The following is a 125000-nucleotide window of genomic DNA, read 5'->3' on the forward strand; positions in this document are numbered from 1 at the left end:
AGCAGGGGCCCCTTTGCATATACTTATTCAAACATACAAATCTGTATTGCTCTGCTCATCTACAGTATATAATCACTGATAGATATAGATAAAAATAGTATGTATGACTAACATAAACCATAATTTTAGGAGAAATTACTAGAACAGTTTTGTTTCCATTTTATAAATAGGTGTCAGCTCCTTGCCTGTATGTCTAGTGTATGTTGACTTTTCTGAATCTTTCTACAAATTATGACAGTAAGAACTGTCAAGATCTCCAACTGAATAACCCTGATCAGGACATAATGAATATTAACTGCATCCAGCAAGACTTCACCTTTTTCCTCCCCTCCCCCCAACACAAAAGCTACCGAACTGCTGTTTGCATCTGGTGACTAATACATAATAGTGTTTTATTCTGCATTTACCCGTGATACATTAAGCACCCTTAAGATCAAATATATATATTATCTACGTAAAAAATACAGACTGCTCCCCTAGATGACCGTTTAGCACTATCGTGCTGTACTGCTTCCATTCATTTCCAATAGGCACTGGATTCCTTTCCAAGTGAAGCATGTATATTGTAAGAGTAAACTGGAAAATAAATGGTGATAGTGGTGGGGCACTATCTTCAAACAACAAAATGGTGCTTTTCCTTCCCTACTATTGATGGGTTATTCAATTGGAGATGCCTAGTTTAAGGTTCAGATACATACAATTGTATCCCATTCTGCTGAATTAGTTCAGTTTCGAGAATCTGATTGAACATCTATGACCTATTCTTGCTGCTTATATGTACACTGTGATATATATTACACAAGGATACATTATATATACTCACACTTGTCCAATATTCCATTCTATTTCTATTCTGATATAATAATTGCCTCACTGCCAAGGAGGTTCTTTTGCTCAAATTCATAATGAGACTAATCAGCTTCCATAAAGAACTGCATCCCTCTCAAGACTCAATTTTATCCCCTGGATCCCTATTTGCTCTTATTTTATTGCCAGGCCACGTTTCTCAACCATGGGGCAACTATAGGATGCACGAACTTCAATTCCTCAGTTTCTCCTACCAACAGTTGAAGTCCTTGCATCTTACGATCGCCAGGTTTGACAGACACTGACCCAATAGACAGACTGGAAGTATTTTACAGCAGGCTGGATCCTGCTGGCTGGCTGCCCACCAGATCGAGCGTGTCTCATCCCTAAAGCTACTCCTGCAACAAGAGAGCACTGGATGTTGTTGTTTTTTTCCTTGCACATCCACAGCAGAGTCCCAAAGGTGCTTTTTTTCAAGAGGCAACTGGACTTTCTGGGGTGTTTTTTTTTTCAAAAACGTTTTGCTTTTCCTCCTTTAGCATCTTCAAAGAAAAACCAGAAAGTCCAGTTGCCTCTTGAAAAAAAGCACTTTTGAGACAAGGTGGCTGAGGCTTATTTTTTTGAATTTTGTATCCTGCCTTTATTATTTGGGACCTTTGGAGATAACCAAGACCTGGATGGCTGAGAACTCTCCATCGATATTTAACTAGTGGCCTTCAGAAATTGTGGGCACCGGCTGGCGACCCCCCAGGGGAGGGCCTTCTCTGTAGCTGCACCGGCCCTGTGGAATGATCTACCTGCAGAGATCCAGACCCTTACCACTCTCCAGGCCTTCTGTAAAGCAAGTAAGACCTGGCTGTTCCGGTAGACCTGGGGCTGTTGATTAATTTCCAGCCCCACTTGATTGAATGGATGGTGTATTGGTTTTTAATATTGTATCTTTTCTTAATCTTTTAAATGCTTTTATTTTTTGCTGTGAGCCGCCCAGAGTCCCTATGGGAGTGGGCGGCATACAAATTTTATTAAAGTTGAAAAGTTGAAAGTCCATCACTGGAGGTTTTTAAGAGGAGACAGGACAGTCCCTTGTCTGAGATGGTCTAGGTCAAGGGTCTTCAAACTGGCAAGTTTAAGACTTGTGGACTTCAACTCCCGGAATTCCTGAGCTAACGTGACAGGAGGAGGAATTATGGGAGTTGAAGTCCACAAGTCTTAAAGCTGCACGTTTGACGACCCCTGGTCTAGGTTCTCCTGCTTGAGCAGGGGGGCTGGACTAGAAGACCTCCAAGGTCCCTTCCAGCTCTATTTTATTTCTGATCTGAAACATCCATAGCAGAGACAAGGACTGGCCCAGCCTTTTCTCAAACAGAGACGCCCCAGAAAGCTCAGGATTGTGGGAGAAGAAGGGCCACACATCTGGAGGGCATCCACCCGGAAGCCAGAGGGGTGGGGAGGGGAAGGGCTCCACCCCTTCCTCAGCCATCAAGGGCTGCCCTCCACCTCGGCCTCCTCTATTGACAGCCCCTCCCTTACCGCCTTTCATGCAGAGGGAAAGGGGGGGGGGGGTAAAATGCCAGAACCAGGAAACCCCACCTAAGCGGCTGGCCCAAGCTCTTCACCGATTGGCTAAGAAGCTTGAACCGAGCTAGGCAAGGACCCAATCAGAACCCTCCACTCTCTTCCCCAAGTACGCTTCATAAAAGAAGACGACCTACCTCCCTTTCTTCCACCATCCACCCCGCCCCCCCCACAACAGAGAAATGAGTGGCCCAACCAATCGCGCGGCTGCTTGCATTGCCGCAGGAGGGGAGAAAGAGATAATACGGTCCTTCTCATTAGCCACCCCCTTCCTCTTGGTCTTCTCCAATGAGACCTCTCGCGACCAATCCGGCTCCGTTTCTCAGGGCTCCCATCCGGGTTTCTCAGATAAAAGATCGCCCCTGATTGGTCATCGTACCGGGAGCTGGGTTCTCGGGCTTGAAATATTTTCCCCGCGGCTGATTTCCCCCTCCCCCAGCAGCAGCTGAACGCTCGTCGAATCGGGTCGTACCTGAACGTCCTCGTTCCGCAGCTCATCGATCAACACAGCGATAGGATAAAGGGAGTCATCTCCGTCGGCGGCCGCCATCTTAGCTCCCGGCTTCTCTTCTGAAGACTGCGCGGGGTTCTCGCTGTTGCCTTGCAGGGGCGGGTGAGAGGCCATTGGTTCGTTGGGTTGTCACTCTGTCTTATACGAAAAGCTGATTGGATTCCTTTTAGACGAGTTCCCCGTTTCCGATCTTCTAATTTAGCATAGCTGTCTATCTGTCACTGGCTTTCTTGTTCTTCATTGGACGGATGTTTCAGAACTGCTCCACCCACAAAGAGATTTGGGAAAGTAGGTTCTTTACGCCCGCCTCTCTTTCATCTCAATTGGTTAGATGGACTATATCCCCGCCTTTCTCCGATTCATAATAGGATCTTTATTCTCTATTCATTCTGTCATAAGGCTCACAAAGGACTACGGAATTAGTCCCGCCCCTGGAATGTAATGTTAAGTCCGCCTCCCGATTATTGAGAGGCGATTAGGCAATGCTTCTGAGAGACAGCTCATAATAACCAATCCCAGAGTGGAACCTACTTTCCTTTCAGCCGAAGCAGAGGAGGGCGAGTGTGTGACTAGGTTGCCAAAGCAGCTTTGCCTCTATTCTTCCCGTTGCGGTGACGTCAGGCTAACTTGTGACGCAAGCTTACGTCATAGATCTATGAGCTCACCTTAGTTGGGCGGGGCTTGGTGCAAAGGCATTTTCAATGCCCATTTGCCAATCTTATTTTCTTCTAAAATAAAATTGTGGATTGAATGTATGAATGTACACAAACACACACACACACACACACACACACACACACACACACACACACACACACAGACATATCAGATCAAGAACTTGCTACACACATTAAAACTTCATTGACTGTTAATGGAATTGTCTAGTTGGAGGAGTGTGTGTTAAATCTGGATTTCAATTTCTCCCTTCTTGAAGGAGTCCTTTTTCCATGGAAACCCTGCTTCAGCTTGTAGACATCAAGAGAACCCACCTGTTCTCCGAAACATAGATTCTACTATTAAATTGTTCTTTTCTATCTTCCTATTAAATTAAATCCCACATACTGTGTCTGGAATGTTAAGAAAACTGGTTTATTTATTTATTAATTATTTATTAATTAGACTTATATACCGCTTCATAGAGCTTTCAGCCCTCTCTAAGTGGTTTACAGATTTTTAGCAAATTGAGTCAGCAAATTGCCCCCTCAGTCTGGGTCCTCATTTCACCCACCTCGGAAGGATGGAAGGCTGAGTCAACCTTGAGCCGGTGAGATTTGAACCGCTGAACTGCAGATAACAGTCAGCTGAAGTGGCCTGCAGTACTGCACCCTAACCACTGCGCCACCTCGGCTCCTAATATTGGAAATTAAAAACCCACCCCTCTCCTAGAGAAATGAAATATTTTGGGAAATATTAAAAAGGCAGAATATTTCCCCTAAAAAGAGAAGGAGAAACTCGAGAGAGGCAGAAACTGAGCCGCCCTCACCTTTGTCAATGGGCCATTAAAGGCCTGAGCCAGTCTATGCTACTTAACAAAGATTCCCCACTTCAGCTCCAGGGTGATGGGCCTCAGGACATGATAGTATTAGTTCTTTAGCAGGGATGGGTTACAGGTGGTATGCCCGTTATGGGCATACCGGAGCCTGCCTGGAGCACTGGGTACCGTTCCGGTATGGTGCTCCGGAGGGCCCACCCGCCTGCCGAGTTCCTTACCTGTCCTTTAAGCCTTTGGCGCTTCCACGCACGTGCATGGCTCGTACGGCGCCTGTGCAATGCTCCGTTGAGCAGCTGGACGTCGGGAGGTTTGTGGAGGCGTCGCAGGCAAGTATGAGAAATATGGGCAATGCCGGGCCCGTTCCAACCATACCGGTTGGCAGTAGTGGGATTCAAATAATTTAACAGTCGGTTCTCTGCTCTAATGACCAGCTGGGTAGGCGGGACTCAGTGGTCATGTGACCAGGTGAGTGAGGCCAACTCAACGTCACTCATGTCGATGGGCGCTTCACCTTAGCTGTGGCAATGTAATGAGGGTTAACCAGAGAGGCAGTTTCTGTAAGCAGGGCAATAAAGATTAGGCTGGAAACAACATCAGAATGTTTCCTTCCTGCCTTCCTTACAGGATTAGCCCTGTAAAGTGGGAAAAAACAAAAGGAGATTTCTTCCAACAACCGGTTCTCTGAACTGCTTAGAAAGTTAACAACCGGTTCTCCTGGATAGGTGCGAACTGGCTGAATCCCACCACTGCCGGTTGGAACGGGATCCGGAACCCACCACTGCTCTGTACCCATTTCACCACATGTCACCTGGGAAGATTACATCATCACCCAGCAAGTCAAGCTAAGCCTGGGAGACAGCCTACAGTGTTGCCCCTGCATGCCCCCACGGGAGTCTGACAACCAATCAGAATGCAAACTCACATTCAAAGCCCAGAGAGGGCATAAAACCCAGGGACTCTCAGCATCTCTGCTTTTTTTTCTGCTCAGGAACTCAAGCCATATGATCTTGTTCATCATCAAACCATCTTTCCAAGCAGTCTCCATGTTTCCAGTGTCTTTTTCCCCGCTTGGAACTGAACCCAGATGGCAGTGGTGGTTCCAGTTCCCGTTGCAACCAGTACGGTGTAACGGGGCCGGGCGTTCACCATATGAACATGCGCATGCGTATTTACCGCCATTGACACCCCCGTGACGCTCCTGGACTGAATTGGCTCCAAAAAAAAAAGAACACAGAAAGATGTTGCATCTTTGTCATGGGAAAAGTGGATCCTGTCCCTTGAAATACTGCCCAGCCCCTTCATCTATTTTTAATCATCTACTTCCCATTTCCACACACACTCCTAGAGTGTGTTTATGTCCCGTGTTGTGTTTTCCCACCCGGTAGTCAAGATCACAGATCTTAAAACAGCAAGAGTTTCCAAGTTGGAACCTGTCAACTCTTTATGGAGTGCTGAATTGAATTGCACAATAGAGAATTTTGACGTTCAGTCAGTTCCTGACATTTTATGATATCGTCCACCTTCAAGTATCCTCCTGTTGCTCCAGAAAAAAACTAAGCTGCAGTACCAAGTGGGAGGACACAAAGAATTTGTTTTGAAGACTTTGGGTCTTCATAGTTCTTTTTTTATTATTATTAAAAGTTTTAATAAGTTTTACAATTATATACCTTTCCCCTTCCCTCCCTCCCCCACAATCCCACATCCCCTCCCAACCTCCCCCTCCAACCTCCCAGAGCAAATACAGGGTATAAACATTTATCAATCATACACTAAAATATACTAACTAACTTTAGTATCGTCCCTTCGCTTGCACTTTAACTCCCCTTTTGTAAAGCTAACTTTACAAAAGTTGTAACATTCCTTGTTCATTCATTCATAAGCTAACTGAAGTTTCTTAGTCCCATATTTATTTTGAATATAATCAATCCATCTTCTCCATTCCAGCTTGTATTTCTCATCTGAATGGCCCTTGAGATATGCTGATATTTTAGCCATCTCTGCTGTTTGATACTTTTAACGTCCATTCTTGAATAGTAGGCAATTCTTCCTTCTTCCAATACTGTGCCACCAACAATCTTGCTGCCGTTGTTAAGTTCAGAATCAAATTAGTCTCTATAACTGTACAGTCTGTAATTATACCTAACAAGAATAACTGAGGAGTAAACTTTATCCTCGTGGGTCTTCATAGTTCTGATGTTCAGAAAGTTCATAAATGGTGGTTCCTTTCTTCCATCTCCCTGAACGGGTGAAAACAAAATCATGTCTCAAGCATAATTAGACTGGATTGTGACATGAGATTTAGAAGTTGCAATCCATAGGCATTTTAGCCCATTCCTCCTTCAAAACTGTGAGCTTCCCTCTTCTTGATTTCTACTCTCTCTAAAGGAAACGACACATCAGATGATTGTGTCCCTGTGGTGTGCGGTTGATATATTAATAAATCAGAACATTTAATCTCGGGTTTTTTTCCTTTTTCTTTTTTATTAATTTTTTATTGAACAGTTTTTTCCATTATTTTTTAAAAACATAAATATCATCTATGCAACATTTCTACATCGTTAAATATCCATTATACTTCTTTTATCCGTACATATATACATATACATATACATTTTTATACATTTTTCATCTACTCCTATTATTATTTATACTTATATTTCTTCTATTCACATTACTCTTTCTATGTACTTGTTTCTATACATCCTATATATCCTTCTATGTACATATATTTCTCTTATACTTCTTATTCCGTACTATTTTATATACAATCTATCTTACATTTCCCCCCTCTTGTTGATTCTGAAGTTTTATGATTATTTTCTGATCTCTTAATCTTTATCTCTCCCTTTATTGTTTTCCGATTCTTTGCATCTTTCCTCTAGCCATTTGTACCATAAATTCCATACCGAAGAGTACTCGAATTCTTCTCTGTTTTTTATTTCCTTTGTAAGTCTGTCCATTTCGGCGCATTCTAATACTTTTTTTAAATCACATTTTCTGCTGTTAGTGTATTTTTGTTTTTCCATTTCTGTGTGTACATGATTCTTGCTGCCGTTATTACATGTGTTATTAGGTATTTGCGTTTTTTTCTCATAACACTCTGTAATTATTCCTAATAAAAATAATTCCAGTTTTAATTCTCTTCGTTGTGTAATTATCTTTTCCAGCCAGTTGGTTTTTTTTTCTTATTTATAACTCTTCGTAAAGCTGTTACAATGTACAATGCAAGTTTCAACAAAACCCAGTTTTTTTAGGATTCCTTTTTCTGCATTGACAGATACACCCCCCCCCCCAAAAAAATGAGGAAGGGCTTCGATTACCATTTTTATTGTATGTGTTTGTAGAATTCTAACCTGCTTTTAATCATGTTATTGTCCTTGCAGCTTATAACTGCCAGATAATACGGATAGCCCTCCACTTATGATCATAATATGGATTAGAATCTCTGTTGCTAAGCAAGGCAGTTGTTAAATGAATTTGTGACCTTTTTTGCCATAGTTGAGTGATGTTAAATGAATCCAGCTTCACCCACTGGCTTTGCTTGTCAAAGGTTGGCTGGGAACAGAGGTGGGTTCCTACCAGTTCGCACCTATTCGGTAGAACCGGTTCGTCAAATCTACCAAACCGGTTAGAAGAGGTTCCACCAGTGGACCCGGAAAGCAGGCCACACCTACAGAAGAGGTTCCAAATTTTTTTGAAACCCACCACTGGTCCTTGGATATGATTATTCTACACTATCATGCTCATATTTATAAAACTCAGTGCCTCTGTGAAAGGTAGGGATGACTACTGTGTTTGTGGTGCAATCAGAACATTGCGTGTGTTGAACTTGTTTTAACGCAAACCAAAGATGCCTTTTAAAAAACAAGTTGACATCATATTCTTATGCATGACAGTGCTGTGTGTGAGGTAATTTAAGGTGGTTCTGACAAGTGTCGCCAGCATCTTCATATCCGGTCACATAGGCGGCAAGCCACTCCCATCCGGTCACATGGGTGACAAGCCACTCCCACAAAGGAGGCCACACCCACAGAGTAGGTTCGAACAATTTTTGAAACCCACCACTGGCTGGGAAGGTCACAAATGGTGCTCACAGAACCCCAACAAGTCTTCAACTGTTGTAAAACCTTGTGAGTTGCCAAGTGCCTGAATTTTGATCATGTGACTCTGGGAATGCAACAGCAGTTGTGAAAGTGAGAACCAGTTGTAAGTTACTTTTCTCAGTGCTGTTGTAACTCCAGACGGTTGCCAAAGGAATGGTTGTAAGTCGAGGTTTACCTGCAATATCAGAAATTACTTCACCAACACACTCACAATTTCCAATGGATGACTTTAGAGGGAGTCATTCTCTCAAAGTCCAACACTTGCAAAACAGCAGCTGGGGGAATAAAAAAATGGATTTTCCCATATGTGCCACATAGACTCTCAAGAGGCAGAATATGTATGCAGAGAATGCAAATGTTGTGGTACTGCTGGATTCTTCTTCCTTCTTTGCAAACAGAGAAGAACTTTGCTCTTTATCAAGGGCAAAACTGAAGCACCATTGTTGAAATGCCTCATGGCAGTGGTGAAATTCAAATTGTTTTACTAAGGGTTCTGTAGATGTGGCGTGGTGGGCGTGGCAGGGGAAAGATACTGCAAAATCCCCATTCCTTCCCAACTCCAGGGGAAGGATACTGCAAAATCCTCATTCCTTCCCAGCTCCAGGGGAAGGATGCTGCAAAATTCACATTCCCACGCCACTCCAGGGGAAGGATACTGCAAAATTCACATTCCCACCCCACTCCAGGGGAAGGATACTGCAAAATCCTCATTCCTTCCCAGCTCCAGGGGAAGGATACTGCAAAATTCACATTCCCTCCCCCACTCCAGGGGAAGGATAGTGCAAAATCCCCATTCCCTCCCCACTCCAGGGAAAGGATACTGCAAGATCTCCATTCCCTCCCCACTCCAGGGGAAGGATACTGCAAAATCTCCATTCCCTCCCCACTCTAAGGGAAGGATACTGCAAGATCTCCATTCCCCCCCACTCCAGGGGAAGGATACTGCAAAATCTCCATTCCCTCCCCACTCCAGAGGAAGGATACTGCAAAATCCCCATTCCCTCCCCACTCCCCTGAAGGCTCTGGAGGGCGAAAAACGGCCTTACGGCCAAACCGGAAGTCTGTTCCTGAACTTCTGTTTTCCCCCTAGGACTGTTTTTTGCATTTTGTGAAAAACGGCCTTAAAAGAAGGTTGAAGTCAGCTGGCCATTGCACGCATGCATGCTGGAGTTGATGGGGCAATGCCTCACATGCCCTAACAAATGGCTCCACGTGCTACCTGTGGCACGTGTGCCATAGGTTCATCATCATAGATATAGATGATTGATAAATCGATAGATCGACAGAGAGATCGATTGATCGATAGATAGATAGATAGATAGATAGATAGATAGATAGATAGATGATATAGATGATAGAATTGATAGAAATGATATGAGAGAATAGAATGGATGGATGGATGGATGGATGGATGGATGGATGGATGGATGGATGGACGGATGGATGGACTGACAGACAGACAGACAGACAGATAGATAGATAATACAGATGATAGAATAGATAAATGATACGAGATAGAATAGGTAGAATGGATGGATGGATGGATGGATGGATGGATGGATGGATTGATGGATGGATAGATGATAGATAGATAGATAGATAGATAGATAGATAGATAGATAGATAGATAGATGATAGAATAGATAAATGACGAGAGAATAGAATGGATGGATGGATGGATGGATGGATGGATGGATGAATGGATAGATAGATAGATAGATAGATAGATAGATAGATAGATAGATAGATAGATGATATAGATGATAGAATAGATAAATGATACGAGATAGAATAGATAGACTGGATGGATGGATGGATGGATGGATGGATAGATAGATATATAGATGATATAGATGATAGAATAGATAAATGATATGAGATAGAATAGATAGAATGGATGGATGGATGGATGGATGGATGAAATAGATGATAGATAGATAGATAGATAGATAGATAGATAGATAGATAGATAGATAGATAGATAGATAGATAGATAGATAGATAGATAGATGATATAGATGATAGAATAGATAAATGATATGAGATGGAATAGATAGAATGGATGGATGGATGGATGGATGGATGGATGGATGGATGGATGGATGGACAGATAGAATTCTTTCTTAGCCAAGGTGATTGGATACAGAAGGAATTTGTTTCTGGTGTCTAAGCCCTCACTATACCCAACTAATTGTACATACAAACAACAAAGTAGCTCATAGTAGCAATCATTACTCATACACAAGTGTATGTATGTAGATATGGAGAGCTATATAGATACACTTGTATGTACCTGAGGAACAAACCATCAGCCGACCTCAAAGGCTTTGTGCCCCACCTGACCAATCTTGTCTCCCTCCACAACATGGACGGAGAACATTCATTCGAATAGCCACGAGTAGCCCCATGCACTGACTGCTTGTGGTTTCCAGCATGATTGCACTTGGCTCACTCTCTGGTAGGAGGTTCCTTCTTCTTAAACATTTTGAAGAACTAAGAATTCAGTCTTCTGTAGCACAATTTCCACTTTCCTCTGTATTATTCTCCCAGGGGAGAAACCCCTCCCCTACTCATGCCAGTAATTTCTAACCCATGTTACAAGAAGGAAAAAAATCTGTATTTAGTCAGCCATTTTATAATCTGTCTGGTAATTTGGGAGGAACTGCAAAATCTCTCAAAATAGAGCTACTGTATGCGTCTCCTCTCTGGAAACCCCCTGCATGCATATTGAACAGCTAGGCAATTCCCCTGTAGAAGGAACACACCGCAGGGCAAGGCATTGTCTCACTTTGTTCTTTGAAGCCCAGTGGGCAGAAAATGCTCATTCAACCAAATTGAGTGTACGTGGATAATTGGTGCAACTTGGAGTAGACTCTCTCGTGAGCTCAGGTAGCTCCATGGAGAATGCGTACAAATCTTCTGGCAGTGTATGATTTCCATGGAACTCTTGCCGTTATCAAAATTAACCCTGTGAGAAATTTGTCCCCATATTTAGATTCAATGTTCCTACCGTGTTTCCCAGTGGTGGGATTCAAATAATTTAACAGCTAGTTCTCTGCCCTAATGACCATTTGGGTAGGTGGAGCTCTGGGGGTCATGTGACTGGGTGGGCGTGGCCAACTCAAGGTCACTCAGGTCGATGGGCGCTTCGCCTTAGCGAAGTAATGTAATAAGGGTTAACCGGAGAGGCAGTTTCTGTAAGCAGGGCAATAAAGATTAGGCTAGAAACAACACCAGAATGCTTCCTTCCTGCCTTCCTTGCAGGATTAGTCCTGTAAAGTGGGAAAAACCAAAATGGAATTTCTTCCAACAACCGGTTCTCTGAACTTTTTAGAAAGTTATCAACCGGTTCTCCCGAATAGGTGCGAACTGGCTGAATCCCACCACTGGTGTTTCCCCAAAAATAAGACAGGGTCTTATTTTCTTTTGACCCTCGAAATAAGCACTTGATCTTATTTTTGGGGTGGTCTTATTGTTTTTGAGGTTCAGGAGGCGGTGAGCATGGTCACCTCATGACTGCTGCTCTGTTGCAATATTTTTGGGAGGGCTTATTTTTAGCGCATGGACTCAGAAACCCAACTGGCCTTATTATCTGGGGAAGTCTTATTTTCGGGGAAACGGAGTACCTGTAACAAGTCGAGAAAGTTAACAGAATAACAGAGTTGGAAGGGACCTTGGAGGTCTTCTAATTCAACCCACTGCTTAAGCAGGAAACCCTATACCATTTCAGACAAAAGGTTGTCCGATCTTCTTAAGAACCTCCAGTGTTGGAGGAGCACCCACAACTTCTGGGGGCAAGTCGTTCCATGGCTTAATTGTTCTGTCAGGAAACTTTTCCTTAGTTCTAGGTTACTTCTCTCCTTGATTCGTTTCCACCCAAGACTCTCAGGGCTGGTTTGTATGACATGCTAAGCTGGCTAATTTTAGCGTTGTTTCATTTTTCTTTGCTGGGTGAGCTTGGGCCAATCATTGTCTCTCAGCCCAATCCTCACAGAGTTATTCTTGTGGGGAAAATGAGAGGAGGAAGGAATATTTTTAAAAAGATTTTTTGTTCTCTATATACAATTATAGGTATACATTCACATAGTTATTCTTTTTCCAATTTGTCATTCTTATACATTTGTCATTCCATTTACAGGGTTATAACATACTGTTTGGGTTGCTTTGTTTACCACCCCTCGTCAGTTTTGACACCATCTTCTTTTCCCTTTCTTTTCTCCCTCCCTTCCTTCTCTACTTCCTTCCTTCCTCTCTCCTTTCCCTTCCTTCTTCCCTTCCCTCTCCCCTACTCCTCTCTTCCCCTTCCCCTTCCTACCCGTTCTCCTTCTCCCTATCATCTTCCTCTCCTCACCTCTAGCTTCCTTCCCTCCTCTTCCTCTCATCTCCTCTGGGAGGAGGAAGGAATATTGTGGGTGATTACCATAAGGCAGTAAATAAAATAAAATGCTCAGTTTCGGTCGGAGTTGGACTCCGATTCTGCAGATCCAGCCGAGGCACAGGGGGATAATCTGGTAGACCATCGCTGGGTTGAGTTTCAGGATGTTGCCCCTGGGGACGTGGACAAGGCCATGAGAGCTGTGAGTGCCTCCACATGTGTACTGGACCCGTGCCCCTCCTGGCTGGTTGTTAACAGCAAGGAGGTGACACGGGGCTGGATCCAGGCAGTTGTTACCGCCTCCCTTCGGGAGGGGGTCTTTCCCCCCGCACTCAAAGCGGCGGTGGTGAGACCCCTCCTGAAGAAACCATCTTTGGATCCAGCCGTTCTTAACAATTATCGTCCAGTCTCCAACCTCCCCTTTGTGGGGAAGGTTGTTGAGAAGGTGGTGGCCTTTCAGCTCCAGCGGTCCTTGGAGGAAGCTAGCTATCTTGACCCATTCCAGTCCGGCTTCAGGCCTGGCTACAGCACAGAAACCGCTTTGGTCGCATTGACTGATGACCTCTGGAGAGCCAGGGACAGAGGCTATCCCTCCATCCTGGTTCTCCTTGACCTCTCAGCGGCTTTCGATACCATCGACCATGGTATCCTTCTGCGACGACTGCGAGAGGTGGGGGTGGGAGGCACTGTTTTGCAGTGGTTCTCCTCTTACCTCTCGGACAGGTCGCAGTCGGTGTTAGTTGGAGGGCAGAGATCGACCCCTAGGCCCCTAACATATGGGGTGCTGCAGGGTTCGGTCTTGTCCCCCCTACTTTTCAACATTTACATGAAACCGCTGGGCGAGATCATTCGGCGGCACGGGATAAAATACCACCAGTATGCGGACGATACCCAGTTGTATCTGTCCGCCCCGTGCCAACTCAATGAAGCGGTGGACGTGATGAACCAGGGACTTGAAGCTGTTAGGGACTGGCTAACAAACTCATGCTCAACCCAGATAAGACCGAGTGGCTGTTGTGTTTCCCTCCCACCAATTTGGCAAGTATTCCATCGCTCAGGCTGGGGGGGTCAAACATTACACCCCTCAGACAGGGTCCGCAACTTGGGAGTCCTCCTGGACCCACAGCTGACTTTTGAACACCATTTGTCAGCTGTGACCAGGGGGGCATTTGCCCAGGTTCGCCTGGTGCACCAGTTGTGCCCCTACCTGAACCGGGAGGCTCTCACAACAGTCACTCGTGCCCTTGTGACCTCTAGGCTGGAGTACTGCAATGTGCTCTACATGGGGCTGCCCTTGAGGAGTATTCGGCGACTTCAGCTAGTCCAGAATGCAGCCGCGCGAGCGATTGTGGGTGCACCTCGCTTCACCCACATAACACCTATCCTCCGCGAGCTGCACTGGTTACCTGTCAATCTCCGGATACGCTTCAAGGTGCTACTTGTCACCCATAAAGCCCTCCATGGTAGTGGATCTGGGTACTTGAGAGACCGCCTACTGCCAATTACCTCCACACGACCTATTTGATCTCATCGATTAGGCCTCCTCCGAGTTCCATCTGCTGGTCAATGCCGACTGGCAACCACGCGGAGGAGAGCCTTCTCGGTGGTAGCTCCGACCCTATGGAACAATCTCCCCGTGGAGATTCGTACCCTCACCACCCTCCAGACCTTCCGCACAGCCCTCAGAATCTGGCTATCCCGTCAGGCCTGGGGATAAGATTGTAACCCGCCCGAATGGTATGAATGTTGTGTTTTAATTATGTATTGTCTTATATGTAAAAAGTCTGTTTTCCCCCCTTTCCTTTTTGGATTGTGAGCCGCCCTGAGTCCCCCCAGGGAAAAGGGCGGCATATAAATAAACCTTCTAAATCTAAATCTAAAATAAAAAATAAAAAACAAAAGATGCAACTGAAATTCTGTCCCAAATGATCCGGAAGGCATGTTGTAATTGAGGAAAATATCATATGCATCCCCTTGCACACATGCTCATACACTTCTGCTTTTTCTTCCCGATACTATCTCTTAATTTCTGAAAAAGTCTCCCCGTGATTCACCCCGACAGTCTGTGTCTCACAGCAGAATCAGTAAGCACCGGTCGTGGTGGGAAGAGAAAGTAGATTATTTAGCCATAATAACGGAGAGAAAAAATCTCATCGGCGAAGGAAGGGAAGAAACCTGGAACGAGAAAGCAAGGTATGGTCTTGTGTTGAGTTTAAGTAACTTTTCTGAGGGATGTCATGGTGTACTTTCATTCGAATGCTGATCCACTGGATAACTCTTGACTCAAATCATTCCAGAAAATAAATCCTGACACTAGTCTTAGATTTAAAAAATTATGTTTGTGTGTGTTTGTGTGTGTGTGTCTGCAAGCACACATGTGGGAGCTTTTGAGTCATTGTTGTCCCAATGATTGCTTGAACTAGTCCCTGTAGTTTTCTTGACAAGGTTTTTCAGAAGCGGTTTGCCCTTCCCTTTTTCCCAGAACGGAGAGAAAGTCACTTGCCTTTCAGGTTAAGGCAGGTCCGGAATTGGCAGCCTCCCAGTTTCTGGCCTGACACGTTAAGCCACTACACCAAACTCTCTCTCTCCAAACTGGATTTTAGATGCTTTCTTTCGTAAACCAGAACTGAAGAGCCAAGGTGGCGCAGTGGTTAAATGCAGCACTGCAGGCTACTGCTAGATCAGCAGTTCAGCGGTTCAAATCTCACCGGCTCAGGGTTGACTCAGCCTTCCATCCTTCCGAGGTGGGTAAAATGAGGACCCAGATTGTTGGGGGCAATATGCTGACTCTCTGTAAACCGCTTAGAGAGGGCTGAAAGCCCTATGAAGCGGTATATAAGTCTACTGCTATTGCTATTGCTATTGCTATTGCTAGAACTGAATTTGAGCCTTAACTCCACCTCAACGAGAAGTCAGGATTGCTGAACCACAGGGTCATACATAAAAATACTACGGTTGTGGCAATTGTCTTCTCATTCCTCTAATGCAGTGTTTCTCAACCTTGGCAACTTTTAAGACCTGTGGATTTCAACTTCCAGAATTCATGCTGGCTGGGGAATTTTGGAAGTTGTAGTCCTCAGGTCTTAAAGTTGCTAAGGTTGAGAAACACTGCCCTAATGGAATAGAATAGAATAACAGAGTTAAAAGGGACCTTGGAGGTCTTCTAGTCCAACCCCCTGCTTAGGTAGGAAACGCTACATCACTTCAGACAAATGGTTATCCAACATCTTCTTAAACACCTCCAGTGATGGAGCTGCCATAACTTCTGGAGGCAAGCAGTTCCACTGGTTAATTGTTCTGACTGTCAGGAAATTTCTCCTTATTTCTAAGTTGCTTCTCTCCTTGATTAGTCCCCCCCACCATATTGCTTCTTGTTCTGCCCTCAGGTGCCTTGGAGAATAGTTTGACTCCCTCTTCTTTGTGGCAACCCCTCAGATATTGGAAGACTGCTATCATGTCTCCCCCTGGTCCTTCTTTTCATTAAACTCCCAGTAGACATATCCAGTTCCTGCAACTGTTCTTCATATTTCTTGTCTTATGTTTGTGATAATGTTTTCCTTCACCATGCAAAAAGTCTTTGATTCTTCTACACTGTTCTAAGGATGCTTTCAATGTTTTGTTTTATTTTCCAATGAGTTATTTTTCTAGTTTCTGGTTTACTCTTTCAAGGTTAAAGAGCATGCAAATGTTGCTGCATTCTATTATCAGTGCCATCACTCCAGATGTTTTCTGGCTTATTTTGGCTTCCTAATCTGAAAATGGTTCTTTGTTAACTTCTTCCTTGGGGATGGAACCAAAGTGCAGGGAAGCTGAAACCTAGCTACAAAAATGGAACAACATTCACACAGGTCTCTGTCACCTTGTAACTGAGATAAGGGCACAAGAAATCCATGGGAATTTCTTCTTCCTTTACGTCACGTCAAAGTTAGTTCCCCTATATTAAGAGGAAATCAACCAATCATCAACACAATCCATTGTTAACATGAGAGGACAGAGGGTAACTAGGCCTTGCACCCAAAAGGGAATATGTCCAAGCAACTACTACGAAGCACAAGATGGATAAAGATGCACAGAAATATAATTACTATAACCCCACTAGATATACCAGTAGGACTTGCTTTTGATACCCATCTTTCTTAACGGCTTCCTAGATTTTTCTATAATTACTTAGAACAGAATAACAGAGTTGGAAGGGACCTTGGAGGTCTTCTAGTCCAACCCTCTGCTTAGGCAGGAGACCATACACCACTTCAGACAAATGGTTATCCAACTTCTTCTTAAAAACTTCCAGTGTTGGGGCATTCACAACTTCTGGAGGCAAGTTATTCCATTGATTAATGGTTCTGACTGTCAGGAAATTTCTCCTTAGTTCTAAGTTGCTTCTCTCCTTGATCAGTTTCCACCCATTGCTTCTTGTCCCGCCTTCAGGTACCTTGGAGAATAGCTTGACTCCCTCTTCTTTGTGGCAGCCCCTGAGATATTGGAAGACTGCTATCATGTCTCCCCGAGTCCTTCTTTTCATTAAACAAGACATACCCAGTTCCTGCAACCGTTCCTCATATGTTTTAGCTTCCAGTCCCCTCATCATTGGTTGCTCTGAATCGGGAGGCTCTCACAACAGTCACTCGGGCCCTTGTGACCTCTAGGCTGGAATACTGCAATGTGCTCTACATGGGGCTGCCCTTGAAGAGCATCCGGCGACTTCAGCTAGTACAGAACGCGGCCGCGCGAGTGATTGTGGGTGCACCTCGGTTCACCCACATAACACCTATCCTCCGCGAGCTGCGCTGGCTACCTGTCGATCTCCGGATGCGCTTCAAGGTGTTATTAGTCACCCATAAAGCCCTGCATGGTAGTGGATCTGGATACTTGAGAGACCGCCTTCTGCCAATTACCTCCCTGCGACCAATTAGATCTCATAGACTAGGCCTCCTCCGTATTCCATCGGCCAGCCAGTGCCGGCTGGCAACCACAAGGAGGAGGGCCTTCTCAGTAGTAGCCCCGACCCTTTGGAACGAGCTCCCCGTGGAGATTCGTACCCTCTCCACCGTCCAGGCCTTCCGCACAGCCCTTAAGAACTGGCTAGCCCGTCAGGCCTGGGGACAAGGATAGCCGCCCCTCCCGAATGATGAATGTATGTTGCTTATTATTTTATTATATGTCTCTATGTCAATGTTTGTATTCCCCCTCCCTGATTTTATGTGAGCCGCCCTGAGTCCCCTCAGGGAAAAGGGCGGCCTACAAATATTAATAAAATCTAAAATCTAAAATCTAAAATCTCTTCTCTACACTCTTTCTAGAGTCTCCACATCTTTTCTACATCGTGGAGACCAAAACTGAATGCCATATTCCAAGTGTGACCTTACCAAAGCCTTATAAAGTTGTATTAACATTTCACGTGATCTTGATTCTATCCCTCTGTTTATGCAGCCTAGAACTGTGTTGGCTTTTTTGGCAGCTGCTGCACACGGCTGGCTCCTATTTAAATGGTTGTCCACTAGGATTCCAAGATCCTTCTCACAGTTACTACTATTGAGCAAGGTACCACCTATACTGTACCTGTGCATTATCAGAAGTTCATAGTTTCTGTTCTTCCTTAACAACTTTGGGAATTCTCTGATGCACAGTAGATCATCATAAAGCTTCAGATCCTACATCCCTGTCTTAGATTTAGTGGGAAGGTCAAGAGACATCAGATCTGAAGTTCTTGAAGTCTGCCTGGCCTTCAAAGAAAGATTATTTCAGAGTTTATTGGAAGAGGCTATTGGAAGAGGCTAGGATAAAGTTACAGATGTCACAGGAATTGGATTGTTTTCCTTTTTAATAATCAAGATTTCCCAAGTTCTTAGTCTATATTCCTCATGGCTATTGTGTAGTGGTGGGATTCAACTTTTTTTTACTACCGGTTCTGTGGGTGTGGCTTGGTGGGATTGGCAGGGGAAGGTTATTGCAAAATCCCCATTCTCTCCCGATCAGCTGGGACTCGGGAGGCAGAGAATAGATGGGCGTGGGGCCAGTCGGAGGTGGTATTTGCCGGTTCTCCGAACTGGTCAAAATTACCGCTACCAGTTCTCCAAAGTAGTCAGAACCTGCTGAATGCCACTTCTGCTACTGTGTGAACAAGTACTTTCTCCTAACTTACTACACAGGAAAATCAGTTACAAAGAATGTGAACCTCTCTCCAGTTCTAGGTGTGTACCATCACACATTCGCTGGAAAAAAGATTGCACAATGACAAACAGGATACGCACATATCTTTCTGCTACCCCACACGTCAATGTCAGTGGAAGATGGTGCACCTCACCTAGCAGAGGTTCTCCCAAATGTATTCCTTTGAGCAAAGAGAACATGGAAAACATGGGAAAGTAGATCTTTTTTTCCCCCTTGGTAAAATTGGAAGAGAGTGTTGAAAAAACAGCCAGATATATTTTCAGTGCAGCACTATATACGATAACTAATTGAAGGAAGTAACTTGAGAGTTTGTTTTGATGAAGTAAACCGACTGAATTAAGCCAACTCTTTGCTTCCTTTTTGAGGCCGTTGTTTTGAAGAGAATCAGAATCTGGCTAAGAGGAAGTGGGAACCAAACAGACTCTGCATTGTCTATTTTACTTTTCTTCAGAAATTTTTCCCCCTGACCCTAAACTTACACTTCAAAGTAATTAACAGTCATTTCGGTTCCCATAAAAATACTTTCTCTTTTCCTAACTGACTAAAATACAGTAATGTCTTTTATTAATTAAAAAAAAAAGAACACATCACCTCTTCTCTAGACCAGCCAAAATATCATGCCGAACAGGCTTAGATGTTGTCAAAAGACTAAAATGTCAAATAAGAATCACGGTCAAAGTTAATAATTGTAACTATTGGGGTTGCTCAGATGGGAATCAAACAGAAAGCCACTCTTTAACTCATGGGTGTCCAACTCAAGGCCGGGGGAGGGGGGGGCAGATCCGGCCTGGGGGGTGCTTAGATCTGCTCCGCGGGGCTAGCAAAGGACTGGCCCACAGTGCCTCTGCCAGAGAAAACGGAGGACGGAAGAGGGTCAGTGCCACCCTCCCAGGCTCCGTTTTCAGCCACGATGGCCTCCTGCTGCTCTCTGCCAGTGAAAATGGAGCCTGGGAGGGCCACACACTGCCCTGCGGAGCTCCATTTTTGTCAGCAGAGGCACCATGGGATGGTCCTTTGCTGTTTGTAGGGCAGCCCTGCAGGCCAGGACTAAGCACCCCATGGACTGGATCCAATCCCCAGGCCTTGAGTATGACACCCCTGATCTATATCATCTATATATCTATCATACTTATATACCTACCCTATCTCTCTCTCTGTCTCTCTCTCTGTCTCTCTCTCTCTGTCTCTCTGTCTCTCTTTCTCTCTATCCATCCATCCATCCCCCCACTCTCTCTCCATCTCTCTCTCTCTCTATCTATCTCTATCTCTTTCCATCCATCCATCCCCCCACTCTCTCTCCATCTCCATTTTCATCTCCATCTCCATCCATCCATCCATCCATCCATCTCCATCTCCATCTCCATCTCCATCTCCATCTCCATCTCCATCTCCATCTCCATCTCCATCTCCATCATCTCCATCTGCATCTGCATCTACATCTCCATATCCATCCATCCATCCATCCATCCATCTGCATTTTCATCTGCATCTCCATCTCCATCTGCATCTTCATCTCCATCTCCATCCATCCATCCATCCATCCATCCATCCATCCATCCATCCGCATCTGCATTTTCATCTCCATCTCCATCTCCATCTCCATCTCCATCTCCATCTCCATCTCCATCCATCCATCCATCCATCCATCCATCCATCCATCCATCCATCCATCCATCTGCATCTCCATCTGCATCTGCATCTGCATCTGCATCTGCATCTGCATCTGCATCTCCATCTCCATCTCCATCTCCATCTCCATCTCCATCCCCATCCCCATCCCCATCCCCATCCCCATATCCATCCATCCATCCATCCATCCAAACAGGAGCCTGTTTTCGCTTGCAGAGCACTTGGGCCACCACAGATGCCCCTGACCCGAGTGACATAAAGCTGGCTATCCCCCCCCCCCCCGGCTATGCCCACCCTGGCCCCCAAGCTCAAACACAACCCTGATGCGTCCCTCAATGAAATCAAGTTTGACATGCCTGTCTTAACTTATCCAAACTTACTGCCAAAATATTTCAGGTGGATTCTGTTAAGGTAGCCCTGCATGGCTAATCCATTCTGGTTAGGAGGTGGTCTGCTTAAGGTAATCGAACAAGTTCTACCTTCCACCCCAACACGTTGGATGCCCTTATTCTTCAAAGGAATCTCTGTGACAGTTGCAAACATTTTTTTTTTGCTTCTTGTAAGCACACCAGATCACACTGCTTCTCTTCCTATTATAGAGCTCATCCTTCCAAATAAATATCAAGATAAAACAAGATGCTAGAAAATCAGACCGCTGGTTGGATAAGTCTTCTTCCTTGTAAGAGAAAGAAACTCTTTCTTTCTTTGGCAGCAATCTTGGCCATCCTCTGCAAAGGTAGGTGCAATGTAGTAAAATAAGAAAAACAAATATGGAATTAAATATTATTGTCCAGTTGAGGGATAAGGTTGCTCTACTCTGATTTCAGTTTCCTTTGGAGCTGTGGTCTCCACTCTCTTCTCGTACTGGAGACTTGTGATGTTTCTACCAAATTTGGTTTATTTAGAAATGCCTAAGTTGATCAGTCGCTTGTTTTGAGAAGCTAAGAAAGATTAGGACTTGGATGAGAGACCTGCAGAGAATACTAGAGCTATAAGGTAGAATGAGAAACTAGCAATAGTCTAGACAGAACGTCAACTGTGTAACCCTGGCATAGATATAATAGAGGGGTGTCAAACTCAATTTCATTGAGGGATGCATTAGGATTGTGTTTGACCTCGGGCCCCGAGGTGGGTTCCTACCAGTTCGCACCTATTCGGTAGAACCGGTTCGTCAAATCTACCGAACCGGTTAGAAGAGGTTCCACCAGTGGACCCGGAAAGCAGGCCACACCTACAGAAGAGGTTCCAAATTTTTTTGAAACCCACCACTGGTCCTTGGATATGATTATTCTACACTATCATGCTCATATTTATAAAGCTCAGTGCCTCTGTGGAAGGTAAGGATGACTACTGCGTTTGTGGTGCAATCAGAACATTTCATGCGTTGTTTTAACGCAAACCAAAGATGCCTTTTAAAAAACAAGTTTACATCCTATTCTTATGCATGCCAGTGCTGTGTGTGAGGTAATTTAAGGTGGTTCTGACAAGTGTCGTCGGCATCTTCATATCCGGTCATATGGTCGGCGAGCCACTCCCATCTGGTCACATGGGTGGCAAGCCACTCCCACAAAGGAGGCCACACCCATAGAGTAGGTTTGAATAATTTTTGAAACCCACTAGTGCCTCAGGAATGGGGGTGGGGGTTAACAACAGTGTTGTTGTTTACCAATATAGCCAGATAATGCCACAACTTACAGAACTCTAAACTGCTGAATGACATCTTCCCTTTCAGTCTCTGGAGACCACTGTTATGGTGGAGAGGGTGTGCAGTGGAGATATGGCCTCATCTTTTGGGTGGGTTGACAACTTGTGATGTTCTCCATTTTATGAGCTGGTCCTGCAAGAAACCTTAGGGGGTTTTCCAGTGTTTTCGTTTAGGTTTTATCTGTATCCATATTATTTTTTGTCTTGTTTTTCTTGGATCAGGAATCAGAAGTCAAAGGGAATGGACGTATACAATCACCGTGGAACTTTCTGTCACCGTACAGCGTGGTCTTGCTGTTCATATTCCATGCCAGTTCACGTATAACCAGGAAGACCAGCGGTGGTCTGAGAACATATTTGCTTATTGGATTAAGAAACACTATTCCTTCTGTTCTCCATCGGTTAATCAAGCCTGCAGGCCTGTTGCTACCAACAAACAAAATGAGGGAGTCGAACGTTCGGCTAAGAACCGCTTCCATTTATTAGGAAATCCAAATGAAGGAAATTGCTCACTTTTCATCACAGATGCTCGCATAGAAGATGAAGGGGAATACTTCTTGAGAATTGAGGGGCAATATAACTTAAAATATTCTTTCGTCAAGAAAACACTTAATGTTAAAGTGATAGGTAGGTAGTTTTCTGTTGTTGGATGAGCTGTTTTGGTCTCTTTTATATAGTGAGGAGATCAGAAAAGATCTAGGACCGAGGTGTCAAACTTGATTTCATTGAGAGCAACATCAGGGTTGTCTTTGATCTTTGGGGGGGGAGGTGTAGACAGGGTGGGCGTGGCCAGCTCAACGTCACTTGTGTTGGGGGTGCCTGTGGTGGCCCAAGAGCTCTGCCAGCACAAAAGGGCAACCAAGCTCCATTTCCAGCTGCAACGGCCACCTGCAACCCTCTCAGTGAAAACGGACCTCGGGAGGGCTGCCTGCAAACCTCCTGAACTCTATTGTCACTGGAAGAGCCACTGAAGGCTGGTCTTCCCCTGTTTTCTAAACACTCTATGGACCGGATGTGGTCCGTGGGCCTTGAATTTGACATCCCTAATCAGTGGTGAAATTCAAAAATTTTTTTTACTACCGGTTGGGTGTGGGTATGGCTTGGTGAGCATGGTGTAGTTTGGTGGGCGTGGCTTGGTGGGCTTGGCAGGGGAAGGATACTGCAAAAATCTCCATTCCCAGCCCACTCTGGGGCCAGCCAGAATATTTGGTATTTGCTGATTCTCCGAACTACTCAAAATTTCCACTACCAGTTCTCCAGAACCTGCTGGATTTCACCCCTGCCTCATATCTAGGAGAACAGCTATTCAGAGGTATGAGTGAAAAAAACCAAGATAGCCACTGTGGCTGTGTGATTGAAGCCTCCTCTCGTTCCTCTCTCTGTCAAGATCGCCATACTGCCCTGCCAGCTATGTTTTGTCAGATGCCAGTCTGCCAATACAACTGTGGGGGGAGGGGAGAGCTGGGCTGCAGGGAGGCAAGTGGGGAGAGCTGGGCTGCAGGGAGGCAAGGGGTTGGGATAAGGGGGAATTGAAACTATGCCATCCTCTGCCATCCTGTAAGAATTGTTGGCTGGTCCAAGGTGTCACATCATAGAATGCAACACCTTCCAGCCTGCCAAGCCAGGGACGGCTACCAAAACAATTTCTTTGAAAGCAGTTGGACATGAGGAAATAAACCAAGGGGGAAGGTGCAGAGAAGGGAAGAGCTAACCCGATGATTTGGGTGTGAAAAATCAGATTCGGCTTTGCTACGCTGTAACCGCTTGCCTTTAGTTAAATATACTTTCACTACGGAGGGAGTCGAGAGTCTTTCTTTTCTAACGGGACAAGTTGGGACAGCTGACCCCGTCTTCTATGAGCTTGCTGACCTTATATACCTTCTTGGAACTTTAACTTTTCCTCTTCCTGTGTTTCAGAACCAATCCAGAAAGTTACTATCAGAGTGAACAACAGAGGCTCTGGTGAGATTTCAAACCATGGATGTTTTTGCAGACCCCTTCAAGCACAATACAGAGGGCGGATTCTCTGCTTGGTTGTCAAATGTTCTTGCAAGCTGGAAACCTTTCCCCCTTTTATCTGATCCTTCCATAAGCAGCATCCCCCCCCCATTTTTTTTTACAAGGTCAAGGTTGTTTGCATTATATATTTCACAAATGAAACCAAACAACCAAATCTTCAACTACCTTGTTTTTCTGAAATTATGTCAAATCTGGGGAGGAGGCTTCCAGTTTGCAGTTTTGGGTAGTTCCCTAACTGATGCTCGTAAATCCTTGCAGGCTCCCCATCTTCGCCACTCAACCCTGTGATAACCAAGGAAGGAAACACTGTCACTCTGATTTGTACTGCTGATGGTACACCACCTCCCACTCTATCCTGGATGAAGGAGAACCAGCAAATTGATAGTCCCACACAGCAGAGGCTTCAGCTGCGTGAAATTGGACCAAAGGATGCTGGGAAATATCAATGCTTGGCAAACAATCTGTATGGATCTCTCAAGACAACGGTTGAAGTGATCGTCCAGTGTAAGATTTCATTGTTGTTGGGTTATTTAGCTGAAAACACTCAATCCACTATAACAGTGATCCAGGAAACATTCCCACTTCATTTGGTGCAGAAGACCATGGTCAATGCATTCTTACCCCAGGTGAATCTTCCGTTAATGGAGGTCTCTGCAAATGTGTGTGGATGAGAGTCCCTATTGTTTATCTAGGTTGGGGTGTCAAACTCAGTTTTTTGGAGGGCTGCATCAGGATTGTGTTTGACCTTGCGAGGCTGGTTTGGGCATGGGCAGAGTGGCCATGGCCAGCCCAACATCATTTGTGTCGAGATGTCTGGGGTGGCCCGAGTGCTCTACCAGCGAAAACTGGCTCCCGAGCTTCGTTTCTGGCTGCGACGGCCTCCTGCAACCCTCTGCCAGCAAAAATGGAGCTCAAGAGGGCTGCATTTCTCCATTTCTCAGGCAGAGGCACCATGGGCCGGTCCCTTGCTGTTTCCAGGGTGGCTCCCACGGACCAGATCTAAACACCCCATAGGTTGGATCCAGCTCGCGGGCCTTGAGTTTGACACCCCTGATCTAGGTGAAATATCAGACGGTCTTTTGCTTTAAATTAGTTTTTTAGTTACAAGATTTTGCACAGATCAAAGTCTTAGCCAGTGAGCCACCACATCCCTGTAAAAATTAATGGTATCATATCTCTTAATCCTTTGTCAGCCACAGCTGCTGTCTTACAGTCATACAAGAGTTAACAAGGAATGGAGCCTTCTAAGAGAAGTTGCCATAAGTATTGGTGCTCAAACTACAATTTTCCTTTCTTAAAAGCATTTCAGTTGCACCTCCTTTTGACCACAAAAGAACAGGCTACGCACTTTTTAGGGGAAGTTATGATTGTATCAGCCGAGGAAAGGAATATGGGTGTGGTGTCACATTTCCTAAAATAAAAGTTGAGGGAGGAAAGCTGGACCCATTAGCATAATACATTTCTCTGCTCTGCTGCTTCAAACCCTTTTCGTTCAGCTTTTGGCCTGCTTCACTTTGGAGAGACAGCTAAACCATGCAGAGGTGGGTTCCTACCAGTTCGGATCGGTTCGGGCAAGTAGGTAGTAAATTGGCCTGCCACGCCCCCGAACCGGTTCTCTCGGCGGCACCTACGGTGCCATCATCTTTCTTCTGCTTCTGTGCATGTGCAGAAGCATTTTTAAAAGTACTGAGCAGGCGCACGGCGCATCCCTGAGCAAACCCACCCCTGATACTGTGCTTCCCCAAAAATAAGACAGGGTCTTATTTTCTTTTGACCCCAAAATAAGCACTTGGCCTTATTTTCACGGAGGTCTATTTATTTTTGAGGTACAGGAGGCGGTGAGCATGGTTACCTCACGGCTGCTGCTGTGTTCCAATATTTTTGGGGAGGGCTTATTTTAGTGCATGCGCTCAAAAGCCCAATTAGGCTTATTATCTAGAGAGTTTCTATTTTCAGGGAAACAGGGCAGGGGTGGGTTTCAACCGGTTCGCGGCGGTCCACGCGAACCGGTTGGTTGGCAAACCCGGAAGTAAGTAACCCGCCTGTCCGCGCTCCTTACTGGTCTTTGAAGGCTTCTGCGCTTCCACGCAGGTGCATGGCACATACAGTGCCTGCGCGATTCTCCGCGAGCAGCTGGAGCATGGCACAGGCGCTAAGACGCATGCATTAACTGCGCGCATGCATGAGGACGCCGCCGGCCCAGTTCCAACCGAACCGGTTGGAATGGGATAAGGAACCCACCACTGAAACAGGGTACCAATCTATTCTACCCTATCGTGAAGGTTGGGGAGGATGGAAATTATAACTCAAAGCATTGCGGGGAGATACAAGATTAGAAAAGGCTGCCTCAGGACAAACTGTTTGCCCCCACTAAAAGCAGATAAGAATTTCTTCCTCAACAACAAAATTGTATTGAAATGTTAGGGGTTGTGCAGCTGCATCTGTAGAATTACTGTAAGAATACGAAATCTGATAGCCGCTTGTTTCTTCTATCATTGCCACTTTTTTTACACCACCACACCCACATCTGATAATGAAGATTCTCAGAATGCCAAAAGGAAGTTTAGATTAGAAATGATTCCACTTCCTTCTCTTTCCTAACTTTCCTCCTGCGAACAACGAGGCTAATAACGTCATGAAAGGAATACATGATGTGCCCTTCGGAAAATGTGTACAATGAAGGATGCAGGAAATATAGTCAGTAGTCCAGAAATGGGTACTTTATTGTCGGGGTGCTGGGCTGATAGAATGGGACTACTGGCCATGGCCAATTGTCCTAGAGCCAGGAGTGGGCTTCAAAAATTGCAACAATGAGTTTGTTGCCCTATTGATGGGTGGGCGTGGTCATGATGGGAGTGGCCTAGTCAGCCTCCTGCATCGCGTTGGAAGGAGGGGGCGTTTTCACCTTCCCCAGGCTTTCCTCGAGCCTCTGGGAGGGCGAAAACTGCTTCCCCCTGGGCTCCAGAGACTCTCTGGAGGCTGGAAACAGGCCCATTTCTGGACCTCTAGAACCTCTGGTAGGCCCATTTCCCCCCTGCCCCAAGCTTCCGTGCAGCCCTTGCACATACCTAGCATTACAAATGGGCTGTGTGGAAACTCCTGGGACGGGCAGGATGGGAGGGGCAGGCCAGGCGTGGACAAGCAGGGTGGCATTTGGTGGTTCGCCGAACTGGGCAGAATCCTAGCTAGAGGATCACCCGAACCCGTGTGAACCCCCAGCAGCCCATCCTTGCCTAGATCCCTATGTAGAAGACTACAGAATTCACAGAGTTTGAGTCTTTTATTTCAAACTTCCGACTCCTCATTCTGGAGTGTGTTTAGAAAAGCCATGAACGTTTGGCTCTTCACCCTTTGGTGAGAGAAAGTGAGACCCCCCCCCCCTTGTTTCATCACACTTGTCATCTACGGAGCTCCGAAGCAACCTTTAAGAGGCCTTGCAAGCCAGAGATCTTACCCTTCTTCTCCACAAAAGCTTTTCTCTTGGGAAGTTTGACATGGTTGTTTTTTCCCCCCACAGATCGTCCAAGGATGCTGGTTTTCAACACCTCCCAAACTCACAGGAGAGGCTCCATACTCTCTCAAGGTACTTTAGGATCAGTGGTGAAATTTAAATTTATTTTTTTTCTACCGGTTCTGTGGGCGTGACTTGGTGGGCATGGCAGGGGAAGGATATTGCAAAATCTCCATTCCTACCCCACTTGGGGGCCAGCAACCATAGGTGGTATTTGCTGGTTCTCTGAACCACTCATAATTTCCACTACCGGTTACTGTCAGAACCTGCTAAATTTCACCCCAGTTTAACATGCAATTATGTGCAGGGTTCCTCTCTTTTCTGAAGGATGCCTCTGGCTGGCTTGACCAAGACTCTCCCATGGAAATGATGGACTCTTTAACTCTGGTTTCAGGTTGCTTCAAGGAGCTGCCCAGTGGCTCTGAGTTGACAGCCCAAGAAGGTGACTCATTGGAGCTGTTCTGCCAAGCAGATAGCAACCCTCCAGCCACAACTAGTTGGGAGAAAAGAGACGGCCACTTGCAGAAGCCTCTAGATAACCAATTGCGACTGACCAACCTGACTGTTGAAGATGAGGGTGTCTATGTGTGCACTGCTACAAACATGCTCGGCACAGTTCAGGGGTTCTTCCGGCTCTCTGTGACATGTGAGTAAATCATCATCCTCTAGAAGGAAGATATTTAAGCTGTTGACTGCTTGAGCTATATGACCTTCTTCATCCTTGGTATTCTGACCCAGGTTTCCCAAGAGCATGAAGCTAACTCCTTGTCCCAACAAAAGCCCCTTTTCTTAATTAACTGTGAATTCTGCTCATTCCCATCCAGCAAAGTCTTTCAAGGGAGGATTTACATCACAGACCTTATCTGGCTTGGAGAGCTGCCAGGCTGATATCTACAAAACTTGGCAAGGAGTCTCAGAGAGTCATGAACCAATTAAGTGAACTAATTGTCTCCTGCAAACTCTACTCCCCTTTTGCCCCTCTCTTATTTCCTCTGGGAGGGGCCATTCATCGTCCATCTGTGGCCTTACTCCCAAGTCAACCCCTTTTCTTTAGCTGTTCTCTTCCTCTGGCAACTCTTTGCATGTGCACACTGGGAACAGGCTCCAGCTGTTCTTCTGCCTCACTGATGTCTAACTCTGAAGGCAGCTGATGTCAGACGGCTCTGGCCCCCTCTCTGCCTCTGACACAGAGCCCTCATCAGAGCCTTCCCCAGACTCCAGGACTGACCCATGTTCCTCCGCAGACTTCTCACTGTCCGAATATGCTGCCAGCTCTAACACTTGGCAGAAAACCAGTCAAGGCTCAGTTGGGCTGAAGAGAGAGAGAGAATTGAAGAGTGATTCCTTGCTACCACAAGCCAAGAAGGACGTTCATAACGAGGGAGGTCCCATGCGGGTTGGAGTCCTATTATAGGACAGTGAGACTCTTATCAGTGACACTTTTGTGTCCCTGACAGTCCTACCATTTTCCTTTTCATGCAGAGAAGCCTTGCAAATCTGCTACAAAATCTTAACGTTTGAATTATATGCCTCTTTTGCTCTTTTCCAGATGCCCCAAGGCTCAGCAGAAGCCCCCAGAAAAATACAACATGTTCTTACCATGACAATGATTTCCTATGTACTTGTACCTGGGATGCTAAGCCACTCCCCCAGATCGAGTGGGAGGTGGATGGGGAGAGGATAACCGAGGAGAGCAAGAGAAGAGGAAACTGGACAGTCCAACCTTCAGTCCAGAAGAATGAGGCCACCAGTACCTTAAACTGGACTGGCAGCTTAGATAGAGATCATAATATTATCTGCATGGGGAGCAATTCTTATGGAATCCAAAGAATGCAATTCCTGTTGAAGGCCAAGAGAGACCCAACTTCAGAATCTTCCATAGGTAAGGAACTCCACCAGGTGCATGTAAAGGTATCTGGGAATTACCTTGAAAGGTAGAAGGAAAAACCCACAGCCTAGACAATAAGAGCCCTGGTGGTGCAGTCGTTAAAGTGAAGTATTGCAGGCTAACTCTGCCAATAGCCCGGAGTTTGATCCTGATGGGCTCAAGATTGACTCAGTCTTCTTTCCTTCTGAGGTCGGTAAAATGAGGACCCAGATTATTGGGGACAATGCTGACATTGTAGATTGCTCAGGTAATCTACCTGAGGTAAAGGTAAAGGTAAAGGTTTCCCTCGCACATATGTACTAGTCGTTCCCTACTCTAGGGACCGGTGCTCATCTCCATTTCAAAGCCGAAGAGCCAGCACTCTCTGAAGATGTCTCCGTGGTCATGTGGTTGGGATGACTAAATGCTGAAGGCGCACGGAACGCTGTTACCTTCCCACCAAAGGTGGTTCCTATTTTTCTACTTGCAATTTTACATGCTTTCGAACTGCTAGGTTGGCAGAAGCTGGGACAAGTAACGGGAGTTCACTCTGTTATGAGGTGCTAGGGATTCGAACTGCTGAACTGCTGACCTTTCTGATCGACAAGCTCCGTGTCTTAGCCTAATAAATTGCTCAGAGAGAGCTATAAAACACTATGGAGAGGAATATAACTCTAATTGCTATTGTTATTGCTAAACAATGGTCTGATAAATGAAATATGAGTCCTAAGGAAGGGCGAAGAGGAGAAAACATCTCAGAATAGAATCACCCTGTTGTTTGGGAGACAATAAATGTAAGGAGGGGAGAGGTAGTTTCAAGCTTTCAAGTTTCAGTTACAAACGTCCTTGAACTTACAACTAACTATTGGGCCCAGAATTTCCATTGCTATGCATAAGTAAGTCACACCCTTTCTTTGCAACAGTTGTGAAGCAAATCACTGTGGCTGTTAAGTGAATCACACAGTCGTTAAGCAAAACTGGCTCCCTCCCCCCCCCCATTGATTTTACTTGTCAGAAGCCAGCTGGAAAGATCACATATGACGATCACATAGCATTGGAATGTTGCAGTTGCCCTAAAATTCATGCTGGTTGCCAAGTACCCACATTTGGATTCTGTGATTGTGGGAAAGCCATGGTGGTTGTAAGTGTGAGGACCACTTCTAAGTCACTTCCTTCAGGGCCGTTGCACTTGGAAAGGTCCCCGAATGGATGGTTGTAAAACAAGGACTATCTATAATGATTCTTATCTGTTTCCTTCAAGGCCATCTCCTTGATTCTCCATAGTCTTGGGAACAGAGATTTCCTCTGTCTCTAAGCTGTGTAGTCTTTGGAGCTAGACTTCCTAATTTCCTAAAATCTCTTACCAAATGATTATCAGAAGAACTAGGCTTCCTAATTCCCCAGGGTTGATTTTCCACAGAGGTCTTGGTTTATTGTTGCAGGAAGATCTAATAAGACTTTGTTCATTGCTGGGATATGTGGAATTTTTCTGGGAGCTGGAATCTTCATGTTGTGCCTATTCCTGATCAGGTGAGTTTCTCTCCAAGTCATAATGTTTTGATAGGATTGATAAAATTAAACTCTGAACAATAACTAGTATCAATCTATAAATCTCACTGTAAGTTCATCATCAGGCAAAGGTTCCCCTTGCACATATGTGTTAGTCGTTTCTGACTCTAGGGGGCAGTGCTCATCTCCATTTCAAAGCCGAAGAGCCAGCGCTGTCCCAAGACATCTCTGTGGTCATGTGGCTGGCATGACTAATCATCAAAGGTGCAAGGAATACTGTCACCTTCCCACCAAAGGTGGTTCCTATTTTTCTACTTGCATTTTTACGTGATTTCGAAGTGCTAGGTTGGCAGAAGCTGGCAAATCTTTTACGTGGCACCAGGGATTCGAACTGCTGACTTTTCTGATTGACAAACTCAATGTCTTAGCCACTGAGTCACCGTGTCCCTAAGTTCATTATAGCCAGCCTATTGGCTGCCCAGGTCCTACCTTCCACATTCTAGGTTTTCAACACATAGATGGTGACATTTGGAAGGACCATTAAATGTTGACAATCATTATGCTCCAGATCTGGTAGATCTCAGTAGAGCTGCAATGTTGAACAATTCGTTAATTGCTCTGTGAACAACACGAGTGAAGAATTGGGCCAACGTACTAATTATAATTATCATTCTTTATGGGATATTTCACTGCAAAGATGAAAGGGAAATAAAAGTAGGGAAAAGATAGAGAATGTGTGGCAATATACATGTGTTTATTGTATGCTTAAAAATGATTTAGATGAGATGCCTCAGTACATGTGGCAGAATTGATACAGCATCTCTTTAAAGCAGCCACTTTTTCAGGCTTTGTCACACAGCTGCTTTAATGAGCCACATTACATTTGAAAAAGCCACAATTTTTCAAGCATGGAATAAATCCAGTAGAATAAATGACATCTGCCACTAATTTTAATAGGTCTATTTTATTTGGATCCATCCTAAAGTAAGTAGTGGTTTCTCTAAGGTTAGAGGATTACAGGGTAAAGGTGCAGGGATTTGTTTGAAAACAAATTGCTTATTTGATTACAATCACTAAGTTACTCCCAAGTAGAGTATCTATAGTAGTGCAGAAAAACATTCTGCTTGAATCCAGATGTTTAGCCTAAGCTACCCATCTGTCATTGTTATATTTGGGATGAGCCAAAGTATGATCTACCCCACTATGGTGACATGATCTGAATCCTTAGTATTTAGTGTGTACAAAGACACAAGCCCGCAATCCAATGTAATTATGCTTTCAAATAAATGGAGTGTTGCACTGTTGTGGGAAGGAAATGCATCATTAATAAGAGAAAGGGACAGAAAAATGATGGATGTTAACCTATTAGGGGATTGGCCCAAGCAAAAAGTTAGGGATTAAGAAATCAGCTTTAGGAGGAAAAAATAGAAAGGCTGATGGATTCTTACTCTGTAATAACTATTGCTGTAGCAGTGGATTACTCTAGTAATAGAAGTTGGGCTAGATCGGGGTCCTTAAACTCTTTAAGTTCATCCACCCCTTGATGAAGTTTCTAATTGTTTATTAGCCCCCAAACATTTATTATATGAAAATAATGTAATAAATGCACAAAGATAATAGCAATAACCTGTTGGCTAGTCCTACAGTACCATTAGTTAAAGTATTGTTGATTACCCCTTAGAGAGTCCAATTAACCTTTTGGGGTCAAAATTGATCACTTTGGAGAACACTGAATTAAATTATTTCCTAGGTCCCATCCATTCTATGACTCCACGGATGTATAATAACCAAAATGTTGTCTTACTGAATTCCTGCCAGGGTTTTTAAGCAGAGGAAAGCATTGCTCGAAGCTAGCCATGTCGAAGGAACCTCTTCTGGACGAGAACCACAGGAGAAACCCAAGAATTCCAGCCATATCTACAGCAACGTTTTCCCGATGGTAGGCTTCCTATGTATCTTTGCTATTCTTTGTCTCCTGATCTGGAGAAGAAAGGAAGGAGGGAGGGAGGGAGGAAAGGAGGAAGGAAGGAAGGAAGGAAGGAAGGAAGGAAGGAAGGAAGGAAGGAAGGAAGGAGAAAGTTCAAACTAAAAATGGAATGGGATGGGATGGGATGGGATGGAAGAGAGTAGAGTAGAGTAGAGTAGGGTAGGGTAGGGTAGGGTAGAGTAGAGTAGAATAGAATAGAATAGAATAGAATAGAATAGGAGAATGTAAAAAATAGAATAGAATAGAGAATATAGAGAATAGAATATAGAATATAAGAAATAGAATCGAACCGAATGTAGAATATAGAGGATAGAATAGAATAGAATTATTGGCCAACTGTGATAGGTACCAAAGGAATTTGTCCCCGGCTCTGCCTGTGAGATCTTGCCTCTCCATATCCTCGCAAGAAAGCAGGACTTCTTGAAACTGAAGTTGTTCCAAAAGGAGCTTTTATTGAAAGGCTTGAGATGGCAAGAGGTCTTGGCGGGAAGAACTCAATCTTCCCACTTAAAAAAAAATCAGCAATTAAAAGCGGTGCAAACAAAACCCCTCTCACAGCACAGCGATGCAGGAAACGGAAAATTCATACAGAGATCTCTCCGACCAGGAAATAGAAACAGAATCTTCCCTCTTTCCCAAAACGTTGTTCCTTTCTTTCAGGGTCCAAGATTACCCCATGCTGATAAGCCAAACCCTGCTGGAAAAAGGAAGCCTAAAGCACCCCAGGGACCCACTGTTCCAGCCCCAAGGACAGCAGAGCCACCTGAACTGCAGTATGCAGCCCTAGATTTCAAGCCGAAAAGTAAAGGCATTTCAGATTTAGGCGAAAACAATGTGGAATATTCATCGATCCAAAAAAAACAAAAGCCTCAGAAGTGAGGGTTAGCATTTGAAGAAATGGGGAGAGAAAGGGGATTGATGTTTTTTGAACTTCGGTGGTGACTCAGGGTTGGCATTCACTTAACTTCCTTACCGATTTGCAAATGCATGCATTCACTCGTGCCCACCTCCGTACATGCACTTTTGGTGAAAAGAAAATGGCCTAAATGGGATGCCGTAGACCCAGGGAGGTGGGCGGAGCCACCTACAATTTCCGCTACCGGTTCAGGCGAACTGGTAGAATGCCACCTCTGCGATGACTCCTGAAGAAACCATGGATAGCCAAGAAATAAATCATCCAACAAATCAGCTCGTCATTCAAGCCATAATTAATCAGGCTCAGATTGTCTACTTCATGCCCATTATGAGGAGACCCAGCTGCAACACTGGGAAAGGAGGAAGGAAAGAGAAGAAGAGGATAACCAGCAGCAAGGGGGATGGATTCTGTTATAAGTGGCCATGGGGCAACCTATGGACCACGTTAGGGACAGATCATCCTGGAGGAAGTTTATTTACCTCCCAGAGACCTATACGATCACACAGATTAGACCTCCTCCGGATTCCATCTGCCGGTCAATGTCGGCTGGCGACTCCCCAGGGGAGGGCCATCTCTGTAGCTGCTCCGGCCCTATGAAACGATCTCCCTGTGGAGATCTGGACTCTTACTACTCTTCCGGCCTTCTGCAAAGCGATTAAGACCTGGTTGTTCCAGCAGGCCTGGGGCTGTTGATTTATCCAGCCCCATTCTAAGCTATATGAATGTTGTGCAATTTTAATGTCTGTTCTTTTTCATTTTTATATGTTCCCCCTCCCCGTTTTTATCTGTAAGTCTCTCGAGAGTGGGCGGCATACAAATCCTAATAAACCGTAAACCGTATTTACGTGGTTGCTTAAGATCTGACACTGAGTTCATGATACGTAATTAATCGATCATTCCTAAGAAACACCACATGTAATGAGAATAGGGTTACTAGATCAAAACTGTAATAATTCACACACATGTACATACATACATATTGTACATATATACATACATACTACTAAAACATTTGTCTCTCTTTGTCTATATATTTCCATTGAGTGAAATGCTGCATCGCAGAACAACAATTTCAGAACCATTGCAGTGGTGGGATTCATTTTTTTTTACTACTGGTTCTGTGGGCATGGCTTTGTGGGCATGCAGGGGAAGGTTACTGCAAAATCCCCATTCCCTCCCCATCCCCCTAACCTGCTTTCCAGCTTGGTCTCTCTATTCAGTGCAACACAAGAAGATCAGCTGGGAGGATGGGAGGCAGCAGGGGCATGGCCAGCCTATTTGCCTGTTTTCCAAACTACTCAAAACCTCCACTCCCCGTTCTCCAAAACCAGAACTATTTGAATACCACCTCTGAACCACTGGTATCTCAAATGGCTTAACTTGCAGAACGGGTCCAAAATCCAGGACCCAAGACTCCTGTAGGATTGAAATTAGACAAATGTGTGGCTGCTGCACCACTGTGCTGTTGACCAAAGGTTCAGTAGACCGGCCTCCTCCTTTGGCTTTGGAATGGGTCAACTCACCGTGACCAATTTGTCATGACCAACTCGCCGCAGAAAATGCTATAGCCCTATCATTTCAGACAAATGATTGTCCAACCTCTTCTTAAAAACTTCCAGTGTTGGGCATCCACAACTTCTGGAGGCAAGTTGTTCCACTGATTCATTGTTCTAACTGTCAGGAAGTTTCTCTTTAGTTCTAGGTTGCTTCTCTCCTTGATTAGTTTCCATCCGTTGCTTCTCATCCTGCCTTCAGGTTCTTTGGAAAATAGATTGACTGTCTCTTCTTTGTGGTAACCTCTTAGATATTGGAAGACTGCTATCATGTCACCTCTAGTCCTTCTTTTCATTAAACTAGACATACCCAATTCCAGCAACCGTTCTTTATATGCTTTAGCCTCCAGTCCCCTAAGAAGGCTGAGTCAACATTGAGTGTAGAGTGAAAGTGATAACCGGAACTCAGAGCTTTGGTTCCACTCCAAAATTACCTTTGGAGTTTCAATGACAATCATCTTCTCTCAACCTGTGGCTTCAAAACACGAGTATGACTTAAAAAGCGATGATCAAGCATATACAGCCAGATTATTCTCAGCCCTAGCAGGAAACTTTTTAAAACTACTAATTGGCAGAAGGTTCTTCTTTAGGTAAGACTGGTGACGATGAAAAATGTTTTCAAGAGGATAATCCTTTACATTCCCATGCTGGAACAAATCCAGCCATTATTCCAGGGGAATAAAAACTGAGTTAAGAAGCTGGTTTACCTTATTTCACACTGGGTTTTCCCTATTTCCAGGTGACAACTAAGGTAAGGTGCTTCGGGATTTTAGAGGAAAGGCATAATTCAGATGTTTTGCTTCAGATACTGGGATTTGGGGTTGCTTCCTTACGCCTCCTTGAGCATAAACCATTCACCAGGTGAGGTTTCTGTTGAAGGAGAACTCATCAAAGACTTAAGGTGTCTCAGTCCAAATTTAGTTGATGGCCTTGTGCATGCATGTAGGTATGATGATGAAGTGACAACCAACATCTGAAATGACCTAAGCTCCAGAGCTCACTGTAACAGCATTGCCAAAAAGGCATTAAGAGTTCTTAACCTAATTTTGTGAAGCTTCTTCTCCGCTAACATTGTACTGCCAACTAGGGCATACAAAACTTTTGCCAGACCAATTCTTGAATACAGCTCATCTGCCTGGAATCCACACTGTACTTCAGACATTAATACAATTGAGCGAGTCCAGAGGTATTTCACGAGAAGAGTCCTCCACTCCTCTGCTCACAATAAAATATCTTATGCCACCAGGCTTGAAATTTTGGGCTTGTACAACCTAGAACTACGCCAACTAAGGTCTGAACTAAGTGTAGTACACAAAATTGTCTGCTACAACGTCCTACCTGTCAATGACTACTTCAGCTTCAACCGCAATAATAAACTGGCAAACAATAGATACAAACTCAAGGTAAACCACTCCAAACTCGATTGCAGAAAATACGACTTCAGTAACATAGTGATCTGTTCTGACCCCCCTCCTCGTTCCACACCAACACACACCCCGAGCCAAAGATAAGTTACGGCATTTAATGAACAGACAGACAGGTCTTTGACAGCAAACCGGCACAGATAAGCCTTGGCAGCAATCCAGCCTACCAAGCTCACAATTCTATTCTCCAACATTAGTTCCTGCGTTGACTTCTGTAAGAGGAGCGTGTACACAAGCAGTCTTTTTATAGTCTGGAGAGGAGCCTAATAACCACCAGCTGAACACAATCACCTCCTGTACTTGCGCAACTGTTCCTGATGCCTATTAGCTCTTTGGTGCCGGGCATCCAGGAACAACTCACTGCTGACGTCAGGAACACACTCCCTTGTCTCCTCCCCACTGGTCCAAGGCTCAGGTGCCTACTGTCCCTGTCCTACTGTCCCCATTTATTCATACTCATTTCCTGTCCATGTTGATGTCCATGTTTAGACTGATACCTGCTATCTCGTACATGTTTGACTAAATAAATACATTTTGCATGATGGCAGCTGATTTGTGATGCTATGCAAGTCATCCTTGACTCACAAGAGTTCATTTAGTGACAGTTTGAACTTACAACGGCACTGAAAAAAGTGATTTATGACCATTTTTCACACATGTGACAGTTGCTGCATCCCCATGATCAGGTGATCAAAATTCAGACACTTGCAACCGATTCATATTTATGACGGTTGCAATGTCCCGGGATCCTGTAAATCCCCTTTTGGAAACTTCTGACAAGCAAAGTCAATGGGGAAGCCAGATTCACTTAACAACCGTGTTACTAACTTAACAGCTGCAGTGATTGACGTAACAACTGTGGCAAGAAAGGTAGTAAAATGGGGAAAAACTCACTTGGCAAATGTCTCACTCGGCAACGTAAATTTTGGGCTCAATTGTGGTGGTAAGTTGAGGATAACCTGTAAGAGATTCCCGTTCCTATAAAATCATGGGCTATTGATGAATTACTGTAGCTAACTAGACCAGGGGTGAAGTTAGACCGGATCGCACTGGCTTGGGCGAACTGGTAGGGATGATTTGAATTGCTTCCCTAAACCAGTAGAAATCATCCCTGGTTGGCCCTGCCCATGCTCGCCTGTTTGCCCACTCTGTCACCCGGTTGCCACTCACCTCTTCCGACTGTTACAATAAAATAGCAGAGTTGGAAGGGACCTTGGAGTCTTCTAGTCCAACCCCCTGCCTAGGCAGGAAACCCTAAACCGTTTCAGACAAATGGCTATCCAACATCTTCTTAAAGACTTCCAGTGTTTGGGCATTCACAACTTCTGGAGGCAACTTCTGTTCCACTGATGAATTGTTCTAACTGTCAGGAAATTCTCCCTTAGTTTTAGGTTGCTTCTCTCCTTGATTCGTTTCCACCCGTAGCTTCTGGTTCTACCCTCAGGTGCCTTGGAGAATGGCTTGACTCCCTCTTCTATGGGGCAACCCCTGAGATATTGGAACATTGCTATCATGTCTCCCCTAGTCCTTCTTTCTATTAAACTAGACCTTCCGGCTGCTCGACTCGCCCACCCAATCCCAACATTTTCCCCTCCATTCACAGTGGAGCTGCTGCAGCTGGTCCCTTTGAGATAGTCCCTGGGAGGGAGGGGGCTGGGTGGGACCATAAAGGGAGCAGCTGCTCCCCTGTGAATGGGGGGGGGGGAAGAAAAGTTCGGATTCTTTTTGCCACAGCAGCGCGGTTGGACTAGAAGTACTCCAAGGTCCCTTCCAACTCTGTTATTCTGTTCTGTTCTGTTCTGCTCCGCTCCGCTCCGCTCCGCTCCGCTCCGCTCCGCTCCACTCCATTCCATTCCATTCCATTCCATTCCATTCCATTCCATTCTATTCTATTCTATTCTATTCTGACCTGTGCTGAGGGTGTGTTTTTATTACCTACAAACACGGTTGCTCTCTTAAGCCACCCAATTGAGACCCATCCCTTTTTGAATTTGTTGAACAAGGATGTTGCAATTGACCGGTGAGAACTGTAACCACTTCTGCTTTCCACAAGGGAAGAGATTTCCGTCCAAAGGCCTTTCCCTGCCCTGTTCTGACAATACCACAGAATAAACCGCCGGAACACAGAAGCTCTCCGAAGTCCTGGAGAACAGCAGCTCTTCTGCACCAAGGGGTGAGAGACGACTTTTCTTTTCCCTCAGTGGGAGTTTTAAGACCCTCGTGGACTTCCAATGACTCTGACTGAGATCAAAAAAAGAGCTTTAAAGGGTCTAATTTGAGCTTTATTGGCATAATTTACTTTGCAGCTTAGCTGTCCGAGCACAGTAAGAGAATTGAATATGCCTTATTCTGAAATTTCTGGGTTAAGTGGTACAATTTTTCATTCTGCTGCGGTTGTTGTTCCTATTTTTTTTTGGGGGGGGGGGGTTGCCTTCTCAGTGAAGAAAATATTTTAAAAGGTGGTTTTCGACACCAGAAGCTTTCGTAGAGCTGGTCTAAGCATTGTGCGGGAATACAAAGTTTTAGAGACAGGGAAAAGCAACGAACGAAAGCTTTTTAATTTGTCTTTCTTCCGTTCTTACTCTGAAGGATTTTCTGCTTTGTCATCCAAAATAACTGGGCTGCCACTGAATATTAGGCATATTTCCTTGATGGATGTAGACAAGAAACAACAAGAATCATTTCTAGAGCAAGAAGTTAATAATCCAGGTAGAGCTGGCCGCAGATTCGGACAGTGAGAAGGTTGGGGAGGGACATGGGCCAGTCCTGGAGTCTGGGGAAGGCTCTGATGAGGGCTCTGTGTCAGAGGCAGAGAGGGGGACAGAGCCATATGCCATTTATCAGCTGCCTTCAGAGTCAGATATCAGTGAGGCAGACGAACAGCTGAAGCCTGTTCTCAGTGCGCGCATGCACAGAGTTGCCAGATGAAGGGAACAGCTAAGGAACAGGGATCGACTTGGGAGGATGGCCCCTCCCATAGGGAATAAAAGAGGAGCGGAAGGGGAGTGGAGTTTGCAGGAGACACTTAGTTCATTCCTGCATTCTTGCCAAGTATTGCGGCATCTGAAAGATATCGGCCTGGCCGCGCTCCAAGCCTCAGAAAGGTCGGTAATTGTGAACCATCTTGAAAGACTGTGGGAGGGGAAAGACTTTGCTGGAGAGGAATTCACTATAAATTAAATAAAATGGGTTTATCGGGACAAGGACTCGGTTTCGTGCTGCTGGGGAACCTGAGGTCAGAACACATACAGACATATACAGGTAGTCTTCAACTTAAAACAGTTCATTTAGTGATTGTTTGAAGTTACAGACGGCATTGAAAAAGTGACTTATGACCATTTCCCACACTTACAACTGTTGCAGCATCCCCATCATTACATGATCAAAATTCAGATGCTTGGCAACTGATTCTTACTTATGACCGTTGCAGTGTCCCGGGGTCATGTGATCTTTTTTTGCGACTTTCTGACAAGCAAAGTCAATGGGGAAGCCAGATTCACTTAAAAACCATCTCACTAACTTATTAGCTGCAGTGATTCACTTAACAACTGAGGGAAGAAAATGGGGCAAAACTCACTTAACAAATGTCTCACATAACAACAGAAATGTTGGGCTCAATACGTAGTACGTTGAGGATTACCTGTTGTTTACACCCACACCTGCTTTTACACAGGAATCATTTCAGAAAGGATAATTCAATCAAGTGAGCATCTCGAAGGGTCAAGAATCAATGGGCATTTTTTTGGGGGGAAATGCTGTTTCTTCTCCAGTTGAAACGAGGGTCTTTTCACACCTCTGAGGTCTGCTTTGAATCATTTATTTAAGAACTTCCTAAAGTGATAATTCCTGGGCTCCCTGCAGAAAGTAAAAGTGATAAAAATCCTGCCTAAAAATTTCCACTTTTGTTTCTGTTTTGACCAGGAAGGTCTGCCTGGTAATATTTCCCTGAATCTTTCAGAACTTTTTATTCTCTCATTGCTTACAAGTCCCAGATTTCTCAAATCTGGAAATTCTCAAATCTGGAAGTGGAAAACCTTTCTTTAGAAAAAAGAAGGCCTTCGTCCACTCTTTCCCACCAAATATATATATATATATACACCGTATATACTCGAGTATAGGCCGACCCGAATATAAGCCGAGGCACCTAATTTTACCACAAAAAACTGGAAAAGTTATTGACTCGAGTATAAGCCTAGGATGGGAAATGCAGCAGCTACCGGTAAATTTCAAAAATAAAAATAGATACCAATAATGTTTTTGAATATTTATTTCAAAGAAAAACAGTAAACTAGCGGTGTATTCAATGAAATACTTCACTCACCTCATGATGCTGATGTCCCGCTGTGATGATGATGTCCCGTGCAGCCGCGGGAGCGATGTCCCGCCTCCTATGACACACGGCACAGTGATTCCTATCATTGGATCACTGTACCAGAGGAGGTGGGACATCGCTATGTGGCTGCTTGCCATAACAAGGAGGAGGTGGGACATCGTTGCAGAGCGGCAGGAGGGGGAGGAAGGGGAATCGTAAGACAGCCCTGCATTACATTAGAACGTGAGGAGGGGGGATGGTGCGGTGCACGCTGCGCGGCAAACTGACACAGAGGGAGGGGAAACTCACAGGGGCACTGGGCCATTCACGAGTGTCACCCAGCGGCATGGCCCCGCCCCTTTTTCTCCTCCATTTCGGGCAAATTTTTCACTGACTCTAGTATAAGCCGAGGCGGCTTTTTTCAGCCCAAAAAGTGGGCTGAAAAACTAGGCTTATACTCGAGTATATACAGTATATATATATATATATATATATATATATATATATATATATATATATATATATATATATATATATATATATATATATATATATATATATATATATATATATATTGCTTAGCCTGAAATATATTTTAATCCGGAGCAGATCCCTAGGGGCTTTTTTAAATTTTTTTTAAAAAATCCTGTTTTATTTTCCATCCACAACCAACATGTACACTTACAAGATTGGTATATCTTAAATTATATATTTAGAAAGCTCATATATAATATAATGATAACATCTAACTAAGAAATTTGCAACGAAGAGGATGAGGCTATCACTTTAAAGAAATCTTCAAGCCACTTGCGAAATCTGGGCATATATACTGGAAATTCCTCCGGTAAGCAGACACACAATTTCTAACCTCTTAAGACACTTAAGTACCAGTGAGATTTCTCTTATAGTAAGTAAATTCAGAGTTCATGCCTCTACATTCATTGGCCTGGCATGTGCAGGGATGGGCTTCAAAAACTTCAGCAATGGGTTCCCTGCCCGGTTGCTGGGTGGGGCGTGGCCATGGTGGGCGTGGCCTAGTCGGCCTCCTGCACTACAGCAGGGGTGGTGCAGGGCGGGGAATTTTCACCTTCCCCAGGCTCCAGAGGCTTTCCTCCAGCCTCTAGGAGGCAAAAAACTGCTTTCCCCAGGCTCCGGGGGCCTTCCAGAGGCTGAAAACGGACCTATTTCTGGCCTTCCAGAACTTCTGGGAGGCCCGTTCCTCTCCCTCCCCCCCCCCATGCTCCAATCCTCCATGTGGGCCCTACACAGAGGTGGGTTCCTATCAGTTCGCACCTATTCGGTAGAACTGGTACGTCAAATCTACCGAACCGGTTAGAAGAGGTTCCACCAGTGGACCTGGAAAGCAGGCCACACCTACAGAAGAGGTTCCAAAATTTTTTGAAACCCACCACTGGCCCTACACTTACCTCGCATCCAAAACAGGCTGCGTGGAGACTCCTGGGAGGGGCAGGGTGGGAGGTGCCAGCCAGAGGTGGAATTTGGAGGTTCTCCAAACCAGCCATAATGTTAGCTATGGGATCTCCCAAACCTGGGCAAACCCATAGCAGCCCACACCTGGGCACGTGCCATTGATTTTTTAAAAAATCTGAATAGATATGTTGAGTATAGCACTATCAGAACCTTAGTATGTTGGTAGGGTTACTCTTAGATGTTGCCAAACCATAACTCCTTGGAGTACAAGTCAACCATGACCTGCTGTGAAAGATTCTCCATTGTATGGTCTATAGATTATATTTAGAATTACAACCCTAGAGAGATATGAAATATGGGAAGCCTAAGATTGGGATGCATTTGAAGTTTAAAGGAAGACTTTACATTCCAATTTTTTAAAAATTGGAATCATCATGATTTATGGGTCTTTGTTTATACTATAATAATGACTACCAGTGCTGGTGTCCTCCTCCTCCTCCTCTTCCTCCTCCTCCTTGAAACTGTATTCAGGAAGTTTGATGGTCATGACACCAGAACATCTGAGAGCAGCTTGCAACATGGTAATTAATGTTGGGAAATTCTACGTTTCTAGTTCTTTGAATAGAAGCAACTGAACGATACGGAAAACGTTCATACCATTTAGCATGTGGATTAGACAGAAGTGAAGCTGAAGGGTGGGCAATTCCAGGAGAATAAAGCATGCAGATCTTCCCTAAGTATACATTGACACTTAGGGATTCTGTGTTGCAAGATTGGTGAACCACAAATCCCAACTCCCCTAGAGGTAAAGAAATATAGGGAGAAGCATGCCTGCAATGAAGAGGCCCATAATTCCTTCAGCCATCACAAAAGAGCAGTTTTAAATAGACAAAACTAAGGAGAAAACTTCTAATCCAAATAACTGTTTTACTACTGATATAACAGACTAAATTAAGGTCTGCATCAGCGGTTGGTTCCTACCAGTACGGACCGGTTTGACCAAACCAGTAGTGGTTTGGCAGCTTGGGTTACTGGAACTGGCAACGACCCAGGCCTGCCACCACTGTTCCCTCTAAGCTGCGCGGGTGCGCGGCCACGCAGGGGGAAACAAAACACAGCGGTTTCCAACTGCCGTGCAGTAATCTTTAGCATGATGGACTTTAGTCTGCAGGTGGCTAGGAGGCTTCTGTCAGCTGGGCCAGGATACTATAGTGCCTGGACACCTCCAAAGGAGGGTGGGCTTTGGCCAACAAAAATGTGGCCGCCTAGGGTTACGATTAGGCTCCCTCCACCGGCGTGTGGCTGATTGTTCCCTCCTGGATCAAAGTTACTGAGGAAGGAAGCAGTGGCAGCAGCAACGGCAGCAGCCAATTCTCCGCGGGACGTACAGAGCATGCTTCCGTCGCGGTTTGTTGGCTAAGCTCCCATGGCTGATTGGGCTCCCCGCAGTTGGCTCTGCTTCCGAGATGCAGGTGTGTGGGAGGCGCTTGCCATGCAAGCAAGTGGAAACCCACGCCGGGTGTGCACATCTTGTCTGAATCCAGCCTCTGCGTGTGGAGCATTGGGGCTCGAGGTTTTTTTCGCAGGAAGGGGGAGTCGAGCTGGTGCTCCGCAGATTTTATTTGATTTTATTTCTTGAAAAGAAAAAGAAAATAAAGGCTTCTTGGTCCGCCTGGACCAGAAAATCAAAATCCGGAAAGTTAACCTTGTTTAGGAAAGTTTCCATGTGAAAGTTTTTCCCCTACTTTTCCTTGTTTGCTTTTTTGGCCTCTATTCCTTCTCTTCTCTCCTCTTTTCTTTCTTCCTTTTTTCTTCCTTTTTTCTTTCCTTCCTTCCTTCCTTCCTTCTTTCTTGCTTTCCTCTTTCTCTTTCTCTCTCTTTCTTTTTTCTGCCTCTTTTTCTTATCCTCCCTTCCTCCTCTCCCCTTTCTTTTTCTCTTTCTCTTTCTCTTCTTTCCTTTTTTGTGTCTCCCTCTCTCTCTGTCTCTCTCTCCCTTCCTTCCTCCCCTCCTTCCCCTCCCCTCTTTGTTTGTTTCTTTATGTGCCCCAATTGCTAATCTACATCAGTTGGTAATTTATTTATAACTTGCTAATATCACTGCAGACTATTGATAGTAAGGGGGAAAGTATAAAGCATATAAAGTAATTCATAGTATGGATAGAGGGAAGTTTTGATCCTTTTCCCATAGAGAGTCATCCATTGAACTTGAATACAAGTAGTCCTCAACACAACAGTTCACTTAATGACTAAAACTACATCAGCACTGAAAAAAGTGAATTACAGCTGTTCTTCACACTTATGATCATTGCCACATGTTCAAAATTTGGATCTTTGACAACTGCCTCATATTTATGAGGGTTGCAGGGTCCTGGGCTCACCTTTTGCAACCTTCTGCCATGCAAAGTCAGTAGGAAAGTCAGATTGACTTAACAACAAGGTTACTGATTTAACCTCAGTGATTCACGTAACTGTAGCAAGAAAGATTGTAAAATGGGGCAAAACTCACTTAACAAATGTCTCACTTAGCAATAGAAACTTTGGGCTCAATTATGGTCATAGATTGAGGACTACCTGTATAGGGAGATTTCTTTACTCAATGGATATTTACATGGTAGAATTGAGTTTCAGATAAAACTAATTTCGTTGTCTTGGGTGACATTTATGAAAAAAATTCAGGTGCTCCGGCATGAAAATGTGCTGCTCAAACACTATACTTTTCCGCTCACACTGAAAAAGAATTAGAGGGAACGTTGCCTGCCACGCCCCCCGAATCAGTTCCCCAGTTGGCGCTGTCAGCGGTACCATCTTGTTTTTCAGTTCTGTGCATGTGCAGAACAGTTTTAACTGCACTGTGCATGTGTGCACAGCGCACATAAAATGTGTGCGCCTGTAAAGTGTGCACACGAGCAAACCAGCAGTCATGACAGCCAGAACCCACCCCTGGTCCGTATAAATTAGGATTATGACCTCATGGGTCACCTGTTAGCTTCCTAATTTCCCTATGAGACTCCTCTAGCATGAAGCTTGTGATGTGAACCAACAAGGATCTCCTTACCTTTTTGTAAATGTGGTGGATGCGATCTCATCTGCTACCGTCAATCTTTTATCATTTTATCATTCCCAAATCATACATTTAGTTCTGTCTCCAGTTCCAAAGAAGTAAGAATGGGAGTCAAAATAAGTCTTTGTGTACTGCAGGTTTCTGCTGGGCTTGTTCTCTGAATCAAGTGACAAAAATTAGACACTGTGCAACAAATGTAGGCGCAAGACATCCAGGCAGCCACAATGCCTCACAATTCCATATTTTAGCAACGGTTCCAGTGGTGGGTTTCAAAAATTGTTCGAACCCACACTGTGGGTGTGGCCTCCTTTGTGGGAGTGGCTTGCCGCCCATGTGACCGGATGGGAGTGGCTTGCCACCCATGTGACCGGATATGAAGATGCCGACGACACTTGTCAGAACCACCTTAAATTACCTCACTCACAGCACTGGCATTCATAAGAATATGATGTCAACTTGTTTTTTAAAAGGCATCTTTGGTTTGCGTTAAAACAACTTCAACACACGCAATGTTCTGATTGCACCACAAACGCAGTAGTCATCCTTACCTTTCACAGAGGCACTGAGTTTTATAAATATGAGCATGATAGTGTAGAATAATCATATCCAAGGACCAGTGGTGGGTTTCTAAAAATTTTTGGAACCTCTTCTGTAGGTGTGGCCTGCTTTCCGGGTCCACTGGTGGAACCTCTTCTAACCAGTTCAGTAGATTTGATGAACCGTTTCTACCGAATAGGTGTGAACTTGTAGGAACCCACCTCTGAACAGTTCCTATCACATAAAGGGGGCAAGAGGGACAGAAGAATGGAACTGTCTCAGATCTATCTTAAAGTGGTGGGATTTGGGAGCAAAGGTCTAATATTGGACAGTCGGTGTTCAGAAATCTATTCTGTCCAGTTGACTATTTCTTCTTTCTTTCACCCACCTTGTGAGCAGTCTGTCTCAAATGACTATGGAAGTCCCCTTGAAGTCACATTCCTCTCCTCTTGTGGCGAGCACACGTTTTGGTTGCATAAAAATAGAATCTGCAGTCTGGATAGTAAAAGCAGAGTAAGGTTTTACATATGATATTAGTTCCACTTCTCCAAAAGTCCTTATGCAAGAAGACTGTTTAATTTGGCACCCTTAAATCAACCCCTGTATTGGCAGAAGGAATTGGTTGAAGGTGGGAAGGTGGCCCAGATAAAAACATTGGTGTGATTATCATGCCAAGAAATAAACTCCTGATCCAATTCCCAAACTTTGTAGAAAAATACTTGGATGCTTACAAAATATCTGACAATACTAAAACAAGATCACCTGATCTCTAGGAACCTTCAGCCTCCTTATGGTGGCATTTTGGTGGCCATTCCAGATATTAAGAGCTATTCCTGTTCAAGAATATTCTACCATCCAAGAATGATCCAGAATGTCTCTGTGCATTGTAGTTGATATCTGTTCTGATTTATTTTGTTTGAAAAAAAAAATACATGAACAAAAACTCCAAAGATTTTTAGCCTAATCTGTGCTCAAGCCGACTGGCTTAAATGTCATATTCTTCCAACCTCTAGGAAAACTACCAATAATCCTTGACATGATTGGGACCAGATTTTCTTTTGCTAAGTACAGCTGTTGCAGTGGTGGGTTTCAAAATTTTTTAGAACCTCTTCTGTAGGTGTGGCCTGCTTTGTGGGAATGGCTGCTAGCCATGTGACTGGGTGGCAGTGGCTTGCCAGCCATGTGACTGGGTGGGCGTGACCAACTTGTAAAATGTGGTGAAACTCACTTAACAATGCTCTTACTTAGCAACCAAAATGTTGGCTCAGGAACTCTGGCATTGAAGTGTGCAAAAGACCGAGTGGCTGTTGTGTTTCCCTCCCAAAGATTCGACCAATATTCCATCACTCAGGCTGGGGGGTCAAATTCTATACCCCTCAGAGAGGGTTCGCAACTTAGGAGTCCTCCTGGATCCACAGCTAGCGTTTGACCACCATTTAATGGCTGTGACCAGGGGGGCATTCGCCCAGGTTCGCCTGGTGCGCCAGTTGCGACCCTACCTGAATCGGGAGGCTCTCACAACAGTCACCCGGGCCCTTGTGACCTCTAGGCTGGAATACTGCAATGTGCTCTACATGGGGCTGCCCTTGAAGAGCATCCGGCGACTTCAGCTAGTACAGAACGCGGCCGCGCGAGTGATTGTGGGTGCACCTTGGTTCACCCGCATAACACCTATCCTCCGCGAGCTGCGCTGGCTACCTGTTGATCTCCGGATGCGCTTCAAGGTGCTATTAGTCACCCATAAAGCCCTACATGGCAGTGGATCTGGATACTTGAGAGACCGCCTTCTGCCAATTACATCCCTACGACCAATAAGATCACATAGATTAGGCCTCCTCCGCATTCCATCGGCCAGCCAGTGTCGGCTGGCAACTACAAGGAGGAGGGCCTTCTCAGTAGTAGCCCCGACCCTTTGGAACGAGCTCCCCGTAGAGATTCGCACCCTCTCCACCGTCCAGGCCTTCCGCATAGCCCTTAAGAACTGGCTCGCCCGTCAGGCCTGGGGACAAGGATAGTTACCCCTCCCGAATGATGAATGTATGTTGTTGACTATTTTATTATATGTCTCTATCTTAACGTCTGTATTCCCCCTCCCCGATTTTATGTGAGCCGCCCTGAGTCCCCTCAGGGAAAAGGGCGGCCTACAAATATTAATAAAATCTATAAAAAAAAATCTATAAAGTCTTAAAGCTGTCAAGTTACAAGACCCTTGCACCCCTAACCCTTTAGAAAAAAGACCCCAGGGGTGTTCAAACTTGACAGCTTTAAGACTTGTGGACTTCAACTCCCAGAATTCCTCCTCTCGCTCTTTATCTTGATGATGTGCGGATGGGCAGGGGAGGGGGGGAACGAGCTGAAACCGGTTCTAAATGGCACTGTAGATTTGTGGAACCTCTTCTATAGAAGAGTTTAGAACTGGCAGGAACCCACTTCAGAGCTGTTGTTAACTGAGCTGTGTTTGATTTAGTAACCATTTTCCTATGAATCATTGCAGTTGTTAAGTGAACCAGGCAGTCATGAAATGCACTGGCTTCCCCCATTGACTTTGTTTGTTTAGAAGCCAGCTGGGAAAGTTGCCCATGAGGATCACATAACCCTGGGGCACTGTAACCATCATAAATACAAGCCTGACTGTTGACAGCAATAGCACTTAGACTTATATGCTGTTTCACAGTGCTTTACAGCCTTCTCTAAGCAGTTTACAGAGTTAGCATAATTGTCCCCAACAAATCCGGGTCCTCATTTTGCCGACCTCAGAAAAATGGAAGGCTGAGTCAATCTTGAGCTGGTCAGGATCGAACTGCTGGCAGTGGAATTTGCCTGCAATACTGCATTCTAACCGCTGTACCACCATGCAGTGACAGTAGGGATAGCAATAGCAATAGCAGACTTATATACCGCTTCATAGGGCTTTCAGCCCTCTCTAAGCGGTTTACAGAGTCAGCATATCGCCCTCACAGTCTGGGTCCTCATTTCACCCACCTCGGAAGGATGGAAGGCTGAGTCAACCTTGAGCCAGTGAGATTAGAACCGCTGAACTGCAGATAACAGTCAGCTGAAGTGGCCTGCAGTACGGCACCCTAACCACTGCGCCACCTCGGCTCTCGGATACTGCAACAGTCATAAGCGCAAGGGTTGTAAATCACTTTTTTATATTGCCATTGTAGCTTTGAACGGTCACGAACAAAAGTTGTAAGTTGAAGACTACCGATATTTGTCTGAGTAGAGATGAAACACTTAGAATAGAGTTGGAAGGGACCTTGGAGGTCTTCTAGTCCAACCCCCTGCCTAGACAGGAAGCCCTACACCACTTCAGACAAATGGTTATCCAATCTCTTCTTAAAAACTTCCAGTGTTGGAGAATTCACAACTTCTGGAGGCTCGTCGTACCACTGATTAATTGTTCTAACTGTCAGGAAATTCCTCCTTTGTTCTAAGTTGCTTCTCTCCTTGATTAGTTTCCACCCATTGCTTTTAGTCCTGCCATCAGGAGCACTGGAGAATAGCTTGAGTCCCTCTTCTTTTGTTAACAAGTTGTTACAACTAGTTGCAACTAGATTGTCACTAGTTGTTACAAGCAAGGATAGATTTTGTTTTTGAGTATCCATCATCTGAGACCAACCTGGCTTCAATATTCTCCCAAGGAAAAAACTCATTCTCACAGTTTCTGTACCTAGGTTTGGCTCCTTGGGCTTCTAAGGGTCCTACCGCTGACTGCAACCTTCCCAAGAGGCTGGAGTTTCAGGGATGAGAACATGGCTTGTCCCCTTGAGGCCTTCTTCCTTGGGCTAATCTCAACACAGTTGCTTTGGAAAGGTAAGAGCTGATGGAAGGGGAGAGGCCGACTCTTTGAGCGCAGCCTTGAATTACTTCTCCTCTCCTATGGTGGAAGTGGGACAGGGGGTCCGTTAACTGGGTAGCTGAGCTTCTTGTTTTCCATTCTTTGCAGGTGTGATGCCTGCAGAAGGGTATAGCGTTAATATTTCTGTATCCCGTGTGTTGGTAGAGGAAGGGCTCTGTGCCACGGTTCCCTGCACTTTCACTTATAACGAAGGTGATGCCGACCTGAAGGAAACATTGAGGGGATGTTGGAAGAAAGAAACAAAAAAAACAGATTGTCCAAAAGATGACAGTCATACCTTCCAAATCATTGGGAATCTAACAGCAGGAAACTGTTCTCTCCTCATCTGGAACCCCCAAAAAGATGACATGGGGTCATACTATTTCAGAATGCAAAAAAACCCTAGGGCACATTATAGCTTTCACAAAGGTACCATATCCCTGGAGGTGACAGGTAAGTACCTGGAAAAATGTTCGTTGGAAGCTCCAGTTTTCACCAGCCATTGTAAAATGTTATTACTAACACCCCCCTCCCTCTGTTATTTTTTGTTGTTGTCGTTCTGGTTTTAGTTCTGTTTTGATAATGCTTTTAAAATAGTTATATGATGGGATGAAGTAATAATTCTTTTATATGGTGATTGAATTCTTGGATTGCTGTATGCTGTCCAGAGTTACTATCTGGCCATCTAAATTTGATTAATACACAAATAAATAGGGTTGGGTTGACGCTGCAGATAACAACGGTGGCATGCAGGAGTAAAGCCACTGCCAGATGCAAGCCCCTCCCTTTGTCTTTCTTCCTCCCTCTTTCACTCATAGACATCAACCCAGAGATAAGGTTTCAAGCAATATTTTATTTTATTAATTATTTTATTATTTTATTTTATTTATATTTTATATATTTTATTATTTTATATTTTATTATTTATTATTTATTATTTATTGTTTTATTGTTTATTGTTTTTATTGTTTTATTGTTTTATTGTTTTATTGTTTATTGTTTTATTGTTTTATTGTTTTATTGTTTCTTATTGTGTTTTATTGTTTTATTGTTTTATTGTTTTATTGTTTTATTGTTGTGTTATTGTTTTATTGTTTTATTGTTTTATTGTTTTATTGTTTTATTGTTTTATTGTTTTATTGTTTTATTGTTTTATTGTTTTATTGTTTATTGTTTTATTGTTTTATTGTTTTATGTTTTTATTGTTTATTGTTTTATTGTTTTATTGTTTATTGTTTTATTGTTTTATTGTTTTATTGTTTATTGTTTTATTGTTTTATTGTTTTATTGTTTTATGTTTTATTGTTTTATTGTTTTATTGTTTTATTGTTTTATTGTTTTATTGTTTTTATTGTTTATTATTTCATTATTATTATTTATTATTTTATTATTTTATTATTTTATTATTTTATTATTTTATTATTTTATTATTTTATTATTTTATTATTTTATTATTTTATTATTTTATTATTTTATTATTTTATTATTTTATTATTTTATTATTTTATTATTTTATTATTATTAATTTTATTTTTTATTTTTTATTTTATTGTTTTATTTTATTTATTTTTTATTTATTTTATTATTATTATTTTTTTATTATTATTATTTTGTTTTTTTATTTTTGAACAAGCACAAAAGGACCAAACAAAAAACAAAAAACCAAAAACATTAAAACCGTCTTCCATTACAAATTATAGAAAGTGTTTCTTGGTTACAAAATTTCTATGCATCCCTCCCATAGTCATCACTTACAGTTCATATCAAATCGCATATTTTTAAATTAAATATATTTATATATATTACTATTATTGCACCTCAACCTTCATTTGACTATGATTGCTTTTATATCCTTTTACATGACATATTCTACATTTTAAGAATATTTATGCTAGTGGGATATGTAACCCAGAGATGGGATTCAGCCGGTTCTGACAGGTTCTGCCCCTGCCTCCCTGCCTCCCAGCCTCCCAGCTGATCTTCTTTTGTTGCCCTGATCAGGAGAACAGAGCTGGAAAGCAGGTTAGAAGGGTGGGGAGGGAATGGAGATTTTGCAGTATCTTTCCCCTGCCCACCCACAAAGCCACGTCCACGGAACAGGTAGTAAAAAAAAAAAAATTGAATTCCACCACTGGTGTAAACACATTTTATGTAATTTATACTGTGTATAAATTTGCCATGTATGAAAAGCCAATTGTGGATTTTCTAATAAACCATGGTCAAAAGCAATTGTGTCTTGGCCTGATGGTAGAAATTGTCAAAAGAGGAGAAGAAGCGCTTTTAATTACTTTTGATTAACAGTCCTGCGGTGAAGGTCCTCCTGAGGGAAGAGTTGTTTTGTGATGTGTTTCCTGCCCTCGTTTTGCATTTCCTCGGCTGCTGGATCTGTAACTTTGCCCTTATAGTTGGACACAACAAAGTTCTCAAAGTTGGAAGAGGCCTTCATAGGTGTGATAGATTCATGAGATGCTGACAAACATGGATTTGTGCATGTCCCAAACATGCTTTTTTTTTTTTTTTAAAGAAAAGGCAACTGGACCTGGGTTTTTTTCTTTGAAAATGTTTCTCTTCTCATCCGAGAAGCATCTTCAGATGCCTGAGAAGATGCTGGAAGTAGAGACCCCAGTCCAGTTGCCTTTTCAAAATAAAAAACCACTTTCGATACACCTATGGCCTGGATCACTGAGAACCTTCATAAAAGTTTGAAATATAGAAGTTCTGTGTTGCATAAACTCTTGTACTTCAAGAGAGGATAACAATCTCAATGGGTCCATCTCACCCGAGACTCATTTGGGAAGGTGCCTGATGATCAAGATCAGTGGATGGGTAAGAACGTAGTCCTGGAATAACTTTCTTCTGATTCCTCTCTTCTCTTCTTAGAAACTCAGTCTCCAAAAATAACAATGGATACCATGAAAGCAGGAATGCCTACAAATATCACCTGTGCAACCTTAGGAGGCTGTAGTCGGATGCCTCCAAATATCACCTGGGTTGGCTTTCCCAAGCCCATCAAACCTCATGTGCACTTGAATGAGACCCAGGTTTACACCTCAGTGGTGGATTTCTCACCTTCTCCTGAAGACCACAAGCGGAAGATCACCTGCATGGTCAATTACATAAATGAGACTAAACCTGTTCCCAGGCAGGATACTGTCCAACTAAAAGTCATGTGTGAGTGATCTTTTCTAAGTCTGCAGGGGTTCAAGCCCTGAATCCCAAGGCAGTTTCAATTCACTTCTGGTTTGAAGAATGGAGCTTAGTCATTGGTCCTTTGAATCAGAGAGCAAAGCGGCACAGTTTGCCGAGGTGGCGCAGTGGTTAAATGCAGCACTGCAGGCTACTTCAGCTGACTGCAGTTCTGCAGTTCGGCTGTTCAAATCTCACCGGCTCAGGGTTGACTCAGCCTTCCATCCTTCCGAGGTGGGTAAAATGAGGACCCAGATTGTTGTTGGGGGCAATATGCTGACTCTGTAAACCGCTTAGAGAGGGCTGAAAGCCCTATGAAGCGGTATATAAGTCTAACTGCTATTGCTATTGCTATTGTTCTCTCTTTCACTCAGCTTGGTTCCCTTTGACAGGTGGTTTTCTTCACTAGCTTGTGGGGAGACGGGGACAATCAGAGACTCTCTAGGGTGGGGTTTCCCAGCCTTCTCAACTTTAAGACGTGCGGACTTCAATTCCCAGAATTCCGCAGTCAACATGCCTTCACATGCCTTAAAATTGCTAAGGTTGAGAAACACCCATGTGGACATTATCCATGGTGGCGCAGTGGTTAGAGTGCAGTGCTGCAGGCTACTTCTGCTGACTGCCGGCTGCCTACAATTTGGCAGTTCGAATCTCACCAGGCTCAAGGTTGGCTCAGCTTCCATCCTTCCAAGATGGGTAAAATGAGGACCCAGATTGTCAGGGGCAATATGCTGACTCTGTAAACCGCTTAGAGAGGGCTGTAAAAGCACTGTGAAGCGATAAATAAGTCGAAGTGCTATAGCTATCCTGTCAAAATGGCGGCCAATTCTTAGCATCCTATAACTACAAAAGGGGGAGTGTGGAAGAGAAGAGGTTGGGACACCAGCTCCAAGAAATCAACATAAGTAATTTGGGATCTGATTGCCTCCACATCTCTATTGGAAAGGATTTCTGAATTGACGGATTTGTTTTTCTCTTACAGTCAAACCGCAGATGAAATGGTGCAAGGGTTTTCATTTTCGCTCCAATATAAGTAAGTTGCGTGATTCTCCCAGCAGCCTTCTTCTGCTCAGGCAGGAGGTAGAAGAGAATACTGGAGAGAATATCTTTGCTGACCACCTGGCACATATTTTTGATGATTATAGTGCCCCAGGGTCAGGGGATCCTCATTTGCAATGATAAGATGATTGACTTAATAACTGCAGTGATTTGTCATTTTTAAAAAGGGCACAAAATCAGGTGTGATTCATTTAAAAATCATGTAGCTTAACAATGCAAATTCTGGTGCCAATTGTCCTAACCTGGTATTGTTCAGAATTGCCATAAAAGTAAGAAGGGATTTAAACTGTTGCCCATTTCAAATAACTGAAATGTTTTTGCATTGTTTTGTGTGTGTGTGTGTGTGAGTGTGTGCGTATTTGTGTGTGTGTGTGTGTGTTCGTAGATTTTCATGTGTGGTCTTGTTGTATTCGGGTCTTTTCCCATGTAAGATTACACGGGTAATCTTCCACAGAAAAAGCCCCCACCCACCTACCTACCTACCTACCTACCTACCTACCCACCCACCCACCCACCTATCTCTATCTCTATCTCTATCTCTATCTCTATCTCTATCTCTATCTCTATCTCTATCTCTATCTCTATCTCTATCTCTATCTCTATCTCTATCTCTATCTCTATCTCTATCTCTATCTCTATCTCCATCTCCATCTCCATCTCCATCTCCATCTCCATCTCCATCTCCATCTCTATCCCTACCTACCTACCTACCTACCTACCTACCTACCTTCTATCTATCTATCTATCTATCTATCTATCTATCTATCTATCTATCCATCCATCCATCCATCCATCCATCCATCCATCCATCTATCTCTATCCCTACCTACTATCCATCTATCCATCTATCCATCTATCCATCTATCCATCTATCCATCTATCCATCTATCCATCTATCCATCTATCCATCTATCCATCTATCCATCTATCCATCTATCCATCTATCCATCTATCCATCTATCCATCTATCCATCTATCCATCTATCCATCTATCCATCTATCCATCATCTATCCATCTATCCACCCACCCACAATAACTCAAGATGGTGGACATAGATAATATTCCTTCTTCCTCCAATTTTCCCCACAACAACAATAACCTTGTGAGGTGAGTTGGGCTGTGAAAGAGGGACTGGCCCCAAATCTTACTTTTCCTACTCTAATTATTTGGTAGTTCAGAACTCATGTTTAGGAGGAAGTCATGAACAAATGTCATGACATGGCATCAGTTTCTCCTCCAAATTGCAAACCAAGACACTTCTACCTATTGTTGAAATCGATGCCTGTTGGTAAAACCCTCCGAGTAAATGTTGAGATTTCTAGGCCTTGTCTTCTCAGTGTCTCTCTCGGATCTTGCAGGTCAGCAGAACTTCACGAACTTTTCTCAGCTCAACGTACAAAAAGGGGATTCCATCGAGGTACGCTGCAAGGTAATAGGCTATCCTTCGCCCAACATGACTTGGGTTAAGGGAAGCAAAGACTTCCAGCAACAACCCCCGAATGTCCTGAAGCTTTATGATCTTAAGGTGGAGGATTCTGGGACGTACACATTTCAGGCAACCAATAAACTAGGCGTTCATAAAACATCGTTTGAACTCTCCGTAAAAGGTATGTGAGGCAATTTTGAATTTTTTTAATTTAATTTGTCAAACATGTACAAGGTAGCAGGTATACTGTAAGTATAAACATGGCCATGAACAAGGGAAATGAGGACAAATAAATGGGGACAGTAGGACAGGGACGGAAGGCACGCTGGTGCACTTATGCACGCCCCTCTTAGGAATGGGGTGAGGTCCATGGTAGACAGTTGAAGGTTGAGGCTGTTTGAGGATGTAACAATGGAGTCAGGTAGGGATGTTGACCACTCTGTTGCTGAAGTCATATTTTCTGCAATCGAATTTGGAGCGGTTTACCTTGAGTTTGTATCAGGGGTGGGTTTCAACCGGTTCGCGGCGGTCCCCGTGAACCGGTTGGTCAGCGAACCCGGAAGTAAGTAACTTCCGGGAACGGCGAAGGGCCCCCCCACCCGCCCGTGTTCCTTACCCGGTTTTGATGAGTTCTGCGCTTCCACGCATGCGCAGGATGCATACAGCGCCTGCGTGATCCTCCAGGAGCAGCTGGAGCATTGCACAGACGTTAGTACGCATGCGTGCGCTGCACGCGTGCACGAGGACGCTGCCGGCCCCCTTCCAACCAAACCAGTTGGAACGGGGCGAGAAACCCACCCCTGGTTTGTATCAGGGGTGGGTTCCTGCCAGTTCTCACCTCTTCTATAGAAGAGGTTCCACAAATCTACAGTGCCATTTAGAACTGGTTCCAGCTCCCTCCCCCCGCCCGTCCGTACATCATCAAGATGAAGAGCGAGAGGAGGAATTCTGGGAGTTGAAGTCCACAAGTCTTAAATCTGTCAAGTTTGAAATCTGTCAAGTTTTTTTTCTAAAGGGTTAGGGGTGCAAGGGTCTTGTAACTTGACAGCTTTAAAACTTGCGTGCTTCAAATGCCAGAGTTTCTGAGCCAACATTTTGGTTGCTAAGCAAGAGCGTTGTTAAGTGAGTTCCACCACATTTTACAAGTTGGCCATGCCCACCCAGTCACATGGCCGGCAAGCCACTCCCACCTGGTCACATGACCAGCAAGCCACTCCCACAAAGCAGGCCACACCTAGGGAAGAAGTTCTAAGAAAATTTGAAACCCACCACTGTTTGTATCTATTGTGCCTGAAGCTGAAGTAGTTGTTGACATGTAGGATGTTGTAGCAGACAATTTTGTGTACTATGCTTAGGTCACATCGCAGGTGGCATAGTTCCATGTTGCCCAAGCCCAAAATTTTGAGCCTGGTGGCATAAGGGATTCTATTGTGAGCAGAGGAATGGAGAACTCTTCTCGTGAAATACCTCTGGATCTGTTCAATTGTATTAATGTCCAATACACAGTGTGGATTCCAGGCAGACGAGCTGTATTTGAGAAGTGGCCTGGGAAAGGTTTTGTCTGCCAAATCTTTGGCATACAAAATTTACTCAGAGGGATGAAAAACCTGGAATTAGGGGTAGTCCTAGAATGAACCCTTATGCAGTGCATTCAGAAAGTATTCAGACTCCCTTCGCTTTACATGATTTGCATTTTGCAAGGAAGAATAGCAGAAAATTCCCCCAATCCAGGTGTGCAAAGCGTCACACCCCAAAAGACTCCACGATATAATTGCTGCCAAAGGTGCTTCAGCAAACTATTGAGAGAAGGGCCTGAATCAGAGGTGGGTTCCTACCAGTTCGCACCTATTCGGTAGAACCGCTTCGTCAAATCTATCGAACCGGTTAGAAGAGATTTCACCAGTGGACCTGGAAAGCAGGCCACACCTACAGAAGAGGTTCCAAACTTTTTTGAAACCCACCACTGGTCCTTGGATATGATTATTCTACACTATCATGCTCCTATTTATAAAACTCAGTGCCTCTGTGAAAGGTAGGGATGACTACTGCGTTTGTGGTGCAATCAGAACATTGCGTGTGTTGAAGTTGTTTTAACGCAAACCAAAGATGCCTTTTAAAAAACAAGTTTACATCCTATTCTTATGCATGCCAGGGCTGTGTGTGAGGTAATTTAAGGTGGTTCTGACAAGTGTCGTCGGCATCTTCATATCCAGTCACCTGAGTGGCAAGCCGCTCCCATCCGGTCACATGGGCGGCAAGCCACTCCCACAAAGGTGGCCACACCCACAGAGTAGGTTCGAACATTTTTTGAAACCCACCACTGGCCTGAATACTTATGCCAAGGTGATATTTCAGGGTTTGCCCCTCCTTTTAAAAATGAAATTAACAGACCGTTCGAAAATTCTGTTTTTGCTTTGTCTTTATGCAGTACTAAATGTAGATGAATGAGGTGGGTGGGGGAAATGAATTTCAACAACTGTAGCATCAGGCTGGAGCATAACAAAATTGACAAAAGTGAAGGGGGTCTGAATACTTTCTGAATGCAAGGTAGCAGAGAGGGGGTGGCATTTTGGGAATTCTGGAGCAGGGTTATTTTTCTTTCATTTATTTTATACATTTATAGCATGCCTTTATTGTTTTTATAAGCAACTCAAGGTGGCAAACATATCTAATGTTCTTTCTTCATCCTATTTTCTCCACAACAACAACAACGACCCTGTGAGGAGGGTTGGGCTAAGAGGGAGTGAATGACCCAAGGCCTCCCAGTTGGCTTTCATACCTAAGTGTGGACTAGAACTCTCTATCTCCTGTTGATTGACTCCAAATCACCCAGCTGGTTTTCATACCTAGGTGGGGACTAGAACTCACTATCTCTTGGTGATTGGCTCAAAGTCAATTGCCTTTCATGCTGATGACAGGATTAGAACTCATCACCTCCTGTTGACCATCCCAAGCTTAGCTAGGTGGTTTTCATGGTTAAGGACGTTTCTAGAACTCCTCGTTTCTAGATCGATGCTTTAATCACTAGAGCACACTGTCTCTGTATTTAAATCCAAACTGGATTAGAAAAACAATGAACTCTTGAACTCTTGTCTATTCTTCTATCTGTCCAAAGAGCAAAATACAACCCTGATTTTCATTGTGACTGGTGTCCTCATCGTGCTCGGTCTCGTTGTGCTAATCCCTGGAATCATCCTTGCTTCTAAAAGGTAGGTAATTGTAGGAATTTGTTTCTGGACTGAGTGATGAACAATGAGGTTGAAAATATATTTTGGAAGATAATGTCCTCTTCTGAATTTCAGGATATTCTTGCACGCTTACCGTCTTTTTTGTAAAAAGAATAAAGGTGGGATATAAATGAGTAAATAAATAAAAAAAAACCTATAAGCTATGGTTGCTCCTAAGCATTTGTGAATAGTTATTGTGTTTACACTGTTTATTGGTGAGTTTCATTTCAAGTTTACTATTGATTTGGAGGTTTTAAACTGAACGGATTCAGACATGACAGGGGAACATAGAAACTTTGTAAAATTGATTCAATAGATAGATAAACATGCAGACAGACAGATAGATAGATATAGGTGATAGACAGAGTTAGAAATGATAGAATGATAGGTAGGTAGGTAGGTAGGTAGGTAGGTAGGTAGGTAGGTAGATAGATAGATAGATAGATAGATAGATAGATAGATAGATAGATAGATAGATAGATAGATAGATAGATAGATAGATAGATAGATAGATGTGATAGACAGAGGGATGGACAGATAGATAGATAGATGATAGATAGATAGATAGATAGATAGATAGATAGATAGATAGATAGATAGATGGATGGATGGATGGATGGATGGATGGATGGATGGATGGATGGATGGATGGATAAGATGGATAAGATAGATAGATAGATAGATAGATAGATAGATAGATAGATAGATGTGATAGACAGAGGGATGGACAGATAGATAGATAGATAGATGATAGATAGATAGATAGATAGATAGATAGATAGATAGATAGATAGGTAGGTAGGTAGGTAGGTAGGTAGGTAGGTAGGTAGGTAGGTAGGTAGATAGATAGATAGATAGGTAGATAGGTAGATAGGTAGATAGGTAGATAGGTAGATAGATGTGATAGACAGGTAGAGATAGATAGATGGATGGATGGATGGATGGATGGATAGAGATAGATAGATAAATAGATAGATAGATGGATAGCTAGATGGATGGATGGATGGATGGATGGATGGATAGATAGATGTGATAGACAGAGGGATATATAGATAGATAGATAGATAGATAGATAGATAGATAGATAGATAGATAGATAGATAGATAGAGATAGATAGATAGATAGATAGATAGATAGATAGATAGATAGATGTGATAGACAGAGGTAGAGATAGATAGATAGATAGATAGATAGATGATAGATAGATAGATAGATAGATAGATAGATAGATAGATAGATAGATAGATACAGACAGAGACAGATAGATTAGATAGATAGATAGATAGATAGATAGATAGATAGATAGATAGATAGATAGATAGATAGATAGGTGGGTGGGTGGGTGGGTGGGTGGGTGGGTAGGTAGGTGGGTGGGTGGGTGGGTGGGTGGGTGGGTGGATGGATAGATAGATAGATGTGATAGACAGGTAGAGATAGATAGATAGGTAGATGATAGATAGATAGATAGATAGATAGATAGATAGATAGATAGATAGATAGATAGATATGGATGGATGGATGGATGGATGGATGGATGGATAAGCAGTCCTTAGTGCTCTCTGAACTTGCTTGTTTTCTTGCAGACATTTCTTTACCCTAATTAGATAACATAATCAATGTTGGATGGATGGATGGACAGAGAGTCAGACAGAGAGACAAGACACACACACACACACACACACACGGAGGGAGGGATGCGCAGGTAGGCAGGCAGGCAGAAAGACAGACAGACAGACAGACTGACTGACTGACTGACTGACTCTTTGTTTTTCAGCTCCCTTAGGAAAATTTCTGCTTTTACAGAAACATTTGCAAATTGGCATACATTATTTACCGGAACTTTCCAGACACTTTTTTCCTCCAAATGAATGGGTTCATCTAGTTCATTTAGCATCAGTGCTTTGATCAGAGGCATCCAGATATTGGTAGCACGAAACTCAACAGCTGGGAGCCTCGGTTTGAGACCTCCTGCCAACTTTTATAGCCTCAGCAATCTTGTGTGATATTATTACTCTATGCATTGGTAATTCCTTCGCCATCGCCCTATGCCATTAAAATAAGAACTGACTATAAAGATTAACTCCCTCTCTCCTTCTCTCTCTCTCTCAAAAGTTGACTTACAAGACATATATAAATGTCTTATTATGTTTTAGAAGCATCTTAAATTTTTTATTTTGTTCCTATGAGTTTATGTACCATTGTCAGTGTTTTATTGCCGCTAATATATTTCTTTCTCTGGTTGTTCTTCTTTCATTCAGACACCAAGAAATCTAGTTCCCCACATACTTAGTTGATTATTATCTGGAGTATTACTGAATAATCTCTGTTCATAAAGCACACAACCTTTCTTTTCTGACAATAACAAATTATTTAATTTTCTCCGGCAAAGTTGCTTTTATTTATAACTGAACACATTAAATATGCTATGTTCGGATCAAATTATACTAAGGAACTTTCAAAGGGGAGAGAAGGCCTAGCAAAACTCTTCTCCCAGCCTGAGTTTTCACACAAGACACTAAACCTTAATTTGGATCCCTTGGTTTGGTATTAACTTATTTATTTATCCAATTTATATGCTCACCCATCTCAGGAAAAGTGACTGTGGGTGCTTTGCCATTTTTTCCCATCTACTTTCTTCTTCTTTTTCTATTAATTCTCAGAATTTGCTTGGCACACACCTAAAGTGGTATGCAGTGAATACCATCACTCTTTTCAACTCAATTTTAATCCCTTTTGAATTCCTGACTGGGATGGAAATTCTGTCTCCTTATCCTTTAGCCTACTTTTTCTTATTTTTATTTTTTTTTATAACCATGTAATACATTAATGTTGTTGTTTCCATTCTTGCCATTGAGTTTTTCATGTCTATTATTAAAAAAATGAGTAGGAGACTGGAAGCTAAAACATATGAAGAACAGTTGCAGGAATTGGGTATGTCTAGTTTAATGAAAAACCATAAGAAAGACTGAGCACGAATAAAACTTTATAAAAAGAAAGAAAGAAAGAAAGAAAGAAAGAAAGAAAGAAAGAAAGACTGGGTGCGAAGGAATTGAGGCCTTTGAACTAATGATGATGCTGGAGAAGACTCCTGAGAGTCCCTTGGACTGCAAGGTGATCAAGCCAGTCAATCCTAGAGGAGATCAATCCTGACTGCTCTTTAGAAGGCCAGATCCCGAAGAAGAAACTCAAATACTTTTGGCCACCTAATGAGAAGGAAGGTCTCACTGGAGAAGAGCCTCATGCTGGGAAAGATGGAGGGCAAAAGAAGAAGGGGACGACAGAGAATGAGGTGGCTGGATGGAGTCTCTGAAGCAGTCAGCATGAGCTTAAATGGACTGCAGAGGATGGTAGAGGACAGGAAGGCCTGGAGGAACATTGTCCATGGAGTTGCGATGGTCGGACATGACTTTGCAATGAACAACAAACAACAATAAAGTCCTCAATGGCATGCATTCCTTCAGCAAGGTGGTTGGATGGAGTCACCAAAGCAGTAGGTGTCAGCTTAAATGGAGGGATGGTAGAGGACAGGAAGGCCTGGTGGAACGTTGTCCATGTGGTTGCGATGCATTGGACACGACTTCGTGACTAACAATCACAACAAAAGTTTAATGAAAAGGAGGACCAGGGGTGGTTAGATAGCAGTATTCCAATATCTCAGGGGCTGCCACAAAGAATATGAAATCAGCCTATTCTCCAAAGCACCAGAAGGCAGGACAAGAAGCAATGGATGGAAGCTAATCAAGGAGAAAAGCAACCTGGAACCAAGGAGAAATTTCCCAACAATTAGAACAATTAATCAGTGGAACAACTTGCCTCCAGAAGTTGTGGGTTCTCCAACACTGGAGATTTTCAAGAAGAGATTGGACAGCAATTTGTCTGAAATGATATAGGGTTTCCTGCTTGAGCAGGGGGTTGGATTAGAAGACTTCCAAGCTCTCTTCCACCTCTGTTATTCTGTTATTGTTATGTTTTCATATATGACAATGAGAATATTGTGTCTCATTTCTAGAATTAGGATAGGAATATAATTATCTACTGGAGAAATCCTGATTCTCTGGGAAAGCAAGCACTTCCCCTCTTTGGGTAATGGTTGAGCTTCCTTCGTACACATCCTCTTTCATAATTCCAGTCCTGTGAATCAACATTCTTGCTAGTGATAACTATACGTGGAGGAAAAGGATATTTGCCAATGTTTATTTCTCATAATAAGGAACTTTAACCGAGCCCAGGCATTCAGCATGTAAAAGATGTGATTATTTATTATTTGTTTGTTTTTGCAGATACCAGAGGAAGAGAAAAACGATTACAGACTCAAAAGCAGTAAATACCTTAACGAATGTCAAGGTTTGTAACGTCTCCTTTTTCTACTGCAATTCGAAACAGGGACATTTTGGTATCGTGCAACCAAAACAGAGCATGTCCAATGGGGGACAGGTGGGACTAAATAGCCCACTGTTTCTTTTCTTTCACTCATCTCTGCAACTCAATTACTTGGCGGGAGTTGTCCAAAAATGGTAGATTCAGCTTTGAGGTCCACTAGACCATTGGTCTCCAATCTTGGCAACTTTAAGCCTGGTGGACTTCGACTCCCAGAATGCTGGCTGGGGAATTCTGGGAGTTGAAGTCTAGCAGGCTTAAAGTTGCCAAGGTTGGAGACCCATGCACTAGACCACATAGCAAGCTGTGGACTTCAGCTGCACTTCCCTTTAGCCAAAGCGACAGTCTCACCTCTTTCTGACCGTCTATTAGGAAGTCTTGAGATGAGTGTGATTTCTCCCACAAGTTGGGGACATTGTGTTCTCACAGAGTTAACATATCGCCTTTGGTTTTTGGCTTCCATTTGGACCTGACCAGTGGTGGTTTCAAAAATTTTTGGAACCTCTTCTGTAAGGGTGGCCTGCTTTTCGGGTCCACTGGTGGAACCTCTTCTAACCGGTTAGGTAGATTTGACGAACCGGTTCTAGCGAACCGGTGCGAACCGGTAGGAACCCACCTCTGGACCTGACCCATCTCAAAATTCACCTTTTTGGTTGAGATGAACTTGATTTTGCACGATGAGACCAGCCCTGAGTTGCAAGGGGCATCAGAAGGGAAAAGGTCTTTATTATTGGCCCCGTTGTCTATGGAGATTCTCAGTCATCTGGTTGTCCCAAAGGTACTTTTTCAAGAGGCAACTGGACTTCCTTTGTTTATCCTCGAAGATATTTCCTCTTCCATCCAAGAAGCTTCTTCAGTTCTGGTTGAAGGGGTGGGGAATGGAAGGCTCTATACTCCTTGCAGTCCTCTGGTCCTTAGCACTCTTTCTTTCTTTCTTTCTTTTTTTTTTAACGTTACCTTTTTATTAAGGTTTTGTTTTATTATATAACATGCAAAGAAGAGAAGAAAAAAAGAGGAAATTCTGAGGAGGAAGGGGAGCATGGGAAAGGGTGTGGGATAGAGGAGAGAGAGAGAGGGAGGGAGGGAGAGCCGAGGAGAGCCGAGGTGGCGCAGTGGTTAGAGTGCAGCACTGCAGGCTACTTCAGCTGACTGCAGTTCAGCAGTTCGGCTGTTCAAATCTCACCGGCTCAAGGTTGACTCAGCCTTCCATCCTTCCGAGGTGGGTAAAATGAGGACCCGGATTGTTGTTGGGGGTGATATGCTGACTCTGTAAACCGCTTAGAGAGGGCTGAAAGCCCTATGAAGCGGTATATAAGTCTAACTGCTATTGCTAGGGAGAGGAAGAGGGAGAGAGAGAGAGGGAGGGCACTGACTTCCAACTCTTCTTAGCACAGTACAAGGTAAAAACACTCCAATCTCAACTTTTTGCTTCACCCAGCACTCCTTCTGAGAGTCATTGAGGCAACTTGGAAGTTTATCTGTGCCCTTTAGGGTCACCTGAACAGTGCAAATGGGTGTGGATCCTTTTCGGAATTTGCTGAAAGGATTGTGTTGTAAACAGGAGATGGTGGCGTTTGTAAGGGGAGGGTTATGACACCACCTATCTCTGCTTTGCAACACAGCGCTTTCAGCAATTCTCCCACGTTCACGCCAAACTGAAGAAGCTCCTTGGGTGAGAAGCGAGACTTGTTCAAGCAAAAACAAAGAGAGTCCAGTTGCGGATCAGGGGCAAAGCGCTCAATCACCGAACTGGTTGTTAAACCGGTAGGATCCCACCACTGATGGGATAGTCAAAGCTATACTGTTCCCTCCAAATGTATAGATGCTTTGGAGAATGCTTATGCCTACTGTGTTTCCCCAAGCAAGCTGGCTTGGGGAATTCTGGGAGTTGAAGTCCACACATCTTAAAGTTGGGCTGAGAAACACTACGGAATGAACTATAGTGGTAGACTCCAATATAGTGATAGATTCCCATATTCCTGTATTATTATTTCCTAAAAAGATTAAGACACTGCTAAAGGATCTCTCCAACATTCCTCCCTCCTCTCCAGCCATTAGTAAGAGTGGCTGTAAGCTGTAGCTTAGAAACATCTGGAGAACTATTTTTGAAGTCTATCACAACTATTTATGAAGAAGTATGATTACATTTAAGTGCCTCAGTAAAATGCTATAATCTCAATATGCAGGGCATTTTATTTTTTAAAGTTCTGGATCATAAATCCCAAAAATTGAATTTTGGGAGGAGGGAAATGAAACGTTTAGTCCATCCAAGTTTAAACCGATTTATTTTTAATATGAAATCTTATCTCCAAAACAAGCTTAAGCAATCTTTATTTATTTTTTATTTTTTTGCACTTTGCAAAACTGGTTTCCTGAGGGTTGTCTGTTTCTGCTGATTCTTCTTATTTTGCTTCTGCTTATTCTTAAAATAACAATAGTAGTACAGCAACTGCAGCCTGGTTTGTGGTAGGCTGTAGAATTAGCCCAAATCTTAAATTGTGTGTTAATGGTGGCAGATTCTCCTTTCACTCAACCCCTCTCTTCAAACAGAAACCCAGCACTTTGGACCTCGCTGCTCAGGAAGTGAACGGCGTTGCCTCCAAATCAAGAAGCCCCCACGAATCTGTGGATGGAGACCCTGAAGAAATCCATTACGCGACTCTTAGATTCAATGTGCCAAATCCTAATCCAGATACAGCTGCAGAAGACATCCAAACGGATTATGCTGAAATCTGTCCTTCCAATTCTCAGGGAAAAGAAGCGTGAAGGTTTTTAAGGGAATTCCTCTCTTCTGATTAGCAGTCCTCAGAAGTTTGCCAGTTCCTGTTTACATTGCGCCTTGACTCTGTTTCTGTATCCTCTTTGGAGATAGGAGCTGCCTATCCAGCTGTTAAGCCCCGAACAGCACAGCAGGACGAGGGAAGCAAAACTCCCTTAGAATTCCATCAATCAACTTTAATATCAAGAAGTAAAGGGCTGCGATATAGACTTTTGGAAACCAAATGCACAAAACTATTCCGTATTTATGAATGGGGGGGGGGTCAGTGGTGGGTTTCACATCTTGTTATCACCGGTTTGCCATGCATGCATGCCCCCGCTTCACAGGCACACGTGCCTCTTCCACATATGTGCCCAGCCTTCCATGCATGTGCTTTGCTCACAGGTGTGCCTTCTGCACATATGCCCGGCCTCAAAAATGTGCCTAAAGAAGACAGCATAGAGTCGAGGGTGTGTGTGTGTGTGTGAGTAGGCACACCCACGATTTCCGCTACCGGTTCTGGTGAACTGCTCCGAACCGGCTGAATACCACCTCTGAATGGGGTCTTTGTGGGTTCTTTAGACCCCTCCCAACCCAACAATGCAAAATTGAAAGGTTAAATGCTTTCCCCCCACCAGAGTAGCTTGGCACTCAGATACCCATCTGCCTTTTGTTTCTGGTTTTGAAATACTCCCCCTCTTTCCGGGCTACAGTGACGTTCTCTTATCAAAGGATTGCAATCTAACGGTTTCACATGATTTGGCCCATTTGAGAGTCAGTGGCCTCCTACCCTCTTTAAAAGAGCCCGGGTGTTCCCGGGAAGAGAAGCAGCTGCTTTAAAGAGCTACGTTCCCATTTCTGTGCCCTCCGAAGCCCCTTTTAAAAATTGAATCCAACCTTAAAGGATAATAGGTAAGAATGAATCCAGTCTTAAAGGAAAAATATGTAAGAGGCACTTTGAGCTGCAAAATGGGGGGAGCAAATTTAATAAATAAAGAAATCATACCAATGATGCCTATTGAACATCAGGAGACTAGATCCGGTCTGTGACTTATTTTGTTTCATTTCATTTATTTAGTTTGTCATTCATGTACAAGATAACAGGAATAAGAATAAACAGAAATAAGAGCACAGGAAATGGGTACGAATAAATGGGACAGTCGGACAGGAACTTTAGGCACACTGGTGAGCTTATGCAAGCCCCCTTTACAGGCCTCTTAGGAATGGGGTGAGGTCCACAGTGGACAGTTTAAGGTTAAAGCTATGGGGGTTAGAGGAAGTAACAACGGAGTCAGGTAGAGCATTCCAGGAGTTGACTGCTCTGTTGCTGAAGTCTTATTGTCTGCAATCGAGTTTGGAGAAGTTTGCATTAAGTTTGTATCTATTGTGTGCCTGTGTATTATTGCGGTTGAAGCTGAAGTAGTCATTGACAGGTAGGACATTGTAGCAGATAATTTTGTGTACTATCGTTAAGTCCAAGCATAGGCGGTGTAGTTCTAGGTTGTTCAAAGGCCAAAATTTCAAGCCTTGTAGCAGAAACGGCAAACTGAAGATGGTTTCTGTTAAAAGTCGAGGCTCACGCATCTATAGCTAAGAGTTTTCCAAACAAGAACCATTTCAAGACCCGTGGAACTTCAACTCCCAGAATTCCCCAGCCCAAATCACCAAGGTTGGGAAACCCTGGTATACAGGGTTAAACTTCCCTGAAGTACTCAATGCACTGCGGTATTGGGTAACAGGGAAGAGAAGGATAGCAGAAATGCTTCTACACACCACTTCCTCCTTGGGCAGCAGAAGTCTCATGATGATGCGTTTCTTTGCCCCAAATTTCTATGAACCACACTCAATGTGAAACCTCCCAGAGCAAACACCACCCCCACCCCAGACATTTCCCAATGTCTGAAGAAGAAGTTCTCGCCTCTTCCTGAAAATAACAGCCGCTCGCTGTTAGATACAGATTAGCAGAGATGGAAGGGATCTTGTATATCATCTAGCCCCACCCCACCCCACATAAAAGCAGACCCTATACCATTTTGGACAGATGGCAGCCCAGACTCTTTTTGAAAACTTCCAGTGATGAAGCTCCCACAACTTCTGAAGGCAACTTCTGTTCCATTGGTTGATTGTTCTCACTGTCAGAAAATTTCTCCTTATTTCCAGGTTGAATCTCTCCTTGATCAGCTTCCATCCATTATTCCTTGTCTGGCCTTCAAGTGCTTTGGAAAATAGCTTGACCCCCTCCTCTCTGTGGCAGCCCTTCAGATATTGGAAGACTGCTATCATGTCTCCCCTGGTCCTTCTCATTACTAGATGAGTCATGTCCGGTTCATGCAACCGTTTTTCATATGTTTTAGCCTCCAGTCCCCTAATCATCCTGATTGCTCTTCTCTGCACTCTTTCTAGAGTCTCAACATCTTTTTTATAGTGTGGTGACCAAAACTGGATGCAGGATTCTAGGTATGATCTTATTAAGGCTTTATAGAGTGGTATTAGTACCTCCCTTGATCTTGATTGTATCCCTCTGTTAATACAACTTAGGATTGCATTGGCTTTTTTGGCTGCCATTGCACACTGCTGTCTCATATTTAGCTGGTTGTACACCCCAAGATCCCTCTCACAGTTACTGATATTAAGCCTGGTTTCATTGACTCTATAGGTATATTTTTGGTTTTTCTTGCCTAAGTGTAAGACTTTACTTTTCTCTACATTGAATTTCATTTTGTTAGACAAGGCCCAGTGTTCAAGTCTGTCGAGATCCATCTGGTTTTTGAGCCTATCTTCTAGGGTGTTGGCCAATCCTGTTGATCCATCAAATTGTGCCTACCTTCTAGGCCCATGTGCTTATGACATGGCACAACGGATGCACAAGGCCAAGTATCACAGCAAGGTGCTTCTTTCAGACTGGGACAATCAGGTGGGGGTGGGGGCAAACAGAGGCAGTGACATCAGCTGGTTGAGGCAAGGAAGGAAAGGCGTTTTCTTAGAATTGGTGCAATTGAGTGAAATCAAGCAAATCTGGTGGCTGTTTAAAAGTAAAGGTAAAGTTTCCTCCACACATGTGTGCTAATCCTTTCCAGCTCTAGGGATGATGCTCATCTCTGTTTCAAAGCCGAAGAGCCAGCGCTGTCCGAAGACCTCTCTGTGGTCATGTGGCTGGCATGACTCAATGCTGAAGATGCACGGAACGTTGTTACCTTCCCACCAAAGGTGGCCCCTATTTTTCTACTTGCATTATTACATGCTTTCGAACTGCTAGGTTGGCAGAAGCTGGGACAAGTAATGGGAGCTCACTCCGTTAGGCGGCACTAGGGATTCAAATTGCTGAACTGCTGACCTTCTGATTGATCAGCTCAGCGTCTTAGCCACGGAGCCATCGTTTTCCTCGATGGCTGTTTACGCTGAGCTAAACTCACCCTAGCTCCTATTCTTTTGTTCAAACTGGGGAAACCAGATCCTGAGTTTGGGGTTTCCCATCGGTAGACAGGAAGATTTGCGGTTCTTTCTTGGGTAAATGCCTATTTTCATTTTAGACTCATTAAAACTCTTCGAAGCACTACGCGAGGATCCTGTTTTGCAGGATCAGCTGTCACCGCAGCCGAGAATTTTGGCATTACAGGTTCCGGCCCCCCGGGGCCTTGAGTTTGACGTTCCTGTCCCAGAAAGATGATTTCCCTCTACACACACACAATGTCTTTGTGAACCTTTTTGCCAGATATTTCTTCCCTCGGCGCATGTTTTTAAGTAACGGATTGCAGATGAAACATATGTAACATGCGAGGTTGAAAAGCAGCCCTGGTGATTATGCAACCTGCTGTTATTATCAATAATGCTGCAGAGAGTGTTCAATTTCACCAGCTTTTAAAGGAAATAGATGCGGGCATCTCTACTCCCTTCTCCTTGTAAGCAGGGAAGACAAACCTGGGCTTGTTTCAGGGATTGTTCGTTTGTTTGTTGGCATCAAATGTGCCCTAACCGAAAACAGGGCAATTTTAGGCCTTCTTACCTGGAAGTAAATCTCCACTGCACACTTATTTTTTTGCAGGCTAATGATAGATCGGGTGGCTCTGCAGCTCTCCTGTTCCTTCCTGCCTGCCATCTGAAAATTGCAATCGGTAAACCAGAACTTTCTCATCGTGCCTGTAAATATGTTTATTTTTCATTTCATTTTTAGCTCTCCAACATGATGAGCAAATCTAACTCAAGCCATGGAATAATAGAAAATATGGAAGTGGGTGGAGATGGAGAATGAAGGAGGGGAGAGATTCAGAGAGCATTCTAGTTGGTCATCTCCACCCCTCGTAACTGCTAGTAGTCCTTGAACTTACGTCCACAATGGAGGGGTCAAATTTTCTATTGCAAAGTGAGACATTTTTGGCCCGTTTTACAACCTTTCTTGCCACAGTTGTTAAGTGAATCAGCGCCGTTGTTAAGCTAGTAACAGAGTTGTTAAGTGAATTTGGCTTCCACTTTGATTGTGCTTGTCAGAAGGTCTCAAAAGTGACACACACCCCTCCGGGGGACACTGCAACGGTCATAAATATGAACCAGTGGCCAAGCATCTGAATTTTGCTCATGTGACCACGGGGATGCTGCGATGGTTGTAAGTGTGAAAAATGGTCGTAAGTCACTTTTTTTTTTTTGGCTGTAATAAATTTTTATTTTAAACACATAAGCACATCAACAGAAACAAACACATGACTTAAAAAGAACATAGGAACAATATGTTCCGTTACTTTCTTCAGTTCTGTTGTAACTTCAGGCACTGAACAAATCAAAGACTTCCTGTTCTGTCTCTGTCTCTGTCTCTCTCTGTCTCTCTCTGTCTCTCTGTCTCTCACAATCACAATGTGGATTTGAATCTTCCATATTCACAATATGGCACATCTAGCATGATGATTTTTTAAAATCCACATTAAGTTGAACTTTATTGTACTGAAATATCCATGCCACCCAAATCTCAGATCATGTCCTTCCAATTGCCAAGAATCTTCTGTTTCTTAGCAGCACCCTTTCTTTCATCCAAACTAAACAGCAGGCTGCAAAATGCTATTTCAAATCAGGGAGATACAATCCTTCTCTTTGTGTCTTGTAATGCCCTATATTTAACTCCCCACCACCACCGCCACACAAATTTAGATGCATTCTAAATTCTAAACATTTTAGAGCTGTGGTGGCGCAGTGGTGAGAGTGCAGTACTGCAGGCTATTTCTGCTGATTGCTGGCTGCCTACAATTTGGCAGATTGAATCTCACCAGGCTCAAGGTAGACTCATCCTTCCATCCTTCCAAGGTGGGTAAAATGAAGACCCAGAATGTTGGGGGCAAGAGGCTGACTCTGTAAACCGCTTAGAGAGGCCTATAAAGCACTGTGAAGTGGTATATAAGTTTAAGTGCTAAGTGCTATTGCTGTTCCAATAAAGGAGAATATTTGTAGCTGAGGGCTGAAATGAGAGGTCCTTGGTACTCTCTGAGCTTGCTTGTTTTCTTGCAGACATTTCATTACTCTAACTAGGTAACATCATCAGTTCTAGTAAGGAGTGCTGTTTACTATCAGTTTATATTCTGTCTGTGTAGGTGGGGGCGGTCTTAGAGATTCTTTGGCTGCGCTATTTACTGCTGGCTTTTTGGTAGTTTCTTGATTAGGATATTGCTTACTTGATTGTTGGTCTGAAGTTGATCTTGTATCCTTCTACCACTGCCAGTTGTCAAAAAAGATTAAGATTTAAGATTTAGTTTATTTGTATGCCGCCCTTCTCCGGGAGGGACTCAGGGTGGCGAACAACTCAAAAGGGGAAAAGGGGATACAAACACAATACACGTAATTAAAATACACAAGAGTCATACAGCCATACAAGTCGAGAGGGGAGGGGAACTCATCAACCCCAGGGCTGCCGGCACAGCCAGGTTTTAACGGCTTTCTGGAAGGCCTGGAGAGAGGTGAGGGTCCGAATCTCCGCCGGGAGTTCATTCCAAAGGGCCGGAGCTGCTACAGAGAAGGCCCTCCCCCAGGTGATAGCCAGATGGCATTGGCTGGTAGATGGAACCTGGAGGAGGCTGACCCTGTGTGATCTAACGGGTCTATGGGAGGTAATTGGCAGCAGGCGGTCTGTCAAGTACCCAGGTCCAATACCATGAAGGGCTTTAAACAAAAGATATTGTTTGAAATTTAAACTCCCCCCACACCATCATTTTAGGTATGATATTCATTTTTACCACGTAAATTCCTCCCATCAATGACAACTGTGATTTCTCCCATCTTCGTCTGTCTATTTAACTTTTATTCCAAGTTTTAACATACAGGTTGTCCTCCTGCGAGTCCCTTGGACTGCAAGGTGATCAAGCCAGTCAATCCTAGAGGAGATCAATCCTGACTGCTCTTTAGAAGGCCAGATCCCGAAGAAGAAACTCAAACACTTTTGGCCCCCTAATGAGAAGGAAGGACTCACTGGAGAAGAGCCTCATCCTGGGAAAGATGGAGGGCAAAAGAAGAAGGGGACGACAGAGAATGAGGTGGCTGGATGGAGTCACTGAAGCAGTTGGTGTGAGTTTAAATAGACTCTGGGTGTGTGTGTAGAGGAGAGGAAGGCCTGGAGGAACGTTGTCCATGGAGTCGCGATGGCCGGACACGACTTCGCAGTGAACAACAATGGTTCTTCAGCGATGGTTCAAAGTTCTAACAATACTTGAAAAAAAAGATTTACGGTTGATCTTTATAAGTTTCAGAATTCCCAAAATCATTGATAGATGTTAGATGATAGATAGATAGATAGATAGATAGATAGATAGATAGATAGATAGATAGATAGATAGATAGATAGATAGAGATAGATAGATAGATAGATAGATAGATAGATAGATAGATAGATAGATAGATAGATAGATAGAAAGAGAGATAGAGAGATAGAGAGATAGAGAGATAGAGGTAGGTAGGTAGGTAGAGATAGATAAATAGATAGATAGATAGATAGATAGATAGATAGATAGATAGATAGAGGTAAGTAGGTAGGTATTGTGACTCAGCAGCAGTCTTCTGTGAGTCTTTTGGGGATGCAAGATTAACTATGCAGGTGGGGCTTGTTAGGGGCATCTTCTGGGGATAAAAGGACGGATGGTGCCACGCCCTGGTTGCAGGAGTCAACGTTCATTCATGCATTTATTGATCATTGGTCGTGGTTTATTTGAGATACACTTGGAGAAGTGATTTGCTTTCTGTAACCCTAATTCAAGGAGACACTTGGAGAAGTGCATTGCTTTGTAAGAGTTTTTGTTTGGTATTCTGTTATCTCGTTAGAGACTTTATTTATATTTATTTTTGGGCTCGCAGCCAGTCTGAGCCGAGAACTGATAAAGTGAGTTCCTTTTACGTTTGTCTGCCTGTCGTCTGTTAACGAGCGGAGAAGGGGGGACAGAACAGGTAGGTATAGAGATAGAGAGAGACAGAGAGAGAGAGAGAGAGGTGTAGGTAGGTAGGTAGAGATAGATGATAGATAGATAGATAGATAGATAGATAGATAGATAGATAGATAGATAGATAGATAGATAGATAGATAGATAGATAGATAGATGTGATAGATAGATAGATAGATAGATAGATAGATAGATAGATAGATAGATAGATAGATAGATAGATAGATAGATACCTAGTTGATATAGATATGGCAGTTGGGCTAAAATAGAGGGATCTATAGGGCAAGTTTGACAAACTTTAATCCCATCTAAGCATCAATGGAGATGTTCAATCATCCCCAAATATGCTTTTTCAAGAGGGAACTGGGCATTCAAGGAAAAACCAGAAAGCCCAGTTGAAAAAGCACAGTTGGGAATCCCTTCTAAGAATTCAAAGCAGAAAACCTTCCAGCAGATGGCGATCTACACAAGTGGATGAAATCCTCAGCGCACAACTATAGTAGCTACATTCCCCCCCCCCCCCATTCCCTTCCCACTTTGCTCCCCTCTGTGCGTGCCTGAAGCGGGTTTGCCAATCTATAAATGTTTCATACAAAGAGCGTGTTAGAAAGCATTTGATAGGAGCGTGTGGAGTGCCTGAAGATCTAGGCACCGAGTGGGCCCCGGGCTACGACTTTTGTCTGAGTGTTCATTTTCTTCCCCCTCTTTTTTTTAAAATGTAAAATTAACGTGGAGGCCAAAAGCGTTTTAAACCTCCATGCTGGTCTTTTAATGCGAACGAAACTTTTCAAACTTGCTTGGAATTCCGGAGCTCAGCTGTTTTATTAAGTTACATAAAGTATTCATCAGAAATGCCCCCGAATGTTTGCACGGGATGAATCCATCATAAATGGTGCCTCTGTAATTAATGTTGCAGGGCTAGCCTACAATCCTGGGCCTTTAAGGTTGATTTGGCACGAACAAATTAATCCCCTGAAGTCTTTCCCGGAGGCTTTAGCATATTAGCTTGCATTTGCAACTCTAGTTCAAAGCACCAGGAAAAGGGCAATTTTAAAATGCGGAAGCCTCTCTCCATAAGCGCTCTTGCTTATCAAATCTCCAATTATAACACAGGCTGTAAAGATCTGGATAAAGATCTGAGCACAGCAAAGGCAGCTTTCTATTCAGCATCTCTTTGTTGCCATCTAGTGCTCATTCCTTGCGTTGAAGCCCAGATATCAGGCATACAGGAGCTTTAAAAAAAATACAGTACTTTTCGGACTATAAGATGCACCGGAGTATAAGACGCACCATGATTTTGAAGAGGTAATTTTTTTTAAAAAAAAAGCTTTTGCACTCTGCAGGCCTCCCAAACCCTCTGTCTGCCTCATATTTTGCAAAAAAGGGGGGAAGACATGCAAAGGCTTTGGGAGGGTTGTATAATGCTCTTGCCTCCCTCCCAAAATGAGCAAAAAATGTTCTGTTCTTTGCAAAAATGGGCCATTTTTTTGCAAAATGAAAAGAGCATGCAGAGCTTTGGGAGGCTTGTAGCGTGATCCTGGGGGGGTTTGGGGGGGCAAAATGGCCCATTTTTTGCTCATTTTTGCCGTCGTCAGCCCTCAGGAGCAGTTTGCAAGTCTCCCAAACCCTCTGCATGTCCATTTTTGCAAAGGGGGTGGGTTTTCGGTAGGCCAAAAATGCTGTATTCAGTGTATAAGATGCACCCAGATTTTCACCTTCTTTTTTTGGGGGGAAAAGGTGCATCTTATACTTCAAAAAATACAGTAATGATCATCTGAAGAAGCTTATATCTTTTGATACAATATCCATCAAGCTACCCAAGCAGAATTTATGTGCATATAAAAATATAAACTACAGGCAGCGATATAACTTAGGTAGATAAAAGTTACCTCCAAGTTTTCCCAAGTTGTCCTAAGGCACAAGTCCTCAGGAAGGAGGAAAAGAAATCCTGCTTCTTCCATGCATGGGTCCCATTTCATGGCCCATCAGAGAAGCTCCGGAGATGTTCCGAGTACAGAATTCGCCGTTGACTTTGGGGACCAAGCCAAAGCAATTGCTAAATGAAACATTGCAATAGCACATAAACTTATATACTGCTTCACAATGTTTTTACGGCCCCCTCTAAGCGGTTTACAGAGTCAGCCTATTGTCCCCAACAATCTGGGCCTTCATTTTACTGACCTTGGGAAAGATGGAAGGCTGAGTCAACCTTGAACCAGTGAGAATTGAACTACCAAATTGCTGGGAGTCAGCAGAATTATCCTGCAGTACTGCATTCCAACCACTGCGCCAACGCAGCATTTTCTTTCAGATGTGCAGATGGCACAAACTCCTGTCTCATTTCGGTTCTCAAAGTTCCCCACTCAACTCACCTCCACACCTGCTTCTGACGAATGTGGCAGATGCCAAAAAGCGAACCCAGAGTTACAAAACATGGCTTGCAATCCTAAGTGGAGACCCCGATCAGTATCTTCTGTCCCCCTGGCTCCCAGGAAACGCAAGAGTCCTTGCGTGAAGCTCTGGGGTCAGGAGTGTTGTGGGATGATATATGTCATCTCCTAGCCCAATCTCTGGGTTGCAAATTTCTCCTCCTTCCTCGTAAGGGAATCAGACGAGACCAGCACTTGTGTTCTATCCTTTGGGTATCCATGATTTTATTCTGTAGCTCCTCTGGAGGGATCTTTGCCCCTGGGGGGAAAAGGGGAAACAGTTTGATCTGATGGCTACTAAGTTCTACTCATGCTCCCTTCTCCGCTTTCCCCCCCACCCTAATTTGATCCTTTATTCAGAAGGCATTAAAGCTGATGAACGGCTCGCTCGGGATCCCTGCCTTCGCTCCCCAAACAAAATCAAAAGCACGTCGTCGGCAAATTTATTAGCCCTTGGTGCAGTCCCCAGAATTAGCCTCAAGGGGAAACTGCAGCCCCAGTGCAAATTTGACGGGCTTCTCGTACAAGACTAAACTAGAGATTGTCCTCAGAGACAAGCAGCCGGATGGGCAAATGTTAAGAGATTTTAAGAGATTTCGTGTTACATTGACCCTTCATTCAGCTGCAGCATGGGAGAACCTGCCATGGGGGGGGGGGGGGGCTTAATTTTGAAGGAGAATCCTTCCATGCAGAGATGTCTGTCTGTCTGTCTGTCTGTCTGTCTGTCTGTCTGTCTGTCTGTCTGTCTATCTATCTATCTATCTATCTATCTATCTATCTATCTATCTATCTATCATCTATCATCTATCATCTATCATCTATCATCTATCATCTATCATCTATCATCTATCTATCTATCATGGCAGCATCGGAGAACCTGCCATGGGGGGGGGGGCAGCTTAATTTTGAAGGAGAATCCTTCCATGCAGAGATGTCTGCCTGCCTGCCTGCCTGCCTGCCTGCCTGCCTGCCTGCCTGCCTGCCTGCCTGCCTGCCTGCCTGCCTGCCTGCCTGCCTGCCTGCCTGCCTACCTACCTACCTACCTACCTACCTACCTACCTACCTATCTATCTATCTATCTATCTATCTATCTATCTATCTATCATGACAGCATGGGAGAACCTGCCATGGGGGGGGGGGGCAGCTTAATTTTGAAGGAGAATCCTTCCATGCAGATATGTCTGTCTATCATCTCTCTCTCTCTCCTCTCTCTCTCTCTCTCTCTCTATCTCTATCTCTATCTCTCTATATCTATCTATCTATCTATCTATCTATCTATCTATCTATCTATCTATCTATCTATCTATCTATCATGACAGCATGGGAGAACCTGCCATGGGGGGGGCAGCTTAATTTTGAAGGAGAATCCTTCCATGCAGAGATGTCTGTCTATCATCTCTCTCTCTCTCCTCTCTCTCTCTCTCTCTCTCTCTCTCTCTCTCTCTATCTCTCTATCTCTATCTATCTATCTATCTATCTATCTATCTATCTATCTATCTATCTATCATGGGAGCGTGGGAGAATGTGCCATGGGTGGTAGGGGCAGCTTAATTTTGAAGGAGAATCCTTCCATGCAGAGATGCCTGCCTGCCTGCCTGCCTGCCTGCCTGCCTGCCTGCCTGCCTGCCTGCCTGCCTGCCTGCCTGCCTATCCATCCATCCATCCATCCATCCATCCATCCATCCATCCATCCATCCATCTATATATCTATCATCTACTCTATCTATCATCTATCTATCTCAGGGGCTGCCACAAAGAAGAGGGAGACAAACTATTCTCCAAAGCACCTGAGGGCAGGACAAGAAGCAATGGGTGGAAACTAATCAAGGAGAGAAGCAACTTAGAACTGAGGAGAAATTTCATGACAGGTAGAACAATTAATCAGCGGAACAATTTACCTCCAGAAGTTGTGAATGCTTCCAACACTGGAAGTTTTAAAGAAGATATCAGATAGCCATTTGTCAGAAGGGGTGTAGGGTTTCCTGCCTAAGCAGGAGTTGGATTAGAAGACCTCCAAGGTCCCTTCCAACTCTGCTATTCTATTCTATTCTATTCTATTCTATTCTATTCTATTCTATTCTATTCTATTCTATTCTATTCTATTCTATTCTACTCTACTCTACTCTACTCTACTCTACTCTACTCTACTCTACTCTACTCTACTCTACTCTACTCTGTATCATCCATCCATCCATCCATCCATCCACCCATCCATCCAATTTTAAAACCACCCATCTCCCTCACAGAGAGAGTGTATACAAATCAATATTAAAACAATTATTTAGGCAGATATTTTCCTCCAATCCTACTCAGAACTGCTCGGAGACATGGGCTTTGTCCATGCAACTCATTTTGCTCTACTCCTAAGCACCAACCAGGCCTCACAAACAGCAGAGTGGTAGGAATCTGTGATCAGCTTGGATTGGACAATGTAGAATGGTATTTCTCAACCTTGGCAACTTGAGGATGTGTGGACAGAATTCTGGGAGTTAAAGCCCATGCATCTTCTAGTTGCCAAGGGTGAGAAACACTGGTGTAGAAGTCCCAAAGGTGCTTTTTCAAGAGGCAACCGAATTTTCTGGTTTTTCTTTGAAGACTTTTCTCTTCCCATCCAAGAAGCATCTTGGATGAAGAAGCTGAAGCTTCTCCAAGAGCTAAAGAAGCTTCTTGGAGCAAAAAACCTTCAAAGAAAAACCAGAAAGTCCAGTTGCCTCTTGAAAAAGCACCTTTGGGACAGCCATTACCTGGATGACTGAGAATCTCCATAGGCATTTACTGATGTACAAGCATCTCAGGGCTTGGTTGCTGAACTGTGCAATCTCCCCCCAAGCTACCATCCTCTCGTTTCCTTAGACCATAGTTACCACAGCAAATCTGGCTGCCACTCAGGGGAACCATAATCTAAGGAAAGATTCCCCAGTCTTGGCAATTTTCAGTTCCTAGGCATCTTAATCACCAGACTGGAGAATATTGGTACTTCAGAGTTATTTGCATCAGGATTTCTAGTCCCTAGTTTTTAAACATGCCTACATGCACTTGACTGGAGCAAACTGGTATAGCTAGGTGTTGTGGCCCAGCAGGAGCCGTTGGAGCTGCCACCAGATTCCGACAGCGAGGGGCCCTATGAGTCGGCTCTGGAGGATGTGGAGGACCCTGGACAGGGTTCCGACTCCGAGTAGGGTGCAGAGAAGCTGGTTGGCCACCAGGAGGCACCTGAGCCTTGGACCAGTGGGGAGGAGACAAGGGAGAGTGAGCCGGATGCCAGCAGTGAGTTGTTCCTGGATGCCCTGCACCAAAGAGCTAATAGGCATCAAGAACAGTTGCACAGTTACAGGAGGTAATTGCACTCAGCTGGTGGTCATTAGGCTCCTCTCCAGACTATAAAAGGACTGCTTGAGCACACGCCCCTCTTGCAGATGTCAACGCAGGAACTAATGTTGGAGAACATTATTGTGAGCTTGGCAGGCTGGATTGCTGCCACGGCTTATCTGTGCTGGATTGCTGCCCAAGCTTGTCTGTGCCAGTTTGCTGCCAAGGACCTGTCGGTCTGTTCATTAAATGTCGTAACTTATCTTTGGCTCACAGTGTGTTGGTGTGGGACGAGGGGGGTCAGAACAGATAGGCAATCTGCACCTCCAGTACAAAATTCCAGTTTGAACTCCCATGAATACCCTCCTTTTCTATTTGACCAGGTTGACAGTGCTTCTTCGAAGCTTTTTGATGATAAGTCCAATATGTCGGATTTACACTGTACACAGGTTTCCTCCTTCAGAGGTGGCTGTCTTACATAAAATCAAACAGGCCCTGAGGTGTGAAGAGTGACTGGTTACCCAATACCAGCTACATCCCACAAACATGGGTGTTTGAGTGGTGATTTGGAGGGTTCTCCACCCCCCCTCCAAGTCTCAACCCTCTTTCCCCATTTCAAAGTAGCTCTACCTGATGACAAAGTGCCTATCTATTTCTCCTTCATTGCTTACTGCTGGCCTTCCCTCGGCCTCTCCTTCTTTCCCAACCTTCGACACCAATTTCACAGCAAGCTGATTCCATCATCTGAGGCCTTTCCAGGCCTGTTAATCACCCTTCCTGCCTCCCTGCACTGCACGGTCTCTGGCCTTGGCCGGGCAGGCTGGGTCACCAGGGAGAACTCCTGACGCTGGCTTGGATATTGCAACAATCTTCATGTGCTTTTTTAGGCTGAGTCTCTCGTGTTGGCAGTGACATCCATGGAGTAATCAATTGGTTGGAAAAGAGAAAGCTTGGGAAGAGGGAGGGGGTGCTAGATCAGACGTTATTAGGTTAGAATGGATTTGTTTGATTAGATGACAGGGATGGATGGATGGATAAGAGAATGATACAGATAGAGAAAGAGAGAAACAATATAGAGGGAGATGATAGATAAATAGAAAGATAGAAATGGAGAGGGGGAGGGGAGAGGGGGACAGAGAAAGAGAAAAAGAAAGAGAAAGAAAGAGAAAGGGAGATGGAGAGAGAGAGAGAGAGAGAGAGAGAGAGAGAGAATATGTAGGGAGGGAGGAAGAGAGTGAGAGAGAGAGTGAGAGTGAGTGAGTTCTGGCCCAAAACACCAGAGGACTGGAGGTAGATGCCATAATGAAAACTGGTCCCCCTCATACACAATTATTCACCTCAGACACGGACCAAATGGAACCAACCTTTGCGTAGCTCCCATCCATCTTAATAGGAATCCCACCAGACCATCCTATTTAGCCAGGTACAGAAGAGCACCATGGGTTCATATCCATCTACCTGAGGCAGGTAGGCCTTGAAAAAAAAACATCCTCTAGAGATGGAAAGAGATCTGAGATCAACAGTCTTCCCTCAAACCAACCCCTCAATATCTGAGCATGGCCAGAGCGACAGCTGGACTCAAGATTTATTCTTCCCCATGGCAGCCATTTTGTTTGTTCCTAGACTTTTTCCCAAACAGCCTCAGTCAAAAGTGATAGTATGTTTAACCAGGTCATACTGAACACACGTTTAGCCGTAGTTAGAAACATAACCTGTGATTTAAAACTTTCCCTAACTGATCCACAGAACACTCTCAGTCAAAGGCCAAACAAATGTTTGGTTTAATATAACACCAAAACACCAGATTCCCCGAGATTCAGTTGGCCCCCAACTCTCCCAACCAGCCTTTCAGAAAACTCCACGGACACGGATGTCCTCTCAAGCAGGAGGGTTGGCTAGTGAGTGGGAAACCACATGGTTGTGATTCTGAGTTTACTGTAGATTGGTTTTGACTTCGGCCATCTATAGGTATTTTTTTTTACACTGTCTTGATATTATTTGGGGTTTTTCTATGACTCATACAGCTCTGGCAAGATGGCCAGCACTACAAATTCATCACTCAAACAAATGTGGAAATACTCCCTTCTTGTTTAAGGTGGTTGTGGAAAGGAATGGTTAAGTATAGTGGGTTAATTCTTCCTTTCTACCCCCTCCCTTAATTGCATTAGGTAAAGGGAAATGGAAAGGTATGTGCTAGTTGTTCCCGACTCTAGGGGGTGCTGCTTATGTCCATTTCAAAGCCGAAGAGCCAGCACTGTCTGAAGACATCTCTGTGGTCATGAGGCCGGCAAGACTAAACGCCGAAGGTGCATAGAATGCTGTTACCTTCCCACCAAAGGTGGTCCCTATTTTTCTACTTGCATTTTTAACATGCTTTTAAACTGCTAGGTTGGCAGAAGCTGGGACAAGTAATGGGTGCTCACTCCATTATGCGGCACTAGGGATTCGAACCGCTGAACTGCCGACCTTCTGATTGACGAGCTCAGCGTCTTAGCCACTGAGCCACTGTGTCTCTAATTGCATTAGGTACTAGCCTCCCAAACTAACTCATTTCTAATTTGGGAACTGCATTGAAAGGGGGGGGGGGAATTGGGCGTCGTGCCAGTATATATTTATTTGTATCTGGCTTCTCCGTTATTTGTATACATTTACGTTTATTTCTATAACACTTCAGTTCTTTATATCTGAAGAGCAAAGCACTCTCGTTAAAAACTCCATAATGAAAAAATTGACTTTCCATGCAGATGCATACAAGTAATCCTTGACTTTAAATTGGTTGCAGAGAGACCGAAGATACAACGTAGTGGGAAAATAAAAAGGTATTTATGATCGGGGGGGTGTCGGCCAGGCACCCCCTCTTCCCCGATGGTCACACCACTGTATTTTGGGCATTTGGCAACATTCCCACATTTCTGGCCATTTGCAGCATCCTGCAATGTGTTTGTGGTTTTTAACTGATATTTAAGTTCCAGGCTCCAGCAAAAAAAAATAAACCCTGAATCACCATTGCCCAATGGGTTCACTTACCAACCACAGTGTTCGTTTACTGACTATGCTTTCTCTTAATGACATGGATTCACGCAACGACCACTTAAGTAATCTTAAGGGGACACGGTGGCTCAGTGGCTAAGACTCGATCAGAAAGCTCAGCAGTTCGCCGGTTCGAATCTCAAGCGCCACGTAATGGAGTGAATACCTGTTACTTGTCCCAGCATGTAAAAAAAAAATGCAAGTAGAAAAACGGGAACCACTTTGGTGGGAAGGTAACAGTGTTCTGTGCGCCTTCGGCAGTGAGTCCTGCCGGCCACATGACCATGGAGACTTCTGCGGGCTCTTTGGCTTTGAAAGGGAGATGAGCACCGCCCCCTAGAGTTGGGAACGACTAGCATGCATGTCCGAAGGGAACCAACCTTTACCAAAGTAATCTTACAGTAAAGTAGAATTAGCTCCTTAGCTTCTTTACCTGGACTATTTTGCAAGGCTGACCTTGCAAAAATCAACCCCTCGCCTTCTACCACTTTTCCTTTCCAAAATGCATCCTTTTTAAAACAAGAGCAAAGAACCCAGGCCTAGGATCTCTGTGCACTCACATTTGTTTTCCTCCCATTAAAGGAGGGGGAAAAAAATATCCTAATTTACAATTCCCCTCCCGTCTCAGCAGCCTCCACAAATGCTTAACCACTAGACCTCACTTCTCCCTGCCAATTAAATTCTCCGGCTGCCGCAGACATTATGGGTTCTAAATTTTTATTTTCCTTCGGAAATTGCCCTGTAATCTGCTTTGTAATCGCCATGGTATTAATTATGCAAATTGGATGCAAACAATTGCAGGTTAGGGAGTGGGGGGAGGGAATGTCAAAGAATCCGAAAGGGCTGTTAGTGGGGACAACGAGAAGGCAGGCATTGTGCGAGGGTGAGGTTCTTCCCTCTTCTGAAGGAGCCAGGCGTAGGCCATGCGAGGAGAAAAAAAATTGATATAGTTTTGCAGGATCCAATCTGAGTCAGTCACCGGAACAAACAGCTTTGGGATTCGTACTGGAGCCCATCTTCAAGGAACTTCTCTCTAGTGTGTGTTTTGGGCTGTTCTGTGTGGGATATTTATATGGTGCCTGTTGTACGCGGCTTTTTAGATGTTGATTGGGGTGTTGATGGCTGGCTATTCAGTTGTGAGTTGTGGGACGTTTCTGCTGCCAAACCAGTGTTCTGATATCTCAGGGTCTGCCACCAAGAAGTGGGAGTCAAGCTATTCTCTAAAGCACCAGAAGGCAGGACAAGAAGCAATGGGTGGAAAACTAATCAAGGAGAGAAGCAATCTAGAACTAAGGAGTAATTTCCTAACCGTTAGGACAATTAATCAGTGGAACAACTTGTCTCCAGAAATTGTGAATGCTTCAACACTGGAAGTTTTTAAGAAGATGTTGGATAACCATTTATCTGAAGTGGTGTTGGGTTTCCTGCCTATGCAGGGGGCTGGATTAGAAGACCTCCAACGTCCCTTCCAACTTTGTTATTCTATTCTATTCTATTCTATTCTATTCTATTCTATTCTATTCTATTCTATTCTATTCTATTCTATTCTATTCTATTCTATTCTATTCTATTCTATTCTATTCCATTCCATTCCATTCCATTCCATTCCATTCCATTCCATTCCATTCCATTCCATTGTGTCCTAAGTACTTGATAAGCTGGTAGTAATTCAGCAATCTTGTTGACTGATGAGGGAGCGGCCTGTTTCCCAGGCTTCAATCACTTCCCAGGCTGTTTTTGTGTCTGCTCTTCCAACAATCTTAGTAGCTGCAGAATTAAATATATCTCCTTGTTCGTTGAAACGTGCGGCTACCAATGAGTTTGGGTCTCCTCATTTGATCGCTCTTGCTTTTTCTTCTGCTCTGTAACCAACTGACCTCTAAAAAATATCGCAGACAATAAAATTGACTTTCCAATGATGAGGAGCTTGTGTGTGTTTGTGTGTGTGTGTGCATGCATGCATGCACAAAAGACACATCCAGGGCAGGGTTAATCCTAAAATACAGATGGACTCTTAAACAAGCCTGTTATCTGTTGGGAAATAGCGGGAATAACAAGAGAAAGGAAGGGATATAAATCCAAGGTAAGGCTGAAAGTCTTTAATTACTTTTTAAAGTAGTGGGAAAGAATGCAGATGGTGCAGCTTCCTTAATATTCCTTTCACTGTTTCTCCAGAAAAATAAATAAATAAAGAAGGACTGATTCCTGGATTCAGGTTGAGATCTTATGTCATTTCAACCTGAAGTCAATTTAAATCCCATTATTGACTCATTCTAGTAGAATGTGTGGACTTGAGCCATTGAAATCTCTTGGGTGCAAACAATGAATGATCATCCCCATTTATATATTTATAGGTAGTCCTCAATTTACAATGGTTCATTTTGTGGCTGTTCAAATTTGCAATAGCACTGAAAACAGTGACTTATGACCATTGCGGTATCCTTAGGGTCAGGCGATCAAAATTGGCCACTGGCTCATATTTATGACGGTCGCAGTGTCCCTGGTGCGTCCTTCTGACAAGCAAAGTCAATGGGGAAACCAGATTCACTTAACGACTGTGTTACTAACTTAACAAACTACAGTCAAGAAAGGTCGACAAATGGGGGAAAGTCGCTTAACCAACGTCCGACTTACCAACATAAATTTGGAGCTCGATTGCGGTTGTAAATTGAAGACTACCTGTATTGTTCAATTTATAAAAGTCGCACCTTGGGCAGGAATCCAGCTAGGTCAGGGGTGTCAAACTCAATTTCGTTGAGGGCCACACCGGAGTTGTGTTTCACCTCCGGGGGGGGCATGGCCAGGATGGGCATGGCCAGCTCGATGTCACTTGTTGAGGCTCTACTTTTCAGCTACAACAGCCTCCTACACAGTGGTGGGTTCTGGATCCTGTTGCAACCAGTACAGTGGCCAGGCGCCCACCACACGAACGCACGCAGTGCATGTGCATGCATACTTACCGCCCACAATGCTCCACCATGCTCTGCAATGCCTCTGCAACTCCTCCGCAACACTCCAGCTGCTCGGCAGAGCTTCGCGCAGGTGCTGTACACTCCGTGTGGGTGCGTGAAAGCCCCCAAAAGCTCAAATACCAGTAAGGAACGCGGGCGGGCTGGTCCCCTGGAGCACTGTACCGGAAGATGCTCCCGGCAGGCACCGGTATGCCCATACTGGGGTGTAACCCACCACTGCTCCTACAGCCCTCTGCCAGCAACACGGAGCTCAGGGAGGCTGTGTGTGACCTATTGGTCTCCGTTTTCAGCCGTGACATCCTCCTGCAGCCCTCCCCGAGCTCTGTTTTTGCTGGCAAAGGTCCTTTGCTGTTTCCAGGTCAGCCCTGCAGTCCAGATCTAAGCACCCCACGGGCTGGATCCAGTCCATGGGCCTTGAGTTTGACACCCCTGAGCTAGATGATCTTGTATCGGTCACCTTTTTTTAGCCCTAAGAAGGAGGCGGCATTGGCAAACCACTAATGAAATCTTGGCAAGAAGATTGCAGCGGCTTCTTCCGACAGTCCCCTGTGAGGCCCATAGACAAGATTAGCATAGTGGGAAAAATGTTGTCTACATCGGCTGACTTTGCAGCGTTATTGCGAGGCTAAGATGCATTTGTCTGGAAAGGAAGTACCACGTATGCGGTCTCAACCTTCCTGCAGCCTGGAAAGAACATAAATAACCCCGCCGTAGAAAAGGGGAAGGGGAACAATGGAGCTTCTTTCTAAACATATACAACGCGCTCCCTTCTCCGTGCCGAAAAGGGCGCGCCTGATGCTCAGCTGTGTCAACTGATCCTTGACAGCATCCGTCTCTCTAAACCAGCTCTCACCATCTCCCCAGTTCCCAGGAAACGCAAACAAAAAACAGGACGGTTTCTTCTGCTTGCTCAGTCATTGCGAGGAAATCCAGGCAGCTTTCTTGAGCCCTTCCAGATGTTTCTTAAGCCATCGGTTTCAAGGCTTTCCCCCGTGAGTTCGGAGCCTTCAAGGCTCGGTGTGATGATCCAGGCCAAAGTCAGTCAGAGGAAGTCCTATTCGGCATGCACAGAGCACACACATGTGGTGCAATAGGTTTCTCTCCCCTCATTCTTTCCCATAATTGTAGCTCCATCCCTCTGCTGTTCACTTAATGCAGGAGTGTCAAACTCAAGGCTCGCAGACCGGATCCGGCCCATGGGGTGCTTAGAACTGGCTCATGGGGCCAGCCTGGAAACCGCAAAGGACTGGCTTGCAGTGTCTCTGCCAGTGAAAACGGAGCTCAGGGTGGGCCGTGTGTGCCCCCCCCCCACGCTCCATTTTCACTGGCAGAGGGCTGCAGGAGGCCGTTGCAGCTGAGAATGGAGTGTGGGGGATGCGTCCTCCCCCGTTTCCCATGATTTGTTTTTTGCTGGCAGAGGTCTATCAAAACAAACAAAAAACAAATATAAATTAATGGGAATTTTTATGTTCTACTTTCTGCTTTTTCTCTTTAGAGATAGGCGATATTATAATGGTTTAAAGACTTATTGTTACTTGATAGATAATTATGGATTTAAGGAAATAAGGGTTGTTACAAATGAAAGAATATTAATGGTAATTTGAATACATAATGCTCAACGACAGTGAAATATTTAGTTATGTTTAATGGATAACCAGTGATTTTGTTTTTAATCTTAAGAATTGATGCACAAAAACTTGTAACCAAACGGCATGCTTGATGAAATGGAGGAAAGTTGTTTTTTTTCTTCTTCTTCTTGCTTTTGTTTTGTATGTGTTTTTTTTAAGAAAAAGAATATAAATATATATTTAAAAAAAAAAACTAAAAACAAAACGAGCAACGTTTCCCTTCTTGCATTTGAGCACGCAAGAAGGGACAGGGAAGGGGAAAGAGAAAAAGGAAAGAAAGAGAAGGGGAGATGGGAAGAGAGCAAGGAAGGAAAAATAAAGAAAGAGGGGAAGGAAGAAGAAAGGAGAATGAAGAGGGGAGGAAAAAGAAGAAAAGGGAGAGAGGGAGGAGATTATAATGAGAATCAGGGAGGGTCTGAGGCAGAGGTGGGTTCCTACCAGTTCGCACCTATTCGGTAGAACCGGTTCGTCAAATCTACCGAACCAGTTAGAAGAGGTTCCACCAGTGGACCCGGAAAGCAGGCCACACCTACAGAAGAGGTTCCCAAAATTTTATGAAACCCACCACTGGTCCTTGGATAGGATTATTCTACACTATCATGCTCATATTTATAAAACTCAGTGCCTCTGTGGAAGGTAAGGATGACTACTGCGTTTGTGGTGCAATCAGAACATTGCGTGTGTTGAAGTTGTTTTAAGGCAAACCAAAGATGCCTTTTAAAAAACAAGTTTACATCCTATTCTTATGCATGCCAGTGCTGTGTGTGAGGTAATTTAAGGTGGTTCTGACAAGTGTCGTCGGCATCTTCATATCCGGTCACATGGGTGGCAATCCACTCCCATCCAGTCACATGGGTAGCAAGCCACTCCCACAAAGGAGGCCACACCCACAGAGTAGGTTCGAACAATTTTTGAAACCCACCACTGGTCTGAGGAAAGTCCTGCCTTAGCACTTGGCCACCACAGGTGTCCCCACCACGAGCCCCGTGTCACGCCCACTCCTGGTCACGTTCTCCCCCCACACACAAACCAGTCCTCCGAGGCCACAACCCTGATGTGGCCTTCAATGAAATTGAGTTTGATTTAACACCTGCTTCTAATTCAAAATCCTAAAAAGACATTTCTTCTGGTTTTCATTTCCCAACAATCTTGTGCGGTAATTAAGTGACTATTACGGGGATGCCACTTTTTCCTTTTGTTCCACAACCATTGCTTTTGTTGACCAAACTCCAGTTGGTTGGTTTTACGGAGATGAAGCCATCGATCAACGTTTATAAAACCACAATAGGTGGGTTCTCGCTACATGTTAAGTCACGTGGAAAGAACGCATCGGATGGCTCTGCGATGATGGGCGAATCCTGCTGAATGTGACTTCCCGAACAAAGCCACCGAGTTAATTTCACAGCTGAGTGGTGATCAGATCTTGGATTTCCAGAAGCCTAATCTAGCACGTCAGTCCGCTGCTTAAATTGCCTACCCCAACTCCATCTGTCAGCAGTAGGGCAGAATATCACAACTGACCCAGATCTGATTGATTTCAGCTGTACATAAGTCTGGTTGGCTAACTATGATGTCATTTTGTATTATTTCAATGAAGGCCTAAAACCCATCTGGCCGGATAGAACCAGAGGTTGCTATCTGTGGAGCTGAACGGCTGACAAGAACCAGTCATTTTGCACAATACTCTAGGCCCGGGATGGAAAACCTGTGGCACGTATGCCACGGGGGGCACGCAGCGCCCTCTCTGCGAGCACGGCAGCTGTTGCCCCAGCCCAGCTCCACGGTGCATGTGTGTGTGCCTCCTGCTGGCCAGCTGGTGAATAGGTCTCTGTTGTACATATGCGCGGAGTGCCTGAGGGAGGACGCAGGTGTATATGCATGGCAGTGTTGGTTTCTGGAGTCCCTTCCAAGTGGTACGGTTGGAACAGCCCCGGTGTCACCCACATGGACGCGCGGGGCATGTGTGCAGATGCACGCAGCTTGCACATGTGTTGTACTTGCTTGCGATGCTTCCGCAAGCCTCAGCGATGCTCCAGCTCCTTAGCGGAGCATTGCCCAAGCGCCGTACGTGCCATGCGCATGCATGGAAGCTCCAAAAGGCTTAAAGCACAGATAAGAAGTTCAGGCGGCTGGGTTGGCCCTCTGGAGCATATAAACACCTCTCTGTGTGTGTATGTATATATAGAGATGTTTTATATAAACATCTCTGTGTGTGTGTATGTATATATATATATAAACATCTGTGTGTGTATGTATGTTCCAGCATAACTCTGGAACCCCTTGAGCAATTTCAACCAAACTTGGTACACAGATGACTTACTCTCTGGAAACAAATACTGGGGAGGGGGGGGGGTAAGATACCTCTAAAACCCCTTGGGGGGGTGTGTTCTGTTAAGATACAGCCTGTTGTGCCTTAAAATGGCTTCTACTGTACTGCTGTAAAATGACTTCTCCTGTACAGTGCAGTGGAGTTACCATGGTAACGACTTCACAGTACTCCCTAAGGGGGCTCCTTCTGGTAAGGGAGAAAAGCCAACATTATAAATTACGTTTGGTCTGGACATTTCCCCCTTATAAATAAATACCTGTAATATAATATAGGTATATATAATATATATAGATTCTTATATAAATAGTTTACTTTCTTTTTAAAATTGAGCTACAGGTGTGTTGGTCAGGAAAGTCAAGTTAAAAAAAAACCCCAACCATTCCTCAAAGGATACATTCATTACAAGGCTGGCAAGGTAGGTTTTTGAGATGGAACATATCTCCATTAAGTTCTTCTGTCTTCCCATCCCTACCCTATTCTCTATTATATGTTCTCCATTACGTGCACACAATGCTGGGGATAATCGCGCCATAAGAAAAGGCGCTCGTCTGCATTCAAAGCCATCTTTTCAAGTGAAATGGCTCCAGGTATCTCTGAAAGCCAATTAATTAGTTGACAAATGAGTGTCTAATCCAATTAAGACCCATTTTCCAGGGTGTAATGAAAAGGGTTTCCACGCAGGGAGCGGGAGCAGTGGAGTTAATTTTTTAAATGGTCAATTTGGCCTCTAAACGGGAAAAATAATCATAACATCTTAAAAAGTGTTTATTCCACAAATTGGTCACCCACCGCAGAGAGAGGCAGCTGCTTTTCAGAAGAACGGCACGGAGGCTCATATGTCATGGAGGCTCATATGTGAGATCTCCTGGACTTGGAAACATAGGAATCAGCCCGTAACTGATGGGGGGGGGGGAGGAACTGTGGAACACGTTTGCCCTCCACATTCCAGTTCAGATCAAATGTGTGTGCCTTTTTAATTTATTTTTATTTTCATTTATTTATTTATTTGAATTTGTCGACAAGTAGGAAAAACACACGAGAAAAAATGGCACAAATAAATGGATGAAAATGAGCAAAACATAGCCATAAACACATAAAAAGAGTACGTATAAATGGGGACAGTAGGACAGGGACGGTAGCAGGGGTGGGTTTCAACCGGTTCGTGGCGGTCCCCGCGAACCGGTTGGTTGGCGAACCCGGAAGTAAGTAACTTCCGGGAACGGCGAAGGGCCCCCCCGCCCACCCGCGGTTCCTACCGGTCTTTGAAGGCTTCTGCGCTTCCACGCAGGTGCATGGCACATACAGCACCTGTGCGATTCTCCGCGAGCAGCTGGATGGCATATACAGCGCCTGCGCGATTCTCCGCGAGCAGCTGGATGGCACATACAGCACCAGCGCGATTCTCTGCAAGCAGCTGGAGCATCGCGCAGGCGCTAAGACGCATGTGTGAACTGCTCGCGTGCACGAGGACGCCGCTGGCCCCGTTCCAACCAAACCGGTTGGAACGGGATTAGCAACCCACCACTGGACGGTAGGCACGCTGGTGCGCTTATGCACGCCCCCTTAGGGACCTCTTAAGAAATGTGTAAGGTTCACGGTGCACAGCTTAAGGTAAACGCTATGGGGGTTAGATGAACTAACAACAGGATCGGGTAGAGTGTTCCACACATTTACTACTCTATTGCTTTTCCTGCAATCAAGATTTTAGACAGTGTTTGTGGTTTTATTGAGGGTGTAACTCACAAAATTATGGCTAAGGTTTCCCGAGTGCTTGGAAACAGGGATGCGGAAGAATGGGAAGACCAGGGAATGGGGAAGGAATAAGGCAAACAATTAATGGAGGTTGGATTTTCAGGGGTGGGGGAAGCTTAATCCTGAGAAGGAGGAAAGGGTAAAAAAAGAACCTCAAAAATTATTCTGTCTTGATTTTGTTGGGTGTAAGATGGGATAGAAAAAAAATTCAATAGGCTTTCGGACAAATAGTTCAATCAGAATAGAGCTGGAAGGGACTTTGGAGGTCTTCTAGTCCAACCTCCCCTCCTCAAGCAGTAGACCCTATACTAGACCCCATCAACCTTTCGGACCTCAGGGACCACTAAATTCATAATTTTAAATCCTGCAGACCACTAATATGATTTTTTTGTAAAAAAAGATAAATAGTGCAATATAAAAAATACAAATATTTTTTTTCTGCGGACCACCAAAATTTTCTCACAGATCGCCAGTGGCCCACTGGTTAGTGACTGATGTCCTATGCCATTTGAGATAGGTGGATGTCCAATCTTTTCTTCAAAACCTCCAGGGATGGAGCATCCTCAACTTCTGGTGGCAAACTGTTCCACTGGTTCATTGTCCTCACTGTTAGGAAGTTTCTTCTTAATTCCAGGTTGCGTCTCTCCTTGGTTAGTTTCCATCCCTTGTTTCTTTTCTTGCCTTCTGGTGCTTTGGAAAATAAACTGAACCCCCTCCTCTTTGGGGCAACCTCTCAAATACTGGAACATTGCTATCCTGTCCCGTTAAGTCCTTCTTTTTTTTCTAGACTAAACAAACATTCTGCAACTTCATGTTTTTGTCTCTGGGCCAGTGGTGGGATTCAGCCAGTTTGCACCTATTCGGAAGAACCGGTTCGTAACTTTCCAAGTAATTCGGAGAACCGATTGTTGGAAGAAATCTCCTTTTGTTTTTTTCCACCTTACAGGGCTAATCCTGTAAGGAAGGCAGGAAGGAAACATCCTGGTGTTGTTTCTAGCCTCATCTTTATTGCCCTGCTTACAGAAACTGCCTCTCCGTTCACCCTTATTACCATTGTAACAACTAAGGCGAAGTGCCCATCGACCTGAGTGACATTGACTTGGCCACGCCCACATGATCACCGAGCCCTGCCTACCTAGCTGGTCCTTAGGGCAGAGAACTGGTTGGTAAATTATTTGAATCCCACCACTGCTCCGGGCCCTTAATCATCAGTTGTTCCTCTTTCTTTCAAGAACTTCGTTTTTCTACCACACCACACCACAGAATACAGGGAGTCCTTGACTCACGACAGTTCCTTTCGTGACCATTCAAAGTTACGACGGCACTGAAAAATGTAATTTATGACTGTTTTTCACACTGATGACCCTTGCAGGTCACATGATCAAAATTCAGACGCTTGGCAACTGACTCATATTTATGACGGTTGTAGTGTCCCTGGGTCACATGAGAAACTTTTGCAAACTTTCGACAAGCAAAGTCAACGGGGAGCCAAATTCACTTAAAACCGTGTTATTAACAGCAATTCACGTGGCAAGCAAGGTCGTAAAAAGGGCACAATTAATTTAACAATTGTTTCGCTTAGCAACACAAATTGAATAATAACAGAGAATAATAGAATAACAGAGTGGGTAGGGACCTTGGAGGTCTTCTAGTCCAACCCTACACCACTTCAGACAAACGGATATCCAACATCTTCTTAAAAACGTCCAGTGTTGGAGTATTCACAACTTTGATTAACCTACCATTGATTAATCATTCTGTCAGGAAATTAGAAGAAATTTTGGGCTTGACAGCAGTCATAAATCAAGGACTACCTACATGCCTCGAATCACTGTCTACCTTGCCTCCCTTGAAGAGCAGACAACAATCTTGGAAGCCTGTTGGATTTTTCTCTACTCCATTATATACCAAGGTTGACTCGGCCTTCCAACCTTCCGAGTTGGGTAAAAGGAGGACTCAAAATTGTTGGGGGGGCAATAGGATGACTCTGTATACCACTTAGAGAGGGCTGTGAAGCAGTGTGAAGTGGTATATAAGTCTAAGTGCTATTTCTAAGTGCTATACTAAATGAAATCAAGGTGGAATATTTTTGCATTTCCCCCCTCCTACTTTCCATTTTCTCGGAAGAGAGTAACCTTTCCTGCCTTAGCTGTTCACACGTTCCTTTCTCCTTCCATTCCTTCCCAAGGGGGTGACCTGTCCATATAGGCACTAATAAGCAGCTGACCAGGACATCTGGTAAATTAGGGTGCCAAGGTTCCAGGCAAAACAAACACATTAAAAATGATTTTATTTTTATTTTATTTTGCTGGCGGTAGGGAAGACACCTTAACTGCATGCTTTGTCTAAAGATGACAGTGTCTGGCAGCTAATTTATAGCTTCCCTGCCTGGAAACAAAACTAGGGATGACCCTCTGTCCCAGTCTGTGCTTTTGAGCAATGACGCTGCAGTCTCCATTCACTCAAGACATTAACATGATTACTGAATTGATCCGTGTTCTGAGCTTGCTCAGTAGCATGGATGATAAATTAACCAGATGGGTTGGCCAATACACCGAGCCATCAGAAGAAAAGCACCAAGATAATAAACCAGGGGTCACAGGCCAGCATGGTAGAGTGATATAGATATTAAGTGAAGAGTAGAGAGACCCAAGTTCTAGTCATTTCACTCATAGAAGCCTTTGGGGAGGAGGGGGGCGGGGTTAGGGCCAGTTCGCCTCTATCAACCAAAATTATATGCAGGTAATCCTGACTTACAATCAGGAGCTGACCTTGAAGGAAAGAGGTACGAACCATATTTTATTATTTTATTTTGTTTATTTTATTTTATTATTTTATTATTTTATTTTATTTTATTTTATTTTATTTTATTTTATTTTATTTTATTTTATTATTTTATTTTATTATTTTATTTTATTTTATTATTTTATTTTATTTATTTTATTTTATTTTATTTTATTTTATTTTATTTTATTTTATTTTATTTTATTTATTTATTTTATTTTATTTTATTTTATTTTATTTTATTATTTTATTTTTTTATTTTATTTTATTTTATTTTATTTTATTATTTTATTTTATTTTATTTTATTATTTTATTTTATTTTATTTTATTTTATTTTATTTTATTATTTTATTTTATTTTATTTATTTTATTATTTTATTTTACTTTATTTATTTTATTATTTTATTTTATCTTATTTTATTTTTTATTTTATTTTATTATTTTATTTTATTTATTTTATTTTTTTATTTTATTTTTTATTTTTTATTTTATTTTATTTTAGTATTTTATTTTATTTTATTATTTATTTATTTATTTTATTTTATTTTATTTTATTTTATTTTATTTTATTTTATTTTATTTTATTTTATTTATTTATTTTATTTTATATTTTATTTTATTATTTTATTTTATTTTATTTTATTTTATTTTATTTATTTTATTTTTTTATTTTATTTTATTTTATTTTATTATTTTATTTTATTTTATTTTATTATTTTATTTTATTTTATTTTATTTTATTTTATTTTATTTTATTTTATTTTATTTTATTTTATTTTATTTTATTTTATTTTATTATTTTATTTTATTTTATTTTATTTATTTTATTATTTTATTATTTTATTTATTTTATTATTTTATTTTTTATTTTATTTTATTATTTTATTTTATTTTATTTTATTTTTATTTTATTTTTTATTTTTTATTTTTATTTTATTTTATTTTATTATTTTATTTTATTATTTTATTTTATTTTATTATTTATTTTATTTTATTTCTTTTTTTATTTTATTTGTTTGTCAAACAAACACAAGATAACAGGTGTAAGTATAAACATGGACACAAACACAGGAAATGGGTACGAATAAATGGGGACAGTAGGACAGGGATGGTAGGGACACTTCTTCTGCGCTTATGCGCGCCCCCTTACAGACCTCTTAGGAATGGTGTGAGGTCCACGGTGGACAGTTTGAGGTTAAAGCTATGGGGGTTAGAAGAAGTAATAACGGAGTCAGGCAGAGCATTCCAGGAGTTGACTGCTCTGTTGCTGAAGTCTTATTGTCTGCAATCGAGTTTGGAGAAGTTTGCCTTGAGTTTCTATCTATTGTGTGCCCGTGAATTATTGCGGTTGAATCTGAAGTGGTCGTTGACCGGTAGGACATTGTAGCAGATAATTTTGTGTACTACGCTTAAGTCCAACCATAGGCAGCACAGTTCCAGGTTGTCCAAGGCCAAAATTTCAAGCCTGGTGGTATAAAAGATTCTGTTGCGAACAGAGGAGTGGAAGACTCTTCTCGTGAAATTCCTCTGTACTTGCTCAATTGTGTTAATATATATCATATATTACACACACACACACACACACACACACACACACACACACACACATATAATATTATCTGTATATATAATATGTTATATATGTAATATTATAAGGTATTCCTTAAATTACCACCATTCATTCAGCAGCTGTTTGAAGCATCTGGATTTGGATCATGTGATCATGGGGATGCTTCGATGGTCATCAGTGTGAAAAATGGTCATAACGTAAGTCACTTTTTCAGGGGAGTTGGAACTTTGGACGGTCACTAAATGAAAGGTTGTAAGTTGAGGACTACCTGCATTCTTCTGCTTTTACAGAACCAACCGGAGACCCTTTCAAGGCCGAAAGCGCTGGACTCTACTCTGGGCAGCAAACCCCCACGATGGGAAGCTGGTTTGCAAAATGTTTATTGATTTGTTTTGTCAAACGGCTCTGCTCCTGTAGCTCGATTTGCAAAAGAAAAGCGAGCCGAGGATGATTGGCTGAAGGTAAATATTATCGCTCGCTAAGCGATAGTGATTAAGCACCCTTTACAGGTTTAAAGATGATTAAATCAACAGTTGTTAAACCTGGATACAATTATTGAGATGCTCAAGTGCGTATATTTCATTGAGCTCTTTTACTTCTGGACAGGTTGAAGTTATCGCCTGATTTGCATAAAGCCATTATTCTTTTACCACGGTGACTTAAACTCCTTACCATGTACCTAAGCCAACTTGAAGCCAACTGCAATCAAACCAGTGGTAGGTTTCTACTGGTTCGCACCGGACCGAGAGAACCGGATGGTGAAATGGACACAGAAGTAACTTCCAGAATGTAACTGCCCCGGCCCTGTCATTCCTCGCTCACCCCCGCCCATCTGGAAGCTGCTCCATCGCTCGCTCCCCCCACCAGTCTGCACTATCCTACCCCAATTCAGTGTCAAGTCCCATACCTGGCGGTGGAGGTGGTGAACGGAGAAGCATGGAGAGGTCCAGCGGCATAATCCACCAGACAGCAGAGGCAAGCTCAGGAGTTTTCTCCTGGATTCCCCTCTGTCTTGCCTCCTCCTGAAGTTCTTTCCCCAACATGTCACACCTTTGTCCAGGATTCCCCTCTGTCCTGCCTCCTCCGATCTCCCAAAGTTCTTTCCCCAGCGTGTGATAGCTTTCTACTGGATTCCCCTCTGTCCTGCCTCCTCCAATCTCCCAAAGTTCCTTTCCCAGAGTGTGATAGCTTTCTTCTGGATTCCCCTCTGTCCTGCCTCCTCCAATCTCCCAAAGTTCCTTTCCCAGAGTGTGATAGCTTTCTTCTGGATTCCCCTCTGTCTTGCCTCCTCCGATCTTCCAAAGTTCTTTCCCCAACGTGTCACACCTTTGTCCAGGATTCCCCTCTGTCCTGCCTCCTCCGATCTCCCAAAGTTCTTTCCCCAGCGTGTGATAGCTTTCTACTGGATTCCTCTCTGTCCTGCCTTCTCCGATCTCCCTAATTTCGGCCCTTAATCCTCCAGTTGTCCCTTTTTGGGAGGTTTTCCCCTCTCTTCCCCCCCCCCTTTCATAAGAGTTCCAAATTTTTTTGCCACATGGCTTGGGTGGTGGTGGTCATGTGACTGAGTGTGCATGAGTGATGTTAAGTTGGCCATACCTGCCTGGTCACATGACTGCCAAGTGGTGAGGCTTGGTGGGCATGGCTGGGAAAGGATACTGCAAAATACTTATTTCCAGGGCAAGGAAACTGTAAAATCCCCATTCCCTCCCCACCCCACCCCACTAACCTGCTTTCCAGCTCAGTTCTCCTGTGCAGGGCAACAGAAGAAGATCTAGCCGATCAACTGGGACTCGGGAGGCAGCAAATAGATAGGGGAGGGGCCAGCCAGAGGTGGTATTTGCCTGTTTTCCAGACTACTCAAAATTTCCGCTAACGGTTTGTGAGAACCAGTTAGAACCAGCTGAATACCACTTCTGATCCCCTCTCAAAACACAGCAACCCACTCTTTGTCTTTATTGGAAAAAACAGCGGTGACCTTGCTTTTTTCAAAAAAGGGGGAAAATAACTCTGGGTTTGTGGGTATGTTTACATGCAGTAAGGAAGAAGACAATGTATTCAGAAGCAGGGCAAATTCTCCAGCACCTTCCAATATTGTGGTTGCTGGTCTTCTACTTCGGGGAACCAAACAAAGCTGTTTATCTGTTGCATAATTTTAATTCAGGATGATACAGAGGGCTTTTAATATTCTTAGCAGTATATTCCCTTCTGAACGTAGAGGCTGATTTCCAGCTAATCGTTGTTTCAGACTTATCTTTCGTGCATTCGTCTGCTTTTAAAAAGTCATCCAACCCAGCAACCCTGCTGGCTGTGTTTGGCAGTGAGCAATGTATTTTACAGGGAGAAGATTCTGGCAGGGTTCTCATTTCCCAACCTGGGAAGCTGGGGAAAGCGATTATTCAATCTTAAAACTCTGTAGGATCTCCCGCAAGTTGTGCTCAACTTCTGGTCACTACATAGGCATGGGTCAGGCTTCTAAAACTAAGACGGATATGTTGAATTTGTCGTAAGCAGTTTACGTTATTGTTCTTCACCTATAGATAGAAATCTTCTCAAACTAAAGGAAGGGTGGGGAACTATGAATTTTTTATGACTTGTGGACTTCAACTCCCAGAATTCCTGAGCCAGTCATGGATTCTGGGAGTTGAAGTCCACAAGCCATTAAAGGGACAGTAGTTTCTCACCCCTGAACTAAAGCAAAGTACTTCTATAATTAAAGGTACATTCTGGAATTTCTAGGGAGGAGTTACTTCCTCCCAGCCAAACTGTCTAAATTTCATGGTCTCTTGATCCTCTGGAATTCAGCTCTTCTCACCTGGGAATCCAGACTACATTCCACTACATCACATCCTTAGAATTGTCTTGGGAATAATGTAAAAACAGTTCTCCATTTCCTTCTTCCGGGAGGCTTTTTCAACTTCTTTGTCTAGTTTACAGTCCTGCAGATCTCCCCTCCAAATATTAACCAGGTTTGATTCACTTTAGCCTTTTTTTGAGATTGGTCAGAGCAGAGGCATTCATAAGCAAAAGGCAAAAAGTTAAGATAGTGGCCGCAATTTGAAACTTGCTCTGTTTTAGAACTGAACGGAACAGAATGGAATGGGATGGGATGGGACAGAGTCAGGTAGAGTAGAGTAGAGTAGAGTAGAGTAGAGTAGAGTAGAGTAGAGTAGAGTAGAGTAGAGTAGAGTAGAGTAATGGAATAGAATGGAATGGAATGAAATAGAATAGAATAGAATACTTGGAAGGGACCTTTGAGGTCTTCTAGTCCAACCCCCTACTCAGGCAGAAAATTCTACAACATTTCAGATAAATGGTTGTCTAGTCTCTTCTTAAAAACTTCCAGTGTTGGAGCATCCACAACTTCTAGAGGCAAGCCATCCCACTGATTAATGGTTCTGACTGTCAAGAAATTTCTCCTTAGTTCTAGGTTGCTTCTCTCCTTGATTAGTTTCCACCCATTGCTTCTTGTCCTGCCTTCAGGTGCTTTGGAGAAAAGTTTGACTCCCTCTTCTTTGTGGCAACCCCTGCGATGTTGGAATTCTGCTATCATGTCTCCCCTAGTCCTTCTTTTCATTAAACTAGACATACCCAGTTCCTGCAACCGTTCTTCATACGTATGTTTTAGCCTCCAGTCCCCTATTTTACTGTTGTTGCACCTACCATGTTGTCTTTTTTGATATATACATTCCCTGTGGACCCTCTTAATCCTGAGCCAGTTGCATGATGTCACTTTTTATATTATCACATCTCTACCCATTTGCCTAAAGTGACCTCATTTGATTGCCTGATCATCGACAAAAGCTAAGGGCGAGATCAGCCCCTTTCTCCAAGCGGAGACACTGAATTTGGGGATTTTGCACTGATTTATTCCTCATCTTCTTATCTTTCTCTCTCGTTTTACAGATAAATGTGTATAACACCCCCCCCCCCCAATCATTTACAGTTCTACTGATGAAGGTGTCAGGAAGCTGGACTCCAAAGATGCCCCAGCTCTGACCACTACAGCCTGCTACCTTACGATGGACCAAAGTCTGCACTCTCCCTTTTATGCTTTTTTTTGTAATTTTATAAAGCCCAGAATAAGTTATAGTTTAATGACCCTTCTGTTCTGTGCTTTGCTTAACGGTGGGGAAAGGAACATGTCTCTTTGGAGCTGTGATGGATCATCCAATTTACACCCAACAAAATGAAGTGTGAGTGAAGCCGCTGACAAACTGCTGGAGAATTAATTTCCATCAGGATTAACTAGTGGAACGCTACGGCGAGAAGATTTTTAAGGGAGCCCAGGCAAGAGGCTCATGTAATGCTGATCAGTTACCCCTTAGCACCCTTTAAGCAGGTTGTCACATTCACAGTTGTGATGGGTTGTGTAGGATTCCTGCCTCCCTGCCATTTCCCCCCTCCCCTCCCCAACTTGGCTCCGTATTATTAGTGGCTGCAAAAACTGAAATAGGGGATAGTTGTGTTATTCCTGGATAATTAATTCAAAATATGATGGGTGTCATTTAGCCCGCTGTACATAGGGCTCACTGCTACATTAGTGTATATGCAAATGAACGGCCATTCGTTTGGCTGTTACTTATGCTAAAGGGCTGCTTTCTCTTCCCATCTTCATTCTGCTCCAATATTAGATGTTGTCAAGCTAAAGAAATCTGAATTAAGTGCATGAGTAGATTTGATTATGGTTTATGTTTACCTACATTTTGGAAGAAGAATAATTCCCTGTCCGCCAACATATGAGATAGATCAATGTTAGTTAGTTGGTTGGTTGGTTGGTTGGTTGGTTGGGCAAATAGGCAGATAGGCAGATTATATAGATGATTGATGATAGATGATAGACAGAAAGAAAGAAAGAGAAAGATAGAAAGATAGAAAGATAGAAAGATAGAAAGATAGAAAGATAGAGAGATAGAGAGATAGAGAGATAGAGAGATAGAGAGATAGAGAGATAGAGAGATAGAGAGATAGAGAGATAGAGAGATAGAGAGATAGAGAGATAGAAGGATAGATAGATAGATAGATAGATAGATAGATAGATAGATAGATAGATAGATAGATAGATAGAGAGAGAGAGAGAGAGATAGGCAGATAGGGAGACATATAGACAGATAGGCAGATAGGCAAAAAGACAGACAGGCAGATAGGCAGATAAATAGACATGCATAAGAAACTCATAAGATGCATAAGATTGATGATAGATGATAGATAGATAGAAAGAAAGAGAAAGATAGAAAGATAGAGAGATAGAGAGAGAGGTAGGTAGGTAGGTAGGTAGGTAGGTAGGGAGAGAGAGAGAGAGAGAGAGAGAGAGACATATAGACAGATAGGCAAAAAGATAGACAGGCAGATAGGCAGATAAATAGACATGCATAAGAAACTCTATTGATATAAAAAGGCACATCTGTCTTATAGCAATGCTTCCATGCAACCAACTAAAAGTTTTAAGACCCTTGCAACCAGCCAAATTTTCAGCAGTGCCTCATCATCAGTAGTCATGAAGATTCCTTGGAAACTCAAAAGCTTCCCCTTAATTTGCACACTTTATTAGTTGCTGTAATTAAACACACCACAATGTCCCAGGATCTGGATGTTGGATCAAAGATATATAAATATACAGTATATTTACCGAACAGTAATCAAATTGCTCATCTCGGCAACGTACGTGGAGAAGGAGGAGAGGCCCTTTGGGTTGCTTTCAGCATTGTTTGCTAGCCTCAGCTTATTTTGAGCTTGTTTTTCTGGCATTATCCATGAAAGCCTAGCTTATTCATCTGCATTCAACTCTGGTGACCTCTCCCATTCTAATGCATATCCTTTTACTATTATTACTTTTAGCTCATCACTTTTACTATTATTACTTTTAGTTCATCGCTGGAGATTTTTTCCGCAGCTTTTTCTTCTTTCTTTTAAACAAAAAAAAGTGCTTTGAATGTACGCTTCATCTTGAGAACCGTTTGTGACTAAAACTTCAAAACTCTTCTTCGTAACTGTCGCCTTTTGCATATCACACACCATTTCCCTTGCTTGCTTTACTCAAGAAAATGTAGATAAGATGCACAACACGACATGATCGAGAGGCAGTTTTTGGTGTCGTGATTAATATATCAGGCTAGGACACTGATGGCGTACCTATGGCACACGTGTCAAAGAGGACATGCCAGTGTTTACCAGCACCTGACAACAACTGTTCTTGAAAGTGTGTCCGATTCTTGCGTGACATTTGAAGGCTGCACGGTCCCTGAAAATCACACCAGTACGAGGTGTGTTTTTGGAGGCTGCAGAGACTGCAGAAGAGCACTTTCTAAGGCTGCTTCGAGAACGAAGGCCTCTTGCAACCTGGAGCAGCTGCAGGTAGACCACAGAGGCTGGTCAACAGAAAGAGAAACTGCCTGAAGATAAGAGGTGAGTGGTAGATCCTGGGGAGTGCTGGGCCATGAGGGCAATTGTGCAGTTCTCCAAGGTCACGTCCCTTGAGGAAAAGTGTGAGGGGGACTTTTTGAGTGGCAGCATGGCCTAGGGGGGTGGTCAAAACCTGGGCATTTACTTTAGCCCAGGCGCTACCCCTGAGTGATGATGTTCATCCATCATGCTCGAAGAGGATCTTGACATACTGAGTTCTTGACCCCTCAGTACTGATCTTCAGGTTGTATAGATCAGGGTGGACAGGGTGTCAAACTCAAGGCCCCCGGGGCTGGATCTGGCCTGCAGGGTGCTTAGATCTGGCCCAAGTGACTGCCCTGGAAACTGCAAAGGAGCCTCCCACGGTGCCTTTGCCAGCAACAGCAGAGCTCAGAAGGGCTGCGTGCGGCCCTCCCGAGCTCCATTTTCCACTGGCGGAAGGTTGCAGGAGGCCATCACAGCCAAAAACGGAGCTCGGGAACTCATTTTTGCTAGCAGAGTGATTAAGCCCCCACAGGTGCCCCCACAGGTGCCCCCACAGGTGCCCCCACAGGTGCCCCCAACAGAGCCGAGGTGGTGCAGTGGTTAGAGTGCAGTACTGCAGCCACTTCAGCTGACTGCTAGTTCTGCAGTTCGGCAGTTCAAATCTCACCGGCTCAGGGTTGACTCAGCCTTCCATCCTTCCAAGGTGGGTAAAATGAGGACCCAGATTGTGGGGGCAATATGCTGACTCTGTAAACCGCTTAGAGAGGGCTTTCAGCCCTATGAAGTGGTATATAAGTCTAACTGCTATTGCTATTGCTAATACAAGTGACATTGAGCTGGCCATGCCCACCTTGGCCACACCCAACACAGCCCCTCGAGGTCAAATATAACCCTGATGTAGCCCTCAAGGAAATCAAGTTTGACACCCCTAGCCTAGATGGAGGGGGAGGGAAAGACAGGGAAGATAGAGAATGATTTCTCTTTTGTTTGAAAGTGTATGCCAACCAAGTCAAGTTAGGCATTTCCTGAATCTTTGGCACGTTGCGCTCTAAATGATTCCCATCACTGGGCTAGAAACCAGGAGACTGTGCGTTCTAGTGCTCCTTTGGGCATAAAGCAGTTGAGTGACTTTGGGCTACTATCTGTCTCTTAGCCCTAGGAAGAAGATGATCCTTCTAGAAATCTTTCTAAGAAAACTGCAGGGAATTATCCAGGCCATCACCTAGAGTCAAGAATATCCCAAGGCATTATAATAATTACCTTTCTCGACAGAAGACAAGGCAAGAAACAATGGATGGAAATCCATAATCAAGGAGAGAAGCAACCTAGAACTAAGGTGGAATTTCCTAACAGTGAAAACAATCAATCAGTGGAACAGCTTGCATTCAGAAATTGTAGATATGCCATCACTAGAGGCTTTTAAGGAGAGACTGCACTTGTCTGGAATGGTTTAGGATTTCCTGCTTGAGCAGCGAATTGGACTAGAAGACCTCCAAGGTTTCTTCCAACTCTGTTATTCCTTTCTCTTCTGTTCCTCTCCCAAATCTAGAGTTTCTGGAGTGAAATGCTGCCATTGGAGTCAGATGGTGACTTTGGGGTCCAATATAATAATGACCAGAAATATTTGCACGAGGTTAAGATACTAGTTTGCTTAAATATTCTTCTTTTCCTATCCAGACCAAGAATATAAAGCCTATATATCCCTTTAAGCATCACCATAGCTCTCCAAAGGCTTGTCCAACCGATGTTTCTATTTTACAGTTTTTTCAACTTTCAGCACTTTTCTTAATTTACAAATGATAAAACCATGAGATCTTGGTCTCTTTGTTACCTTCACCGTGGGAGCCTAGAATGGTCCTGTCAATTTCTATTTCCATCCGACCCTACTTTGGTCCGATTCCTGTCTTTGCAAATGCACAGATCTGTCCTTCTTGGCTCTTCCTCCACCGCCTGTAAATTTCTCCCCCTCGTCCTCTTTAAATTGCTTCCGTGGCATTTTTAAGTTCCGCGACAAAACCAATATATGTAATGAATGAGCACAGATATTAGGGTAATCTCTCTTAACAACAGATATCCGTGATTACAGGAATTACAACCAACCAAATATTGTAACTACAAGCATTAATTGACAAGATATGAGTGATCCAGATTTTTTTCCCCCCCTCTGCAAATATGTACGGGGTTAGGCAGGAAAGAATTGAAAGGCTGTCTTAATGTGAGTCCAAGCGCTTTGGCAGCTTCTGTGCTTTGGACAGAGGTGTGGAAGAAACTTCAGAGAGTAGATAGTGTGCAAGAAAGCAATTCTCTAATAGTTTCTTATTCGGATGCCATAGCTGGGAGTCCTATGTAGTTTCCACTGTACCCCTTAAGCTAGCCTTCAGCTGTCAAGGATGAAAAAAGACCCTTACCCATTGCCACCGTCGAAGTGAGATTTAACTGCCAGTCCACTCTATTTCTGTAATTGAAATGGAGAGAGGTGCCATCTCATCTGTCTTGGGCAACAAAAATGATAACGCCTGAGAAGTCCCTGCCTTCTTTCATGATAAGGTTTCACTCTCTCCTCAGTTACCCGGCAGGGAAAATTCAACAAGGGTGGCATTTCCCTGCCCCCACTTTCAATTTATCCTGTCTAAGAAAAAGAGGGCCTGTACAATTCCATTGGCCGGTAAGAGATTAAAGCTTTGATGTACTTTGAGAGATCGCCTTCTGCCGATTACCTCCCTCCGACCGATAAGATCGCACAGACTGGGCCTCCTCCGAATTCCATCTGCCAGTCAATGTCGACTGGCGACTACACGGAGGAGAGCCTTTTCTGTTGCAGCTCCGACCCTGTGGAACGATCTCCCCGTCGAGATACGCACCCTCACCACCGTCCAGGCCTTCCGCGCAGCCCTCAAGACCTGGCTATCCCAACAGGCCTGGGGATAAGCCTCTAATTTGCCCCACCCGAGTGTTGAATGTTGAATGCAAGTTGTGTTTTTATTATTTTATTTTGCTCACATATTGTTTATTTTGAATTGCACCCCCTCCCTAATGATTGTAAGCCGCCCTGAGTCCCCTCAGGGAAAGGGCAGCCTATAAATCCTAATAAAATACTAAAAATACTAAATACTAAAATGTACAGGCAAGCAACAGCTAAATGATGGAAGGTCGGTGTGTCTTCATGGCCATCACCACCAAGGGTGCTCCAGCTTGAATTCAAAACTGGGGATGAGCAGAGACGAAAAAATGGAATGGATTTGCTCTGGATTTAGAAGTTCTTCTAAATCTGGTCTCCCCAAACCGTCCCTTCCCCTAACAGCCTGGCATAAAAGGGGGTAACATATCCCTGTTTTGCATTTGGTGGGGTTCCAGGCCATTGTTATGACCTAGGCTTCCTGAGAAGGCATAAATCCCAAAGGGCGGTTGGGACACGTTAGTCCCAAATGCCCTCTTTTATTTAGACAGCTGTGAATTATGGTCATTCTCAGCCCATAATGATTCACAAGCAGTCTGTGAAGATTCCGACAGATGTCTGCTCGAGTTGCCACAGTCTTTCAGGGTAATGTTGATAATCACCCACCTTTACCTCCCTTGAAACGCTGCCAGAGACCAAATTGCCAATTAGTTTTGCAAGGCCAAACGTAACACAGAGTCAAACAGGAGTTCTCAGAGCTTGAACTGACTAGATGAACTAATTGCTTCCTGCAAAGGCACATGCCTGTTTGCTCCTCATTTATGTCTTATGGGAAGGGCCAATCATTTCCAAGCCTTACTCCTGAGTTGCTCTTTCTTTCTTAATTGTTTTTGCCTTCTGGCAGCTCGGCACATGCACAAACTGGGAACAGGCTCACACTGTTCTTCTGCCTCGCTGATGTCAGACTCCAGAGGCTCCAGAGGCAGCACATAATCTCAGATGGTCCTGGCCCCCTCTCTGCCTCCGACGCAGAGTCCTCATCTGAGCCTTCCTTAGACTCTAAGACTGGCCCATGTTCCTCCCCAACCTCCTCATTGTTCGACTGCTGCCAGCTCTGCAGGCCACAACAGCCATACTTCTTTAATCACCTGAAGCACAAGAATTTTTCTCCTGCTTCTCTTCTTATGTACATCTTTCCTGCCTGGAGAGGATAGTTGGCAAACAAGGACTGATCTGAAAGATGCTGGCAGGCCAGTGGTGGGTTTCAAAATTTGTTCGAACCTATTCTGTGGGTGTGGCCTCCTTTGTGTGAGTGGCTTGCCGCCCATGTGACCAGATGGGAGTGGCTTGCTACCCATGTGACCGGATATGAAGATGCCAACAACACTTGTCAGAACCTCCTTAAATTACCTCACACACAGCACTGGCATGCATAAGAATATGATGTAAACTTGTTTTTTAAAAGGCATCTTGGTTTGCGTTAAAACAACTTCAACACACGCAATGTTCTGATTGCACCACAAACGCAGTAGTCATCCTTACCTTTCACAGAGGCACTGAGTTTTATAAATAGGAGCATGATAGTGTAGAATAATCATATCCAAGGACCAGTGGTGGGTTTCAAAAATTTTTGGAACCTCTTCTGCAGGTGTGGCCTGCTTTCCGGGTCCACTGGTGGAACCTCTTCTAACCGGTTTGGTAGATTTGACGAACCGGTTCTACCGAATAGGTGCGAACTAGTAGGAACCCACCTCTGTGGCAGGCCCAATTGATCTTAGTAAGCCTGAAGTTCCTTTTCATTGAGAACATCTGGCATCCTGTTGGTGAATTCTAAGCATGTCCTACTTATTAGACCTGTCCAAGGAAATGCACAGTTGTGTGCATGGGAGGATGAGGAATTAAAGAAGTAAAGATGGTGGTTGCATCATGATTGAAGTCATCAACATCACAGCCAGGTACAGAAGGGTGGAATTTCAATTGTGTGCAGTTGTCATCTTGGCTTGTTTTATCCCCCCCACCCCAGTCACCACAATGCTGGGTTAGATAGCAATACCAATAGCACTTGGACCTATATACCACTTTACAGGGCTTTACAGCCCTCTCTAAGCGGTTTACAAAGTCAGCATATTGCCCCTAACAATTTGGGTCCACCTTTTACCCATCGTGGAAGGATGGAAGGCTGAATCAATCTTAGTGAGATTTGAACTGTCAAATTGCAGGCAGCCGGCAGGCAGTAGAAGTAGCCTGCAGTACTGCCCTCTTGATCACTGCGCCACCGTGGCTCTAGATGCTACATATATTCAGCATGACCATCATGGATTCAAAGCATGGTTTTCTTCTTTGGAATCCATTTGAATCCACAGCACTTCTAGTCTTCCAAAGTCCCCTCATACACACTGAAGCACCTGCACATCCTTCCATTACACTGAGAAACGTACAACCTTTTGTCTGTCTTACCCGGTAAGTGTTCAGCTGCCTAGGGACCACTTCTTTCCATTCTTATTTTCAGCCTCGAGGGTCCGCGAGGGACATGGAGGCAATGATGTAGTGATATCAAACAAGCCATTTCTTTTCATGGTTCAGTCAGAGAGGGTTGAATGCTTTGCTTTGATCCTAGCAGAGAGGAATTGAATTGGTTGGCAGTGGCAACTCAGTGACAAGCTTAGCCATAATAACATGATGCGTTGCAGGTGTCCATGTGAGTGTTTTCTGGTTGAGGCTGCCATCTTTTTTTAAAAAAAAGTTTTATTCAAAATTATTCATTTATTTTCGAAAAACAGTGCATTGACAGTGTCAGGCCTTCAGCCATCTTTCTTTTGGCCTGCCACACTTTCTATTATGCTACTGTGCGTTTTCTATTGTGGGAAAAAGGGAGGAGGGATTGTACGGAGTTACTTACTGTGTAGCCAAAACAAAATTATTTCTAGAAAGCCAAGGTCATCGTTAGGTCTCTGCACCTCTGCACCTGACTGGAACTGGATTGGTGGAACTGCCAGCATGGCAGTTTTCAACTAAGTGGGGAAAACCTGGAAACTTTCAGATTCGGGTTTTCCCAGATGTGCCAACATGGCTCTTTTAATAAATTGGAACTTTGAGCAATATTCTGCCTTGGACTCTGATTTACTTTTGGATGCTATTTGGAACCCTGACAGACAGAGTATGTCCTTTACAAGTAGCAGAAAAAAGAAAAAAAATCCAAACATTAACAGACTTAATAAGTTGGTAGTTGGTAGTTGAATTTATTTATAGGCCGCCCTTTTCCCTGAGGGGACTCAGGGCGGCTAACAACTTGTATGGGAGGGGAAGACATACAATAACATAAAAACACAATGTATAATTAAAAACAAGCAACATTCATTCAACATTCGGGTGGGGGCGGATTATGGTCTTAGAGCCAAGGTGGCGCAGTGATTAAATGCAGCACTGCAGGCTACTGCTAGATCAGCAGTTCAGCGGTTCAAATCTCACCGGCTTAGGGTTGACTCAGCCTTCCATCCTTCCGAGGTGGGTAAAATGAGGACCCAGATTGTTGGGGGCAATATGCTGACTCTCTGTAAACCGCTTAGAGAGGGCTGAAAGCCCTATGAAGCGGTATATAAGTCTACTGCTATTTACCCCCAGGCCTGGCGGGATAGCCAGATCTTGAGGGCTGTGCGGAAGGTCTGAAGGGTGGTGAGGGTAATAATAATATAATCAAGAAGTTTGAACTAGATTTCTTCTTACATTAGCCCATTTGCATTTTTTATCGATTGCGATGATCATAGTTATATATATCATTATTTCCCATATTAACAATATTATATCTAGAGTCTTGTTTTTCCTAATTTCTCCCCCTTGTCTCCATCCAGTCATAAAATGTATTCCATGTTTGATAACATTCTGAATCATCTTTATCTTTAATTTTTAAAGTTCATCATCTACCCATTTCGGCACAATCCCAAGTTTTCTGAATTATAACCTTGTCTGGTGAGGTGTTCACATTTTTTCCAATATTCAGCACATATGATCCTTGTCAATGTATGTAACATTAAATATGTGGTCCCTTTATCATAACCCTCCAATATTATGCCTAAAAGGCACCTTAATGATGCCAACAACACTTACTGGTTGATCAACACTGCCAATTGCTAGATAATGACCACCCAATGGTGGGATAGGATTAAATGCTGCTCAAGGCACTGGATTGGCCTTGTCCCCAAAAAAGGTGAAGTCCACTATCTCCTCTGTAGTTAGGGGGACAATATGGGGAGAACCTAGTAGCAAATGAAGTTAAATACCCTATTGTCATGGGGAAATTAACACCTTATAAATCACCACGACAGGCGCTGGTTAAGGACAATTTTCTTCCTGTCAGGACGCCTGGCTCATGATATATTGGACAATATTTCCCAGGCTACGTGGAGAGGTTTCGGCCTGAGGTGTTGCCATAACAACATAATTTTGGTCAGAAGTTTTTATCTATATCGCTCCCCCCGCCCCCCCGATCGTCCGTAGGGATATAATAGAAACATTTGGGGATAGGGTGAACCTTGAAGAGACAAAGATACAGCTGCTTTCTGACACAGAAAAGAGGAAAAATGGGGGACAGTCATGGGTCACAACCGATCACAGAGTTTTAGGTTGATGCAGCTGTGATTGTATGTGATGGTGTGCGTGCCTCTGTGTGTAGAGGCACACAAACAAACACAAATATAGAGCCCTCTCAGCTGATCAACATCATTCTTAGCCTTTACTTCCTCTACTTTGGTAGCAACTCTTCGTGTTGAATCCGTATCGTTTTCCCCAATTTATCTGTTGGGAAAAAATGCCCATCTGGGTTCAGTTCCAAGTGGGGAAAAACATTCAGTTCCAGTCATGATGGATGTATTTATGATGGCTATGATCATGATTTATCACATATATATTTTATATACACTGAGAGCTTATGCACCAGAGACAAATTCCTTGTGTGTCTAATCACACTTGGCCAATAAAGAATTCTTCAATAAAGAATTCTCTTCTCTTCTCTACTCTACTCTACTCTACTCTACTCTACTCTACTCTACTCTACTCTACTCTTTGTCAGGGTTCCAAATGGCATCCAAAAGTAAATCAGAGTCCAAGGCAAAGTATTGCTCAAATTTCCAATTTATTAAGAGAGCCATGTTGGCACATTTGGGAAAACTTGAACCGGAAAGCTTCCTGGTTTTCCCCACCTAGCTAAAAGTTCAAGTTCTTGCCCCCACACCCACAAGTCCATCACACGGTCCAATCTCCCACTGCCATGCTGGCAGTTTCCACCCATCCAATTCTGGTTAGGTGCAGTGGTGCAGAGACAAAGGATGACCTTGGCTTTCTAGAAAGAATTTTGTTATGGCTACATAGTATGCAACTCCTTACAATCCCCCCTCCCATTTTCCCAGAATAGAAAATGCATAGCAGAATAATAGAAAGTGTGGCAGGCCAAAGATCCAAAAGAAAAGATGGCTGGAGGCCTGACACCCTTCTCTTCCCTTCTCTTCTCTTCTCTTCTCTTCTCTTCTCTTCCACTCCACTCCACTCCACTCCACTCCCTTCTCTTCTCTTCTCTTCTCTTCTCTTCTCTTCTCTTCTCTTCTCTTCTCTTCTCTTCCCTTCCCTTCCTTTCCCTTCCACTCCACTCCACTCCCTTCTCTTCTCTTCTCTTCCCTTCCATTCCCTTCCATTCCACTCTCTTCTATTCCCTTCCCTTCCCTTCCACTCTACTCCACTCCATTCTATTCCCTTCCCTTCCCTTCCCTTCCATTCTCTTCTCTTCTCTTCCCTTCCACTCCACTCCACTCCCTTCTCTTCTCTTCCCTTCCATTCCCTTCCATTCCACTCTCTTCTATTCCCTTCCCTTCCCTTCCCTTCCACTCTACTCCACTACATTCCATTCTATTCCCTTCCCTTCCCTTCCATTCCACTCCCTTCTCTTCTCTTCTCTTCCCTTCCCTTCCACTCCACTCCACTCCACTCCCTTCTCTTCTCTTCCCTTCCCTTCCATTCCCTTCCATTCCACTCTCTTCTATTCCCTTCCCTTCCACTCTACTCCACTCCATTCCATTCTATTCCCTTCCCTTCCCTTCCATTCCACTCTCTTCTCTTCTCTTCCCTTCCCTCCCATCCCAACCCATCCCAACCCATCCCCTCCTATCCCATCCCATCCCATCCTTACCTGTGTGTATAGTATTCCACCTTCTAGAATGTAACTTAAAAGATTAAAATAGCAAGTGCTTTGAAGCTAACCATCCCATAATTCCGCCATAGGCCTGTTGCTTCACAACCACAAAGAGATCTTTCTAAGTAAAATTTCATCTTGTGCTAGATTGCTCATCTGTGCAATATCCAGTCGGGGTCCAGCTCAACAGAGTAATTCACCAGGAATGGCAGATACATATTTCTTGTTAGACAATCTTGGGAGTTGTAGAATTCCCGACATACAAATAGTGGGTTGTTGGCTGGAGGAGCAGACACAGATCGTTGTTAGGTTTATAACAACGATCTGTGGTGGTGTATCTTCTTTTTTTCCTTTCTCTGTCCTAATGGTGAGTTCAGTGAGGAAAGAACCATGGCATCTTAGGCCATTTTTGTCCCTGATCATTTCTCCCAACGCTCAAGGTCAGCAAGGTATTAATTCAATAATTTTGAAACAGTGTTTTGTGTGTTTGGATTGCTTTCCTCTGGGATTGAAGGAAATTGTGAGAAATTGGAGAGGCTGCAGGTCACAGCCTAGTGAAAAACATTTCCCTCACATATCTCTCAGCTACCTTGTCACTAACTAAGTGCAAGAACACGCTATTTTACCCCTGAGCTCTTCTCTGAAATGCTCTTGTTCAAAAGAAAATTTTGGGGAAGCAAACTCTCTCATCAAATTGAATGAGGATGGATGGAGCAAAACACGGGAGATTTTTTTCCCCTACATTTTTTCACACGGTAGGTATACTCCAACAGCTGGCATTATGCAAGGGATACCTTAAAATATTCTAGAAAAAAATGTCTACATTGCTTTATGGCCCACTTCATATTATGACCGAGATACTACCTCTAAATTCGCCCTACTTGTCAGGGATGTAAGGTGATTGAGAAATTATGAATTTTTTTTTGAGTAAACAGAATATGGTCAGGACCCAAACAGACAATTGGTTGTGATTCTACAGAATAACAGAGTTGAATTGAATTGAATTGAATTTTATTATTTGTATGCCGCCCTTCTCCGGGAGGGACTCAGGGCGGCGAACAACTCAAAAGGGGGAAAGGGAAACATAAAACAAAATACAAGTAATTAAAATAACCAAGAATCACACAACCATACAAGTCGAGAGGGGAGGGGAACTCATCAACCCCAGGCCTGCCGGCAAACCCAGGTTTTGACGGCTTTTCGGAAGGCCTGGAGAGAGGTGAGGGTCCGAATCCCTGCGGGGAGTTCGTTCCAGAGGGCCGGAGCTGCCACAGAGAAGGCCCTCCCCCGGGTAGTAGCCAGGTGGCATTGGCTGGTAGACGGAACCCGGAGGAGGCCAACCCTGTGTGATCTAATGGATCTTTGGGAGGTAATTGGCAGCAGGCGGTCTCTCAAGTACCCAGTTGGAAGGGACCTTGGAGGTCTTCTAGTCCAACCCCCTGCTCAGGCAGGAAGTTCTATACCAGTGATGGCGAAGCTTTTTCGGCACCGAGTGCCCAAACTGGAACATGCATGTCCATGCATGCCGGAGCCCTGAAAACCCCAAAACCAGCTGGCTGAGCTCATGTCTGTGCCGGCCACCTGGTCTTCTATTTTATGGTGCATGCATGCATGCCGGCCATCTGGTCTTTGCATGTGTCGAAGCCTCTGAAATGCGCACTGGTCTTCGTTTTCCGGGGCTCCAGCATGCAAGAAAATCAGCTGGATGGCACACACACATGCACTGGAAACCAGCGAGCAGCTGGTGATGGCATGCGTGCCCATGGAAAGGGCTCTGGGTGCCACCACTGGCACCCATGCTATAGGTTTGCTGTTCTGATCTCCCTTCTTCACTCGTTCACAGACGACAGTCAGACAGACTTAAAAGGAAATAACTTTATCAGTCCTGGCTCACGCTGGCTGCGAGCCCAAAATAAACATAAAGAAAGTCTCTGGCAACAAGGGTTACACAGCAGAATGCAAAAACACAGAGCTCTTACAGCAAAACCAGGTTTACAGAAAAAAAGCAAATCACTTCTCCAAGTGTCTCTTTGAATCAGGGTTACAGAAAGCAAATCACTTATCCAAGTGCCTCTCACAAACAAACCATGACCGATGAACGACGAACCACGAACGAATGTTGACTTCTGCAACTAAGGTGTGGCACCATCCGTCTTTTATCTCCAGAAGACAACACTAACGAGCAACAGCTGGAGCAATATTCCTGCATCCCGACTCAACTCACAGCAACTTCTTCTGAGTCACAACAGTTCGCCATCACGGATCTATATCAACAGTGGTGGGATTCAAATAATTTACCAACCAGTTCTCTGCCCTAATGACCAGCTGGGTAGGCGGGGCTCGGTGGTCATGTGATCATGTGGGCATGGCCAAGTCAATGTCACTCAGGTCAATGGGCACTTCACCTTAGCTGTTACAATGGTAATAAGGGTTAAATGGAGAGGCAGTTTCTGTAAGCAGGGCAATAAAGATTAGGCTAGAAACAACACCAGAATGTTTCCTTTCTGCCTTCCTTACAGGATTAGCCCTGTAAAGTGGGGAAAAAACAAAAGGAGATTTCTTTCAACAACCGGTTCTCCGAACTGCTTAGAAAGTTACCAACCGGTTCTCCCGAATAGGTGCGAACCGGCTGAATCCCACCACTGTATATCAATAGGAACTCTGGTTTCTTTTTTTCTCCTTTCTGCCTTTTTGTGGTCAAGCTAGTGTGCCAGGAGTTGGTAACTCTAGGCATGCTGTGTTTATTAACTCCAGATAATTTCTGCTAATGTTAGCTTGCGTGCCTTATAATAACTTCTTCATCACCACATCATAAACCTTTGATCTTCTCCTCCGGCATCTTCTAAGCAATAATAATAATCATAAAGGCGGTCCATAAATACTCCTCCCCGGAGGCTGAGTAGCCAGCTGTTAGAAACTGTGGCTGGAGCAGCAGCTTAGGGACTATATTTTGTCTAGGTTGTTACAACTGAATCTTTTCCACCGGTGCTTTGATGGTATTACTCCTGCTTCTGTTTTGTCCTCAGTGGGTCATTACTCCCTGCCATGTTACTTACCTGGAAGATGGAGAGTCTAAAAGTTATAAACAGCTAGATTTCAAACTTAATTCCCACTCCCCCACCTTCCATCCCCAGAGACATCGGTTGTTCTTGTTCTCTGGAAAAGATTTGGAGACGTGTTCAAAGTTATATATATGTATATACTTAGCAGTAGCAATAGCAATAGCAATAGCAGTTAGACTTATATGCAGCTTCATAGGGCTTTCAGCCCTCTCTAAGCGGTTTACAGAGTCAGCATATTGCTCCCAACAACAATCCGGGTCCTCATTTTACCCAACTCGGAAGGATGGAAGGCTGAGTCAACCCTGAGCCAGTGAGATTTGAACAGCCGAACTGCAGAACTGCAGTCAGCTGAAGTAGCCTGCAGTGCTGCATTTAACCACTGCGCCACCTCGGCTCTATATAGTAGATCATTGGCAAGAAACTGTAAACTGGGTGATGAGATCCACTGGTAGATCCATTAGGGAATTCGGACTGCCAGTGGCTTAGCATTAGCTACAACCAAGTCCTTCCGATTCCAAATCACATCCCTGACATGGTCAAATGAGATGAACCCAATGCGTGTTCTCTACAAGATTTGTTTCCTGGGCCTGAGTGATAGTTTGGTTGGCTTCGGAGTGGCATGTGGTGCCATACCAGCTTTGTGGTTGTGCGCATCCAGTCAAAGGAGGCTCAGATCCCAGATTCAAAGCCATGGGAGCTCCCTTGATCACTTGGGTCAGTTGATTTGGTTTGGTTTGGTTTATTGGATTTATATGCCGCCCTTCTCCCAAGGACTCAGGGCGGCGTACAACATTAAAAAAAAACACACATTACAAAAGTTTTACAAAAATTAGAATATCCAAAAAACAAACCCAATTAAGATTAACAATCACATTTTAAAAAAGAATTCGATTACAATTAAGAATAATCAATAATTTATTTTGTTTTGATCAGGCCTGGCTGGCTTGCTGGAAAAGCCAACTTTTTAGGGCGCGTTGGAAGGACCGGAGGTCGGGGATTATGCGAAGCTCTGGGGGCAGCTCATTCCAGAGGGAAGGTGCTCTCACAGAGAAGGCTCTCCCCCTAGGGGTCGCTAGCCGACACTGTCTGGCCGACGGTACGCTGAGGAGGCCAACTCTGTGGGATCGCACTGGACGATGGGAGGCTACCGGTGGCAGTAGGTGGTCTCGCAGGTATCCTGGGCCTAAGCCATGGAGCGCTTTAAAGGTCATAATTAGTACCTTGAATCGCACCCAGAAGACAACCGGCAACCAGTGCAGGCCGCCTAAAAGGGGTGCAAGTTGAGAGCACCTAGGTACCCCCATGATTTCTTGCAGCCTGGCCTACCTTTCAAGGTTTGGGGGAATTGGGTCATAGAAGCTTGCTGGATCACTTGGGCTAGTCATGCTGTCTTGACCAGCCTACTTTACAGTGTATTTTTATGGAGAAAAAGGAGAGGGAGAAATGTGAGATAAAGGGGGATTTGCATTGGCGTCCTTCAGTCTCAAAAGACTATGGTATCATGCTCTGGAAAGAGGTAAAGCTGGAGTATCCTCTCCAGAGCACAAGGCCTGGGTAGATTAATATGGAAGACAGACTGTTACCCAAGCAGCAGATCCCCCCTCTCCATGTCATTGAAATAGTCCAATGGAACGGCAGAGCCAATACGATTGGTTCCAGCTGCATCGCAGGAGTTACCAAAATGTTTGTACACAGTCACAAACTGCTTCCGGGACTCCGGCTCCAGATTTTGCCTCGAGGTTGACTCCTGAAGCCTTTTCCAGGAGTGGATATAGTTACAAGGCAGTGGAGATTTGTGATCAATTTCCCTTCTCTTAGAAGATGGTTCTGCCACTTGATTTGCCGTTGGGGCATAGAGCCCTCTTCCGCCTTCAAAACCGTTAACTGTCTTCTCCTGTAACCCTGGAAAGGGGCCCTTAAAAGGTGCTACCAGCCAGGACCAAGGTTTTTGAAGGAGGTGTTACTCCTCCATCACTCACCCTTTGTCCTGGCTTGTGACAGGCAGAGCCTGGCTTCCCAAATGTTGGGCCCAGGATGGCGGGTTTTAAAGGAGGAAATAAGACAAAAGGGGGAGGAGGAGAAAAAAGGAGGAGAAGGCGGAAGAGGAGGAGGAGGAGGAGGAAAAAGAAGAAGAAGAAGAAGAAGAAGAAGAAGAAGAAGAAGAAGAAGAAGAAGAAACAACGTGTTTCAAATACAGTACCAGGTGAATTATAAAGCACCATATTTTTAAAAAAGGAAAAGAAAGAAAGAAAATGGAATTGGTATCCTTCAACATAACTATTAGACCGAGAGATAGAGAAGGGGCATGGAGAGAAGGGAGAGGATTCTAGAGTAGTGATCGATTTGGGTGGGAGCTTATATCAATTATGGAACCTGTTTACTAAACGTCTGTTAATTAGAATTGAGGACGTCGATGGGAATTACGCTCCTGTATAAATACTCAACCAAACATATGGCTTTGTTAGACTTAACAGGACAATTACAGCTGGCTCAATACAAATTAATAATTTATCCTGGAAATTATTTTTCTCCAAGGTTTAAGTAATGCCGCAATCAAATCTATGCATTGATATTGATGGGCCAAGGACCATCAGCTCACAAGCAGAGGGAGGAAGAGGCCACACAAGCCCTGAATTCATTGGGGTATCCCAATCCTTCAGCAAGCAAGGAAAAATGGATCTGAGCCTGGTTTGCGAGTTCTCCTTGTGCTTTCTGAATAAATACTTTTTAAACTACCATTAGAGGACCGTCTAATTATTTCACAAAGTTTGGTTTTGTACCACCCTTCATTAAAGATTTCAGATTGATTTCCAAAATGAACTAAAGAGAATGACAATATGTTAAACAATTATGAAGTAGCGGTTGCAAATGCCAGGATAATCATATCCTAGGTAGTTAAACCCTTGGTGGTTCAAAACATTTTGCTGTTACTAAAAGGACAAGCCCAGTTAGCCTTCTCCAGAACACGAGTGTCCTCTAGATCTGTAGGAAATTAGCACCCAGCCCTCTCCTAGGAAAATGAAATATTTTAGGAAATATTAAAAGGACAGAATATTTCACACACACCCCCCACCTTTGTCAGTGGCCATTAAGCCAGGCTATTCTACATAACAAGATCTACCTCCTTCAGGCAGAGCCATAATGGGAATCCCAAATGTAACATTCCCGTGGTTCGTCCATGAGGCCAATGTTGAGAAAAGACAGGACACAACCTTTCTCGGGATGGAGCGACCCAGATTGGGGGTCTGAGAGCCCCTTTTATTGAAATAGGACAAAGGCAGGAGGAGCAATAGCATGTGATTAAAGACAGCCTGTAAAAGTACAATTTCTAATCTACTGCTCAGGGAAGTTCTGTCTATATATGGTCAAATCCTGGACGTCATTGGTAGGGCACATCTCAGGATGTTATTTTATGAACTATCAGGATGTTATGGGGTTTTAGGAGTTTGTTTTCTCCTGTGTGATTCAGCGTGGCTCTGCAAGCCCTAGTATGAACTGGGCCATGGGGGGCACACACCTACACAAGGAACTATATTACAACACCCAAAGCCCTTTCATTACATCATCACCCAGCAGGAGTCAATCAAGCTTGGGACTCAGGACAGCCTACTGAGTTGCCCCTGCATGGCCCCATGGGAGCCTGACAACCAATCAGAATACGGGCTCAAATTCAAAACCCCAGAGAGGACATAAAACCCAGGGACTCTCAGCATCTCTGTCCTTTTGTCCATCACCCAGGATCTTCAAGGCACGTCATCAACTCCCCACCCCACCCCAGAACCTCAAACCATGTGGTCCTATCCACCATTAAAAACCATCTTTCCAATCAGACTCCATGTTTCCAGTGTCTTTTTCCCTTTGACTTGGAACTGGATCCAGATGGACATCTCTTCCAACAAATCAGAGGTGGGTTCCTACCAGTTCGCACCAGTTCTGTAGAACTGGTTCGTCAAATCTACTGAACCAGTTAGAAGAGGTTCCACCAGAAAGCAGAGCACACCTACAAAAGAGGTTCCAAAATTTTTTGATACCCACCACTGACACACACACACACACACACACACACACACACACAGACAGACAGACTCACAGAGAGAGAGAAAGAGAAAGAAAGGAAGGAAGAAAGAAAGAAGTAAAAAAAGAAAAAAAGAAAGAAAAAGTGAGAGAGAGATGAAAGAAAAAAAGGAAAAAGGCACAGAGAGACAAAAGGAAGGAAAGAGAGAGAGAGAAAGAAAAAAGAAAACACATGGCTGGCAAGCCACTCCCACCAGGTCACATGGCCGGCAAGCCACTCCCACAAAGGAGGCCACACCCACAGAGTAGGTTCAAAAAAAATTTGAAGCCCACCACTGCAACAGATCTATGGACTTCAGCTTCCAGAATTCCTCTAATGTGGCTGATATTGAAAAAAAATCTACAGTCTAGGCCAACCTAACCAAGACATCTGGAAACCAGCCATTTCCGAAAGCTTTCTTTTGGCACCATTTTTTTTTTGGAAAAAAGTGGTGGAATCCAGAGTAACAGTTGCTATCCCATCATTTCCAATGCTTGGACCCATTCGTGAAGTGGATCTTTTCACGAGCTACTTCTAGAAACCGTAAAAGTTCATTTAGGAGCAGACCAAGAAAGTTGTCCATCAAGTTTAGTATGGTCTATTTGGGAATCTAAGTTCTCAAATGTTGGCCTGCTTCCCCATCATCTGTTCATTGAATCTGTGCTTTACAGTGTTTCAGTGTGGGAATGCCAGTTTGTGTAGGAGGTATCTGGCTGTAGATGAAGCTTGGAATATCTCACTACCTCTGAAAGAAAAAAAAAAAGATATCTCCATTGACTATAACCATAGATGGGTACTGTAAGCCAAGTTTCATTGATCTTTAGACCAGCCTTACTGACTGAATCAGCTGTTAAAAACTCAAGGCACAGTCTAAAGAAGTGAATTCCCACGGATTGTGTGTAGGCTTTACCCAAAGGTGCCCAGTTCTTAAAATAAATACATTTAAAAAACCATTTTATTTGCTGAAGTACAAAGTGAAGAATACATATGAGAAACAGAAATGAAAATAAAACAAGACCTATCACAACACTGCATAAAGTACAATCACATAAAGTGGTTTGATAACCCATTGAACTTTGACCGCACACGGCTGTATTTCCCATCTTTTCATTATATCTACAAAGGACCAGTTCAAAGGGTGAAAGTCCATATGTTTCTCCGGCCCACAATTTAATATATAGAGATGCACAATTCCAATTAAACTTTGAGGTGGATGAAATTATCCAATTTAGTTTCTGCATTGACCTTTCCCACTTCTAATAGTGGGTTCCAGGAATGATCAAGATTCAGGAGATAGGGAAGTAAACCACCAGCAGTAAGCTTCCTTCATTATCAATGAGAAGTGTTGCTGATTCACTGGTTTTTTTAAAAAAGACAGTTAAATAGAAATAAATGTCAACTTTCCCTGATGTGCTTTGGGGCTTATTGGTTATAGAATCAATAAGTTTTACATTAAGTTGCTTGAATTCTTGAATGTACATTCTATTCTCAGTAAACCTTGCTAAAGACTGTGAGAACTATGCTTGAAAAATAATCACTTTTGGTTTGGGGGGGTCCCTGTCCAAAGATTCAAGTCACTATTTTTGGGAGTGTGGCTCAAAGATACCGGCAAAAAAAGAGTTAAAAGTGTTTTTTTCTTAGCCATTAGAAGCTTTGCACTAGTGATTTGGATTATCAGAGTGCTTCTAGAAGCTCTTTAACCACAATTGGTTGGTTGATTAAGCTTCTGGATCAGATACAGAAAGCCTGGTTACTCAAATACGGTAGAATTTTTGTTAGCTTCATCACAAATTTCAGAGATCCCGAAGAGCGATGTATCCAGGGGTGGGCTTCAAGAATTTCAGCAATGGGTTCTCTGCCCGGTTGCTGGGTGGGCATGGCCATGTTGGGGCGTGGGCTAGTTGGCCTACTGCACCATGGCGGGGGGCTGTTTTCATCTTCCCCAGGCTCCGGAGGCTTTCCTCGAGCCTCTGGGAGGGCAAAAACTGCCTCCCTTGAGCTCCATACACCTCCAGAGGCTGGAAACACCCCCATTTCTGACCTTCTAGAACTTCTGGGAGGCGTGTTTTTCCCCCTCCCTGAGCTTTCACACAGGTCCTTTACTTACCTTCCATCCAAAATGGGCTGCATTGGAGACTCCTGGGAGGGGAGTGGTGGGATGGCAGGGCCAGGATATGTTGGGCAGGGCCAGCCAGGGGTGTGATTTGGAGCCATAACATTAGCTACGGGTCAGTGGTGGGATTCAGCCGGTTCACACCTATTCAGGAGAACCGGTTGTTAACTTTCTAAGCAGTTTGGAGAACCGGTTGTTGGAAGAAATCTCCTTTTGTTTTTTCCCCCACTTTACGGGGTTAATCCTGTAAGGAAGGCAGGAAGGAAATGTTCTGGTGTTGTTTCTAGCCTCATCTTTATTGCCCTGCTTACAGAAACTGCCTCTCCGGTTAACCCTGATTACATTGTAACAGCTAAGGCGAAGCGCCCATCGATGTGAGTGACGTTGAGTTGGCCACACCCACACAGTCACATGACCATCGAGCCCCACCTACCCAGCTGGTCACTGGACAGAGAACCAGTTGCTAAATTATTTGAATCCCATCACTGCTACAGGTTCTCCCGAACCCGGGCAAACTTGTAGCAGCCCATCCCTGGATGTATCCAGATTCCTTGGCAGCAGAGCTAGCCCTATCTCATGCAAGGGAGTTCAGCGCAGGTGTGTGTTTTTAAGAGTGGGAGGAAGGTGAAGGCAGAGGAAAAGAGAGGTGATGATTTCTCGCTATGTCTAGACTGCCCAGGATAATCAAGTGCCGTATTTCACCGTGGAAGTCTTCCTTTTGAGTGGGAGCAGCTCCTGGTGTTGACAAAATTATCTGAAACATTCCTCCTGCTGTTGGTGGCTTGGCAAGTGGAAGGCAAGCATGAAAATCGATGAGAATATCAGCGCTTGTGGTTTGAGAGACAAAGGAATGGGAGTCAGCAGAGATAGATCATTCTCGACAAGCATAGCTGGGTCAGATTCCACCCCCCCTTTCCTGGCTCACTCTCTGGACTTTAACTTGCTACAGCGGCTCTTAAAATTTGGTCCTTTGACAGTCGTGGTTGCTTGTTCTTTTTAAAATAATTATTGCACTTCTCCTGTAAGAAGGGACCTGGAAGTCGTCTTTTAAGTGGCACTTAAATTTCTGAGCAAGTCCATCAGCTCTGCTGTAAAAGACAGGAAGGAGGACATTTATATTTATACCAGAGGTGGGTTTCACTTAATTTTACCATTGGTTCACCATGCACCGAAAACGTAAGCGTGCTCTGACGTACCCTCGCTCACACGTGTGCCTTCCGCACATGTGCTTTGCTCGCTCAGGCTTAGAGAATATGGCTAAATATGACAGCATAGCAGTGGGGGGTGTGGGCAGGCAGGCAGGCAGGCAGGCCCACCTGAAGCTTGCTACTACCGGTTTGCCTGAAACGGTACGAAACGGCTGAATACCACCACTGATTTACATATATACTTGTTTAGAAGGCCATTGTCTATTAAGCAGTTGTCCTGCTTAGTAATGTACTCTGCTTCTTTTTCACTATGCTTCCTTGGTTCTTATAGCAAAGTTATTGATATAGGATGTAACCAGAGGTGGGTTCTTTCCAGTTCACACCTATTCAGTAGAACCAGTTTGTCAAATCTACCGAACCGGTTAGAAGAGGTTCCACCAGTGGGCCCGGAAAGCAGGCCACACTTACAGAAGAGGTTCCAAAAATTTTTCAAACCCACCACTGGCAAGGATCTTGTAACTTGATAGCTTTGAGACTTGCATGCTTCAATGCCAGAGTTTCTGAATAGCTACTTGGACCGACCTAAGTACTAATTCATAATTTCATATCCGGTCACATGGACGGCAAGCCACTCCCATCCGGTCACATGGGTGGCAAGCCACTCCCACAAAGGAGGCCACACCCACAGAGTAGGTTCCAACAATTTTTGAAACCCACCACTGGATGTAACCTGGGGTCCCCAACACCCCCAGCCTGAGAATCAGTAGCAATAGCAAAGGCTGGAAAGCTGATTCAACTTTGAACTGGTGAAAATTGAACTGCTGGCAGCTGGCAGTCCGCAGAAGTAGCCTGCAGTACTGCATGCTAACCACTGCACCACTACTGGTTCCATTCCTTCCTTCTCCTTTCTATTCCTTCCTTCTCATCTTCCTTCCTTCCTCCCTCCCTCCTTCCCTCCCAAAGCAGTAGCACTTAGATTTATATACCACTTCACCGTGCTTTACAGCCCTCTCTAAGCGGTTCACAGAGTCACCACATTGCTCCCAACAATCTGGGTCCTCATTTTTGATTGGTTGAATACATTTACTTCACCACACACATCTTTTTGGCGGGCTTTTTCTATCTCCGGGCAGATTTTCCTTGCTCCCTCATGGGAGGACCCAGTAACATATGCAACCTTTTTCCTTCTAGAAATTTCTAGCATCTTCTTGGGGTGCCATTAGAGTCGGGATGCCGACTGGGGAATTCTGGGAATTGAAGTCCACATATCTTAAAACTGCCAAGTTTGAGAACACTGATTTAAAGTATACGCTAGTAATACTTAATCGTTGGTGCGAACTTGAACTGCATCTAAAGTTTGGGCTTCTCTTAACGTACGGTTTTAAAATATTAGATCCTATCTGATTTGCTATAGTAAGAATCAATCCTTGAAATGTGATAGAAAATGTTGTTTATTTCAGTTGTCAATATGATTTCCTTTGGATGATTGCTGAGCATTGATTCAGTTCTAATAACAGCTGCACAACCTAAATTTGGTTCAGAACTCCCATTTTTTTTTCCTTTCCTTCTTCTCCATGGTTGTGCTATTAAACGTCTGTTAAACTAAAATATATAGAGATATATTTTAAAACGTGCAAAGCTTTTTGCAACCTGCCCTCTTTCTAGGGTCAAAAATCAGGACAAGTCTGCCACGGAGCATCTTTTCAAGCTAACCCATTTTATTAAAAAGAGGAAGCTTTTGTGAGCTGCTAAGCTGGTGGAGAGCTATGCTCCCCTCCTATTAATTATGTTAATCAATGGTAGACAAAAATCAAAAGCAGACTGGTGGCATCTTTTCAGACTAACCCATTTTATTAATGTGGAGAAACTTTGGAAGCCTCTGATTTCTGGCTACCGCAGAGTAACACACCTTTTCATGTCAAATGCTTTTTTTCCTCCTTTTTCCATCACAAGTGTCTCCAGGAGGGCTGGAAATGTACACAAGACCTATATGTTTGGCGTGGGTGATGCGATACAGAGCTGCGCTCCATACTGAGCTGTTCTGACCCCCTCCACCATCCAGTAACGAATGCCGAGACACACTTAAATGAGAATGTCCTTTAATAACAAGTTCAGACTCTCGGTGCCTGAAAGCCAAGTAAACAAACAGATAAGGACCTTGGCAGCAAAGCCGACAAACTTTGACAGCAATTCAGACAAACTCTGGCAGCAATCCAGCCTGCCAAGTTTGTTTCTCTTTAGTCAAAGCATTGACTTCTGCAAGAAGGGCGTGGCACAAGCAGTCTATTTTATAGTCTGGAGAGGAACCTAATGACCATCAGCTGAGCGTAATTACCTCCTGTAATTACGTAATTCTTCTTGACGCCGAGTAACCCTTCGACGGCGTGCATCCCGGAACAACTCACAGTTGGTTTCTGGATCACTCTCTCTTGTCTCCTCCCCACTGATCCAAGACTCGGGTGCCACTTGGTGGCCAACCAGTCTCTCTGAGCCCTGCTTGGAGTCGGAACCCTGTCCAGGGTCCTCCATATCCTGGAACAACTCACAGTTGGTTTCTGAATCACTCTCTCTTGTCTCCTCCCCACTGATCCAAGGCTCAGGCACCTCCTGGTGGCCAACCAGTCTCTCTGCGCTCTGCTCGGAGTCGGAACCCTGTCCAGGGTCCTCCACATCCTCCAGGGCCGACTCATAGGGCCCCTCGCTGGCGGATTCTGGTGGCAGCTCCAACGGCTCCTGCTGGGCCACAGCACTGAGCCAACCTGTTTTGTCAATATGGAAAGCTCTCAATATGTTGCAGAATAGGTCCAAACTGGAACAAGCCAGAATATGGCATAAATCTGTTTCTTCTCCTGGATATGCTGCCCAGGACTCTGCTCTGTTCTGGCTCTTCCATCGCCATAGCTTTGCCAGTAGAACAGATGCAGTGGGAAGCTTACCTGCCAATGGAGCCCAGCAATTTGGTCACCATCTCATTCATGCCAGCTACGCAGCTCTTTTCTCAACCATAATCAGGTTTCATAGGGTGTGTGCCAGATCCTACAATGCTTGGCTGGTAGATCGAAGGGTCTTCACTTCAGCTTGTTTCAGTACATGCAAATGCTTTTTCTCAATGTATTCGGGTTTTTTTGGAAAATGGGTATATGATCGATTCCTCCAAAACACTGTTGTTGGGACATTGAAGGAAGATTATGGTAATGTATAGTTTAATAGAAAGAAAATGCTATTCTTTCTGCTTTAAAAGAAAGAGACTACAATAAGACAACTTAAATTTTAATTAAAAGAAAATATATTGCTCGCGAACAAGAAAGGTTCATTTTCATATTTTCTCTTTCCGTTTCTTCTTCCAGACACCCACTGCTTCCTCCCCCTTCTCCCAAAACAAAAGCCTTACATTATTCGCCATCGATTTCCAAATAGCTCTCACCCCATTAATAAATAATTTATTTCATTTCTCTGCTGTCTTTTTCTCCCCCTCTGGGCTCCAAGGACTTTAGGACACGGAGGATGGAGGAAAGATGGAGTTGAAAAGAGAAAAGGGAGGGAAGTTTGGGATTTGGGATTTGAATGCAGTGGTGGGTATTTCTT

The 125000-nt window shown here is 43.8% G+C and overlaps 2 protein-coding genes across 2 annotated transcripts; both read left to right on the plus strand.

Annotated features, from left to right (window-relative positions):
• The first annotated feature begins 14890 nt into the window (after nucleotides 1-14890).
• On the plus strand, nucleotides 14891-34688 carry LOC116516061 (sialic acid-binding Ig-like lectin 11). Its single transcript, XM_032228433.1, has 11 exons — nucleotides 14891-15056; nucleotides 21263-21399; nucleotides 22590-22994; nucleotides 24285-24329; nucleotides 24645-24890; nucleotides 27904-27969; nucleotides 28292-28543; nucleotides 29447-29779; nucleotides 31207-31294; nucleotides 33092-33212; nucleotides 33921-34688. Exons 2-11 carry the CDS (start codon nucleotides 21300-21302, stop codon nucleotides 34137-34139), a joined length of 1875 nt encoding a protein of 624 aa, XP_032084324.1. The 5' UTR covers nucleotides 14891-15056; nucleotides 21263-21299; the 3' UTR covers nucleotides 34140-34688.
• Nucleotides 34689-39261: 4573 nt separating this feature from the next.
• On the plus strand, nucleotides 39262-67393 carry LOC116515251 (sialic acid-binding Ig-like lectin 13). Its single transcript, XM_032227174.1, has 9 exons — nucleotides 39262-39326; nucleotides 50172-50310; nucleotides 50444-50788; nucleotides 53216-53506; nucleotides 54504-54554; nucleotides 55940-56188; nucleotides 59123-59216; nucleotides 63516-63579; nucleotides 66163-67393. Exons 2-9 carry the CDS (start codon nucleotides 50250-50252, stop codon nucleotides 66376-66378), a joined length of 1371 nt encoding a protein of 456 aa, XP_032083065.1. The 5' UTR covers nucleotides 39262-39326; nucleotides 50172-50249; the 3' UTR covers nucleotides 66379-67393.
• Nucleotides 67394-125000: the final 57607 nt, after the last annotated feature.

This window comes from Thamnophis elegans, chromosome 12 (assembly GCF_009769535.1).
Source record: "Thamnophis elegans isolate rThaEle1 chromosome 12, rThaEle1.pri, whole genome shotgun sequence".
Taxonomy (NCBI): domain Eukaryota; kingdom Metazoa; phylum Chordata; class Lepidosauria; order Squamata; family Colubridae; genus Thamnophis; species Thamnophis elegans.

Coding starts and splice junctions, on each gene's coding strand:
- LOC116516061 (XM_032228433.1), top strand. CDS start 21,300: ATGCTAGAAAATCAGACCGCTGGTTGGATAAGTCTTCTTCCTTGTAAG. Junction 22,995..24,284: donor ACTTAATGTTAAAGTGATAG/GTAGGTAGTTTT, acceptor CCTGTGTTTCAG/AACCAATCCAGAAAGTTACT. Junction 33,213..33,920: donor ACAGCAACGTTTTCCCGATG/GTAGGCTTCCTA, acceptor CCTTTCTTTCAG/GGTCCAAGATTACCCCATGC.
- LOC116515251 (XM_032227174.1), top strand. CDS start 50,250: ATGGCTTGTCCCCTTGAGGCCTTCTTCCTTGGGCTAATCTCAACACAG. Junction 53,507..54,503: donor TGTCCAACTAAAAGTCATGT/GTGAGTGATCTT, acceptor TTTCTCTTACAG/TCAAACCGCAGATGAAATGG. Junction 54,555..55,939: donor TCATTTTCGCTCCAATATAA/GTAAGTTGCGTG, acceptor CGGATCTTGCAG/GTCAGCAGAACTTCACGAAC.